The 144,179-nt window shown below is 34.5% G+C and overlaps 1 protein-coding gene across 1 annotated transcript; it reads left to right on the top strand.

The window, feature by feature from the left end:
- Nucleotides 1-33,497: 33,497 nt before the first annotated feature.
- Nucleotides 33,498-132,558, top strand: LOC123653519 (ecdysone-inducible protein E75-like). The gene is made up of 5 exons (XM_045589509.1): nt 33,498-34,033; nt 120,701-120,789; nt 126,697-126,841; nt 130,366-130,601; nt 130,707-132,558. The coding sequence occupies exons 1-5, from the start codon at nt 33,763-33,765 to the stop codon at nt 132,216-132,218; spliced, it is 2,253 nt and encodes a 750-aa protein (XP_045445465.1). The 5' UTR covers nt 33,498-33,762; the 3' UTR covers nt 132,219-132,558.
- The last annotated feature ends 11,621 nt before the right edge of the window (nt 132,559-144,179 follow it).

Genomic DNA, 144,179 nt, shown 5'->3' with positions numbered 1-144,179 from the left:
GTTGCATACGCGGCTATTTTCCTTTAAAATGACCCTGCTGTATATGTTTCATACAAACTATCAACCCCAATTCAACCCCCTTAGCGGTGAAATATCGCAAAATTCGTTCTTAGTGGACATCAACTAACTAAAATCTACTTTCCTGCCAAATTTCATCTTAGTTCATCCTGGATGGATGGACCATCCAGCGGGTTTGAGTTTTCGTGATGAGTGAGTCAGTGACCTTTCTCTTATATATATATATATATATATTTATATTACAATACATTATTTGGACACCTCCTCACCATCTATAAAGCATAAATTTTAAATTTCAAGTCTTTTACTTCAAAAACATAGGTCTTTAATACAAACTTCCAACCCCCGTTTTATCTCCTTAGGGTCTCCCTCGAGTTTCGTAAAATCTGTTCTCAGCGGATGTCTACGCCCTATAAGGAACCTACCTGTCAATTTTCAAGTTTGTAGCTGTTATAGTTTCAGAGATTTTGTGATCAGTGAGTCAACCTATGAGCCCACGTTTTAACCCCAAAAAGGAGTTGATTTCTAAAGATACATTATTTGGACACCTTTTCACCATCTATAGAGCTTACATTTTAAATTTCAAGTCTCTTAATTCAAAATCATAGGACTTTTATACAAACTTCCAACCCCCGTTTCACCCCCTTAGGGGTCAAGTTTCGTTAAATCCGTTCTTAGCGGATGTCTAAACTTCTAAGTCCTATAAGGAGCCTACATGCCAAATTTCAAGTTTGTAGGTGTTATAGTTTAGGAGATTTCGAGATGAGTGACCTTTCGCTTTTATATATAATATATAATATATGATATATAATATAGATATAGATAAATAGATTGCGGTTGCTACTGTTTTTGTCAGGCGTTAATTATGCAACATTTATTTTTTATTTTTGGTTTAGGAATAATATCGAGCCTAACGAATAGTACCTAAATACTAGATCGTTCAATAAGTCCCGAGACTAACCTGGAAATGGCGCATATATTAAAAACTCTTTTGATTTTTAAAAAGTATTGAGTATCAATACAAGAATATGTGTCAAATTTTTAAAAATGGAACAATAAAATTATTGATTTTGAAACATTTAAGTGACGCTACGGTTGTAATTTCGATACAATGGAAAAAAACGAGTTTCGCGTGTTGATAAAACATTGTTTTTTAATGGGAAAAAATACCGTTGAAGCACAGCAATGGCTTATAAAATGTTATGCAGGATCAGCTCCCTCTAAAGCAGCCATTTGTCGGTGGTATGCCGACTTCAAACGCGGTCGCATGGACACCAATGATGGGGAACGCTCAGGTCGTCCAAATGAAGCAGTGACTCAATAAAATATTAACCAAGTCCTCAAAATCGTATTGGAAGATCGGAAGGTAAAAGTGCGAGAGATAGCCGAGATAGTGAAGATTTCAGCTGGTAGTGTTTTCACTATTTTACATAAAAATTTGGCCATGAAAAAGCTTTTTTCTAAGTGGGTGCCGCGTTTGCTTACAACTAATCAAAAGGAACAACGTATCAATGATTCAGAGCGATGTTTGGCGCTGATGAATCATAATAAAAAGGATTTTTTACGTCGGTATGTAACAATGGATGAAATCTGGATATACCATTTCACTCCGGAATCCAATCGGCAGGCAGCGGAGTGGAGAGCGGCTGGTGAAAGCCGCCCGAAGCGTCCAAAGACTCAGAAATCGGCCGGTAAGGTTATGGCGTCTATATTTGGGATGCGCATGGAATACTTTCGGTCACCAACCCGCCTGCCCAGCGTGGTGACTATGGGCAAAACGCATGAGTTCACGTTATTTTTGGCGTAAACTTGTGGAGGCCTATGTCCAGCAGTGGACTGTATAGGCTGTAATGATGGAATACTTTTCATCGACTACCTTGAAAAGGGGCAAAATATAAATAGTGACTATTACATGTGCTTATTGGAGCGATTGAAGTACGAAATTGCGGATAAACGGCCTCACATGAACAAAAAGAAAGTGGTGTTTCACCAAGACAACGCGCCTTGTCACAAGTCCGTGAGAACGATGGCCAAAATTAACGAATTTGGCTTCGAATTGCTTCCTCATCCCTCTTATTCGCCAGACTTGGCCCCCAGCGATTACTGGCTGTTTGCAGACCTCAAAAAAATGCTTCAGGGTAAGAAATTTGACTCAAATAGTGAAGTTATCGCAGCAACGGAGGCTTATTTTGAAGCCAAAGACAAATCATTCTACACACATGGGATAGAAAAGTTAGAAAAGCGTTGGAGGGACTGTATCGCTCTTGGAGGAGACTATGTTGATGAATAAAAATTAATTTCATAAAAAAGACCTTTTTTAGTACTTAGTCTCGGGACTTATTGAACCACGTGTTAAATATATGCTAAAAACAATATATCAAATAAATTTAGTTGATTAGATCATAAAAAAAATATAACCTAGTTCAAAAATAGAGCGTCACTCTTTTCAGTCATTTCATAGCCGTTTTACTTTAAGCATAAAAAAATTCAGTTATAGTTTTTTGTTTACGTAGATATAACAGCAAAATTAATATTTGCATATATATTTTAAGCCCTTAAGATTGATTCAAAATTATAGAAATCAATTTGATTTTATATTTATTGTTGAATATTGTCTTATTGTTCTAGAAAATATATTTTCTATTTTCGGCAAGTCGTAGTATTTATGGACGTTGATTAAGTGAAAGGTTGCAGTATAGAAAACGTGCAGTTGGGTCGGTAAGGGGCGAGCGTGGGTGGACTACAGGGGTGAGGCCAGACGGCGAATGAACTGCAAGAAGGGTTAATGTTCGCTTCCCCTGCAGCGGCCTGTGCAAGTCCACCTACGTTCTATGCTACTAAATACGAATTTTTACCTACTCAAATTAGTAAAACATCAAATGAGCAAACAAGATTTTCTTTGTAATAAGTTATGAAACTAAGGTATGAAATCTTACCAAACATGTGCATTATTAGGTACAGTTGTTTTAGGGGCACACTTACAAATGTGTATAGTAACTACATATTTACATAACAACCGCTGTGATGTGTAGTGGTGCGAGTAGTTGCCTAAAACACCGACAGTTTGGGGGTTCCATTCCCGCTCGGGGTGGATAAATATTCCTTTCCGGTTTGGGTGTCTGTCTTTGTGGGTCTCCCCACCGCGCCTCTGAGAGCACGTTAACTCGTCGTCCCCGGTTGTTATCATAAATACTTGATAGTAATCGTTACGTATAGTAGGGAACATATCCACTAACCCGCAGTGGAGCATCGTGGTGGATTACATGGAGAAAGCGGCCTATGCCCAGAACTGGGATGATACAGGTTGAATACAACTATTTACTCCACCTAGACACATTTTAAAAAACGAGTGTGCTTTTGACTGCACGTCATAAATAAACTTTCTTTAGTTCCATCTAACTTATATCTTCCTCTCAGCTTCCGTTCGCCTCAACCGATCACACATTTCGTAACGCTCTCGTCACGCATTCACCAGCTTACTCCCCAACTCAAGCGTGCGTAAAGATTTTTTCCCAAACCAATTTTTTTCGTAACCTATTTAATAATTTGGTGCCAGCAAGTTTCTACGAGTATAAATAGACAGTAAATTTTTAACAGACATATTGAAGTTTAATTTAAATCTTATAAATGACTTAAATTAATAAGTACACTTAATATTCTACTTGGTTATACTTTTTTTTTAGAGCTTTCGTGTATAATTTTTCGGCTTATTATTAAATTATCTGGTTTAATTGTTTCAAATTGCAATTGTACAAGAAATAAAAATGATTTCACCAATGTTAATTACTAGGAAGAAACGAAAAACAAATAGCAACAGTAATAGTTGGCTCAGAAATTTTTTCGTATAGACTGAAAACTGTCAATGTCGGCCGATACGGACAATATATTGTTAGGAAAATTTTTACGTAGTGAGATGAGGTCAATATTTCAACTGTCCCTACGTACAGTATCGAAACTGAAAATTTTCAATTTTTTTATTGCATGAAAAAACTACTAATTATGTATATTTTCAAAGAAAAAAGAGAAGAAAATGCTATTAAATACACATAAAATCACATTTTTCATGATCTTATACTCAATATCGATACTTAACAAATCATTCAGCGTAAAAAATGTAGTGCCTTTTTTCAATTTCGATATTATACGTAGGGACAGTCGATTTATAAGTAAACCATGCTAATGTAAACTTTAGGTTTTTTCTTAATACCACTGAGATTGCAAATAATCTTACGATCCGCTTGATACATCAGCATCGTCGATGCAGACTCTGCCCCCGACTTTCCCCAGAACATTTGACTGAGTAAAGTATATAGTATACTCAGGATCTCCTACTGGACGCGTCCCCACGTGGCGGATAGAGGAACGCCACTCGCTTGCAAATGGTAGGGGTCTTGCGGACGGACCCCTGCGGACTAAAACCAACAGAGGAGGGTGCGCTCCGGGTATTGGACCTGCGAGCGCACTGGAGTGCCGGGGCCTGTGGGTCGCGCTTCGGGGGTAGGAATGAAAGCGCGTTGGAGTATCGAGTCCATTGGGTCGCACTCCAATGGTGAGCGTCCACCCTGTGGCGCGAAAGCGTATGGCGGTCGGGTCGCGCTGGGCTCCCTGGAGCTTTGCTCATCTGCTCGGTGCGATCCGGCGTTGGAGAGTGGACTTTTGCCTGGCCTGGAGGGACGGGGCGGGTTTTTTCGCTTGTTCACTCTGTAGCGCAAAAGCGCAGTTTGCCAGCCGGGTTGTAGTTGTTGAAGGTCGGGTAGGCCAGACCTTCAACGCCATTACAGCCGAGCGTTTGAGGTCAGGCTAATCTAACCTAACCTACTTCTCCAGTCGGACTGCATCGAAATTTCGAGCGAGATATTTTCTGCTGTGCCTTACTTAAATAAAAACTCGTGTATTTCGTGTCACATTTGAGTAAACAATACAATATTTGATGTTATAAAACCTATGGTTATTATGTTGCTCATTTTGAGGAACTAATAAACTATATACTTATTATCTTTTGTTAAACACCTAATTTATTTACTACTAGCTTTGCCCACAACTTCGTCCGCGTGGAATTTAACAAAAAAGTTAGTTCAGTTCGCAGAGTTATAAATTAAATAAATTTCTAAAATAAAAGTAGCCTAAGTACTCCTTATTACATCAGCTATCTGCCAGTGAAGATCTCGTCAAAATCGGTCCAGTCGTTTCAGAGATTAGCCGGAACAAACAGACAAACAGACAGACAGACAGACAAAAAATTGTAAAAAATGTTATTTTGGTATATTTACCATATATACATGTCATATGCATTTAGTAATAATTGTGTTTGCTCGCAAACGAAAAAAAAACCGACTTCAATTACATCGACGAGTAATACAACGTATATCGACGAAAAAATAGTCAAGTAACTACGCGTTATCAAAGATTACTTAAAAAGTAGTTATCGGATCTCAATAAAATTTATATGTGACCACATGACAAACATTAGCTTTCGATTAAATTAAAAATTATCAAAATCGGTACACCCAGTAAAAAGTTATTGCGGATTTTCAAGAGTTTCCCTCGATTTCTCTGGGATTCCATCATCAGATCCTGGTTTTCTTATCATGGTACTAAACTAGGGATATCTTCTTTCCAACAAAAAAAGAATTATCAAAATCGGTACATCCAGTAGAAAGTTATGCGGTATAATACAACGTAGGTCGACGAAAAAAGCGTCAAGTAAAAACGCATTATTAGATATAACTCGAAAAGTAATTGTTAGATCTCAAATAAATTTAAATGGGACCAATTGGCACACACCACCTTTCGATTAAAACAAAATTTGTCGAAATCGGTCTACCCGGTCAAAAGTTCTGATGTAACATACATAAAAAAAAAAAAAATACAGTCGAATTGAAAACCACCTCCTTTTTTGGAAGTCGGTTAAAAAGCGGTTATTTTAATATTACAAACAGACACTCCAATTTTATTTATTTGTATAGGTAAGATATAGATTCAATAGGTTGTTCCTGTCCTAACTAGTCGTTAAATTAAATTGTAAGAAATATTATTGCTACTAATATATTCTAGATTATTGTTTCAAATACTTACGGCACCTTTTGAGACAATATTGTACACGTATTGAAATACGTCACATCTATCCTATAATTACCTAAGTCTATTTTGTTTGGGATTCACAAGTAGTCGCTGATCAAGAACGCTATGGAATCGATTACTACATTCTTAATTTTTGCCTTTAAATTAATGTACATAAATTACATTAGGTCTTTACCTATGAAATTGCCGTTTCGTCGTACTATTTCAAAACTAAAAAAAAATAGTTAAGAACTCGAATTTTATTTATAAATATTATATTTTAAATATTAAATTAAATATTACATTCAAATATTATAAAAATTATATTTATATTTTAAAAATTGTAAAAATATTTTATAAAAATTAAAATTAAATATTAAATTTTAAAAGTATAGAATTACTTTTTTATAATTAGTCATTTGTTTTAAGGTTAGCGTTCTGTTTACATCGCATTTGTACGTTTTTCGTCATCACGGATATGTTAAAAATTCGTGAGATTATGGAGTATGAGTTCCGTCGTGGTAGCAAAGCGGCAGAAGCGGCACGCAACATCAACGACATTTACGGTGCGAACACTACTAACGATCGTACCACCCGTTATTAGTTTGCTCGCTTTGTTCAGGAAATTTTGACCTCAGAAATGAACCACGTGGTGGGCCGAAAATGTTGGTCGACAGTGACAAATTAAAGGCGATAGTGGATGCTGATGATTGTCAAACTACAGCTGAATTACAATATTGGTCCATTTGCGACAGATTGGCAAGCTTAAAGAAGCTCGACAAATAGGTGCCTCACGAATTGAATGAACGCTAGCGCGAAATACGCGTCGAGACGTGCCTTGCACTGCTCAACAGACACAGAAACGAAGGCATATTGAATCGCATTGTTACTTGTGACGAAAAATGTATTCTATTCGACAGTCGTAAGTGCTCAGATAGTTGGTTAGATTCTGGTTCAGTAGCTAAACAATGCCCTAAACGAAAAATGACCCATAAAAAAGTGATGATAACTGTTTGGTGGTCTAGCGCCGGTGTAATTCATCACAGCTTTTTACCAAACGGCATGAGCATTACTGCAGATGTGTACGGTGAAGAACTAAACACAATAATTGGGAAGCTCGGACGTCTCCCACCAGCTTTGGTCAATCGCTCGGCTCCACTACTCCTGCACGACAACGCGCAACCTCATAATGCACAGCAGATGATCTCCCAGTTACAATAGCTGAGGTTGGAAATTCTTCGTCATCCACAGTACTCACCAGATCTTGCTCCTACAGACTTCCACTTTTTCCAGAATTTGGGTAACTTTTTGGCTGGAAAAAAAATTCAATACCCGAGAGGCAGTACAAAATGCCTTTAAAGAGTTTGTTGCCTCCCGTCCAGCAGAGTTTTTCAAGAAAGGCATAAGTTACGACTACGTTGGCAAAAATGCATTGATTCCATGGGTAATTACTTTGAATAATAAAAGTAAAAAATATAGAAAAAATGTGCGTTAACTTATTTCATCAAAAACAGCAATTTCATAGGTACTCTATTATTTTACGTCCCTTAAAAAAAATTTACATAATATTATATAACCTTTTGATCGGTTTCAATAAAAAGTCATAGTTTAATTATCTAAAACATATTTCAGACGGGTATGATATACAGTAGAAAACAGAGACTCCCTAAAGAATCAACTGAGGTACGGCATAGCAGAAATTTCCTGCTCAAAATCAGGAGCAGCCCGACTGGGGTAGTACCTCGACCTTACAGAAGATCACAGCTAAATAATACTGTTTTCAAGCAGTGTTGTGTGTCTGTTGGTGAGTAAGGTGACCAGAGCTCCTGGGGGGAAATGGGGATTGGGTCGGCAACGCGCTTGCGATGCTTCTGGTGTTGCAGGCGTCTTTAAGCTACGGAAATCTCTTACCATCAGGTGAGCAGTACGCTTGTTTGCCGACCTAGTGATATAAAAAAAAATCATAAAATCAGAATATACATACATAGTATACATTTTTTATATCAATGCTTATAAAATAGATGCCTTTGAAAAACTGCGAATGAAATAAAATTAAAAATAATTGGGATGTAGGTATTTAATTTCGTATAAATTATTTCGGAATAATATGTACAAAATCAAAATTAAAAAACATTTTGTTTAAGTAGGCTTCAAAATTAAAAAAAATAAAAAAAAATACTCAAAATAGTTGAGTTTGGTCTCAAACGAAAAAAAAAACCACTTCAATTTACATCGACAAGTTACTCGTAACGTAAGTATAGTCGAAAGGATAGTAAATTAAATACTCTTTATTTAGATCTCGGTCAAATATAAATGGAGGGCCACACGATAAGCACCAGCTTTCGATTGAAACAAGAATCATCAAAATCAATATATCTACTAAAAAGTCGTGAGGTAGCATTTGAAATATGCACATAAAAAATTGAATTGAGAACCTCCTTCTTTTTTAATCGATTTAAAAAGAATCTCACTCTTGTACATAGCTCGCTTTAGTTTAAATTAAATAATTTACTGAGAAAAGCTCAAAATAAATATAAATAAGCAAGAACTAAAGAAATATTTTATTTATGGGATTAGCAGTGCAAAAAATTGTAGTTAAATTTATATCAAGTACTCGTATTAACAATTAAAACTTATATTGACTAGAAGTGTTATCAAAAAGTATTTATGTAATTTTTCCAATTCCAATACAACGTGTTGTTGTTTTGTGTGTTTAGGTAATAATTTTGATTACTAGAACCACATACATCTACATCACAGTCACAGAGGAGGGTGCGCACAGGCCTTTACTTCGCTATATCTATGCATTAATGTATCTTAGTGCGTTAAATAGGGATGACAGATAGAAAGACAATTAGAAAAATAAAACAAAAAATAGGTATGCTCTTGGTATGATAATAAAAATAAACCCATCCAAAGAATCCCTATAGCATATTTTGTAATATTTTCACTATGTTATTCAAAATTATTTAAGAGATACCGATCTCTCTCTCTCTCTATATATATATATATATATATCACTTCAGCCTGTCGCAGTCCACTGCTAGACATAGGTCTCCAAAAAATAATTAAATAATATTAATAATAATCTTTATTGCCATGAAACTATACAATGGTACTTATTCCTAACGGCATCTGTACTAAGCACAGTTTGTACCGCAGATGCCAGGTATTCAATTACCAGACGAATAGAAATGGCGTGAACTCATGTGTTTTGCCCATATATAGTCACCACGCTGGGCAGGCGGGTTGGTGACCACAGGGCTGGCTTTGTCGCACCGAAGACGCTGCTGCCACTGGGAAGATAGGGGGAAGCTATATTCTTTACTACCGTAACCACACAGCAGATATATATATATATTTGTCGGGGATAGATAAAATGTTTTCTATAATTAAAGGGTAGTAAAAACTAAAATTAATAACGTACTTACAGAATACTACTAGATCGTTCAATAAGTCCCGAGACTAACCTGGAAATGGCGCATATATTAAAAACTCTTTTGATTTTTAAAAAGTACTGGCTATCAATACAAGAATATGTGTCAAATTTTTAAAAATGGAACAATAAAATTGTTGATTTTGAAACATTTAAGTGACGCTACGGTTGTAATTTCGATACAATGGAAAAAAAACGAGTTTCGCGTGTTGATAAAACATTGTTTTTTAATGGGAAAAAATACCGTTGAAGCACAGCAATGGCTTATAAAATGTTATGCAGGATCAGCTCCCTCTAAAGCAACCATTTGTCGGTGGTATGCCGACTTCAAACGCGGTCGCATGGACACCAATGATGGGGAACGCTCAGGTCGTCCAAATGAAGCAGTGACTCAACAAAATATTAACCAATTCCTTAAAATCGTATTGGAAGATCGGAAGGTAAAAGTGCGAGAGATAGCCGAGATAGTGAAGATTTCAGCTGGTAGTGTTTTCACTATTTTACATAAAAATTTGGCCATGAAAAAGCTTTTTTCTAAGTGGGTGCCGCGTTTGCTTACAACTAATCAAAAGGAACAACGTATCAATGATTCAGAGCGATGTTTGGCGCTGATGAATCATAATAAAAAGGATTTTTTACGTCGGTATATAACAATGGATGAAATCTGGATATACCATTTCACTCCGGAATCCAATCGGCAGGCAGCGGAGTGGAGAGCGGCTGGTGAAAGCCGCCCGAAGCGTCCAAAGACTCAGAAATCGGCCGGTAAGGTTATGGCGTCTATATTTTGGGATGCGCATGGAATACTTTCGGTCACCAACCCGCCTGCCCAGCGTGGTGACTATGGGCAAAACGCATGAGTTCACGTTATTTTTGGCGTAAACTTGTGGAGGCCTATGTCCAGCAGTGGACTGTATAGGCTGTAATGATGGAATACTTTTCATCGACTACCTTGAAAAGGGGCAAAATATAAATAGTGACTATTACATGTGCTTATTGGAGCGATTGAAGTACGAAATTGCGGATAAACGGCCTCACATGAACAAAAAGAAAGTGGTGTTTCACCAGGACAACGCGCCTTGTCACAAGTCCGTGAGAACGATGGCCAAAATTAACGAATTTGGCTTCGAATTGCTTCCTCATCCCTCTTATTCGCCAGACTTGGCCCCCAGCGATTACTGGCTGTTTGCAGACCTCAAAAAAATGCTTCAGGGTAAGAAATTTGACTCAAATAGTGAAGTTATCGCAGCAACGGAGGCTTATTTTGAAGCCAAAGACAAATCGTTCTACACACATGGGATAGAAAAGTTAGAAAAGCGTTGGAGGGACTGTATCGCTCTTGGAGGAGACTATGTTGATGAATAAAAATTAATTTTATAAAAAAGACCTTTTTTAGTACTTAGTCTCGGGACTTATTGAACCACGTGTTATGTCCATAAAAATGTTAACTAATATTTAAAAAAAAGAAAACTCGTAACAAATCATTCGATCAGAATACTAACTAGGCTATGTTAGGAGCTATGCAGTGTTATCGAAGTGACAAGGTAGAAAAACATGTCAAGTAATAATATACAACGATTTGTTAGGAGTTTCTTTTTATTTCTATTAATATGAAGTCATTTCTGACGTATCCACTGTTCGTGCGTAATAAGTAGACATTATATTGAGTAGTCATTTAAACCGGTCCTCATGAAACATGATTTTTATTGACGGCTTGATTTATGTTTTTTTTTTGTCCATATTAATACATTTATATAGGAATACTCTTTTTTTCCACTAATTATCTCTTAAAACAACAAAAAAAAAACGTAAATATTCTATGAAAATTCCTCATTTACTCATAATATAGCTGTGTGATGAACAGACAGCGGAGTCTTAGTATCGCGGTTCTATTGAAAGAGACGAATCACAAAAAAAAAATTAAATACTGTGCTCAAAAAGAAAATATTTTCTCTAAGCCTCTAAGGTAATGAAACAATAATCTTGTTTATGTTCATATATTTACGATAAGGAATGTAAAGCATTATAACAATGAAAATATTTCGACATACCTACATAACTTCTTATATTTACCGAAATTGTTTGTGTTTCAGCGCTTAATAAATTATACAATAAAGTTGGTGGGTACATAATAAAGACGTATATAGGCCTTTTATATGACAACAAGGTCAGGGTACTAAGAAAAACAGCGCTTGCGCGAAGAAAGGTCAAGGTCGGATACCCTGGAAGATTTTCATTGAGTTCGACGACCTAAGTTCGTATTTCAGGGCTATTTACTTTGGTACAATTTGGAACGTGTGACCTTCACCGTGTTGACTGAACAACAGGGCACGTGTATCGTCGAAGTAGGCGTTTGTGTTATTGAACTCAATCCCATAGTAATACCGATCCTAGCACACTTGTACCGAGTCGAAAATAATACTGACTTTATTGGTTGTTGACGTTAAACAAAAATTAAGCCTCTTTGTTTTCTGAGCTACGTTCTATTTTGTTGTACGGGACATTTTTGGCACTTTGATTTTTATTGTCGTTACTTTGGTTTAGTTTATATTGTGTTTAGATTAAAATATAATACCTATAATACCCTACAACATTGATTTTAAGGTAAAATATTATTGGATCGTTCTGAAATCTTTTTTCATTTAAAATACAGTAGAAAAGTAAAAAATTTAGATTTTTACTTACGTAATATTAATGCCTTACTTACCACCTTTTTGGTTGTTACCACCTGTGTGGTTATGGCAATGAAGGATATAGCCACCCCCTCTCTTCCCGTGGGTATCGTAAAAGGCGACTAAGGGATAACACAGTTCCACTACCACCTTGGAACTTAAAAAGCCGACCGATGGCGGGATAACCATCCAACTACTGGCAATGATATACACAGGCCGTAGACGGGCACCAGCGCCTTCGGTGCGATAAAGCCAGCCCTGCGATCACCAACCCACCTGCCCAGCGTGGTGACTATGGGCAACACACATGAGTTCACACTATTTTTGGCGTGAACTTGTGGAGGCCTATGTCCAGCAGTAGACTGTGAGAGGCTGAAACGATGATGATAAACTTCAGCCTGTAATATCCCACTAAGTGGGCATAGGCCTCTTTTCCCATGTAGGAGAAGGATCAGAGCTTAATCCACCACGTTGCTCCAGTGCGGGTTGGCGGATATATTCCCTAATATGAGTAACGATCGCTATCAGGTGTACATGATAACAACCGGGACCAACGGCTTAACGTGCTCTCCGAGGCACGGTGGGGAGACCCACAGGGACTGCACAAACACCCAGACCACGGTAAACACCTGTATGGCAAATAGAAATGTTTGTCATGTGTGGGGATCAAACCCGCAACCGCCAGCGCAACAGATACAATCCATGACTGTGACCGTTGCGCCAACGCGGCGGCGTGATGATGATACTACCTTTTTACTATCTGTCACCCTACAGTGAAGCAGCGTGGTGGATTAAGCTCCGATCCTTCTCCTAGAACGAGCCCTATATCGAACAGTGGAATATTACAGCATGCATGCATGCTCAGCCTGTAATATCCCACTGTTGGGCATAGGCCTCTTTATCCTTGTAGGAGAAGGATTAGCGGATACTGCGGGTTAGCAGATATTACAGGCTGAGTTCTAATGACTTTTTAAAACAAAATTTGACTTAATTAGTGATTAAACACGACATTTAATATAGACAAGAGTCTAAAAAAAAAATTCGTATTTTATTTAATAATAGTTAATCTCATTACGTACTCGTATATAACACACTTAAATTTATGAAAAGTTGAAAAATATGTTGTTAAAAATATTAGTAATAATATGTTTCTAATTGGATTAAACAATGTATTTTTATTACATTACATAATATATTATAGGTATTAAAGCGCTAACAGCGATTAATGCGACGTACTGGAGCGCGGGGAGGGGGCTGCCAGCGGTCATGGTCAGGGACACGACCTTGACACGCGCAGCCTCTCCCGGGCTCCTCTGAACATGCTATGTTCATTTACATATGTACGTGCTAAATTGCTAATGTTACAGTTACTTATAAAGGTACACTTAAATGTGCTTTTACTGCTGGTATTATGTACGAAAATACTATTGTTATATTATGCTATTTTCATAGTAAGTGAAATAACTGCTTTTATACATTTGAGTTCAATATAAAAACGTTGTGTAACTCCAGGTATGTATGTTTTATATTGTACGTAGTATAGGTATTTTTTTCTTTAATTTTTTATTATTATTTAGAACATGTGTGGTCAAACCAATTTTATAACTTTGAAATGTTTTTTGATTCATTGTAGTCATGCTTAAACTTTTAATTACAAGAAAGTCGGAGATTCGATATCAGTGGGCTCTGATGACGGATGGTAGACTTAAAAATAAAATATTTGATTATATTTCTCAGACGTGTACCTACTGTCTACTTACTTCTCGAAACTAATTACAGTATTTATTTAGTTCTCACAACAGGCTGGTATTTAAAATGCAAATTGACCTTGTATGTAGTCCTGCCCTAAATATTGTTACAAAGAAAAAAAAAAAAACATTTTAGGGAGTCCAAATTATCATGGTATTTAGTCATACTCTCTAAAACTGACCATAAATCATAATCCAGCGGATTATTTCATCATTTCTTATTACATCAGCTATCTGCCAGTGAAAGTCCCGTCAAAATCCATCCAGCCGTTTCAGAGAATAGCAGAAACAAACAGACAGACATACAAACATTATAAAAAAAATGTTATTTTGGTATATGTACTTTGTATAAATCCATATGCATGTAGTAAAAAGCGGCTATTTTAATATTATAAGCAGACACTCCAATTTTATTTATTTGTATAGATAATATTGTTGGATTGCTGTGTCATAGGCACAGCCACGTGTTGTACCTGATGTTTTTGTAGCATCTCCGAGTCAAAAGTTATACTGAGATGAAATGCAACAAAATTACTTCAAATCCATTTTGGATGATTTTAAGAAGTCTTTGCGTTTATTACTATAGTCTGTTTTTTAACCGACTTCCAAAAAAGGAGGAGGTTCTCAATTCGACTGTATTTTTTTAACCGACTTCCAAAAAAGGAGGAGGTTCTCAATTCGACTGTATTTTTTTTTTTTTTTTTATGTATGTTACATCAGAACTTTTGAACGGATAGACCGATTTCGACAAATTTTGTTTTAATCGAAAGGTTTTGTGTGCCAATTGGTCCCATTTAAATTTATTTGAGATCTAACAACTACTTTTCGAGTTATATCTAATAATGCGTTTTTACTTGACGCTTTTTTCGTCGACCTACGTTGTATTATACCACATAACTTTCTACTAGATGTACCGATTTTGATAATTCTTTTTTTGTTGGAAAGGGAATATCCTTAGTTTGGTACCATGATAAGGAAACCAGGATCTGATGATGGGATCCTAGACAAATCGAGGGAAACTCTCGAAAATCCGCAATAACTTTTTACTGGGTGTACCGATTTTGATAATTTTTAATTTAATCGAAAGCTGATGTTCATCATGTGATCACATTTAAATTTTATTGAGATCTGATAACTACTTTTTGAGTAATCTTTGATAACGCGTAGTTGCTTGACTATTTTTTCGTCGATCTACGTTGTATTACTTGTCGATGTAATTGAAGTCGGTTTTTTTTTTCGTTTGCGAGCAAACATAATTATTTAAATGTATGTTACGTTAGAACTTTTGACCGTGTGGACTGATTTCGACATTTTTTTTTTTTATCGACAGGTGGTGTATGTCAATTGGTCCCATTTAAATTTATTTGACATCTAACAACTACTTTTCGAGTTATATCTAATAATGCGTTTTTACTTGACGCTTTTTTCGTCGACCTACGTTGTATTATACCGCATAACTTTCTACTGGATGTACCGATTTTGATAATTATTTTTTTTGTTGAAAAGGAGATATCCCTAGTTTAGTACCATGATAAGGAAACCAGGATCTGATGATGGGATCCCAGAGAAATCGAGGGAAACTCTTGAAAATCTGCAATAACTTTTTACTGGTTGTACCGATTTTAATAATTTTTAATTTAATTGAAAGCTGATGTTTGTCATGTGGTCACATATAAATTTTATTGAGATCTGATAACTACTTTTTGAGTTATCTTTGATAACGCGTAGTTACTTGACTATTTTTTCGTCGATCTACGTTGTATTACTCGTCGATGTAATTGAAGTCGGTTTTTTTTCGTTTGCGAGCAAACACAATTATTTAAACAAACGAGTACCGTAAATTTTAACTGCGTTGTTATTGGTCGATGTAATCAACATAGAGTCCGTTTCACACAAACGCTGTAGTTACTTGCACACTCAGTTGATTTGACGACTTCCTGCGCGTAGCACGTCTTTTAGTGAGTAAACTAGACGATACTGTTTGTGCGTGAGTCATGTTGGACATGTATTCTGTAGTTAAGCGTACTAAGCGCCATTTGCAATATACAGAAAAACATTAAACGATGCTGATTGTATTAGATTACATTATAAAATTTCCCAAACAACGTCAAGTTCAAGTATCAAGAAAAGGCAAGCGGATTATAATGGGCAGTATTGATGGATTTGGAGAAGGAGGATTGAAATACTTTGAATCTAATGAAACCGGTGACTACCACTAAGATATGGACGCCGAAGTGTTTAAAAATTGGTTCCAAAATGTTTAACCTAAATTGGATTAGAATGCAGTTTTATTTTTGATACTGCATCGTATCATTCTCATAAACTTGATAAAGTACCAACAACTTCATCTCGCAAACAAAACAGTATTGAATGTTTACAGTTGAAAGCTAATGCTTGTGACTTAATAATGTAAAACTTACGACTTATAAATTTAGTTAAGCAAAACAAAGATCGCTTCGAAAAATTTGTCCTAGACGAGATAGCCAAGTTCATAAATCGTCGTGTCCATACGTTTGCCACCGTATAACTGTGAGCTCAACCCAATTGAGCTTGTTGTGACGTTAATTAGTTTTTCTGTTCCTTGCAATATTGTTGCGCAATGTTTTAATTTTGTCATTTTGAAAATCTATATCATTGTATCATTATCATTATATATAATAAAACTAAGTTGATAAAATGTGCGTGCCGATAAAACTTAAAAAGAAGTCCCGGCACGATAAAGGGACTTATCTAGTGTGATAGCCCTTTTCGAACAAGAATGTTCCCGTTTAACCTAGAGGGCGTGTTATTAAAGATATGAGGGCTTTTCCAACCCTTCTACTTGGAAATTAAGTATAGTTGCGTCATCTGTTGTCGAGTATTTGAACTTCATTCAGAACAACGATTGGGTTGCATTTCGAAAGGCGCTGCGAGCAATTGCAGCATGTGTAGTAATGCCGCGAAATTTAAAATTCCAATTTCAATAAAGTCTTAAATTACATTTGTTACTATAATAAAATTATTAAATTTTATGTATTTATACAACAGTAGCTAACTTATATTTTGGAGTTAAAGCGACATAATATTAGTTATTCAAATTAGTTCTGAAAACATTTTAAAATTTAAGTTTTTCAATTTCGCGCCTTTACTACGTATGCTACAGCTGCAGAACCTATTCTTACGGCGGACAATAATGTCGAGAACATTCTAGAAGGTGTGAAAAAGAAAATATTCTCAAACTTTCTCGAATATCCTAGAACTTATTAGCTCTTTGAATATATAAGAGCCCGGTGTTGCCCGCCAGAACTAGTTCTATTTGAACAGCGAAACAAGCGATTTCGAAACAAAAAGGAAATAAGTTATCTGTGAGCCTTTATTTTGAAGTATCACGTGTGCGTATTTTTAATAGTGTGTTTAATTAATTCTAATGTTTTTTTTTTTCTTTTCTTTTAATTGTAATTTTCTTAACCATCAAGCAGTCGCGCGACGTTGAATCGATGCGTTCTATATACTTTTGGCCGTAAACAAAATATCGCGCGACTGCTTGAAGGTTAAATAAATTTTTTTCTTTGTCTCAACGTACCTCACGTTTACCTTACAATATATTTTCTATAAAATGTATATTTCATTTATATTTTACAGAATACAATACCTAGACGTAAAAGAGGAGGAGATCTTGCCAGGCGAAACGGCGGAAACAAAAAGAATATCGAAGAAATGAAACGAAAGAAGAGCACGAAGCACGTTTACAAAATCAACAAATCAGATAGAGCACCCTGAGAAGCAGAAAAAGCGAAGAAAGAAAAGAAAATAAAAGTATTGAAGAATAAATACAACGTAATCTCATACCAACTCCCGAGCGAAGCCGGGTATCATAGCTAGTTATGTATATATAAGAGATTTCCACCTATATATTGACTCATCACGATATCTCTGGAGCCATAAGGCGTAGAGACTTGAAATTTGGTAGGAACGTTCCTTTCGCCGAGTAGAGGTCAGTTAAGAACGGATTTTAAGAACTTCAACCCAAAACAGGGGTTGCTTTTCCTACATGGAGAAAGAGGACTTTGCTCAGCAGTGGTATAGAGGTAGCACAGATAGCTGTGTGGTTACGGCAACAAAGATTATAGCCACCCCCTCTCTTCCCGTGGGTGTCGTAAGAGGCGACTAAGGGATAACGCAGTTTCACTACCGATGGCGGAATAACCATCCAACTGCTGGCTTTGAAATATACAGGCCGACGACGGGCTGCAGCGTTTTCGGTGCGACAAAGCCAGTCCTGCGGTCACCAACCCGCATGCCCAGCGTGGTCACTATGAGCAAAAAACATGAGTTTACGCTATTTTTGGCGCGAACTTTGGAAGGCCTATGTCCAGCAGTGAACTGTATAAAGCTGAAGTGATGATGATGGTGATGATGGTGATGACGAAAAGTTGACTATTTTTTTATTACAACATTGTACATTGGTAATAGGTAAATAATGTGTTCTGTGTTCATTTTTCTGGACCATTAATAACTAATAAATAGCACGTTTTTTTAACTTTATTAATCTAATAATTAATCAATCAGTATCGAGTTATTGATTTTACAAAAAAAAAACAGGTTTTTGGGATCTAAGAAAAGATTTAATGATCAGGTGCTAGACATATCCTCATGCATTTTATTCTACTTCAGCAAATAGTTAAAGTCATAGAAAAGCGTTAAGGGAAAAAGAAGTGTTACAGGTCTCTGGACGTAAACAAAGTCGAAAAGTTCCAGACGTGTGTTTACTTGATAATACATATGTGTAAGAGAATACTATGAAGTTAACTGAAACATTTATTCTAATAAGCTCATGTGCATAAGCTTTTAATGAAAGGTATCAATACAAAAGTTTACACAATTGTGCTAAAGTAATAATTTAAACTGTAACCTTTGAATATTTGTACCAAAAGTATCAACGTTAAATTTTTAAAGCTCTGGCTTGCAGAAAGACGCTTCGTTTATAATTTATCCATTACCGATATAGAAAATTTCTTTTGTCTTCATAAGTACTAGCTTCTCGGACAGACTTCGTTCTGTCAAAAGTTAATAGTTAATTTTTTTTTATTATTTTTTTTGTAGAAAAACCTTCCGTGGGCCTTAAGGAACATAAAAAAAAATAGCCGGATTTGTCGAGCCATTCTCGAGTTATGTGCTTAGCAACATTCATTTTTATTTATATATTACTAGCTGACCTGGCGAACTTCGTATCACCTTATTTTTTTCTGAAATATAATAATAACATAATATATCAAAATAAAATATAGTCTATCTTTTAAGTTGGATCAAACTGCACACGGTGTGCAAATTTCACTAAAATCGGTTAAGTAGTTTAGGAGTCCATTGAGGACAAACATTGTGACACGAGATTTATATATATTAAGATAAGATACATTGATTACTATTGATTAAAACAGTTTTAAAACTCAAGCTGTAGGTACTTTCAAGTTATTTTCTTCTTATTGTTTTATAATAGAAGTGCTTTGTGCTAGAAGAATATAACATAATATTACACGATTATATTCAATGAACAACATAATTGAAGAAAATAGTACATAACGCAAATGATCTCGAGTGTCATTGTCTCGACTCCCGAGAATGCGACTCGGTAATCGTTTTCATTAGAGCAACAAATCAAGAAACCGGGAGTGATATAAAAACCGTCATTCACGACGGTGGCGGTCGGATACGGGTTCCCGATGGACTGGTGTAGCGGGCGGAGGTGAGCGCGGGCCGAGAGGGGTCGAGGGGGGCCGGGAGTGCATCGGGACGTTGACTGTCTGGCTCCTGACTGCGTTATCTGCAGTTGCCCTTTCGTACGATGCACCGTAACCCTCCTTCCACCCCCACCAGTCGGGGATATCAGACTACTGCAAACTCAACATTCTACAATTTGACCTGAAATAGCAACACTGATATTTGGCAAATCGATGAACTTGTATAATTTTTTCTTATTAACGAACATTTAATCAGTTGAAAGTTCGACTCGCACTCCTTTACAAACAAATTATGTTACATTTTTATTATCCAGTAAAAGATATATGGTAAAGATACATATCGATGGCTCCTAAGTATACTGAGTCAACTCTACTTCTAATAACTTTATTTTTTTGTATAATAATGTAACTTTATTTTTTTGTATGATATGTTATAGTTGACTCAGTATTCTTAGGAGCCATCGATATATGGTATGTGTGTTGTATTGCACGTATTTTATTTATTGTTTCAACTTGTTTGTTTAAGTTATACGTAGTAAAATTAAAGTCAACGATAAGTTTGTTTTCCCCGTTAGATGGTGTTTCAAACATTGGTTTATGGTCGCATAATATGTGTAGACTAAGTTATGCGTTATAAAGATCATGTCAAAAAATATTTTGAAAATATCATTTTTCTTTATTTTCAGTAAAAAATACATAATTTTCTATTATAATTATATATGGTTATAAAATATACCTATATTTGTATATTAACAATCTTGAAAAACCATCTTAAAAAATGTTATTATTATTTTTAGAGTTTCAATTCAAACTACCTATACAAATAAATAAAATTGAACTGTCTGTTTGTAATATTAAAATAAACGCTTTTTACTAAATGCATGTGGATATATACACGATGCATATACCAAAATAACATTTTTTATAATTTTTGTCTGTCTGTCTGTCTATCTATTTGTTCTGGCTAATTTCTGGAACGGCCTGACCAATTTTGACGAGACTTTTACTGGTAGATAGCTGCTGTAATAAGGAGTAACTTAGGCTACTTTTATTTGAGACATTTATTTAGTTTTATAACTGCGAACTGGACAAAAACTTTTTTGTTAAATTCCACGCGGATGAAATGGCGGGCACAGCTAGTATAAAATAAAAAGAAATTCGAAATGTATCCGCGAACATGACTATCGAACGATTGCACAAAATTAGAATGATTCTTTTTTTTTTGTTTGTTACTGTACGGACAAGTTTTGTATGAAAGAAAATACAAAAACCGATCTATATATTCGCGAAAAAAATAGTGGTACGGTAAGTTCGCCGGATTAGCCAGTATTAATTATAAAAAAAGTAGATACCTATTATTCAAAACGAAAAAAAAATAATGTGAAAAAAAGCATGAAACGTATAGCATATTATAACGTATGAACCCCAAAACTATCGCTAACCTGGAACCGCCATTGTATATATTATATTTCATTATTTAATTATCTCACTGTCATTAGTAAAACGTCTTAGGTGGAATCTTATATTATAAATAGGTTTCCAAGAAGCACATGTAATTTATACTATACAACACTATGAGCATTATCAAGGTAACTGGAATTATAACTGTTTAATCAAATGAAGTAGGTAATTAGCATGATATCTGTATAGAGTATTTTTAAGCTACAAATTCGATTTAGGTAAGTTAATTAGTTTTCTTAATGCTTAAAACAAACAGCATCACGAGTATATGTATAAATTTTGTTTTTATTAAGTCATTACTGAATAATAAAATAATAAAATTGTTTAAATACAGCGAACAATGTGTGAGGCATTGTGTTTTATTCGTGGACCCTTGTGATAACGATAGCAAGTAAGTTATAGGCAGTTAAGCCTTGAACTCTAAGTGTAAAGACCTTCGCGTGTCTCACCATTGTTTTAATGAAACTTCTTGTTACAACCTTTTTGAATATAACTTTAGCTGTCTTACTATATTTAATTAAAATGAAATGGGAAAAAACTTTGGCCCTAGAAATTCTATATAAAAAAATCTATATATTTATTATATATTCGAATATTTATTCGTTTCGACACATTTAAAATCATATTATAACGAGAAATAAAAGTACTGAACTGATTTTAAAATTTTTGTAAACCACACGGGCGAGGCCGTGGGCGGAAAACTAGAGTTTGTCTATAACTTTTAATGTTCTAAATAATAAATTTTCATCACAATAACATGTAAACATATTATACATGCGACGCCGCGTTGGCGCAACGGTCACAGCACTAGTTTGTGGCTCTTATGCTGACGGTTGCGGGTTCGATCCCCGCACATGACAAACATTTGTATTGGCCATACCGTGGTCTGGGTGCTTGTGCAGTCCTTGTGGGTCTCCCCACCGTCCCTCGGAGAGCACGTTAAGCCGTCGGTCCCAGTTGTTATCATGTACACCTGATAGCGAGCGTTATTCATACTAGGGAATATATCCGCTAACTCGCATTGGTAGATTAAGCTCCGATTCTTCTCCTACATGGGGAAAGAGGCCTATGCCCAGCAGTGGGATATTACAGGCTGAAGTGAAATATTATACATATGTCATGTTAATGCAAAATATTACATAACCAGTTAATGTGTTTAATCGTAACAAACTCAAGGTTAGTGAATTCTTGCTTTTGACTCTGTCAAGGTCATACATGTCAAATGATGAATAATTTTAATGTTTTTTAAACAATGTATCTATATAAGTTTCTTGGTAACCTTTTGTTCTTATTAAAAATATGTTCTGTATGTGTGTACTCACTTAACTAATGTAACTAACTAGCTAGATTTATTTATTTGGAGTTAAGTCCCCTTGAGCTTAGAGTTTTGATTTCGGACACCAAAAAGTAACGTTTTAAAAATTACAAATACTAAATCAAGTTACTATTTTTTAATATATATTAAAAATTCATACGTTTATTTGTATTATTAATTTTCTATACTTTATTGACGACGTATTACAATAAAATTTTAAATATGTAACTTATTTCGTCCGAAACTGGTATTAATGTAAAAATGATAATTTTTATGATTAAATCGTAACCTCCACGAAAAGGTTTTCTTAATTTTGATTTAAAAGAATATATAAATTTTGTTTATACTTTATTAAGCCTTTTTCCGGATAAAAAGAGTTTATGTATACTTTATTATTAATCTAAGCTTGTTTTCAAAAATCAAAATTCGTTTTTTTATTATTTTGTCTATCGTCAGCTTATATAATGTAACCGTTACAAGACGTTAGATTATAAACCATCACTAATTAAAAACACAAAGTAAAAAAGGTATGGAAATTATTAACAAAAAAAGTTAATATATAGAATAGGCAAGAAAGACAGTTTTATCGTTGGTGATTTCATGCCAATTCACAGTTTAACGACTTGTGATAAATTAAAAACCAAACTGTTGAGTTGTTGTCGAGGCGTTGATTGATAATAACACGTGATTTTTTTAAACTTTAGTAATTCCCTTTGTTATTAAAAGATATTAATATTTCCGAGGTATACTAAAGATACACTTAATCATGAAAGATATTTCGTTAATGTGAGTATCAACTAAAGATAAAGATTAAAAATAATGTCTCCCTGCTGAAAGTTCCAAATAAAAAACGATGATTCCAAAATTTTCATACAGATTTCATTCAATTTTTATCTGTTTTATCTGGGCTATCTGGATCCAGATAAATCATCTGGAATCCAGATAGATCTATCGGGATATAAAAATATACTGGATATACAGAAATCCCAGATAAAAACAAATAAAAATTGTATGAAAATTTGGGAAACCCTGTTTCAAACACAACAGTTTACAATAACTTCCTATACAATCATCGTTTTTTATTTGGAACTTTCAGCAGGGCTCAGCAATATTAATCATTTGTAAATATTTACATAATAGTTACTTATGTAATGAACGAATGATACTCACATTAATGTTTCAAATACGTTTTTATATTTATTGAATGTTTTATTACATTTACTGTATTTAATATTCTCATGTATTCATGTAGCAAACATTCGATCCTATTCTATAAATATTAATAGTGTAAATTAATATGTGAAAATCTACAGACATTTACCATTTACACATAGGCTATACAATTTTATTCCATAAACATATTTTTTACTACAGGTACCATTGCACATGAACTCTGGTGCGTTCGAAGAAATAATGATAATGTTTTATTTTAAGTCAAATTAGTTTAAAAAAAATTTAATACCAAAAAAAAACTATTAATTGTGATAAAAAGTGTATCCGTAAACAATACAATTATATAGCTATATATAAAACGAGAAATTGGTGCAGTTGCTAGTCTTCCACGCAAAAATTATTTTTATTACAAAATTTATTTATTTATTTATTTATTTACACTTTCGCACACTAATACAAGGTTTTAACAGCATAACAAATGAAATATAAAAATAAAATTTGCATCAGCTGCAACAGGCGGCCTTATCGCTAATACAGCGATCTCTTCCAGGCAAAAAATTTCTGAGGGCTGTAAACTTTTTTATTTAAATAAAAGTAGTTGCGAAGTATCTGGCCGATTCTTCTCTGCAGGAACCTACTTTCTGAAGCGTCTGTAGTGTAATATTAACTGTTTTTTATTTATTTTATTGAAGTAAAACTTCTTTACGCACGCTTGATTTGGGGAGTAAGCTGGTGAATGTGTGACGAGAGCGTTACGAAAAGTGTGATCGGGCGAGCCGAACAGAATTTGAGAGGTAGATATAAGTTAGATGGAGCTAAAGAAAGTTTACAGTAGAAAGCTTAAAGTTTTTAGTCGTGTGGTCTAATGCACACGTTTTTTTTTTAAATGTTTTCGAATCTCAAGTTCAAATAGTTATGCTGCAAAAAATTATATGGGCTACTTGAATACCTAAACTAAACGTTGTTATATAGCTACATACTTGACATCATTTTTACCGAAACAACATGCCTGTTTTATTTATAATATCATTCAACAAATACCTAACTGCCTATGTAATTTATATACCACGACTTTTACTTTAATTTCAAATACTTACATAAAACCAGCTACTATATTTAAACAGATTTTATTAATATTGTGCTTGATGAGTTTATGTTCTTGTAAATGGCTAATTGTAAGGTAAATTGAGAATCAAGTAACTTGTTGCTAACCGTTTAGCATTAAGTACTACTTGATAAAGCGATGTGCAGTTTTCGGCAGGTCGACCTTGAGATCGCGTCCTCAGGCCGTGTCAACGACAGCGGCCTCAACGCGTGGCCGCGGCACCCCCGCCTCACACCCTCGCTCAGACGATTTGAACCATTGCAGCTAAACCTTATTATTAAAACAATTATCCGATAACGTTATATGTACTCTAAAATTGTAAAGAGGAAAGATTTATTTTGTGTAATGGATAAACTAAAACTAACGGACCGATTTTAAAAATTCTTTCACCAGTAGTAGGTATGCATACATTATTAGTGAGTGACACAGGTTGCTTTTACAGAGATAATACGGAACAGTAAAAAAAGTGTATTTCACCGCAGGCAAAGACGCAAGGGGAAAGCTTGTATCTATGAATCTATATCATATTATATATGAATGTATTTATGTATAAAGTATTGTAAATACTTGTTTGTTACATTTTAATAATGCTGAACTGAAATTTACTTAGTAATAGTGCAATAGAACGTATGTACTTTGTAGGTTACGTGAAGAGTTATAACATTTTAAAACCAATCTCACTTTTACGATTACTACAGACATGTTCACAAGCAGTATACATATATTCTGCAGTGTGTATTGTATCTGAGGAGTGACTTTTCAAAAGGCTTTATTTCTTATTTTGAAAAAAATAACTTTTTTCAATGCAGTTCAGTTCTAATACCTTATTCTTCATTTTTTTTTTTTTTTTATTATACTTAGTTTGGTACAAAGCGGCTTTTTTCCTCTAGAAAGAGCCTTCTGTGTCAAAAGTACTTATATCCGTATCGTTTTGTAGTAAATGTTTATGTATATTATATATTTGCTTCCTGGTCAAAAGTGCTTTTTAAAATATCTATCTTAATATATATAAATCTCGTGTCACAATGTTTGTCCTCAATGGACTCCTAAACCACTTAACCGATTATAATAAAATTCGCACACCATGTGCAGTTCGACCCAACTTGAAAGATAGGCTATATTTTATTTTGATATATTAATTATTATATTTAAGAAAAAAATAAAGAAGGCGGTACAAAGTTCGCCAGGTCAGCTAGTATTTTATATATCTTTCATGAGTGCGGAAGAAAAAATATAAAAATGCTGTAGATATTATTAAGTCAATATTATTTAAAATATGGTATTAAAATTCAGAATTTATTTAATAATTAAACCAATGTTCAAAGTTTTTTTCATTTTCTGAATATATCGTTATTAAAGAAATAAGTCATTTTGTAAAGTCACTCCTCATCGAAAAGAAAATATCAGCCATGTCTGTACAAGAAATATATAGGGAAAAAAACAAGTTACAAGAAACCTACACACCGCGCGCCAGTGGAAAATCTTATACGAAAAAAATGTATGTACATATGTCTTAATGGTTTAATGAACATATATCACACAAAGACCGCAACACGGATAAAGAATAAAATACTATACTTCACACAAAAAAATTAACTTTTCCGTCAAAATAGAAATAAAACTAAAACCGATATGGAATGACTACGGCTAAGACTATTAGGACCAATATTTATCTGTGTAAGTATTTTATATGCCCAAAGGTTGCCTGGATGTAATCGCTCATTAGCGATAAGGCCGCCTTTGGTACTTATCTCCTGTTTTTATTTTTGTAATTTTGCTCACTCTTGGTGTACAATAAAGAGTTTTTATTATTATTATTATCTCTACTATTTTATTCGACCTCAATGATATCAACAAGTAATACAACGTAGGTAGACGAAAAAATAGTCAAGTATATACATCAAAGGTTACTCAGAAGTAGTCTTCAGATCTCAATCAAATTTATATGACACTCACCCCCGATTAATAAAAAGTTTCGATTAATAAAAAGTTTATCGAAATCTGTCCACCCAGTCAAAAGTTATACAATCGAATTATGATTCTCCTCTTTTTTGGAAGTCGCTTAAAAAACAATATAATTGCCACACAGGCATGTCCATATCCAAATCCAACGCACAAGAAGCTGCAGGTAAAAGCTAGTACTAAATAATTGTAATTTCTAACAATTCTAAGTGCTAATTGTAAGTTCAACTTCTCATCAACTAGTTTTATTATGGATTTTAGATATGATTAATTTCGCAAACGTAGAGCAGAAATGGTCATTTGGTCGAGTATATTTTTATCAAATTGTAAATGTAAATTAAATAGTCCCAGTAAAGACCTTATAAATAAATGATTTCAAAAATAGTAGACGCATTACTTGGAAATGATTTTAATATTAATAACAATAAACCACATAGTACTTTTTTTTTGCAGAGCTAGAAATAAACACCTGTCAAACAGAAGAACTTCACTTCAAATTAGTAAGAAGAAAAGATAATAATTGATAAGTACACTGTAAAACGAAACTACAGTCGCGCGGATATTGTAAAATAAATATTAGAGTAATTTTTATAAATTACTTTTATCACGAAGGCTTTTATTTTCTGAGATGAACTTATGCTTACATCTATAGATATAGAACGATTAGACGTACGCTACCTACCAAATATACCTTTGTATGATCAATACGACGATTTCATTGTAATACATTAATTTAAGTGAGTATATAAAAATGTAATGGAAGGATAACAGACGGACAAATTAAAAAGAATATTAGCAACAGACATCTTGCTATACTTTAATTACTTGTCTAGGTTTTAAATGTTTTTAAAGGACCTTAGAGTAACATGATTGATACTACTACTATTACATTAATTCTCTACAAAAAGCACAACTTTTGTACGCGTTGTACAAAAACATAACACATTTGAAAACCAACTCATACACACAATAAAAATTTTCCCTATACTTTTGATATTAATTATATGACATTTTATTATAAGACAAATCCTGGCTACAGATATTAAATAACAAACTCTGCTACTCGTATATTAGTCTTTTCAATTATATTTTGACGTAGATGTTAAACTTATTTCTATGTAGATATTAATTGTAAATAGATATATGTATGGCAACTAATTACAAGTAGAGGAGTGCACTATATGTCTGGTCAAATCATTATTATCATTTTCTTATTGATAAACAGAAGACAATACAGTCACAAAATTTCACAATTATAAACTACTTATGAAAAACTTTTTTTCAGCTGACATTATTAAAATTTGTAGTATTAGCAAGTAGCAGTTTTTAGTTATAAAATGGTTGTTTTTTTTTATATTTTGTTCTGGTTTTCAATTTTAATTAATTTATGTTAGTTATTCGAACGCAGTTTGCCCTTGCTTGATTAGTGATTACTTATTTACTCAGTTGCATTCGGTTAAAAGAACCGTGTTGGAATGGGTTGGAGGAGCGAAGGAGGCAGGGTAGTGCGAGGGCGACGACTGGCACCTAAAGTCCGACATTGAAATACCCTTGCAAGGGCATTCCACTACAGTCTTCAAGGCTTATAGGGTCGAAACACTTGCGAACTATATTTTAAACTGACTCAAATTACACCGTTTCATTGTATTCTATCTATATACGGTGTCGCTAATGTTTACAGAAATGTTATTTTAATATTTCTTATTTTAAGCTGAAAAGTTTAGTTTCTTTATTTAAACGCAATAACCTCAGAAACTACTGGTTTGAATTGATTTTTTTTGTGTCGGACAGTTCAATTACCGGGGAACGTTAAGATAGGCTATAGTATTTTTTGGAAGTTTTTTATTCAAATTTATGCAGGTGAAACCACGGGATACAACTAGTATATAATAAATTGTATTATACGAGCACACAGTCTGTAAATAATTTACAAATATCGTATGATTGTTTTATTTACAGGACGTAAACACTTTAGCATGTATATACACACTAACGTATTATATATATATCGCAAGCCAGTTTATAAAATCGTTGTAATAATTATTTATGTAAGATTTGTAATCACTAACATTGATGTTATAACGTGTAGATGTAAATGCTGATAATTATATTAGAGAAAATTTGTTATTATATTTTTTAAATAATATGAAAAAGAACTCTAACAACAATTTACGATTACGACTGCAATAACTTTTAGTAATTACTTTTTTAATTAATTGAAATTGATACCTAAAAAGTTTTTAACAATGAAATTATCCATTAAAATAAGTGTTTAACACCGCGTCTACCTCACTATTCGCAACGGAAAAATAATTGGACTATAGAATTTTATCGGTATTCCTTGTATCCAGGGGAAGAAGAAAACGTCTAGCCGGTGCATATTGATCGGCTGAGGTCGCGACGTCGGCTATACCAGTCGAAATTGGATGCACTTACACCGATACTTCAGGATAATCCTAGTGAATCAATTATTTGCTTCCAAACTAATTTGTTTAATTTTTTTCTTGTATTTCATTATTATAAAACAGACTAAAGTTATCATTTCATAATTGTGTTTGCAGGCAAACGAAGAAAAACCGCCTTCAATTATATCGACAAGTAATTCAAAGTAGGTAGACAAAAAAATTGTCGAGTAAATACGCATTATCAAAGATTACCCCAAAAGTTATAATCAGATCTCCATGAAATTTAAATGTGACCACGCGATAAACATTGGCTTTCGATTAAATTAAAAATCATCAAAATCGGTACACCCAGTAAAAAGTTATGCAGATTTTCGAGGGTTTCCCACGATTTATTTGGGATCCCATCATTAGATCCTGGTTTCCTTATCATGGTACCAAACTAGGGATATCTCCTTTCCAACGAAACAAGAATTATTAAAATCGGTTCATAAACGAAGGAGTTATCCCCCCCCCCCGAACATACATAAAAAAATATATATATATACGGTCGAATTGAATAACCTCCTCCTTTTTTGAAGTCGGTTAAAAATACATACATACCCATTATATTTTGAAACACAAACGTTTTTGTAATTAATATATTGTATCATCATTCATCATCATCATCACCATTTCAGCCTATCGCAGTCCACTGCTGGACATAGGCCTCCATAAGCTGGTGCCAAAAATGGCGTGAACTCGTGTGTTTTGCTCAGTCACCACGCTGGGCAGGCGGGTTGGTGACCGCAGGGCTGGCCGTGTCGCACCGAAGACGCTGCTCCCCGTCTTCGGCCTGTGTATTTCAAAGCCAGCAGTTGAATGTATATCCCGCCATCGATCGGCTTTTTAAGTTCAAAGGTAGTAGTGGTACTGTTTTATCCCTTTGTCGCCTCTTACGACATCCACGGGAAGAGAGGGGGAGCCTATATTCTTACTCCCGAAATTAATCATTGTATAATTTTTTACATAAAAAAAGTAATATTTTAGTATAATGTTATTTTTCGTTTACTTGTACATATCCAATTTTATTAAACAAAAGCATTCAATGATTTCATCAGTGTACCGTAGCCTATACTAACCAATTTTAAACATTATAAGTTTTGCTGCTATATTCATTCGTCACTTATAATTTACCATTACCAATTGTACTGATTTCTATATTTGTAATTATTTGAGTTTATTCCTTAATAAAGTATCTATGGCGTGTGGTAGGAAAACAACATGGGGAGTGAAATTGTGTGAAACATCGAAACATCAAATGACGTTTTATAACACTTTTAGCTGTTACAAGATCTAGGTATAATGGTATATCAACATTTGCAGCACCGACACGAATAACAAGCGTCAATTTATGTTTTGATTTTCTAATTTCATTGTTTTAATTAAATTTAATTGTTAAATATCAGGTAATCGTTCTTAAGAATGTATGTTTGAATGAATGAATGAAATGAATGGATGAAATGAATGGATGTTTTTGACTTTTTGTTTTAATATTGCTCTCTGACATTAATGTTACATTTTATTTTGTATATATATACTCGTATATTGATGTGTATTTTGAAATGTTACTGTTTGTTACATAGTCGGTTGTTTGATCGGTTTATTTTACGTCTTTAATATTGTAAGTAATTTACGAACACCTGTAAATAAAATTGGACGATCTTCTAAATTCCGTTGATGCTCACTTTTACTGTATTTTTCTTAAATGTTTTGGACGTCAGTTTTTTTTTTTTAATTTACTTTTAATTTACTTTTTGACAATAAGTTCTGAATTTAATCTCAAATATTCATTACTGTATGCTAAATGGACAATTTTTAATTTGACTTATTTCGATATTGACGATATTCTTAGTAACTTATTAAGGACACCTGTAAAAAAGTAGTCAATTACCCACGTACCCCCCATTATTAAGTAGATCCCGATGTTTACTTTATTAATTTTGTATATGTTGTCGTACTACTTGTTGGTGTTGACTTATGAATAAAATAAAATAAAAATAAAAGAAGTAAACTCCACTCGCGTGTCGGAGTTGGCACACACTTTCTTTTTTCCGTTATTATTTTAAAAAAATATCGTTTTTTTTTACGGGTTTTGTTTCGAAAAAGTGAACATTAGGTATAATCGGTGTCACGGCGGCGGTATAATGCACAGGCGTGCATGCGACGCGCATGCGGACTGCGCCGGATTAGGTCGGGAGTCGGGACACCCTCCGATCCGCGTGTCCTCGTGCCCTTCCCGGGACAGCCGACTTTCACTCCAAAACAAATCTATACTATCTACACGCAATGCGTATAACCCTGATTGTACTTGACGGGCATTATATATCCCTTGTTGTCTTAAAACAACATTTTTCAAGTGAATTAATTTAAACATACCTACTCTCCGTATGCACAATTATAGGTTCTTAGACATTTTATAAAATAATGTAACTTATTTTTTTTTTACCAACTGCAATAACAGCATTCACCCCGTCTGAGAAACGTGTGAAAAGCATTAAAAAAAAATTTAGTATGGTCTTATCGCAAAACCAAGTTGACTTTATTTGTATTTTTAAAGTCGGTAAATGTCCCGCATGTGGTCATAGCCCTCTACACTTATATAAAGAGACGAAGTGAAGCCTAATTCCGCTGTCATGTTAGAATGTGGATTGGCAAAAAGTTTTGGGTATGAATATATAATACCATAAAATATAAAACATCGAATTTGTAACATTTTATAACAAAGACTCTCTAAATAGTTTTCATGTTTATGAAATATATAAATAAACTTTAATTTAGTCTAATTGAAATCCGTCGTCAAAATAGATATGTGAAACATCAGCGGCGGCCGTGAGCCGTCGGTGGCAGTGACCCGATCGCGCCGCTGCACCGCCTCCCTAGCTGGCGACCGTCGTGTATCATACATACCCCCACAGACCTACCACACTTCACCCACTTTGTGCTTCACTTCAAAAATAATATTCAAGAATTTACGAACAATTATTTTTGTTTTATTATAAGTAAACAAAAGTAGAATCTCCAAAAATGAAAGAAAATAAAATTCGTTACAGTTTTATAATTTTCGTTAATTTTGTCAGGCTTCTCAACTTTTCGCAACATTTCGTACAAAAGTATTTTTTTTTTAAAGAATTTGTTATACAAAGTATTTTCGTTTCATTGTAATAACCATTTGTTATAAAAAAAGTACTTGTTCAACAGAACTGTGAGTGCAGGGTCAATTAAAGATCTGTATATCGTGCGTGTTTTAGATAAGAATTTCGTCTTTTATCTTCCTTGAGTGATATAACTTAATTGCAGTTAGAGCACATAACTAACGTACGTCACTGTTGAGTTTCTGTGCTATCTTTTAGATGCTTATCAACGGTTATCAGTGAGCGTGCCCAAACGTTCATTAGGCATCGATCGCATATCAGTTTCTTTGCGGAAGCGTTACACTTTTTTTATGTTATTGTTATATATATTTCACAAAGATATCAATATTACTATTTGTAAAACATTCAATGCTATTGTTTACATAAATTTTTGATATTTTTATGTTTGATACTTAAAATAGTGCATTTTTTTGGATTACCAATAAATGAGGACTTGTAAAAATAAAGTACGGTTTCAATTATATTTTAAGTGTAATAATTAAATATGTACAATAATTATACGTATGTACAATGTGTAATAAATAAAATAAATAATTCCAAACAGTTCTTAACATTCTTAACACAATTTGAAAACTTACGGTACACCATTATTTTATTATATTTTATATAATTGTATTCTCGCTATTTTCCCGAATTTTGAAGGAGAATTTTTCTTATTACTTTTTCGAGATATTCAAAGATCTTAACTTTCTCTATGGGATAAACGGTCTTTCAAATATTTTACACAGTAGGTGTTAACGACTAAAAGAGAAGAAGACCAAGAAAAGTTTTTAATTTAATAAAAAAAAAATAGTGCAGGAAACTGTTATCGATCAAATGCTAAAAAAAACATCTTGTTTAATTATTTTGATCGTACCTGCGTACCTAATCCAAATAGATTTGACGAAAGCTTTTATTGTGTATCTATTAGGTTTGTATCTATATAGTATCTTTTTCTATAATATGTAATTATGAAAAATTAAATATCATTCTTATGAAAATAGTACTTGAATTTTTTTTTTATTACATCTTTCTTCTAAGTGAAATTATAAAATTCATGATTACACAAAGCGAAATAATGCATTGATAGTATTTATAAAGGAACTTAAAGATCATTGCACTGAAGAGGTCAGAACATAAGGTTAAAGTTGACGTCGGGCACGGGTATGTTGCTGCAACGTGGTGTTGAGTGTTGGGCGGGCGGTACAGGACACCTGAGGGCGAGGGCGCGCGGGGACGCTGCAGATTCACTTTCGTCCGGCCGCGGCCGCCGTCACGCCAGTGAGAGAAAGTTGGCCGCGGCGAGCGAACGAGTCCCGCGAGTGGAGCGGCGCGCGCCGCACCGACCCACTGTACGCGCGATACATCGCCATCCGCCCGTCCGCCGCCCTTGTAAACACTCTGACATGCACTTGAAATCGTGAGGCTTATGATTTGTGAAGACTTGTTCATGTTTTGCATACAAGCGTAGACTTTTAAAGATAAAAATAAATAGAAAAACTGTTCAGTATTTGAGAAAGATGCAGTGCTATCCTAAACTATCGCCGAAACGCGAACCCTCGGACCACGGATACGATATAGAGATGATTGGTGGTGCTCGAAGGCTGGAGCTGCCAGCGCCGCCGGGCAAGGAGTTCCGAGCGCCGTGCTTGTTGCCGGCGCCGGCGCTGCCTCCTCCTACGACACACTCGGTTATTCAATGTATGCGACCTCCGCCACCACCGCCACCGCCGCCCCGTCTGCACAAGCCACCAACTTTTGAGGAACCCTCGAGCTCCATCCCAGATCTAGGTTAGTAACCCTGTTATGGAAAATGATCCTAATGCTTATATATGCCTTTTCTATTACAATAAATTATTTATTCCAGACCTTTGAATAATTTTTGAATCTTTGATTAGCTTACAGTAACAAAATCCACTTAAAATAAGCAAACAGTTTAAAAATTGTTGAAAAACAATTCAGCGACAATAACAGCGCGAAATATTTATCACGCCTATTGAATCTGTAATTTGATTAACATATGTTAATACGTTTATTGTGGAGTATTTTTTTACGAATTTTAATATATTAATTAAATAAATTTACATACGGTAAAGATTTATTAGATTTATTATGGGATTATTAAAAATATAGCGATATTATCGATATTACAATATTGCAAAAACAATTTTACTTAACCTTGACCGTCTCACACTTCCTCTTTCGGAAAATTATAACACGACGTTACAGTTACATAGCGATTTCCGGGTGATGACGACAACGAAGGTCACATTTATTACAATTACACATATTATGTCGCATTGATTGTTCTTGTTATACATTTTTATGTAAACAAAGCAAAGTTATGTATATCTACATACTCGTAGATATTGACGATATGCAAAGATATCGAATGCGGATGAACAATGAACGATTTTTGTAAGGTCATTCTATTTATTGGCGACAGCATTGTATTTATTAACTACTAACTTATAAGATTAATTATATAATAAACGCTTCACACTCAACGGCCTCCAGTAGGATTTCCTCCTGTGACTGGCGTCCTGAAACAGACAAAACACAAGTTAAAACTCCCAGACCACGAATACAAATGTCTGTCGTTAGCGGAGATCGAATCCGCGACCGCCAGCGCAATATCCATAAGCCAGTTCCATGGACCGCTGCGCCAACGCGTCGTCGTTAAAAAGAGTCAATATAAATTACTTTCATCCAACCTTTATGTAATAAACTAAGTAAAAAATTTTGATCTTTTTCTTAAAGAAAGTATAACCGAAGACCTAGCGTACTCTTCAATATACACAGGTATTTTTAACAGACTTCAAAAAAGGAGGTTTTTAAATCAACTATTTTTTTTTATGTATGGTAGTTACCTCAGAACTTTTTACTGGGTGGACCGATTTCGATGTTTCTTGTTTTAATCGAAAGGTGTTGCTTATTATGTGGTCCAATTTAAGTTTTATCAGTAACTACAAAATAGTTTACATTTATAACGAAACATTTCATATTTAATTTTATAGTTCCGATTGTTTATATTTTAAATTTATAACTAATAGAACATAGTTACATACAAGAGATTAATTTGGTTTTTTTTTTGTTACAAACTACCAATAACGCAATTAGTATATAAAATAAAACATAACATTTAAAAACCGGTTTAACATAATACAATTACACATTTTTATTTATCTTTAAAAACACATGGAAAAGATTAACAATAAAATTTGTATACCAATATTTAAATATAGGTTACACAAATAGGTACACGCATATTGTTATTGAATTACTCGTGTGTCCAGTAGATTCATAGGTGATATTTAAATATTTATGAGTTATTTTTATTATCATAATTCAGTAAATTAAATATTAAAAAATAAAAGTATCTGTTCGTGTCCTACACACACAACTATACACAAAGCAAACAGACAGGTAGCCAATAAAAAAAGTAGTTTTTAAATATTCAATAATGTCATTTCATATAAAATGGTAATATTGACAATATAAATAAACATTTCAGTTTTATTTGTTGTTTAATTTTGATAAAGACCTGTCGGAACAGGTACAAAAAAGAATCATATCTATATACGTGAAGCAAAAACTTTGTACCCCTTTTTACGAAATTTGTGCGGGCAGAGGAGTATGAAATTTCGCACATTTTATAGTTTATATAGAGCAAAATTGCAGAATGCTAATATTTTTTTAAAGTTATGTATAAAAAATACATTAAATCAATAAAAAAACCATACACACACTACCATGAATTTTACACACACACGCATGTACATATATACACATACTCTTTTGTTTATTTATTATTATGGAAGTATAGACTTTGACAACAGAACCTTAATCATGTCCAAACTTGTAATTTAAATTAATTATTATGGTCGAATTTCGACCACTAATTTGTATAAAAATGTGTTTTTTAGACTGAATGCATACTGAATGTTAACAGTATCGGTAAGCATGACAGCGATAGACTTATTAGTTACCTATTTATTGTGTTTATTGTCATAATTGTCAGGTATACAATGTTTTGAGTTTTCCATGGATTAATCTGAAAAATAATAATCATAGTTATGTTGGAAATTATAAAGTATTAAAACATAACTAAATAAAATATGAAGCTTTAGTAGAAGTATATTTTGATATTAGAGTAAATTAGAGACACTACAAATAAATCTTTTCAAAAACAATTTCAAAAGTCAAATCGTCATTATCTTAGTACCGACACTCGTCAATCTATCGTCGAAGGTACGTTGTACTGAGAACGTGTATGAAAAATGATTACGCTAACAACGTTTTCGCGAATGGAAGATTAAATAAATACGGCAAGGTCAGAGCGACGAACGCGTGGTGACGACGCGTCATTCGGTGTCATTAAGGTCACAGTGACATTGGTCCGACAGCAGTGACAAAATAATAGTCCTATCTTATCTGGCAATGTCAGAAGCGCGGGCGCAGGTGCGCTCGACCCCTGCACCCTTATTGAAGTAAAACTTCTTTACGCCCGCTTGACTTGGGGAGTAAGCTAGTGAAAGCATGACTAGAGCGTTACGAAAAGTGTGGTTGGGCGAGGCGAACGGAAGTTGAGAGAGAAATATAGGTTAGTAAAGATAGAAAGAGAGAGAGAGTAAACTGAATTTCAGAAAGTCTAATTCCGTTGACAAACACGAAATAAAATGTTTATTTATTCTATAAACAGACGCAAATTACTTTCGTACATTTTGTGCTTTTGCAATGATAAACAATATATATACATACATATATATATATATACGTAATACACTTATATGGCAAGAGTTACCGGTGGTACGGTACATAAAGCGTTATCACCATAACCTTCAGTAAGAGAAAATTACTTCCTGCTGATATTACGATATATATATGTATATCCACTTATTACTTGATATTTTGAAGATAACAACACAGACATTCGCAAATAGATAGTCTTGTGGTTCGCGCTAATTAACTTAAACAGATTGTTCCTGGAACTGTTGCAACATATTTTAGTTAAAGAGAACTTAAAAGCAATTTACGTTCATTTTGGAGCTTTTTACTCGGCAAAAAAAATCTTTTATAGGCGTAAAGTATTTCATTGTAGACTACAAAATAATTGGTTTATTTTTAAACGACTTAAAAAAAGTAGGAGGTTATCGACCGTATAATATATACTTAGAATTTTGTTTATGTATGTGTGGGGATAACTTCGACGTTTATGGACCGATTTTGATAATTTTGTTTTTATTGGAAAGGAGATTTCCCAAGCGTGGTACCATGATAAGGAAACCAGGATCAGATGCTGGAATCCCAGATAAACTGAGGGAAAACCTCGAAAATCGTAGTAACGACTAGTGCGTGTATTCATTTTTTCGTCTACTTTCATTGTATTACTTGTCAATGTAATTGAAGTCGATTTTTTTTTCGTCTGCGAGCAAACACAATTATTTTATTTTAGTTTACTAAATAGTTTCTATCCTATATGCAGAAGAGGCTACAGTCAAAATCGTAAAATAATTGGTATTAAATAATATATAACAACAAATATATAAATTCAACTTAGTATAGATACCATTTTTACGTACAAGTTATATTAAATTTGTATGTTTCTACTCCGCATTTTCAGCATATGTATTCATTATCTATTACCCTGGACTGAACATTGCAAAGCAGGAAAATTAGCTCTACAACAGACTGAATTATTAATATTATCTTAATACCATTTTAGAAAAAATATCTATATAAAAAAAATCATGGGTGACTATCACACACTTATATAACGTAAATACTTAGTTATGATTTTCAAATATGTTTTTACAGCTCCGTTTCTATAGATATGTATAATGTGATGCAATAAAGCCTCAGATTTTCTATCACAAAAATAGTAATAAAATCGAATAGGTCGGTCGGTAGGGAATAGGTAGGTAAAATCGATTTTTGATATGATATTAAAAATTGTTTAGAATTTCCTAATGAGTGGGTAAAACAAAAATAAATCATACGAATCGAATAGGTACTAATATTAACAAACACAAACAAACACTTACTTATACTTACTGTCTTATCGCGTCACATAGGTATTTCGTTTAATTACAAGAGGTTAGAGTCATGAAGTAATAAAACGCTAGATTTAGTTACATTTTTTTTTATTTCAATAAAAAAATCAATGTGTACTTAATGTGAAAAATTTTAAATAAAATTTTGAAAACAATATGAAAGCCATTTTCGTATGTGCATATTTAATTATTTACGCATATTTATTTTGCGAAAACTATCGTACGGACGTTATAAACGATAGAATACACAGGGAAGTGTCGGCGTACAACCTTGCCGGAGGTCACCTCGCGTCACTCGCTACACGTATAATACATAGATTTCTTCATAACACAAACAGCTATATCAAATCAAATTAATGACTTATGTGGTTATTTTAAACGGTCAAAAGTGTAGTCGGGTGTTCACAAATGAAATCGATGAGTTGTATTCAACCCATCGACCCTGCCTCGATCGGCCTTCACTTTGAGCCCTACGCCACCCCTTGTTAATTTGACCGAGCAGAGGTCACGGCCATTAGTATTTAACATGATGTTTGATTTAAATAAAACGTTAAAGGTAAATCATTTGTGTCAAATTTTATACACATTTGTGATATTAAATTATTAAACAATAAAGAAATAAATAAAAAAGAAGTAAATATAGAAACTGAAACAACAAATATTGTATCTATTAACTACTACATACGTTAAAATGTATTTGTATCTACATTAGTGTTACATAGTTACATACATCGTTCATTTCAATCGACCGATATTTTTAGATTTGCGCATTCGTCATTAGAACGAATCGGTTATTCTCACGGTCAAAGTACGCGAATTATAGATACTGCCGGACTACATAGGAAGTAAAATTAACCTATCATTCATACTATGTAACACCAAGGTCAAGGAACAATTGTATCATCGCCACTACTGGTGCTACTTGCTACATAGGCCGAAACTAACACAAACCTCGTAAAACGGCCGAATATTTCTATATTAACCTGATATTTTCGTCTTGTACTTACGATCAGTTATATAATTATTTTTTATTTTGCTTTGGATGAAAATATTGTAACAAATGCTATTAATTACATTAGATATAGACCTTTTTAACCGACTTCAAAAAAAGGAGGAGGTTACTCAATTCGACCTTATATATGTATATATATATATGTGTGTGTGTTTGGGGATAACTTCGTCGTGTATGAACCGATTTTGATCAATTATTTTTTGTTGGAAAGGCGATATCCCTGGTGTGGTATCATGATAAGGGAACGAGGATCTAATGATGGGATCTCAGAGAAATCGAGGGAAACTCGAAAATCCGCATAACTTTTTACTGGGTGTGCCGATTTTGATAATTTTTTATTTAATCGAAAGCCGATGTGGTCCCGTTAAAATTTCATCGAGATCTGATTACAACTTTTGGAGTAATCTTTGATAATGCGTATTTACTTGACTTATTTTTCGCCTACCTACGTTGTATTACTTGTCGATATAATTGAAGTCGGTTTTTTTCGTTTGCCTGCTAACACAATTATATATATGTATATATATATATATATATATATATATATATATATATATATATATATTATATTTTAAACAAGATATATAGATTTAAAATCGTATTACGTCGACGTCTTTTTATTGTGTAATCTGTGTCGTGGTCAAGGCTGTAGTTGCCGCTATGTTATATAGTTTCCGATGCTTTATAACAATAAATATTATTTTTGTAAACAGATTTTCCTTGAAATATGTATAATATACAATGAACATACTCGAAATAAATTATTATAGTTTTCATGTGCAAAACACCCGCGAAATTCCTAAAGACTAACCTGTAGACCTCTGCTATCTTAAAAAAGATTGATTTTTTTATGCAGGAATATATAATACAATAATAGGCTATCCATACATATGTCTCACTTTTGTAGGAATAGCGGGAAAGGGATGGTATAGTGCGGAAGAGGGGACGATGTGTCATAAGTTTTATGACGTCACATCCTAAGTAATTTGAAACAGAAATACAAAGAATGATAATAAATTACATATTAATAATATGTATGTTTTCGAATAACATTTTTCGATTTATGATTATTTAAAGATTAGATTGATTGTATAATTAATCCTAAAAAGTGTAACACATCCATATTGTTTTTTTTTTGTCTCAGAATTTTTGTGTAGGTGTATTAGGTAAAATTGATCAACGATTCAGGCTCATATGGGCTTTCCTAACATGAAAAGAAAAGTAACCTCAAGTAAAAAGTAAAATATCATTGGATAAAATTACTCGTAACAAGTCACATTTTTGCATCTGCGCTGTAGCTGGTGTTGCTCTGAAGGTCACTGATAAGAAAACTCCTATGTTGCAAAATGCATTACAGCTTAATCACTACAGATGCACTAACGTTTGTTTAAGTGATTTAAATCAGATTTAAATAATTAGAAAAAAATAAATTATCTTTTTTACAGAACACAAATACAATGATGAAATATTACACGAATTTGATGGTCTGTATGTTTATCTGTACATGCCTCCGGGTATCTCGGTTATGCCTGATTCGCAGAAGTGTATAAAGATTTTGTTACAGAATAGAGAAATTATTTTAGCCTTAAAGGTCTTTGGCCTCCCTTATGCATTACAAATGTCATGCACTACAAAAGATGGTAAAGCATTCTGAATCTTTAACGTAGTGAAAATTGTTACAAACTGTTAAGAGTCCTGAACATAGGTATTAAGGGCAGGTAAGCATAACTATCATAATAACCAAGAAAATACTAAATAGAAGGGGAACAAAATTTAGACTAATCTTCCAAAATCCGTGCAAAAAGGGTTTTAGCATACTTTATGTCATGGCAAATATAATTGCTAATTCAATTGCAAAATGTAGTATGACATCATTTGTAGAACTTACAAAATTAAACGGACGCTGCAATGTCATCTTGTTACGGACATAACATTCGTTTCATTATCATAACAATAATTATTATTTATTTCAATTTAATACTGAAGAATGATTGTAGATAGTACAAAATCTAATATTATTATTCTTAATAAGTACGATATAATAAAATTAAAACGCATGCATGACATGTGATAGAATGTGCAGCTCTAACAAATGAGTATAGCACAAAATGATCACGCCCATGACCCACGCACTACGCGCGCATCTCCATGGTCACGGTCGATCGATGCAGGGATGCAAGCGGCTGACGAATACTTCAGATACAATTGTGGGAAAGGAATAAAAGATCACATATAAAATGTTTAACCTATAAAAACAATTCATTTGCCATTAATTATAATTCTTCTTACGTTGAAATTAATCGACGTATGAAATGTTAAAAGTTTTATGCAGTATATGTAAAAAGATTCACAGAAGTATTCTCCAGTTACCGTGGTCGATGTTTATGTTCAGAGTTCTCTTTATTTTTACACGCGCGTCCATTGACCCTGTCGACAACGAACCATGTCACTTGTAAAAACATCGACTGAAATATCCAGTTCAGATAATATAACAAACATTCCTATCAACAATATTTATTGTGTTTCATTAACACTAAATAAAATGGTCTTAATAAAATAAATATTTTTTTAATTTTCTATATAACCTGACATTCAGAATGTCTATTTATCATTTGGTTATAGATTTTTATTTTTCTTATCAAGCAGAAAATTCGATTAATTTTTTCTCTCACAAACGAAAAAAAAAACTGACTTCAATTTACATCGTTCTTTGTTGTAATAGTATATATATATACCTATACGTAGTCAAAAAAAAAATCAATTAAATATGCACTATTATGGATAACTTAATCAAATGGGACCACACGACAAACACCGGCTTTCGATTAAAAAAGAATTAAAAATAGCAGTATACCCAGTAAAAAGTTATGAGATGAAAGGCATTTAAAAAAATCAGTGAAATGAGAACGTCCTCCTATTTTTCAAGTCGGCTAAAAATATTGCTGTTCGACGACCTTCATACATTTTTAGATAAAAAAATAAAGTCACGTAAAGGATATCAAGCGTTTATTCGGCGAATATATTGTTTCTGTTTATTATCCACATTTTTGTATAGTGTGCATTGCTTTATTCATTTCATGCATTGGTCTGTTGCTGCATTCTGTACTAAACTAGTGTATTTAATTATTATTCCAAAAATATTAAGATGAGGATGGTAGGAACTGCGAAGTAGCCGGTAAGACAGTTGGCGAGACATGCCAGTCTGTGTTGCGTCATTCTATTCGCTCCTTTAGTCACATAGGTTGTTAATGTCAAATACGTTAATCAACATCGTTAATCAGAACCATACTACAAAACAAATTGATTTACATTTGGTTACAGCAATCTATAAAATTTACTACCATTCGAAATACCAAAATGTCTGATACGAAACGACATAATAAATATACCTGACGAAAACAAATGAACCAAAAAATTTAAACTGATTCAGTACCTACACAAAATGAATCTATATATTTTGATGAAGAAATATGCAGCGAGCAAAAAATACCGAACAACTATAAATACACATACAAAACAACGTCATAGTTACAGCAACAAAAGCCACGTGTGTATCGTATAGCTGTCTCTTTTACTCTCGTTCACGACGATAACTCTCCTAGAATGCATACAAATGCACCGTGGCATTTTTATGACGAGTTTAAACTCCTAACTTTTTTATTAAATCAAAATAAATAATCAAATAAGTTTCAGAAGCCTTAGAATAGTCATATTAAAAATTAAAATTTTGCTGTCGTTAAAAATGAAACTAGCACCGATTCGGAATGTAGATGTCGCAAAAAAAAAAACGGGAAGAAACTCCGCAGTTACTCTTTAAAAAAAAAACTATGTTTTAATACAAAATAGGTAATATCTTGCATGAAATTATACAATTATATATTATCTTAGTAGATTACAGAAATTATCTAACCTTTAAAAAGGCTACGAGTATATACATTATAACTTTTAAGAATACTTTACTTGTAAGTCAGATTCTTTTATTTTTATGGTCTTGTAGGTTAAAGCGAAACCCCGAATGGTTTAAATTCATAACGATTGAAGTTGGTGCTCTAATCTGATTCTAGATTTTTTTGGCCTCTTGCCCTATTTTTTTATAAGCTGAACATAAATTTATTAAAATAATATTAATTATAAATGGACAAAATTTAATTTTAATCATAAATAAGAGAAATGAAAAAGTATTAGAACAATAATAATATAGTTTATATATGCGGTATCCTAAAGTATTAAATGCATTTTAGTGCAACCAAGTACTAGGCGAACATAAGACGAAGGTGATTTTACTCGTATGCACATTGATATTCATTTCTGACAACTGTTTTGTTTGTTTAGTGATAAAATTTGTTCTAAATTATAATGTAAAAGAAAAGAGGTAAATAACGTAAAAAAGAAAATTAATTCGCCAAACCGTATAGGTAAAATAATGATAAACACTTTTTGATATTTTATGTATACCTAACTACACTCAAACTATGTCACATATTATTCTTATTATAAACAGGCAAAACAGAAGGCTTTAAAGCAGCAGCAGTGTATACGAAACTGTCCTCTTAGAATTAAATCATCGTATACAAGTGTACTAAACGATTTTTCATATCAATGAATAATTTAATAAAACAGAAGTTAGAAAATGTCTTAAGCAAATTAAGATTGATGTCGCTTACAATCGTAATAAAGTCTAGCAAGTATTGGATATAATTTTGTCTTTTAATTGAAAGATTAAACAGCGAGCAATTATGACATCTGAAAGTAAGATATTCATCTCGCTTTTACTTGATTACCGACTGCACGCAGCGATTACGTGCATGTGTCGTTGTGTTTTAGATGCAATAGATGTTGCTTTCTAAGCAGTGAAGGTGAGGTGTACGATCGCTGCACTAGTAGAGTTGTAGTTCAAGTTTAGTGCGGCGCGGGCGCGGTTGTAGCGATAATAGAGATCGTTGCATCTAACGTCCTACAAAGGGGCAACGAACGCGCGCAGCTGCCCGGGAAATGGATCCCGTCCTGACTATTTCAGAACGCACTTGCTTAGATACCAGTCCATCCACTGCTTGTCTGCACCACCCGTAATATGAGAAGAAAAAACTACATGCAATGAATGATATCATTGACAGCGATATTTCCAGCGAGATTAAAAGCTTCCACACGAACCTTATACAGCACTAGTTATTCCAGTCATGGTGAATAAACAATATAAAGATATATATTTAACAAATATAAAAATATTTTATTACAGAAATAATATTATGATAATATTTTTAATTATTATATTATATTTAGCCATTGCACTAGGGAACTCAATAAATATTTATTTACTTTATGGTCCAAAAATTGTTGATGTAAATATAAATATAATTATTTCATGTAAATTTGAATGACCCAACAAAACCAAAAAGCAAAAAGAAACGCCAACCTTATTTTAAACCAATGTATGTTAATTAATTACGTGGAATCATAAGAATTACTGTAAATAATAATTGACAGTTCAAATGTGTAACTATACTAGCCCCTACTGCGCTACCCACCCACTTAGTGAAGTTCAGCAGGACGTTGCACTTTCGATGTGAATCTAATACTCGCGCGTCGAAAGTGATTCACATACTCTCACCTTAAGAGATTCCAAACCGCTATATAATATTTAACATCTGATATATTATATTACTAAATGTTAAAGTGAAATCTGCTTGTTCAGCCTATTAAATAAATTAATTAGTCACGTCACCAATATCATACCAGTGTTGTTGTTATCCAGTAAATCTACATTGTGCATGCATTTTGACTGGTGCGCTTGACTGTGCTTAAGACGATGTTTAACTATTTTTGACGAAGGTTTTTGTTTGTAGTAACAAATTTAACGTACAATTTAGATTTTCATTCTGTAATATAAATGTTTGATTGCGCAGTTTATAAAAGGAAAGTTTTGTGAAAATGTATGTTGATGAATAATTCTTGATTCGTTTAATTTGTTTTAAAACTAAGCAATATCAAGATATTCATTTTATATGTGAACACAAATCAAAGAAAAAAAAATACCCACCGATATATTTTAAATAATTTTAGAAGTTACTCTCTGTGAATATTTTAACTATTTTTTCACTTTACTAATCAACTAATAATACGAAATTTAATTTGAGTATTTAAATTGAAAATTAATTAAATTCGAACAGGATTTTTCAAGCACTTTAAACTTTGCGATTACATTAAGTCTTTTAGTTCTACGTACATAAAATAAAAAATTTCAAAAGCCTCTGACTTTACATTTAGTTTATTGAGAATCAAGTCGCTTTGTAATCTAACACTTTCGATTCTACTTAATAATAGGTTGTTAGGGATGATTTGATTGAAAACAAACGTGTGTTAATGTAAATTTATAGTTTACGACGCTTTTCCTGTGAAAGTTTCTAATAAAATTAGAAAATACGACAATTTTTTACAACTCGTTTAAAATTGTTTCTTATTCTTAAATTTTTTAATATAAATAGTCACAGATTATACAGTTGTAAGCAGGTACCTCCTTCATATGTCAAGAAAAATTTTCTCTCTTTTAATTAAACAGTGTTCAAAATTATGGTAATACAAAATGGGATCACTCAATTCATTAACTGTATCATAGTCTTGATGTTGTTATTACTAAAATATAACGCATACTTCATAACTTGATTGCACTTATAAAAAGTATTGATATCTTGTGTGGAGAAATTCACATTACTTATAATAATCTTTTTTTTTTTCATGTCGCTAGTTTAACGATATATATTTTATAGTATACTTTATAGTAAATAAGACGAAAAGTAACAATTATAAATATGTTTCAATATCTGTGTTATTACTGTTGTTTGGTTTAACGAATTTTTAACAATTACCAGTTTGCTATTAATATAAATAATATCTATCCATACTATGTATATAAATATGTCTTAAAAAGTTTCACTTTTCACAATCATAGAACAGATCAATAGTTCTAAAAACTTTAAAAAATTTCTCTTATCCATAGTGTTTATTATATTAATAAACAAGATTCTTGTAGTTGTTTAACTGTTCACTAGCTCAGCGTCTTACGTGCCTCGTTAACTTGTTATTACTCGGTATAAAAGTGGCATGAACCCAGTTGACTGGGCTGGGAATGTGGCAATAGAAAAAAAACTGCAATGTTAGAAGTATCTAAGTAAGCTGAGTGCAGTGGCCGAGCAGTGCCAGTGACCTGGGAGCTCGTGCACTGCACGGCCGTAGAGGCGCTACGATGCGGCTACGAAAGTGTGTTGCGCAATCAAGGTTATTATAATTACGAAAGGTATCCGTCACGGCGTCTTACAATTTTTTTAATAAGTATCAAATTTCGAAATTATTTTTCTTTAGAAAAATCATGACAAGCTTAATGTATGTAATAAATAATTCATGTAAGTTTTTATACATACTCATATTTTCGATACAGGTAGAAATGTGCATTTTTCGTAACTGTTATGAGTCATGACTAATAAAAAAAAAAGAAAACCCTCAATTTTCTCTAGGAAGAGCCGATGACGTGTCTTTGAGATCAATACTACTGGGATTCCCTTCGGAGTGTTCTGAAATAGGGATGACTCACTGTTTCGTTGTCATGTAGCTTTTGTCTGCTTTGACACTGAAATTATGTGATCTCTCACTTTAACGTTACAGAAAGTAATTCTTACGAGATAGCCCTTTAAACACTAAAACAAAAAATATTTAACAAAACAACAAATGATTGTGTGTTTTAGAGCACGAAATGTCTCCTTTAAATATTACTGGGCACTAGGTCTATTAAAAAACGAGTGTGCTTTAGACCACACGACTGAAGTAAAACTTTCCGTTCGCCTCGCCTGATCACACTTTTCGTAACGCCCTCGTCACCTATTCACGCAGTGCGTAAAGAAGTTTTACTTCAAAAAGCAAATAATGTATCTTTATCATTGTATGAGAAGATTAAATAAACAATCCCACCAAAAACATTTTCATGTAAAATGCTGCCAAGACGAGATCATATGGCTTGCACTCTCAAAAAGTTTTCAGATCTCATGTAGAGCCAAGCTTCTAACTCTACACGCCCTAACTCTACAAACCCTAACTTTACAAACTCTACACCTTAGTCAAAATATGTGGCTTGGCCGTTTCGCTACTGTCACGTGGGCGTAAGGTGAAAAATTTATTCACTGTTTATTACTTTTCTGTTATACAATAGTTCTATTGAAGAAAAAATAAAAATAAGAAGAATAATTGATATACATATAACACAAATAAAAATAAAAAGAAAATATATTATATATATATATATATATATATATATATATATAAATGAGACAGGAAAGTCTTCATCTACAACATCGGCAGCCGGTATAAGTTTATTGATTCAAGGACCACCTTTTTGGCTGATCATTATTATTTACTATTTCAATTAATACATTTTTTTAGTAGTGATAAATGTAATGTTACGTAGATTGTTCTCGATTTTGAACATCTAATAATTTAGCATTAAAATGTAAAAACATTTAAAAGAGAAACGCTAGTATAAACATATCCACTATATCTTACAGAAATAATACGAAATAGCAGTAAATTCTGATGCAAACGCAGTATTCCTTGCACGCTTAATATTTATGTACAACTTGAATGTAGCCTTTTTAATAATAATTTAATGTTTGCACGTAACATTTTATAAGTAATTGTTTTTGTTTCACTGTGAAAATCGTGACCCTAATAATTACATTATTATACTTACTCTAAAAGATTATAGTTTTTTTAGGGTTTTTCGATTTTATGACAATTAAGTATACCCTTTTCATAAAAAGAATCATCCCAATAAACTAGACCAGTAATAAACTACAGGCGAAAGGATCGGTTGAAGGACGAGATCCACTGAAGTGGTTCAGTGATAACATTAATCTTTTCCTTTTTAACCTTAGTACAGTAGGGAACTAGAACTAGGGATAAAACTTCTTTTCAATTTATCTGGATGAAGATGCACAGTATGGAACGAAGTTCCTTACAAGCAGGCTTGACGATTGGCTGGGCGACCGAACTGAAAAAAATGTGATACTGAAACCGTAAGAAAAATATATAACGGAAGTGACGTAATATCAATCACACGACTGTATTATATGACGTTTGTAAAACTAAAATATTACTAGTAAACTTTTTTAAAATTATTTATGTAATTTTATACTGTCGACAAAAATAAATAAAGACATGTTTTTTTATTTCACTTAATAGTTTGAATTATTATTATTATTTTGTTTGGTTTGTTTTATTTTACGGTATTTGTTATTTTCTAAAATACTAAATTTCCTAAATACTTATATGTACTTAATTAAAAACCAATCAACAAAATTAAAAAAAAAATCAAGAACTAGAAAATATAAAAATCAACATTTTTTTAAATTGTGTTGCTTTTATACTATACGAAGGAACTTTCTTCCTACCTGGTGTCCCATGACACCACATAATTTTATTATCTATACTTATTAACAACTAGCTAGTGCTTGCTGATAATTAGAAATGTATTGTAATGCCTCTTGCATACATAATCGAAATTAAATCATGATTTAACAGATTAAGTTCAGGTGGACACTAGTTAGGAAAACCAAGTCCTTTAAAAATATATGTAAAATCACGTCTTCAACATGACCTTTTACATATTACTGTGGAGAAAATTTACAATATAATTTTAGATTCAATGCGAGCGGACACGAGCATTTTTTGCTTTTCTCCGGAGTTCGCATACGAAATTAGCGATGCGATGCGACCGGCGCGACCCGGCCGACGACCCAGGTCGCCGCGCGACGTTGACCTCCGATGGTTGCCCTCTACCACTTGATGCAACTTGTCCGGCCTGCCCTTACTCTATTTCGTTATATATATTTATTTCATATTTCTCTATTTAAAAATTGAATTTTAATTACAATTTGTTCTAAATTTGAGAGGATTTTCATCAATAATAAGTAGAAAAATCCATTTCAGACACTAAAAGGCGTCAAATCAATTTGTTACAATTTTTTTTATTTATTTAAAATACCTCTTCTACTTTATAATATAAGTATATTGAATCAATAAATACGATTGCTAGCAAAATAAGTCTGTACATAGTATGAATTATTTATGCTCTCGTTTCATTACGCCGCAGTGCTGAGGCTATATTGATTTCTATTCAATAAACAAGTCAATGAGACAACGACTGCTAGTACCTCTCGATATGACGCGCGAAGTTCTTTACATCGATAGCGTGAGAAGTAGCAAGGAGCGAAAATGTAGTTAGTATGCGAATCAAAGTTTCAGTTGTTTCTCCTTTTTCCCCGCTAGAGAATAAATGAGACGCCCGCGCCGGCCGGTGTATCTCGGCTCGTAACGTAGCAAAGAATCGTAATAGAGGCGCAACACGGGCGAGCAAGTCGACGGCCCCGGCCAAGGCCCCCGCGGTCAGGGACGCGCTATCTAACTCGATTACTACGAGTATTACCATAGCAGCTTCGCGTTAGAATTATTTATGCAGTAGGTACTTTAATGCAGCGAGTCCAATCGACTTACATATACATCCATATCGGATACACGTAAACCTACTCATTATAATAATAAGAATGTTGTAAAAAAAATATAATTTTTATATTCGAATGACGGAATAAAAAATAAATAAATATTATAAATCGAAAATTATAAATGAATAGATTTCTTCTGTAAATTAGCATAATTATTGAGTATTTTATTCATACTATTTTGGTACAAAAAATATTTTATTTCATTTTTATGTAAGTATCAGAACTAATACTAAAATTAATATGAAAAAATTCTGTATTTAAAATTGGTAAAAAAGTCATTTATTCGTTCCCATTAAAATAATAATTACAAAAAAATGGCGTATTTTATTTTTACAAGACGTCTTAGAAACAACGTCGGAATAAGCCCTTTATGGTTTTGTAGTCACAGCTAGTACAGACGTTACACACAGCATTGTGAGGTGTAATCACACAGCGTGTGTAATGCAAGTCTGGATGTATGTCGACACGTTGGTGCGGAAACGAGGTGCGTCAGGCTTCTCCCGTCTGGCCTCACTCCCTTGCCCACCCTGTCTGCAAGCCCCCCTCGCCTTTGCACCCTACCCCCCTGTAATTCACTCTCACTAACCCACTGCAGCACAGTCAATCGTGCATATCGCAGTCTAATTCAAGGCAATGGTCATGTCATGAACAATTAGAATAAAGATCGTGAGTGTGTTGATACTTTTTGGAGTGGTCATTTTTATTACCTTTTTAATAATAGTTCGAAATCTATAATAATGCGATTCTTGCTACTCTTAGTTTAACTAACCCTAATTTGTGAATTAAATAATGGTTCTGAAATTAAATATGCAAAATATTCGTTCAAACGAATGAATATTACGTTGTATTATACTTTCGTAAACGCGATATTATACGGTCACTAAACCGCCTGCCCAGCGTGGTGACTTGTGGGCAAAACACATGAGATCACACCATTTTTGGCGTGAACTGGTGGAGGCCTATGTCCAGCAGTGGACTGTGATATGCTATAATGATGATGAGACGCGATATTATACAGGTTAAAATATAAGTTTATTGAAATTGAAATCAAAGTTCGCAATATCATATAAATTTGCTTTTAAAATAAAAAAGTAAACGCAGGTTAAACTTTCATAAGTACTACTCTGTAGTCTGTAGTAATTACGCCGGAAATAGGACCCCATGATACATTTTTCTAAAAGGTGTTTTTAGTGTCACACACTACATAACTGAAAAGCGTCGATGCATTATGTTTTTATAATGTCTGCAAGTCGTCGGTGAAAGCGCAAGGGTGGCGGCGGGGTGCGATGCGCGGGCGACGGACAGGGGAAGTGCCCCCACGTCTAGACTGGGTCGGTAGTTTTCCGGGATTCAGCCTGCTTTAACTGCAGTCTGTTCACCCACTCACTGCACCATTATGCATGTACGTATACATTAAACCGTCTGAGGACCCTCGTCGCATCAGACGCAGTTTGTTAATAACTTTTTTCTTTATGTAAGCGGCATATTCAGGGTGAAAGAATGAATGCTTTTGTCTAGAAGGGATCCTCGGGCGATAGGACCAAAAGAAGCCAAGTTGCTCGGTAATAGCAAATATTACTGATCTGTCCCATAAAAGGGGTAAACATATGATGAATATAAATGTAGAATATGCTCAGTCACATCTGTAAGGACCTACTTACTTTCAATTATATTCACGACTCTTACTGTAACTTATACAGTTTTCTTTTATCTGTAGGGATCTGTGTAATTATATGATATACGAGTTTACTGTGTAGATTGTATGATTGTATGAGTAACTATCTGATTTACTTTCTTAAAATAAAAGTTGTATGAAATAAAAATACTTTGTAGTAGTTAGTAGTAATTACAATAATAAATTTTGTTATTTTATTAGATATATAGGTAACATACTTATTCACTTTAATGTTAAACACAATAACACTTAAGAAAACTAGTTACTTCTATGAATATAATGCTTGTCATGTTGTTATCTTGTTATTATAATTAAATATAATATTTATATTAAATATCTTTTAAATATAATATATATAGCATAACACATGATAGTAATTGTAATATCTATTTTTTTAAATAAAAAATACCGTTTACATAATTCTGTTTCAGCAACAACGCTGTATTTTACTAATATAATGTATCAACGAGTATATTTTTTAATAGACAACGAGTTTAAATGTCGACAAATTCAATGTAATGTTAAAGTTCAAAATGGGACAGCTACGTGTGTTATGCCCATTTATGTAACATGCATTCGTTCATGTAGTAGTAGCACGGTTCCGCGAATTTTGAATCAGTAGAGTAAGCATCGGACTTGTTAAGTTCGCTGTAAGGGATCTAGTTGCAGGCTAAACAATTCGTAGTCGGTTCATAAATAGAAAGATCCCATGAACTAGAAACAATAGCTCGTTTACTCCTAATACGCCTTTGTGATAATGAGCGATTAACTATTATCGCTGCAGTATTCATAGAGAACCAATGTAACAAATGTAAAAGTGAAAAAGAATACAACATTTATTTTGTCATATTACAACAAATACGATTTGTATCTTATTAATTAATTCATTTGCTAGCGCTAAATAATACGCTTAAAGTAGTTATAAAGATTACTTCAACGTGTCGATTCATTTATAGACTCAAAGCTTCAACATTTGCTTATTCTTCCTGCCAACATCGAACGATTACAGTCTTGAAATAGTCGGGCTAATTGTGTTTCATAACAGCGCGAGCGGCCTGAAGGGTCGTAGGAGGTATATTTAGACGTGCGGCGCGGTGAGGTGGGGGAATGATGCAGAGGGGTGACGCGGAAGCGTAGGGCGGGCGGAGGGCGTTGACCGTGAACGTGGGGCGGCATCGATCCGGCGGCCATACCCTCGCGCAACGGGAAAGTGTACCCTCTTTGCGTCTCGATGCGTCTTAACGTCATCTGACACTTGCAGCGTGCAAGCAGCGCTGTCATCGACTAATGATCCTCAGTAAATCCATCATTAATGATGCTCAGTATGTAATTATGTAAATCCAAGCCGCATTTCGTTTATTTTAGAAGTAAAACTTTACGCACGCTTGACGTAGGGAGTAAACTGATGATTGCGTGACTAGAGCGTCACAAAAGGTGTGATCGGGCGAGACGAACAGAAGTTAAGAGGCGATAGAAGTTAGTGAACATAGAAAGAGAGAGAGTTACGTTTCGTAAGTTTTACTTGAGTCGTGTGGTCTAAAGCACTCCTTTTTTTATATGCATGACTTAGATCATTTGTCAATAAATTGATGTAAATAATAAAATCTCAAAACATAACCGATTAATAAAATTAAGAAATACTGAACTTATCACTGCTTTAGTTATATTATAAGATTTCACAATAATTCAATACAAAATGAAGACAAAAACATAGCAAGATTTTTTATAAAATCAGAAAGAAAATTCGATGCGTAAGTTATCTTACGTTGAAGTTGGAACCCTCTTGCCTTCCTTCCCTCGATGTAATAACGAAATTAAAGTTACTAGGGTGTCTTGGTCACGGGGGTAAGTAGTGACTGCCTGCATCCCAAGTGTAATGTTTATTTGAAGGAATTTCGAGGCATGGTACGTATGTTTTTTTTTCTATTACAAAGCTGGATTGTTTTGTATGATGGTAATATAATATTAAACCCAAATGCCAAACGTTAATATAATGAAAGCGACAACGCTTAGGTATATGTCTATATCGGGAATAAATAGTTGGTCAGTTTACATTTGTTATTAACATTTAATGCAGATAGAGAATAGTTTTCACAATACATATAGTTTACGCTGTGTGTCTAGATTCAATTAAATGTATCCAATCTATTATATTTCGTTCTGCAGTTCAGTGTTGTGGGTGTGCAGTTTAAGCGAACTACCATAGCCTTTTGTACTAATTTCGAATATTAATTTTAAAATTTAAATTATTAATTTTTATTTAACCGACTTCAAAAAAGGAGGCGATTACTCGATTCGATCGAATATATATTGTATGTTCGGGGATAACTTCGTCGTTTATGAACAGATTTTGATAATTCTTTTTTTGCTGGAAAGAAGATATCCCAAGGGTGGTACCATTATAAAGAAACCATGATCTGATGATGGGGTTCCAGAGAAATCGAGGGAAACCCGCGAAAATCGTAGTAACGACTAGTGCGTTTGTTAATTTTTTCGTCCACTTATTACTTGTCGATTTAATTGAAGTCTGCTTTTTTCTTTAGCGAGTAAACAATTATTTTATATTTAAATTTAATAAAATTTTAATAAATACTAATACGTAAACCAATAAAGAGCGTAAATTGTTGATATAGAAAATTATATGCAAGCTAAATGCATTTAACTAGGCTGCATAAATACATACAAAACATATAAGTTAACTCTTAAAAATATGTTATTTTAAAAGCTGTATAGTTTTTCTATTAGGCTCCGTTAACTTTACCTTAAAATATTAACGAATTCTTCAGTGTTTTAAAAAAAATCCGTTTTATTTATAAATGCATCTGATGCGAAACATCGCTGACACCGCCACCTCGCCCCGGATTCCTTATAGACAGCGAGATGCGATAACGCACGAGGGGCGAGGTGGCGGTGGGTGTTGAATGTCGGGCAAGGGCGGCGTGAGTCACGGCCGCGATCAATACTGCAGTAGGAAGTGTGTGCGCCCGCCACCCGCCGGTCGGTGGCTAGCTGCACTCTGACACTGCCTCTACTGCCCCTATGAGTCCTGATGGATATACTGAATCAATGCTGTGCTCCACGCTTCGATTTCTACATGTTTTTTACGACTTGACGTTTATTTCAAACTACCCGACCGAAGTACTGTTTTACGAACTGTTATCGCTTTTGGATAATCGTTACTTATTTATTTTAATTTCTCATTTTTTGTGCAAATTAGTTGAATTAGTCCAGCCTTTCTCGAGTTTTGCGTTATTAACCATTCATTATTGTTTATATTTCAAGTAATACATTAAAAGTATATAAAACTAAGCACCCCTTTATTTGGTTTTAAACTTGCGTGAAAATAATATCATAAACTTAATTACGCCGTTCAATTACATTTACGAAACGAACTGGTGAAATTGTGATAACTATTTTTGTTACGTAAAAGTATAATTACAATAATTCAATTTATAATATTAATATTTTAAATAGATATATTATGTATGATGTTCTTCTAAATGTCAGCTAAAAGCTCAAGCTTGTATCCTATAAAAAACTATAATATAAAAATTAATCACCGATAATAATGTATGTGCATAACTTTCGAACGACGGCACATATTTGAATTATTTTTTTTTTTTGTTGTTTCTTATTGTCAGGAGAAGACTTGTTTAAGAAAATCGACATATTTATAAAAAAAAGTATGGTGGTACGAAGTTCGTAAGGTCAACTAGTTAACACTGAAAAAAACAACCTACCAACATACATAATCCCGAAAAGAGACTTGGTGTATACATTTTTCTTTCTATATTATTGATGAATGTAATATTACTATTTTTTTAGAGACACCCGATAATGGATTGGGTTCTTCTACACTGCTTCGCTGTAAGTTTACGTATTTAATTATAGAACAGGAAACCTCAAAACTTCTTCTGAAATTAGCTGATTTTTCAATATTAGTTCATAATCTCCCTAGGTACATATATTATATTTATTATTGTAAAAAAAAACCTTTATCCACTCAAGTTTAATTACAGCTTTTAAATATGTAATATTGCATGACACTTGATTTTAATACAGTGTTTTTTAAAATATTATATATAAGTATATAACTGAGTATGATACTGACATGAAAAAAAATCAAAAGCAAAATAAATCTTTTGTAATAAATTTTTCCAATTAAAAAATGCACTTATTTGGTTTATCAATTTCGATATTTGTACGACAAAAATCAAATTATTGGAATATATTAATCGATTCATGCTCATGCGACTCGATTGGAACGAAAAATGCTAAAAAATCGATTTCGAAAAATTTGTCCCTAGCTGTCATTTGAAATTGGGCAGCCGTAGAGTATAGCAGAAATTATCCTACTCAAAATCTGAAACAGCCCAACTGGGGAAATACCTCGACCTTACAGAAAATCATAGCTAAATAACACTGCTTTCAAGCAGTATTATGTTTCTTTGATGAGTAAGGAGACTAAAACTTCTGAGGGGATTGGGGGTAGGATCGGCAACGCGTTTGCGTAGCTTCTGGTATTGCAGGCATGTATAAACTTCGGTAATCGTTTACCACCACGTGGGTCGTAAGCTTGTATGCCGAACTAGTTATATAAAAAAATAATATATAATCAAATTTAAATAAAGAAATCCTTGTCTAACTAAGTAGGAGTAGACTTTAATTTTCTTTATTTATATTACTTGTTACACCCGTAGTTTTCTTCGTATCTCGATCTTAGCACTGAAATTACAGCGTCCTGAATTTTTAACCGCATCCATCTATTTGCCATTTATTGGTAAAATATTCCGAAAAAACGCACGACATAAAAAATGCCAACGTGACCTTTGCTTTTTAACCGACTTCCAAAAAAGGAGGAGGTTCTCAATTCGACTGTATTATTATTATTTTTTTTTTAATGTATGTTACATCAGAACTTTTGACCGGGTAAACCGATTTCGACAAATTTTGTTTTAATCGAAAGATGGTGTGTGTCAATTGGTCCCATTTAAATTTATTTGAGATCTAACAACTACTTTTCGAGTTATATCTAATAATGCGTTTTTACTTGACGCTTTTTTCGTCGACCTACGTTGTATTATACCGCATAACTTTCTACTGGATGTACCGATTTTGATAATTCTTTTTTTGTTAGAAAGGGGATATCCCTAGTTTAATACCATGATAAGGAAACCAGGATCTGATGATGGGATCCCAGAGAAATCGAGGGAAACTCTCGAAAATCCGCAATAACTTTGTACTGGGTGTACCGATTTTGATAATTTTTAATTTAATCGAAAGCTGATGTTTGTCATGTGGTCACATATAAATTTTATCGAGATCTGATAACTACTTTTTGAGTAATCTTTGATAACGCGTAGTTGCTTGACTATTTTTCGATCTACGTTGTATTACTTGTCGATGTAATTGAAGTTGGTTTTTTTTTTCGTTTGCGAGCAAACACAATTATTAATAATAAAAATAATAAACCACTTTATTGCAAATAAAAATATCATACATGCAAACCTTAATATTAGACACACATAGTGCAATGGGCGATCTTATCACTAAATAGCGATCTCTTCCAGATACCTAATAGCATTTTAATTTGTTCTTAAATCCTACACTTTCTATTTTTAGAAAAAAAAAAGTTTTCTGTATAAATATTTTTTTTTCTAATTAAAAAATAAAAATACCTACTGGTTTAGAGATTACGGTGTATGTTCACTTTTTAACTATTTTATCATAAATATAACATTTAGCATTATGTTCAGCTCCCACAGTTATACAATAAATAATTTTTAAAAAAAAGTAGCCTAAGTTACTCCTTATTACATCAGCTATCTGCCAGTGAAAGTTCCGTGAAAATCGATTCAGTTGTTTCGGAAATTAACCGGAACAGACAGACAGACGCATTAACAAAAAAATTTAAAGATGTTAATTTGGTATATGTACCGTATCCATGTAGTATCCATATGCATTTATTATAAAGCGGTTATTTTAATGTTACAAACAGACACTCCAATTTTATTATTTGTATAGATAATTATAATAAATTTATTTATATGTAGGTATATTTATTGGAAAGAAATATGTCAGTTTCATTCACCTATATCAGTTTACTGTTACGTATAAACATAAGCATTAAGTTGGTTACCTTAGAAACAGATGACTGTGTGTGTATGTTAAAATATATTATTATACTTCTGATTGACTACTAAAAGTGACGCGCGTATTTATAAATTTCTTTATTTAAGTCATTTAACCCAACAAAATTTTAATAAATCGAAAGTACAGACACAAAGACAGAAAAAAAGTGATTCTATCATAATTTCATTTTAAACATTTTGATACCGAATTCGAGAACTTGTTCCTGCCAGGTTGTAACTAAGAGTCGAGTCTTGACGAGATGAAGTAAATATATTTATTTCAACAAACAAAATTAAAAATAACGTCAAGTTTCTGTGAGAGCTATATAATCGTTCGAAGTGTTTTCAATTACGTTGTCAAGTATGAGTAGTAGTTTAAAAAAGACTCGAATGTGAATGATAAAGCAATAACTTTTTTTTTTTTTCGTGGGTAGGTGCCAAATAAGTAGTAACAACAAAATTTTGTGCCAAGACTTTTATTATTTAAAAATAGTAATCTTTGTACAATTTATGTTTAATTGTGGTATTTAAGTTCCATTACCCACCAGCAAGTAATTCCTCTCACTAAAAATCACCCCTAAACATCGTTATCAATATGGATTCCTTGAAAGACACAGTGGCATCTCTGACTGAAACATTTCAAGCCCAGATGTATGAATTTCAGCAAGATTTGTTGAAGGCTTCGCCTCATGCGACTACCACATCATTGGCTGCTGACTTCGACAACTTCAAAAGGTTCATTCTTTCTGCTCTCACAGCACTCCAGCGGCAAGTCGAATTTTTGACCCTAGTTATTGACCGCCAAGAGATGAAGACTAGGCGCAAGCTGATTCTTTTCCACGGTGTCCCTGAAGACAAGGGTGAAGATACATCGGCGCGAGTTACCGGCATTGTTGCTGAGAATTTGAACCTAGCCAATTTCTCTAGTACCAGCATCAAAACCTCTTATAGATTAGGCCGTCCATCTGCAGAGAAACCGCGTCCTATTGTGGTTCGCTTTAGTGATATCGCAGTCCGTGATAAAGTCTGGTACGCCAAGACGAAGTTGAAAGGAACTGGTGTCACACAATCAGAATTCTTAACTAAGATTCGTCATGATGCATTCCTTGTGGCTAGAGAGAGGTTTGGTGTCAGTCGGTGCTGGACACGTGAAGGCACTATCTTCGTAATTACCCCGGACGGAACGCGGCATCGGGCCGAGTGTCTGGCTGACCTCGATAAAATCCCAGGATCCAGTTCGACAGAAGCGTCTAAGTCGCCGTGTAAAAACACCACTGCCGTCCAGAAACAGCCGGAAAGCAAGGTGGCTGCATCTCGACCAAAACGGGGGTTAAAGAAATAGCTTTGTGTTTTGCAGTTTACACCGTGACAGGCATCTCCTCCAGTCCTGTTATTCGTCATCGGTATTTAATTATTTAATTTGCTGTATTAACTTATATTAATTTTAATAACTCGTTACTTAGTATAAATTATGTTTTTTTTTTTTTGCTATTTTAACTTATTGATATTGATAGCTAGTTGATAGTGTTACCCGATGTGCACAGGTAATAGATGCATTTACTGCTATTTGATAATAGTTTTTTTGTCTATGAAATTGCGTAATTTTACTAAGACTTCTTTATATACATGTAAATGTTTTCATAGTAAGTACATGAATAGTTTAGTGATGATTTTGTAATGATTTTAGTTACGACTCATGTTCATTAATCTTTTGTTATTTTTAGTATATTAAATTACTCTCCATGCAGCTGGTGGGTGCATTGAACGGTATTTACACATATTTTATTATAATATATATACGTATAATTTTATATCAACCTATTATTATTATTATTATTATTTCTTAATTTTAATATATATTGGTTTTTAATTATTATTCATTTATTTTATTTATTTTATCATAATATATTTTTAGAAAATATTTTATTTAGTTATTTCATTAATTTATTTATATATCTTTAATATCATAAATGTCATTCATTAATGATAGTGATGCTTTTTTATCGCTATCTTCTGCTTCCGATGATTTAAGTAGTGTTGACAGTTATTATAGTATTCCATCTTTGAGCGACACGTTAGACTCCTGTTTTGCGAATACTCCTAAGAACTTCAATTTAGTACACATAAATGCACAGAGTATCCCTGCTCATTATCCAGACTTGTTGTCTTCTCTCAATAATGGCAATATTCATGGTGTCCTAGTCTCCGAGTCTTGGCTCAAACCTTGTTTGCCCTCTACTTCTTTCTCTTTACCGGGATTCCACCTGATCCGTAACGACCGCATTGGTCGGGCTGGTGGAGGGGTTGCAATATATATCCGCTCTCATATCCCTTTTAATATCATTGACACTTCGCAACCTCAGACCGACGGTGCAGAGCATCTTTTTGTGGAGGTGATTTTTTCTCATACAAAACTTCTTCTTGGTGTCTTCTATAGCCCATGCCTTACTGTTGATTACTTTAACTCATTAGAATCTTTACTTCAAAATTTAACTCCTCTGTATAGCCACACAGTGATCATGGGTGATTTTAACACCTGCCTGCTCAAAAACGATCACCGGTCTTCCCGTCTTAAAACTCTTATTAATGCGTCAAATCTTCATATCCTGCCTTTACTTGCTACTCATGCTTTTCCTAATAGTGTTCCATCTCTTTTAGATCTCATTATTGTTTCTTCCGTTGACCATGTCGAAAAACACGGTCAATGTTCTGCCGATGCATTCTCCTTTCACGATTTGTTGTATCTATCGTACAAAATTAAGCCCCCTAAACTTAAATCTAGAATTCTTCTGCAACGGAATTTTGGTGGGATGGATTTAGATAGACTCCAGAATGATGCAGCGAAAATCGATTGGTCAGTTGTCTGTAATGCAGATACAATCGACGACCAAGTGGCTGTTTTTAACTCTCTGTTAATCCAACTATATGATGTACACGCACCCATTCGACCTGTAAGGGTAAGACATCACCCTGCTCCATGGATTACTCCTGAAATTAGAAAATTACAGGAGAAAAAGGTTCGCGCAAAGTCACGATACAGATTGAATAGCTGTGAAGCTAATAGAGAGATATATATTAAGGCTCGGAATCGTTGTAATAGGGTGTGTAGAGATGCACAACGACGCCACATCTATAAATCTGTCATCGAAGAAGAAGATCCTAGTAAAGTCTGGAACTTTCTAAAATCACTGGGAGTTGGCAAAGCGCATCAGAATTATCGCTCTCAAAATTTAGACCTTAACGAGTTGAATCTCCATTTTTCCTCATCTGTTACCATTGATAGTGTGACTAAATCTTTGACAAGAAATCGACTTTCAACCTTGCCAACTCCTAATACTCCCACTTTCTTTCTTAATCAGTTGGCTGAATGTGATGTTAAGAAGAACATTTTAGCTATTAAGTCCAACTCCGTCGGATCTGACAGCATTAGTCGTAAGATGATCATTCCTCTCCTTAATTTACTTACACCCATATTAACCAAAATTTTTAATACTTCAATCTCCACTGGCTCTTTTCCGTCTACGTGGAAAGATGCTGATATTATACCTATCCCGAAAAAACTTAAACCATCATCCCTGTCCGAATATCGTCCCATTTCTATTCTTCCCTTTTTATCCAAAGTCTTCGAGCGCCTTGTGTATAATCAACTTAACCTATTCCTTTTGAAACACAGTCTCCTAAATACCTCGCAATCCGGTTTCCGTCCTGGTCATAGTACGACTACTGCACTTGTCAAAATAACTGACGATATACGATCTAGCATGGATAGGCGCGAGGTTACAGTATTGACGTTGCTTGATTTCAGTAACGCTTTCAGTACTGTAGACTTTGATATACTTTGTGACATTATGCGTTCTCTTAACATATCTCCAGAGGCCACTGATTGGTTTCAAAGTTACTTACAGGGTCGCCGGCAGCGAATTAAATTGAATGACACATTTTCAAACTGGTCATTGGTTGCTGCTGGTGTCCCCCAGGGTGGTGTGCTCTCCCCTCTATTATTTTCTATATTTATTAATTCCATTTGTAATATTATAACTTCTCTCTACCACCTCTATGCAGACGATCTCCAAATATACTCTCATTCTACTGTAAGTGACTTGCCTCAATGTGTTTCTCGTATAAATGGTGATCTACTTGCCATTACCACATGGAGTAAAGCTTACGGATTAGTAGTAAATCCAACCAAAACTAAGACTATAATTATAGGAAGTTCTAAATTAATTAGCCGTATAAATCGATCTCAACTACCTCCTGTAATTTTTAATGGTATTGTAATTCCATATAGTGAAAGTGTGAAGAATCTTGGCGTTATTTTTGATCAACATCTATCATGGGGCCCACAGATTTGTGAAGTCAGTCGTAAAGTTTTTGCTTCGGCTGGATCTCTTCGCAGGCTGCGTAATCTACTTCCAATTCCCACCAAAATTGCTCTTGCAAATAGTCTTCTATTACCAATTCTGGACTACGCAGACACATGTTATCTTGACATTACTGAAGAGCAGATTAATAAACTTGAGCGAATCCAGAATTTATGTATACGATTCGTATTTGGACTTCGTAAATATGATCATATCTCTGAATTCCGTAAAAAACTTAAGTGGCTCCCTATTCGCTTTCGCAGAAATACGCATATTCTTAACTTACTTTACTCTATTCTATTTAACCCTGTTGCACCTGCTTATCTAAAGCAACGATTTAAATTCCTTAGTGATATCCATGAACGCAGTCTTCGCTCTGAGAATACCTTACTTCTTGAAATTCCCCCTCACTCCTCTTCCTTTTATTCTAAATCTTTCACTGTTCAAGCTTCTCGACTTTGGAATTCTTTACCCTTGCATATTAGACGTGTACAATCGCTTTCTATTTTTAAAAAGGCTGTCAGGAAGCATTATCTTGATATTCAACGTGAATAAAATTATATATATATACATATGTATGTATGTTTGTATGTATGTGTTTGTGTATGTATATGTTTATGTATATATGTATGTATATGTGTATGTATGTATGTACGTATGTATGTATTTATGTATATGTTTATGTATGTATGTATGTAAATAAGTAAATATATTCAAACGTTTATGTCTCAATTTGTACACCTACACTGACACAATACCATCTCCTCTGCCCCTAGGTTGCCTGGAAGAGATCGCTTTTTAGCGATAAGGCCGCCCTTTGTGCCTGATGATACTCTGTTTAAGTTCATAATATGTATTATTTCTGTTTTGGTGTACAATAAAGTGTATTGTTATGTTATGTTATGTTAACTATGATAGATTCATTTACAGGCATAGTTTCCTTATACCTTAAATAATTGTGTCTTTGCTTGCGAACTAATAAAAATCGACTTCAATTTAAATTAGCAAGTAGTACCTACAACGAATGTAATCGAAAAATTATCAATTAAATATGAATTATTAAGGATAATCAAAAAGTACTCGTCAAATATATTTCAAATATAAATGACACCACACAACAAGCACCAGCTTTCGATTAAAAAAAGAATCATCAAAATGAGGTAACAAACAAAAATATAGTCGAGTTTAGAATCTCCTCCTTTTTTAAAATTCCGTTGAAAAAGTATTGGTTATACACGGGCCACGAGCCATATTAAAAAGAAAACCAAAGATTAAAAGACGAATTAGAATATATGTACATCATAATCCACTTTAGGCAGTAGATAAATGTCATTAATAACAACTACTTCAAAATTGTAACCGAAGATTCGACACGCAAATAGAATTTTGTCCGTCACAGAAATTCATAAAAACATCGTCAAGGATATCAGACACGTGTAACTCACATAGTTTTAAACAAATATGGGTGTTTTTATAATAATACAACGCATTTAATAATAAAAAATCTGCCTTCTTTATTAAGTATTAATTCTGTCTAAAGAATGTTAGAATATAATTATATCAAAACAAAATACATCTATTTAAATATTGGAATTATCTTGGGTTTTTTTTTCGTTATTAGTAAATACCTATATACGCTATATTTCTTTACCTACTCAATCTATTATCACATCTAGATACTTCAAATTGTAATGTTAATGAACAAGGTCAGTGTCAATTGTTAAATTACAGATATGCCAATAACGAATGCTTAGCAACACTTAGAAATATCGTCTAGAAAAAAAATCAATATTCATTGAAAACAATAGTTGATGTTTTTTTTAAGACTTTGTAATAAAAGATTGACTGGAAATAAAAAGTGTACGTACAAAAGCGAATGATAACATATACGTAAACGTTTAATTATAAAAAGTTCATTAGAAAAAAGTTAAATTTAATACTATCGTATTTCTGCCTGACCAGCAGCTCTACGCTCCTATACTTGTGTATGTTTTGTGGCATTGAGAACTAATAATAATAGGTGAACTTGACATTGAGAACAGAGGCTCGTCATCGTAATAACACTTGCCGTCTCCACCGCTCTGTCCGATTACACTAAGGGTAAACAAGGACAGATAACGAATCTTTCTGTGTACGCGACTGTTTGTAGGTCAGTCGTGTATTTGTTCCGGACGATAGTCAGAAAGTCGACTGGAGGTTACAGTACATAATACCACAATATAAACATAGCTGTTTATATTTGTGCTTATCACAATCATAAGGTGTCATTATAACGTATCATCGACATATTCTTAATAGCAACACCTATATGCTTTTTAATTTTTATTATAACTTGCTTTTCTCCGGTGCTTCGTTCGTTTGTATTTATTTTGAGTTCTGTATTTTTGCCTTAAAAAATCTACAAAAAATTGTCTGTTTAAAAATAGAAAGGTTAAATTTCAAGCCAATTAATTAATAATATAAAAGCGTAGAGATAAATACGTGTACGTAGTTTTTTGAGAATTAGGTACTTGTAAATTTGAGATAATCATATTTATCTGACTTTCTTTTACATAACACATATTTTCACTTCTGTTAATACTACTCGTATATATTTCATAAAATATATATAAATATAGGTAATATATGCATGCATGCATTCAGCCTGTATCATCCCACTGCTGGGCGTAGGCTTCTTTCTCCACGTAGTAGAAGGATTGGAGCTGAATCCACCACGCTACTACTCCATTGCAGATTGGCGGATATGTGTACGGCGGATACTATGACTAAAGATCGCTATCAGGTATTTATGATAACAACCGACCGACGGCTTAACGTGCTCTCCGAGGCACGGTGGATGATCTACATGGACAGACATTTGTAAGGAATATTTGTACAAATACAAAAATCTATCCCGAGCGGAATTCCAACCCGCAAACGTATATTAGGCCACTACTCGCACCAGTACACCAGAACGGTTCTTAATATCACACACATAAAATAACAATATAGAATTATAAAAAAAAATATAAAATTGCATTTATTCAATATATTAAAACTTGAGTAGAAAAAAAAGAAAAAAGAATGAACAGAAGAAATTATCTCGCAGTTACTAAATATTGTTTTTATGAGCAGGAACTAAAACAGGTTCTTATTTTCACATTTTGCGAAGAGCGTTATCTAGTGAAAAAACCGTACAAGTCTTCGTCACAATGTTGCCTCAAAGCCTCTTAGTTCAGGAAAATTCCGCTAGATGGCGCAATGCCTGAAGCCTTTAACTTAATGTTTACAAGAACTTTTACAAGATGGAGCTACTGAGCTAGATTGACGGTTTATTTAGGTAACAAAGGAAAATTCTTAATTTTTATTTTAAATTGATTTAATTTTATAAACTTTAGATTTAATAGAGACTGTTAATAGACTATTTAAATATCACTTTTAAACTAGCTAAGTATTTAAAACACCATAAGTTTTGTTATGTTTTCAGCTTTAATACACATTTATTTATTGGATTTGTTCAGGTTTTTATTAAGTTTGTATTACTTTATTGTCTCATTAAATCAATTTTGTTGACAATAAAAAAATATTTGCATAAATATACCTGCGGCCGCGGTGTCGATGACGCACGAACAAGCTGCCAGCGGTCGTCGCTCTCCTTACAGAAAAATGACGTTCTTGACTCAGTTTGTTTATTGCATATTTAATCGCGCTTACGTCAGTTGTTATTTACGGTCATAATTTTTTTAAAAAGGTTGTGAATATCTTTCTACAAATTTATATTTACTTATACTATTGTTATTTTACAGTAATTATTAGCAAATTGCTTTGTTTTACACAAGTGTTTGTTTTCCAAATATGAAAGTAGATCGTCGCTACTGTTTACCCGTTAACACAATATAAAATTAAATATAACATAGGGATGTTTAATGAAATAGGATGAGTGTATTTCTATTTGTCTTATGTTATTTAATTACTTAATTCCGATTCCCGATCGGTATGCATATTTGTATTTATACAAATGTTTCTTTCCGGTTTGGATCTCTGTCCTTGTGGGTCTCTACACCGTGCCTTGGAGAACACGTTAAGCTCTCGGTCCCGGTTGTTATCATGAATAGCCGATGAGATCGTTACTCATAGTAGGGAATGTACGCGCCAATCCGCAGTGGGACAGCGTGGTGAATGAAGCTCCGATCCTTCTCCTATATGGAGAATGAGGCCTATCCCTAGCAGTGGGATGTTACAGGCTGAATCATAATCATCACTCAATTACTTATTTATATATCAATTATCAAATCAAATATACTTTGCGTTATTAACTAAAAACACTTATTTGGTACTTGACAACAATTTGAATATGAACCAAAGATTAATAACGCTATTCGGTTACAGATGGCGTTACTAGTCATTTTCACAAACGTGATGAAATTGAAATGAAGCTAACTAATATTCAATCAATTACCTACTGTCATTATAATTTATATTACTCATTTAGCCTCAAAGCCAGTTTTAGTATTGAAAAGTATTATAATTTAAAAGACCTTCAGCACAATATCGATATGATAGTAATGTAATAAAATAAAACGGTATGTTGGAGAAGGGCGGGCGATATCGTAACTGTAGCTAACGATAGCGGAGTCGCGATGCAACCTTGTAGAGTTTGTTGATCCGAGAGCGAGGGCGGGTGCGGGGCGCGCGGGTAGGGCTCTAACCTCCAGTGACATGCTCCTGCGACACCACTAACATACCACGATGCACTTATGCCTAAACGGTCTACACCGACACTTCGAATAGGTCAAATTTCTGCATAACTTAGGACGCTGTATTTAATGTACATTATATGTGTTGTAAAAATTTACTCCATTTTGTAATCAAATTTATATTTTTTTCTCATTTTAGCTGTTTCTACATGGTTATGGTTTTGCTGCGTGGTTACGGCATTAAATAATATAGCCACCCCCTTTCTTCCCGTGGGTGTGGTGGCATAAGAGGCGACTAAGGGATAGCACAGTTCCACTATCACCTTGGAACTTAAAAAGCCGACCGATGGCGGGATAACCATCCAACTGCTGACTTTGAAATACACGGGCCGAAGACGGGCAGCAGCGTCTTCGGTGCGACAAAAGCAGCCCTGCGGTCACCAACCCGCCTGCCCAGCGTGGTGACTATGGCCAAAACACATGAGTTCGCGCCATTTTTGGCGCGAACTTGTGGAGGCCTATGTCCAGCAGTGGACTGCGATAGGGTGAAGTGTGTATCTGTTTCTACATTAAAAAACAATCGTAATACAACTATTATAGCAATTCATTAATTTATACGTCTGTCAATATCATCAGGCTTGCTGTCGTGTCAAAACATCGCTTTGTCTCAACGAGGCGCGTGTTCTTCTCTATGCAAATTATCGGATAAACGGTACTATCAGTTCAACTAAATAATAAGATAATTCTTAACAAATTAGTTATTGAACATTCGTACTTGAATAAGTTTATTATTCCAGTTAGAGGTTGTTTAATAAAAATGCATACACGTTACGTACGCATTTAATATTATCTACAAAGTTATTTACTGATACATGTTTTGTTTAAATGTAATAAAACTCCAAATTTGATAGTAGCACATTCAAGTTGCTCAATTTTTTAAGATTCTCATACACATTATTTAACATATTTTTTTTTTCAATATTCTAAAATTAAAATCTATTTCGTTTTTAGACAGATGATACATTAACGCACCTTAGACTTGATAACTGGCTTATCTTCACTTTCGACACGCGGAGGTCGAACGTGATTTACCTCGAAAATATGAAATGTTCTTTGTTTACCCCACGGATCCAATTTTCACCGCTCTCGGGGCTCTTGGGCGTTTGATCTCTTTGCTCACCCAATGACGTGACCTATATACAGACAATAGAAATATTCATGAAGCTTGTCACTAGTTGTTTTAGTTACCGTATGCGATCGTCGAATATAAAAATAGATACTTTTTTTGAGGAAACCGCTTCCGTTACTATCAGTAACTAACGCTGTTTGAAATAAATGTAAAAATAACTAAAGTTATGTCCCAACTACAAAATCCGTTTCGGGTTTTATAATATTAAAAGTATAATTATTACCTTTTTATGTCACAGATACATTAATTATTAATTTCTATTTCTAGTATCAAGCTCGATAGGATGATTTACATGAGGCAACGGCAGTTGAATCTCACGATGGCGATAATTGTGAAGGTCGCGTCGCAGCTGGATCCAGCGTCACACGCCCAACTCCTCGGTGTGATATCAATATACAGTGTGACGATATACTGGCCGTCACGGCTGTACGCTAAAATACTATGTAGCACGCTAGAGATAAGGCTTATATCTGAATAATGGTCACCTCGGTCGGTGGCCTTACCTCATTAGAGTTCATACACCCGCGCGAAACTAGGGCACGTACCTCGTGCGCCCCCCTCCACCTGCGCCGCTGCCCCTCGCCCTGTTACCTACCACTGGCTTTCATTGAAATGTTACTATTACTCGAATTTGTAATCTAGTTGTACTACGTAATTAAATATCGTCCATCTTAACTCGTTACATTATATTGGCTAATTTTATTAAGTCGTCTATTTATGTCAACTTGTCTCACGAAGAAAACGGTTTGTGTCGAATTATTTGTTTATGAAAGCGTTTCTTAGTTAGTTTCGACTCATATTTTTGCGAATCGATAAGTTAGCGGAAAATACATATAGTGTTGATTAGTGTATCTAACAAATAATTTTAGTTTAATTCTGTTACATCTTATTAAAAACGTAAAAAAATGCAAAATACTTATACAGAGGGTCGACGTTGGTTTTCATAATAATTATATTGTCCATGACACATATATTTCTTTAAAATTGGGTCTTAAATAACTCTTGAAAGTATTTAACTTTGTTACACTTATTGCAGCAGTTTAGTATCAAATATAGTTGAAAAAGGAAGTTGTACAATATATAAACAATGTATAGTTTCGCATAGATTATATATGAATTTTCATCATCTTTATTTATTTTGTGGGAATGTAAATCTCGTGCCCAAAACTGTTTCATTTCTTGTTTTATTCTCGTATATAAATAAAATTCTTTACGAAGAAATCATGTAATTAAACATTGGCTTCAACTAGCTCCAAGAGAAATGCTGTCACCACGACGAGTCCACTGAACCAGTATTGCGTTGTGCGGCGGTTGCGCAAGCGCACGACGAGAAAGTGCGAGTAAAAGTTGACGCAACCGGCGTCACACAAATCGCTACCACGTCACACGCACACACGCGCTCTCGTACATGTAACGTTATTTATATACAAAACATATAGCTTAGACGTGTCATGCATTGACGACACCCGAATATAATCGAACGAGTTATACAATCGCTCTTGTATCTGTTACATTCACGTGTGTACGAAAGAGAATAAATTAAAAAATACAATGTTGAAAAATATATCGGAATTGAGTTTAGTGTTATTAGATGTCACTGAATATGAAAGGAATAACAGTAATGAAAACAATTAGTTTATTTAAAACCACAATTGCGTTATTCAAAAATAGAACACAATAATATAAAACGCTGGTTTTTCAACATTAGTCATAAGTGACAACATATCATCGTACCTATTATAACATTAGTAATAATTCGTTTTCCTTATTTAACCAATGACACTAAAAATGACTTTGTAAGTTACTAGCATTCCGCCCCAGCTTCGCACGGGTATATAACAAAAATTTTAAAATATTTTTTTTTTCTTAATTTGTTTGAAAATATAATATAGCTTATGTCTTCCGCGGACAGTGTAGCTTCCCAACAGTGAAATAATTTTTTAAATCGGCTCAGTAGTTTCGGAGCCTATTCAGTGCAAATAAACAATCAAATCTTTCCTCCTTATAATATTAGTATACATAGAGTAATGAAAGTACCTATGGCTGCGTTATTAGCGCCTTTAAGGTATTGTCTCGCCGTTGGTTGTTGACTTTCCCCGGACACGATTTTTAGCAAATAGCGTCTACGTTTCTTAATCGACCCCTATCTTGTTGACGATGTCATATAGCTTAACCCAAATACTTTACTTTTTTTTACATCACTGCTTCAGATTTATTACATAAACAATAAAACATCTAGAAATAATTTTTCGTTTCAATTTCTTTTTTTTTTTTTTTTTGATCTGTCGCTACCATGATATAATAGATTTTAATTACAAATGTACATATTATGTCTAATATATCATTCATATTTTTATAACTTACTGAAATCTTTGAAATTTTTCAACCTTAAGATTTATTATATTGGACCTGAATTAGCTGAAATGGAAGTACAAAAAGTTTAGTGTTAAATTCTAATCAAGTATATAAAGGAAACTCTTAGTAATATGACGTTCGTGTACACATTATAAGGATTTGGTAGTTAAGACTTTTTATTACTTAAGAGATTTGATAAAATATTCGTTCATATATTTTCCATATTTCGAAGTTGGTAATTTTCAGTGGAGGGTTAGTAGATATAGGGTGCGGGGTGAGCGGCGAGGGAAGCGCGGGTTATTCTGTGGCGACAGAAATAGGGCGCGGAGGACAGAGCAAGGCTGCCCCGGTTGCCGTTCGTCGACCCGGGCCCGTACCTACGAGAACGTATCTACGGGCTGCCATCTGCGTGTGTGTGCGTAGTCTCTCGCTACGATTATAATGCGGTTCGCGCCATACGCTTCATGAAACTATTATTGAAAGATTTCGCAAAAGGATTGTTAAAGTCATTGATCATATTTTTTACTTTTAAATAGTAACATGCGTAAGTCTTATGAGATTAAAATATCTACTAATCATTTACACAAAAATTACCCAATTTATACCTTTGAGGAGAATAATAGTGGTTTTGTTGCTGTACGTATTTTTCAAAAAAAAATCCAATTTAATGCGCCATCTACCTCAGAGTAGGGGCAACAATAATACCGAGAATTGCTTAGCAATGGCAACCCCGTCCTCTCCACCTCTCCCCGCGATAAGGGCATGAGTTCGTTGCCCCGATAGAGGCTGACCTCAAAAACGAGGACACTGCAAAATTAGGACGATGACAACGTAACGACTCGAACGCCACTTCTTTGCAAACAATTTTAAACTCTGATATATAATAATATGATTGTTTATACCTTGCTGTCGATGATTGAACTACATATATTTGATCAATTAGGCAAATACGCTGATTCTGACAGCAGTGAGCTAGGTTGAAGTATTTCACTCTAGGGTAATAATAGGTTAGGTTTTAATAAAATACTCAAATAACTCTTAAAGGCTGAATGCAGAATTGTATAAACATTATGTTACAAACATTTTTCAGAGTAGATTTTTTTAGTCAAGCGTAATAAAAATAGTACGGTTTTCATGAATAACTCAATTTGAGTAATTTAATTGTTATCTGTGTAATAAAATTCTGTTATAAGTTATTCTGTATAAAGTTCTTGACCTACGTTAACTAATTTCGCAATTGTATAACTATTGAATAGTATTTACAGTAGTAATATTAATTAAACACGACATTCATGAACAAAATCACTTTTTTTCCTTAAAAAATAACAAACACTACTTATGTGTTGTTATTCAAATAATTATACCTACTTGTATTTGTAGGTTTTTAAAATAATTTTCATTGAATATTATTTTAATAAAAATATTTTTTGCGCTCAGCGATAAGCTCTTCTACTTGAATCGTTTACTTTTTTTACGTTTTACTTTACTTACTAAAATTAAAACCTGACATTTTTCAATAAGGATCAGATATTTTGTTGTGTTGTTATTCTTTTTAAAATATTGAAATGTGCAACTATTCATTAATAAAAATTTGAACTAAATGTTGCCGTGACATGCTCAATAACAAAATCGTGATTAATATTTTATATTCTTTTTTGTAGAAAACAAAACTTAACATGATTAATGTATTATTAAAGAGAAAAATAATAATGATGAATGTTTCATGCTACTCTTTAGGTCTATTAAGGATATCATTTTTGGGAGTAAAAAAAAATATAAATGTTGTGCTCAGAAATCTTTTAATAAGCTTTACGCCAGTTTTAAATAATATTTCTTGTATAAATCTTTCGTTTTGTATGCTTATGATTAAATTTGTTAATTTTAATATTTTATTTTTGTTACAGGTAAGTCCTACTGCTATTCGTAAAAATCACGTACGTAACTTTGCTAGCTTTAGTCTAAAAACGTTTCATGAACGCGAGGTATATTTTAGTTTACCGTTCTCTATAAAATTATCTTACGACCTCATTACATTATGTTGATAATATTTATTGTTTATAAGAAAGAAAAGTTCAATTTGCAAGAGACGCTAGCGGTACAAAATTTAGAATAAAAACAAAATTAAAATGTCCTAGGTCATTTTTTTTTGTACTTCTATTGTCTGTGTCAGGAATATAATTTTTAATTGATTTACGTTCTGTCATTTAAATAAAGCTGTTAGATAGGTATAAACAATGTTGTTAAGTTCATTTCATGAAAAACAAATTCATAAACCGACTGATACGAGAGCAGATCAATAAATTTCTAGAATCTGTGACAAATTTTAAATATAAGATCACGTGGCATCCAGAATTTCGTTAGCAGGTGAAAGGAAACGAGGTTGAGGGGATTATTTTGAAACGTTATTTGTATGGCCGATAACGAATGCAGTGGAAATGTGTTAGATGCACCGATCGGAGCCCGGCTAAATATACAGCGGTCGTCGAACTACAAGTGGGTCGCTCCCTACACGACACAACCCTCGACTGACAGCCGAGGACGGCAAACGTTCAACTTTCGCGGATTGTTCGCTTTTTTGGATGACTATATGATGTTCTTATGAGATAGTTTTTTGTTTTTATGTTAAATAACAAAGATTTCTTTTTCACGTTATAATAAAACCCGGTACATATTTTCGGAACAAAATATTACCAGCAACAAAATATTAACGTTCTCATATAAAATAATAATAAGAATTTATGAAACGCTGGTTTTGTTTCTTGTTGTTGTGTTCTTTTAAAAATTGCAACATTCGCACTTGCATACCTACTCGATTATATGTGACTTTTTGTGTCACAGATTTAATAGAAATAATATAAGAGTTATTTTCTAAGAGGTAAATGAACTTGAAATAAAGAATTTGATCGAATAAGAATCCAAAATAATTTTACTATAAATATAAACGGATAATAATTAGAGGCAGAGTTTTCGCAAGTTGCGACTTCAATATATCAAATTGTCAAAATAACTTGGTTTTCTTGGTTTTTTTTTTCTTAGTTTATGAAAAAGAAAACACTACTTAGAAACTAAACATTATGTTATCTGTATATTTTCTTAAATTTAATAGTTTTTTATAAACTCAATTTCAACTTTTTTCATAAAATAGCATAAGTTTGGAATGTTCATTAAACTTTGTAGGTACGTTAATGCGTTTGAGACGTTTTTCCGACTTAAAAGTAATTTGACTTAGTGTTTTTTTCTATGACTAAGAGCTAGGTGTACGAGTACTATTAGGTGTATCATATAGCTAGGTTCTAGGCGTTGAGCGGCGCGGTGCGGGGCGGGTGTCGCAAGTGGGGTGCATGGCCGGCCGTCGGCACCGCGCGAGTGCGCGACCCTGACTGACTTATCTTGCGAACGTGAGCCGCGCGCAAATTCGCATTCTAATGCTGGCGAATTTTGCAGCCTATAGATTATTATTTATTGACTTCGTTATGCACTATAACAATTTTACGCGGATCCGGCCGTTGAAATCGCCTAAATGTTTTTTTTTTAATTTTTAAACAATTTGACAATTTACGGTTACATAAGCTGTCTTTATAACATTAAATTTATTTATACTTTAATTACAATATTTCTACTATAACTTGTAGGAGTTAGAATTTTCGATAACTAAATATAAATATCAATAAATCAAAAAATTATATTTAGTTTAAAAACTTAAAATTATTAATATTGACCACTTTTTTTATATTGACTTTTTGTAAGAATTATTTAAATTCTTATTCGTCGAATCTGAATTTGAACTTAGTAGTACAAGCTTTGCGAACGACGTAAAGTGCGTTATAATAACGTTTAGTTGTTACGTCTGGTGCGGTGTGAAAATTAGGAGCGGGATTATTGAAATTTGACAGTTTAACAATAAACACAGTAGTCTTAAAAATACTAAAAATAATTTTAAAAATTAACAAGTTTTGAGTGTGTAACCGGCTTTTGTTTTTTGTAAACAAATTTTTACAAACTACTACTCTGTTTGCGTAACCTGTAGTCTATTTACTAAAACTATAAACATATTATTATTTATAATGTGTATTTACGTTCCATAGTACGTTGAAATTAGTGGCGTTGTGTGTTGCCATTTGAAATGGGTTTATTTCACCTTGATGTAACAAACTACAGGTAGCCTTTAGGTATCTTAGTAAGAGGTGAGCCTAGGATCTTAAAAGCAGAGTGGCAGGGAGCGGCCGCGGTCGACTCGGACTTTGTAATACAATCGGCCTAGTCAGCGTTCGTTGCCCCGCGACGTCGAGGCCGCTCCGAGCCGAGTGCGCCCGAATACCAACGGAAATCGCAGATCGAAGTGCTGGCGCTGAATTCAAATTCGCTTGCACAATGCAGAAGTTGCACTAAGCTCTACGAGGTCCTTATTTACGATTTTTTTATTTATGACACTATAAAACGGGTATGATCGCGAAAATTTTAATGTTTCATACAAATTAATTCGAGGGCACATTTCAAGTCGATTCAGTTGATCGTCTCAAACCAATTTTTCTCTTCTCAAACAGTCACAAGTAAAAGTAATTAAAATAATAATGATAATGGTATACACATAAGGACATGTATTAAATGACATGGAACAAATAATTTTATTTCTACCCGCAGTAATTTATTTTATAGATATTTTTGTTTAAATAGCCAGCAAAGCAAGAACGCATTTCACTTGATCTTAAATTCTTTTGAAAATTTTCAGCATCAGAAGAGATACACTCTTACCGCACTACACAGGTAATGAAAGTCAGCTAAAACTAGATAGTTTATGCCGATTTTCCCTGCGAATTTTGTACTTACAAATAAACCCAACACACTCATTGAACCGTTCGAATGGAAAATACAAATGATAAATCTGAGCTTGTCGGGTAAAATATTCAAGTAAATCGGTAAAAAGCGGTAAAGTGCATCTATTGAAAGAAATTCTAAGAAATGTTTTTCCATCCATGGAGTAGGATGGCAGATTGAATTTCTGCCCTATTTTTGACAGAAAAGATCCAGCTTGTGAAATAACACAATAATGGATTTTGCTGGAATTTTATTATAGCTAAATTGGTTAAAGCTTATGAATGTAGGTCCGTTGCAAACACGACCTACTATTAATTATACCTTATACCTTACTCACTAGCTTTCCACCCGCGGCATCGCCATGTTATTTTAATAGTTTACTCGCAATTAATAAGTTTTTCCTATAGTTTATGCGTTTTATATACAAATATTACAATTACTTAGCATTAGTATAGATAATACAAATTGTCTGTTAATTTTTTCTGGTTTAGTGACACACAAAATTTAATTTCTACGTAAAAAACAGGTAATTATTGCAGTAACTAACCGTTCTATAATAAACATAAAAATTTATCAATTTGTGATCAAACTACCTATTACAGTTGATTATAAAATATTGTTTTCTTTAAAAGTTAGTTTTTTTGCCTTTTTCCCGCGGTAGTCGTAGCCAGCAGATTACAAATTGAATTAAAAAAAAACTAGTGTTTTAATGAAGGTATAATGATAATATATGTCGGTATTTCGGTATAATATAAGTGAATAAAGTCTACGACAAAAGTTCTTGCTCAATTCTAACTTTTTATCAGTTTTATAATAATCTATACATATAAATAAAATTGAAGTGTCTGTCTGTATATTCAAAATAACCGTCTTTTCAAGTGCATATACTTAGTTTACACAATACTAAAACACAAACAAACAATTTTAAAATTTTTCTCTGTCTGTCTATCTGTTTGTCCGGGGTAATTACCGGAACGGCTGAACCGATTTTCATGAGACTTTACTGAACGGTAAAGGAGGTTGGGGAGTAATATAAAAACTAAACTTTTTGCATTAAATACGATAATTTTTGTGAAAAAAATAATTAAAATCCCAAAATTCTTAAATTATAAATAATATAAAATAGTGAGAATCCAGATAGAATCATCCCGCGAACGAAGTCGCGGATAAAGCTAGTCTATAATAAGTTAAATCTTGTTTCTACGGACAAAAGTAGGTATTTAAACTAATTTGTTTTTGTCTATTTATCTATTTTTTTAACAAATTTATTAACAACAGTATAGAGTGGATAATAAAAGTGAGAACAAACAAGCTTTAACTAATCCATTAGGTAGGTATATCTGTTAAAAGTTTCGACGTTCAACATCTCTACAATTTGTTAAAAGTTGTTCGGTAGTTTTAAACTAATTTGTTTATTAATTACCAGCCATGCCGTTTTAAATGCATTAATACATAGATATTTAAAAAACAATGTTAGTTCTTAAGGTGCATAATTAACAATACTTCGTCATAATATTTACGAAGGTATTTATGAAGGCTAAAAACTCGCAAAAAAATTATATAATAGATGACGCTGTTCGTTATAAATGAAATTGATATAGAAAAGCAAGAGTTAAGTTTTACGTAAGAGCAATCAGAAAGCAGTTTCTTGACACTTTAACCCAGTGCGGCGGATTCCGGAGACGCTGGAGCGACGCACCCGATTCACACTCATTAGTATGGAGACAGAGGCTTTCCACTTTCACTCTCACCAACAACGAGTGTTACGCAAGCCACCGCTCGACGCTCTACCCGCTAGGCCGCTGTCTCCGCGCCGCCCGGACCCACCTGCCACCCGCTCAACGAGACGAGAGCATAACTCTCGCAATAATGGTGCAACGACATCGCGAGTCTACGTAAGACGCATCCTCGTACCTAATGACGAACACAGAAATGAAAGTGTAGTGTTTCGATTTGTTCATAGAGTAGGTCAGCGGAGTAGGGCAATCGGGGTCGACGCCCGCGCAGCCTCGCCAGGTGAAAGTGGCCCTCCTCGTCCCCGCGCCCCCCCGCTTCTCCAATGGCGATAAAGTGCGTCGGCAACTTACCTGCGCGCGCGCATGTTTTTTGCAACTTGGCCATGGGGCCTATTACGATAACTGCGAAACAGTGCTCCAACGGCAAATATGTAAACGCATGACCTTTATTGTCAATCACATGATATCATATAAAATTGTAAAACCACTAAGTTGCAATAAAGCGACTAGTAAATGGACTTCCTGAACGTTACAATATTATTGTTTTTAAACTTTTTTTTTGAGGACAAGGTTATCGTTGAAATCTTTACTCGTATTCGAACGTTCAACTGATAATTATTGTTGATTTAATTTTATATTTGGTTACGGTGCTAACATAAAAATATAATTTTTTCGAATGCAGCATTACAAGACCTTCTTTGTTCAGTTATCTGTTATAATTGAAATGAAATAATAAAACACAGTTTGCGCTAAATTCATATGGAACAAGTATATTTATTGTTAGCATACCAAGTTATACCATACATGAAGCACTTTATATAATAGTAGGTACTAACTAGCGATTCAATAGACTCATCTTACGTAAATGTAACTTACTTACATACGTAATAAATAAATTTACGTAACGTATGCGTATTCCAGGTGGTTTGATTTTATTGTAATACGATTATATTAGGTTTCAATTGTTTTCAATGCATAAAGTTTGTTACGACGGTCTCGTATACTTTTTATTCGGAACTCGTCGAATATAATCTCTTATAAGGTCGTCAGTAAGATAAGCTTTCGTACATATAATTTGTGGAAATCAATATGCATAGTAAAGTTAGATCATTAATATTTAGTCTGTAACATCACACTGCTTAGCCTGTGCCCAGACAGAGGCCTCTGTCTCCAAGTAGAAGAAGGATCGGAGCTTAATCCACCACGCTGCTCCACTGTGGGTTGGTATACATATTAAATACTATGCGTAACGATCGCTATCAAGTGGTTTTTTTTTATGTTACTAGGTCGGCAAACAAGAGTACGGCTCACCTGATGGTAAGCGATTACCGTAGCTTATAGACACCTGCAACACCAGAAGCATCGCAAGCGCGTTGCCGACCCAATCCCCAATCCCCCCAGGAGCTCTGGTCACCTTACTCACCAACAGGAACACAATACTGTTTGAAAACAGTATTATTTTGTTGTGATTTTCGGTAAGGTCGAGGTACTACCCCAGTCGGGATGCTACATATTTTGAGCAGGAAATTCCTGCTGTGCCCTACCTCAGTTAAGTTTAAAATAACAACCGGGACCGACAGCTTAACGTATTTTCTAAGGTACGGTGGTGACACCCACAAGGAGATATCCAAACCAGAAAAAAATATTTATACAATTACGAATATCCATCCCGAGTTAGAATCGATCCGCAAACCGCCGGTTGTTAGGCGCGTACATGGCACACGTACCACTACACCAGAGCGGTTGTTAGTTGCAGGTCATTAATGTGTCTAACACTATTAAGCCTTAATGGTGAAGCTACATAACTATTTATTTTAAAATACTCTCAATATTCGAAAGATTTCACTTTCTCCAACTAAATAAGTAAATATCTAAGATTTTATTTTTGTGTTACCCACATTAGGAATTCTAAACATTTTGAATATCATATCAAAAATTGACCGCTCCAGCGGGGTTCGAACCCGCGTCTCCGACGTACCGTGTCGGCGCTCTAGCCAATTAAGCTATGGAACGATGCACCCGCTCGAGCGAAATTTTCGATATGATAATTTTAAATTTCGGTTTAAGCGAACCGTGGCGCCGTCTATAGTGAGCTCTTTACAGAAACCCGTAACTATTCAAAGTTTCATATTACAATGAAAATCTTTGACAGGAGACGACACCGTGCTATTTTTAATATCTAAGATTTTATTTTTGTGTTACCCACATTAGGAATTCTAAACATTTTGAATATCATATCAAAAATTCCTAATGTGGGTAACACAAAAATAAAATCTTAGATATTAAAAATAGCACGGTGTCGTCTCCTGTCAAAGATTTTCATTGTAATATGAAACTTTGAATAGTTACGGGTTTCTGTAAAGAGCTCACTATAGACGGCGCCACGGTTCGCTTAAACCGAAATTTAAAATTATCATATCGAAAATTTCGCTCGAGCGGGTGCATCGTTCCATAGCTTAATTGGCTAGAGCGCCGACACGGTACGTCGGAGACGCGGGTTCGAACCCCGCTGGAGCGGTCAATTTTTGATATGATATTCAAAATGTTTAGAATTCCTAATGTGGGTAACACAAAAATAAAATCTTAGATATTAAAAATAGCACGGTGTCGTCTCCTGTCAAAGATTTTCATTGTAATATGAAACTTTGAATAGTTACGGGTTTCTGTAAAGAGCTCACTATAGACGGCGCCACGGTTCGCTTAAACCGAAATTTAAAATTATCATATCGAAAATTTCGCTCGAGCGGGTGCATCGTTCCATAGCTTAATTGGCTAGAGCGCCGACACGGTACGTCGGAGACGCGGGTTCGAACCCCGCTGGAGCGGTCAATTTTTGATATGATATTCAAAATGTTTAGAATTCCTAATGTGGGTAACACAAAAATAAAATCTTAGATATTAAAAATAGCACGGTGTCGTCTCCTGTCAAAGATTTTCATTGTAATATGAAACTTTGAATAGTTACGGGTTTCTGTAAAGAGCTCACTATAGACGGCGCCACGGTTCGCTTAAACCGAAATTTAAAATTATCATATCGAAAATTTCGCTCGAGCGGGTGCATCGTTCCATAGCTTAATTGGCTAGAGCGCCGACACGGTACGTCGGAGACGCGGGTTCGAACCCCGCTGGAGCGGTCAATTTTTGATATGATATTCAAAATGTTTAAATAAGTAAATTTAATATTGCCACCGCGCCTCGGAGAGCACGTTAAGCCGTCGGTGCCGGTTGTTATCATGTACACTTGATAGCAATTGTTACTCATAGTAGGGAATATATCCGCCAACCCGCATTGGAGCAGCGCGGAGGATTAAGCTCTGATCCTTTTCCTACATGGGGAAAGAGACCTATGCCCATTAGTGGGATATTACAGGCTGAAGCGTAATGTGTCTAATACTATGAAACCTTAATGGTGAAGCTACATAACTATTTATTTTTAAATACTCTCAATATTCGAAAGATTTCACTTTCTCCAACTAAATAAGTAAATTTAATATAGCTTCAAATGATACATGCAAACGAAAGCTTTTCAATTACGAAGTTTTAAATTTTATTACATACGCCAACCCGCATTGGAGCAGCGTGGTGGATTAAGCTCTGATCCTTCTCCTCTAATACGAGTAGAGGAAAGACGAGCATTAAAACAAGGTAGGTACTGTATACTCGACATAGAACATTTCAATCAAGCAACAGAACGACATCAGTTCGACATGACAGATTATAATATTAGGTGCGGTGACTTAGATGGGTGAACGCTTGATAAAGCGAGCCGAGGTTAAACGGAGCCCGTGTGGAGCGGTTGCGACAGCTCGAACAAAGAAAGCGGCAACGGCTCGGCCTTGAGGAGTTCGTCGGCCGACTTTTGCGCGTCGCAAGGTTTCGCCAATCGGACTTCTCGCAGCTCCAGGATATTGCCAATTTTATTCAGCGCTCTCAAGGCTGCCCTGTCCGGGGCAAACCTCTTACTTTTCAATATTATCGGAGAAAAATATTTTCCCAACTGCTTCAATAATAGATATAGCACTGTATATAGATTGAAGCCATATATTACAAACAAGCATAGGCAATTATATGCGTTAATTTAAACATACATTATAAAAGTCAAAACTAATTTAAAAAATTCGTACACGAGTGCGAAAATACTGTTTTATTAATGAAACAACTTTTTTTAAAATTGACAAGATAATTTATTATGATAAAGCTAAAATTTGAAAGATTAGTCATTACATACTGCTCTATTTGTCATGAAAGAATGATCATAATCTTATTCATCTATTTAGGGTAGCAGTAAAAAACATTCATTTCCACGACGCCGTCTGTGCCCTCGATACATTTTGACATACTTCTACGTATATATACATTTATGCATACCTACAAAATTACGTACTCGAAACCTAGATCCCGTCTAGCGACACGGTTAGCTTTATCTAACAATCGGACTCGAAAGGGGAGTCGTTCCTACTTACACTGTAACTTATGAGTTGCGACTCTAATTGCGTTTGTCGCAATCTCGGTGATGCGTTTGTTCACACGTTTATCTCATCTTGTAGAACCACTAATGATGATGCGCAATGATAAATAGTGAATTAAAATCATTAGTTAATAATAATAACAATAAATACTCTTTATTGTACACTACAAAGAAACGTTACAAAAAGGAATATATACGAAAAAAGATGTACAAACGCGGTCTTATCGCTAAGAGCGATTTCTTCCAGACAGCCTTAGGGTATAGGACAGGGCGTATAAAATGAGAAGCGGTAGGGAAGTGTACAAATAGTTGATGAAGAATTGGCATAGAGTTTACAAGTTATATGATATGAAAATAAGTAAATATACTACATATAATACATATATATAAACATGGACATATACACATTATACATATCATTATACATTTATATATACACTACATATACATTACTTCATACATATACTATATATACTACATACACAAATACTACGTAATATTTTGCGGAGATGATATTTAACAGTTATTTAGTGACAAAAAATGAGCATTTAATGTTAATTGTTTACGTATAAAACCTCCTCATTGTGGTGTTGGTTATACTTAAAAGTGTTATTAAATACAGTTTTATACTCATAACAAAACTATAGAAAAATCTTTAAGATCAGAAAAAAGTAACAAATTTTTATTAAGTATTTAAAAAATCTAACCCATAATGGATAACTTGTATAATATTGGTTAAACTATATATCTGTTTAAATAAACAACATAATTTTAAAAAGTATAGAAAAAAAACTGTCGCAAAAAAATGTTTGTTATGTAGGTATACTATTAACGGTTGAAGATTTCCATTGTATATCTACTGAATAGATAATTAGATCCTTCTCCTACATGGGGAAAGAGGCCTATGCCCAACAGTGGGATATTACAGGCTGAAGCGACATAATTAGACAAAGTTGAAGACACATTAATATTTTTATCTTCCTTAGAATTGAATTCTACAAGAATTGATTTAGAATAAGAAGCTATTGCTAAAAAAACGTGCTAACAAAATTTAGTTTTTCCAACTTTTGTTGATCGATGAATCGATAGTTCCTTTCTCATGTTTTAACTATTACAATAAGAAAAAATCCTGTAGATACTAATAAAGCAACTTAATAAAATTGTTGGCTATAAAGTTAAAATGTACTTTGAAATTGCGTAATGTATGTATTATAACAATACTTACATATATTTTTTTTTTTCATTTTATATGTTTCTAAAATTAAAGGCCGACATATGACCACCTTGTCAGTACCTATACACTTTCAAACAAAAAAATACGGCCCAGAAACCTCGAAAATATCAGAGTAAATACAATAAATAGCTATATGTGTATAAGAAACATTTGCTTCATCTTTTTTAAACTTGAAAAAACTAAACAAATATATTATTTGAAATCCTATTTTATAAGTATAAGTAAACAATGTATTTCTAAATCAACTGCGTCTTATTTATTTACTATATTTTATATTCGACTAATCTTGTACCTAATTTATATAAGAAGTAAAGTAAATTACTATAAAATGTAAATTTTACGAAAGAACATGATGGATATGATTGACATGATTTTGTTTTGAAAATAGGTTAATAAATTTAACCTTAACTCGCGAGGTCTTATTTCAGCCTTTGTGATCTCATTCTTAAAATATTGCTGTAAAATTTAGTAAATGTTGTAGATAAGGTTCTTTGTTCGAACGTTCGTCGTAAATTACGTAAATCAAAACATGTCCAAAGTCAATAAAACTTTTACGACGGACACGGTAAATTGTCCATTCGACCCTGAATTCTAAACAAAGCGAACCGTAGTGTAGGGTACCGTTATTTACGAGCTGCAGCTTACGTAAACTCTTATCTGAGTTTATCATGGCTTATTATATTAATATATCTTATTAACTTAATATAAATATGGCACTTCACAAGTCAACTCAGTATTCTTTTAATGACTTTTTCAAAAATGATAAACTTAGCTTTTAATAAAGTTTACACAAATATTAAGATAAAAATAAATTTATTATTTGAATAAATTTAATTAAATTAATTAAATATGAAAATTATTATTGTTGAATATATATATATTGTTTGAAAGAAGAACGACAGATGATAACATTTATTTTGCTATTATAGTAGGTGCTTGCAACTCCTGTTCAACTGCAGCTCTCGATAGACAGCGAGTTTCATGAAAGTGTAGCATTTAGATGTTCAACGTCAGTCACGCTGCGATTACAATGTAATTAGAAAGCGAATGGTACAAGTTCCATCATAGCTCGTATAGTCGTATCAAAAGAAAGCGTGCAACGTAGGAAAGTTAGCCGCGGGGGACGGAGTGGGGCATGCGCGCACGCAGTACCAAAAGTGGTACACTTTCGATCTCAACGCGCGTCGGTGAGAGTTGCGCGAAAATGAAAGTGGTATGTCATTGTGGTCCACTTTCCACGCTGAGGTCAAACACCCCGTGGACCCAGGTATGTAAGTTAATTGACAGTCACCAAATCACTTCAGATGTAAATACACAACGCGTTTCGACTGTGTGGTAATCGAGCAAAACCTACGACTACGACTTTTTAATGCATCCACGTTAGTTAAAATCCAGTATTTTTTTAATCATATTTTTTTGAATAAGAACATTTTAAGACTCATTGAGTTCTTAAGTAATGGAAGGTAGTATGAAATATAACTTTACTAATCCAATGAAAATATACAACAAAACCTAAATAACGAAACGAACAACTTGTCAATATAAAGAATAATAATGCTGCATTTCAATGTAGGTGAAGCATCATTGCAGAATATGGGTCGAGGGTGGCTATAGTGTGATGGGTGAATGACTTCGAATGACGTCAGCGCGACCTGATGCTGCCCGGACCCTGGAGCGAGCTTAACCCGAACTTTGACCTGTTCGAAATCGCTATTTCTATATATATATATTTATAAAAGTTGACGTTATTTCAGAAACTAAATTAGAACTTGTTAAATTTAAAGTATATTAATTTTAACCGACTTCAAAAAAGGAGGAGGTTACTCAATTCGAACGTATGTATACGTATGTATGTATATATATATATATATATATATATATATATTTATGTATGTTCGGGGATAACTTTTTCGTTTATGAACCGATTTTGATGACTCTTTTTTTGCTGGAATGGAGATATCCCTGGTGTAGTACATGATAAGGAAACCGAGATCCCAGAGAAATCGAGGCAAACTCGAAAATCCGCATATCTTTTTACTGGATGTACCGATTTTGATAGTTTTTAATTTTATCGAAAGCTGATGCTTATCATGTGGTCACATTTAAATTTTATCGAGATCTACAACTTTTGGAGTAATCTTTGATAATGCGTATTTAATTGACTAATTTTTCGTCCACCTACGTTGTATTACTTGTCAATATAATTGAAGTCGGTTTTTTTTTGTTTGCCTGCAAACACAATTATATTATTAACAACACGTTCGAAATGATCGGTTTACGCATTATTTGTTTTTTTTTTTTTTGGGTTGATTGCCTGTATATTGTAAAAGGTTATAAAGGCTATTTATTGATATTTAATAACGTGAAGAATATTGATATTTTATTTGAAGAAGTTTATTAGCAGTGCTATAACGATAGTTACCTAGAATAGCTTACCTGCTAAATCATTAACAGCTAATTAATCTCCGAGTATAAATATATAAAAATATACATGTCTTTAAAAAAGGCACGGGCAACTGTAGTCCGTGGATGTACTGTTACTTAATTATAAAAAATGTTTAAATACTAACTGCTTTGCTTCTAAAAACAACAATTAATTTCGACAAATTAGTGAACACAGTCTATAAAAGTTAAATAATCATAAAATAAATACATAATTAAAGTACTTTTAATTTTAACGAACATTCAGTAAAACGTTTTACATAACTCTATTTATACTCTATTAAGGTTTAAAAATGATGCAAATGATAATAAGCGTAAATTTTCTCTAAATTATAATTCTGTATTTCATTATCGAGGCTTTGTGATTATCGGCAGCAAAGATTATACCACTCCCTCTCTACCCGTGGGCGTCGTAAAAAGGCGACTAAGGGATAACACAGTTCCACTACCACCTAGGAACTTAAAAAGCCGACCGATGGCGAGATAACCATCCAACTGCTGGCTTTGAAATACACAGACCGAAGACGGGTAGCAGCGTCTTCGGTGTGACAAAGTCAGCCCTGCGGTCAGCAACCCGCCTGCCCAGCGTGGTGACTATGGGCAAAACACATTAGTTCACACCATTTTTGGTGTGAACATGTGGAGGCCTATGTCCAGCAGTGGACTCGATGATAGGCTGATGTGTGTGTGTGTGTGTGTGTTCTCTAAATTAAGGTATCATATTTTCATTTTTGTTCTGAGACAGAGTTGTTTTGTTCAATTTAAAATGTACTTTAATTTTATTAGCACACATTAAACACCGTAAACATTTTACTTATATTATTAAATATATAATGTTGATAGTTATGTTTATCAAATTACAATACACATTATTAGATATAACTCAAAAGCTACTCCTCTGGTCTCGCTCAAATGACCACGCGACAAGTAACAGCTTTCGACTTAAAATAATCATCAACGTCAGTACACCCAGTAACCAGTTATGACATAACACACATAAAAAATACTATCTAATTAAGACCTTTTCCTTTTTAAAGTCGATGAACTAAAAAGAGTTCTAAAACTATACCAACCGAAATACCAAATATATATTAAAGCCAGCCGAATTGAGAACCTCCTCCTTTTGGATGTCGGTTAAAAATAAACATTCAATGGCCTGACAACCCGACAGACCTTCAAAGGTAATAATCTATTAATATTTGTTCAACCAAACATCAATATAACTAAGGTTAAGTCTGACGTATGTGTGTCATCAAAAGGATGTGTTAGTGCTTTTTTCATAGAATTATCGACGCTCGTAAAAATGTCGTGTTTACGGCAGCTCGCGAGCTCTTAGCGGTAAATTAGTCGCCTTGGCCTATAAACTGGTCTCCGCTCACCAGCCGATTCGCCAATTCTAGATTTAGGTTTTCAGTTCAGTGGGTTGAAACGGACGCTTCCGATTCGGTAAGCGATGTTTTCGTCTAACGTATTATTCGCTCGATCGGACGTTTATAGTGATATCGCTTAGATTAAATAGAGGCTCGGCGCCTTCGATTGAAGTCAGTTTGACTTGATTGCCTGATGCCTTTATTGCTTTGTCTTTGTGAAATAGCGTCATGATGATGACGTATTATTTTTATTATGTTTTAAATATATCTTTTATGTTTATTTATTTATAGTATTGATTTAAAACCCGTTTTTAAAGTAAAGCTTCTTTACGAACGCTTGACTTGGGGAGTAAGCTGGTGACTGCGTAACGAGAGCGTTACGAAAAGTGTGATCGGGCACGGCGAACGGAGATAGAGATGCGAGCACACATTTTCTTTCTCTCTTTCTCTCATAGCCAGTTACATTTCGTATTTATCTAGGTAAGACACAGTGCAGGCCTATTGCTAAAGAAGTTTTACTTCTGTCGTATAAAGCATACTCGTTTTTAATTTTATTAATACTAATTTAAAATTTCAACGCTTTATTTTGCGTTCTAAGCATTAATAGATATAATTGATTCGGTCTTAAAAATTGACGTATCATTTTTCCTGTCAATCTGTAATGCTGTATTAAAATATGATTATGAGTTAGTAATAAAATGATCTTACTAATATTAATAAATTTAAAAATGTGCGAATAGTGGGTACTTAGGTAGTCATCTTGTATGTTAAATATTCTTTCGAAAGAATATACGATATAGGTTTAAGATTTGTCATTTCTTCACCTATATATACACAAGCAGATACAATCACATCGTAGTCATCATATTCCGGTGATTTTTTTTTAAATTAAGAAACGTTACTAGATTGTTAGTCGAATATAAGGGGATCACGTAGGGGCGGGCGGCGCGTAGAGCGTCTACGCGCGCCCCTGCGGCGTGCGGCGGCGTAGCGCGGTCGCGCCATTCGCGTTGACGCCGCCGCCGGTCGCACGCGCCCCTCTCGCGTCGGCTCATGCGTCTCCCGTTTGACATGACTGTGACCGAGTGCCGCCAGCAGCTGGATCCTGCGGGTCCGCCGACCAGCGACGCCGACGTACTTCTCGGCAGGGTCCTGGCAGGTGAGTTCGACACGACCACATCGACGCTGCCATTGTTTACTATAAAACCACGATACGATCAATGTTTGTGTTGCTGTTTTTTTTTTCACTTAATTTTTTTAGGCATTTCTGCATTATTAGCAATTCGGTGCAGATGTTCATTGTTTTAATTCAACTCTAAAATCGCGGTCGCAGTGTCAGCGTTTTTATCGATTCTAGTAGTGTGTGTCCAACTTATCGGTGGTCGGCTCACGTGTCCTGTTTAAATATTATTTATTGTGGTTTCTTGAAAAATAGTTAAGGATGTAAATGTCCTTTTCACTTTCCTGTGAGTCGAGACGATCGGGGGCAGCGCGGGGCGCGCGGAGCAGGCCGCGTATCTAGGTCAAGCGGAGTTCATTACCCTCGGCCTTCCCGGCTATATTTGCCGTCGCTAGCTAATCTCCACAGCCTGCATCGCACTACTTTTATGCTCAATGCTCATTTTGGACTTAAAATAATTGATTCAAAATTATTTATGTTTAGTAGTCCGACAGTATTTTTTATTAATATTATATTTATTATGCGTTCCTCTAACCTTCTAAATAAAACAAGATCTTCATAATTTATGTATTTTAGTAATTACTCATTTATAGCACACATACGTTAACTCTAACAGCTGGCCTTTAATTCAAGGTGTTTCTTCTCTTTTGTAATCACATGTAAAACAATTTTCAGAAAAAAAATATCTACCTGTCTAACATACGATATACTGAAATCTTATTTGGATATACATAATTAATATTTAAAAAAAATGAGAGCCTGAAAACAAAAAAAAATCAATATCATCCCATGCCATTCTAGATATGAAGTAGTACGGGACAAATGAGCAAATTAGTCAATCTGCAGTAATTGCAAGATGCGCAACGAGAGTGAGCCCCACTGGATAGTCGACATCATGGCCGAGTCGGGTTTCGCAAGTGGAGCCCATCGCTGAATGCCATTTTATTTTGGAGGCCGCGCGCGCTCTGAGGGCCCGCGGTCAACGGCCCCGCGCGCTATCTAGGTCGCTTTAGAATAACCTAGCGCCGATACTCTAATAATAATCTAAGCCGAGCCTTGGAACGTACTGTTGTCCTACTCTAGCCAGTAAAGCACTATCCACACAAATAGCGACAAGTTCGTTTCGCAACGTGTACAATAAAGGCAGCGACAGACTAGGTTTCACTATCTCTTTCTCTCTTGAAAGCGAAGCTCACTTGACAGAACTAGTTGAAGATTATATATCATGGTTTTTACTTTTTACATAACATAATTAGAAATTAATTAATGTTATTTATCATAAAATGTAAACATTCAACTTGTTAAGATATTTATGTGTATTATGTTATTAATCTTAATTTCAATTTATCAATAAAATTACTAATTAAGTCGACGTATTTTAAAATTTACATTTCTTTAAATTTAATAAACAGCTATCGACTTAAAACGATAGTAATCATATTGAATTAATTTATAAACTTCTATTATTGTAATAGATACTAATCTAATGATGTAATGTGCCTAAATTTTAACGAGTCCTGCGTAGGCGGCTGTAACATACAAATCAAATACGATCACAAATCAAAATGCATATTTAATGGCCCGTTATTAAAAAAAATGAAACAATGCGCTAGTGTGACGTAGCGCTCGCGGCGCGGAGAGCGAGCGCGGGCAAGCGGCGCGGGGCGCGGGCGGCGCACGGTTTCGGTATTGCGATCAAGGCCTCGAGTTCGTTCACCCGCTTGCAATTAGGTCACGCTCGCTGCCCTGCCCCGCTCACCCCACACAAATAACTGTATTAAACTCGCACTAAATCCGTCTCTGTGCTGTCACAATATAATAAAATTGCATAATTACTTTAATCACTCCTAACACCACAGTCAAACTATCTAAGACTGCCTTCGTGAATGTTATCAAATCGAAATAACTCGGTTTACGTTCATAAGATATAAATTCTTTTGATAGCTGGCATCGAACTACGAGTAAAGAAATCAATGTGTGTTGAAAACAATACCCAGGAAATATATTTTTTGTACTTATAAATTACACGTTACATTGTTTATCGAACTAACGTAACTGTGTATTACGTTACTGAAAACTCGCATCATCAATAGTTACATGAATGTTAATAAAAAGGTCGTCGTCTTCAACGAAAGTTGTCAAGAAAAGGCTATAACTAGAAGTCGTAATTTCATCTGAAATATTCAGCAAGTGAGCTCGGTTTATGAATCCTTTTCTCAGGGAGGTCATTTGGAACGTGGCGCAGATCGCGCGAGCAAATGGGTCAATTCATAAGTGCGGTTCGAATTATCTTGAACGGAATTTTTTTTTAAAGTAATCGTAAGTTACTATTTCAAAGGCGTCTAGTATTTATACTTTCTCATTTTTTTTATCTTTATCACTAATCATCCTCAATAGTATTTCGCTAAAAGTATTTTTTTAATTACTTGGTTAATATTAAAGTAATAAATAAGAAGCCTATGTCCAGCAGTGGACTGCGATAGGCTGAAGTGATGTGATGATTAAAGTAAAAAAAAAACTTTTATACACAGTTGATTTCGTACAATTTTCCAAATTTTAGAATTGAGTTTATTTTGATTTGGTATAATTGCCATTATGAAACATGCTATTAAGGTAATTTCAGTTCTATATCTTGCACGGTTCAAATTGTGTGACAAACAGATGGACAACATAGTCTTATGGATAAGATTCTTTAATATATTAGGCGCGGAGCCCTAGAAACTAAGACAATTCCATCTACATCAAATACATACATACATACATATATCAGTGTCCCGGTTTTCAGGCAATTGTGGCTTTAATTGACTTAACCGGGTCAGGAGATTGACCCGTGTATGTTATTCAATATATTTATCGACATTGTTTTGAAATTCAATTTTTTTTAATCATGTTTACGGATTGATATTTTTCACTGGTATCTAAAACAATTTTCGAAAAAAATTGATGTATTCATTTTATAAATTCCGAGTTTTATTGGTAATAATTGCGTATAATTGCATTATTTTTGAATAACTTACGCTATTTTTATATCATTATATGAAAGTATTTCTGGCTTAAAATAGCACAACATATCACTGAAAATAACGTCACTCATTATATCGCTCAGTGTAATCGAAACGTTCGATTATAAGGATTAAGAAACCGGGGGTATAACCGTGTGAAGAGGTGAGCCTACGAGAGGAGGAGGGGGCTTACGAGGCTGTAGGTCGACGCCCGCGCCGCCCTGACCCCAATACATTCAGCGCTCGCGTCACACCGCGCGGACCTCTCGTCCAGGCACACTGAGCGGAAAAAACCCATTGATTATTACAACATCAACATTTAATGAAGCCATTGCAAAAACTTTAAGTAGGGTTCAATGTTTTATAAATTCGTTTAATAATAAAAGATTGCTTTGTACGTTTAAAAATACTATTTTGAATTAAATGAACACGCATACAATAATGCGATATGCACGAAATTAAGAATCACCGGGTCGGTGTTTTTTTTTTTAATGTACAGTTAATGATGACACATATTGTCCGATCAAAAATAATTGTGGTCTACAAAACTGACAGCTCGAAAATACTTATCAATAACAGCGCCGAAACCGCACTAAGTGTGTCAGTGATCTTATACAATGACTTGTGGTTGGAGCTTTTTTTTTTAATTCTCGTAATATTTTCCTCTTAACCTGCTAACCTGACCGTTCTATACATATTTGTTGGCATGGCTTTTGAGAGCATCGACTTCAATTTTCATTCGGTCGCTTGAAATTAGTTTGAAACCTTAAACAAAACACCTGAAGCACATTCTGATAACCGTAATTTAGTGCAAATGATTTTACAGTTACTCCAACATATTTTAAAACTCTTTTCTGGATACTATTATAGAAAAATTGCCTTTCAGGAAATGATTTTAATGAAATTAAGTTTGTTTAATTCTGATAAATGCCGTTATAAGGGTAAATCTAGAAATTGTTATTTTTTTTCTTTTCTTTTCTTTTAACAAAGAAGAAATAACTATTTTTATTATAAATGGTATATGTACCGTGTATATATCCATATGCATTTAGTAAAAAGCGGTTATTTTAATATTACAAATATACACTCTAATTTTATTTGTTTGTATAGATTCAATCTTAAATAAAGCTCTCACAAACATTCAGCCTCATTGAAATAGCAATGAAAATAATTGATGCAAAATGACAGGTTTTTGCCCCTATTCTGATATGATTGTACCTTATGGTTTTGTCACTTAAGTATAAAAAGGTATCTAGCCCATAAATTTGGGACGTATGATCACATACATATGTGTACGACTACGCAATTGTTACGCTTACGCCAAGCCGAATTTGATGATTAAGTCCGCTTGAGTCAGCGTTGACCCAGATGTGGTAGGCCGTGTTGACGGTAAGAGGGAATCTACGCGCTCCAAATATTCCGATAGTAGGTTAGGGAGCGGGGTCGACGACCTCAGCCTTCTGTGTCCTCGACGTTTTCCGGGCGCTGTTAATTTTTGACACCTATAGCCAAATGTTATAAAAGGTATAGAAAGGATTATAAAGAAGCAATGATTAAACTTACAGTAGGAACATAACTTTTAATATACTCAAAACATTGATTTCATTTTGCAAGAAATATAATTATAATCTTACAATATTTTACTTTCAAAACTTTATAATCAAAAACAGAATTGATACTGTTAATAAAAATTTGAAACCAAGGTCCAATTTAAAAACTCAGTTTGTGCGCGTGAACGCCATCTAGTGTTGAGTAGTTTGTTTGAGCAAGATTCAATAGATGTCGCCTGCCTCCATTAAAAAAAACTTTCGTAGCTGTATCGTAGTACATGAAATTTACTATTTTGTGTAGGTAGATGTCCTCAAAATAAATGTAGCCAACACTACAAAAATTAAAATTTCTTATAATCCATAATATCTTCTGCTACCTACTATATGTAACCAACGCTTTTACGAATAGAATGTCTCCGTAACATAAAGTAGCATAGGCTATAAAACATCAGACTATGATTTTTAGGTGTTCGGATAGCGTAATAAACAAGCAAAATTTTCAAAGGGACATTCATATAGAATTAAGGGAAATAAAATAATAAAATAGAAAGTAGACGTGAAATAAAAATATTTTTGTTGTCAGTCACACAGCTAGTCATTATTTTATTATTTTATGTTGTTAAAAAAGAGAACATAATTTAACATATTTTCCATTAAAAAGTAAACTAAAAATAGAGGTTCAGTAGAGGCGAGGGGTGGTAGCGGGTGAGGCAGCGTATGACCGTGAACTCGGCCGACCCCTGCCCGTACTACGTCCCACACAATATTACATTTACAGTGTTCATTACAAGTATAATGTGAAGTTGCAGAATATAATTAGATTAATTAGGACTCCTAAAAGATTACCTTTAAGTTTACCTAAATGTTTAAACGATGCCGATGAAGAGTAAAATTGATGTGTAAATGACTAATTTTTCAAAAATATTCCTAATGAATTTAATTTTATATTTATTTGTACAATTTGATAAAGTACTTTAGGAACTAAACACTTAAGATGCAGATTAGATTGGGGTTGTAAAGGGGGGGAGGGCTAATTACAAATTAAGGTACACGGGGTGGTAGGGTGTTAAATTGACGTCATGGGGCGCATGCGCGACGATCGCCCACGCGTTCGCACCGCGTCCTGACACCGCTTTCGCGCCAAACTGTTGTCAGTTGCGCGCCGCGCGACGGTCATAACCTAGCCCGTTGACGGATCCCCCTAGTCATGGAAGCTAATCGCGTTGACAATGATATGTTACCGCCTAAACGAGTAGCAGGTAAGAATAAATATTTAAAATTTTAATTCGATTGACAAGTTTGACTCATTTTAAACAAGCGGTCATTCAACTACGGCCTCGATGATAGCTCGTCGAATCACGGTTATAATATCATGACGTTGTTTATGTTTATGCATATTATTACGTTCGTAAGGGTTTTCCAAATCGATGTTTGTGAAAAAGCCGGTCTTTGACATTACTTTTCAGCGTAAAGTTTGAGCTTACCGAGGTTTATATTTAGATGTTCTGAAATGGTATTATATTATTATTTGTAAGCTGGTAATGACACTTTGTATTAAAAAGGTTCTAATAATAAATTATTATTCTATTTAATTTTCTTTAGGTATCGTTAATAGCTAATTACTAATTAATAGCTCGGTCACCAACCCGCTTGCCCAGCGTGGTGACTATGGGCAAAACACATGAGTTCACGTTATTTTTGGCGTAAACTTGTGGAGGTCTATGTCCAGCAGTGGACTGTATAGGCTGTAATAATAGCTAATTAGCTAGTTGTTGGTTTCGATAATATATTTCGATAAAACAGTATTTAAAGTTTTCTTGAAAGCATTGCGTTAAATAATATTAATTGAATTGCCCTCTGGACCTTCTGGACCCGCTGCATCTTTTTAAAGAAAGTTTAGACAACTCGGCAAGCCATTTATTATTTTCACGTACAAAATAATTAGTAGAATTAACACTTTGTAAGTATTTTTTGACCTTTTTTTATCGGTTTAAACCAAGTGCACAGGCCCGTCGTATTCAGACCGGAACCTGTTACCACAAGTCCTTAGCCCTGCAGCGGTCGCCGCGCTCCATCGCGCCATGCGCCACGCGGCCATGCATATTGCATCGTGCACTCACATCCGTTCCACTTTTACGCATTTCCTCCCCGACATATATGTAACTTCTGACTCTTCATATTGATTCGTAATACCGATATCTAGTGGTGGCCATAACGCTTTCAAATTAGCGCTTTAGTTATTCATATGTGTTTTATGTTCTTCGCATGTGTTTAGTTTCTCGTCTAGTCAATTTTGCGTGAAATACTCATGGATCTTTTAAAAATATGGGTATAGGGTTTTAATCGTGTTTAAAAAACAATATCAAAACAAAATATCTATTTTACTTACTTTTATTTTAAAAGAAATTTATAATACTGATACCGAATATTTTATACCAAAATATACCTACTAGTTGAATACAAATTTTCACATTATTAATACAAAAAAATATTTAAATTTTTATCCACGTGTCTTGAACAAATAGTAGTTCTAAAAACACTGGTACTTTTACCGACTCTTACAGGATAAAGTGACAAACTATAATTAAGCCTTTTTAATTTTAGGTAACCGCTTATAAAATTAGCGCAATTAATATATACCTATGACATCAAATAACGCTCTATGTAGTAATATCATTTCATAAAAATCTGGACCGATCATAAAACTACTTTTAGTCACTAGTCAATCATTTTTTTAATCCAAATGATCGAATATCCAAGAAAAATTTTAGTAGTAGAAGAAGTTTATTCAAATGATTCAAGACAAACTTACACACGGGCGGATAAATTTTTTCAATAATATGTATATTATAGTTTACAAAATTAGAAGAAAGTAAATATGTTTAAATTATTTGGTAAATTTCCTTAAATTTTTACGATTATCAAAGCACTTATAATCGATAATTCTTAAAAGGTCTTGTAAGCTTATTCTCCATTGTATCTCAAATCTGATTATCGTATAATCTGGGGTACCTTCTTTACTTTACTGTCACAAGATAGCTAGTGTAATATTACTTTCTAATTCTAAGATGTTCAGTAATCGTCCTGTGTCTCAATGATGACATAGTCTGTCGTGTGTAAATTTTCCTTAAAATAAAAGAGACGTATTTCATATGACGGTTTCAATCTCCTTCAGCTCGAGGACTGCTTTCAAGAAATTGTAAAGCGAGCCTCGACGTCGTCCTACACAGCTGCAGAGGAAAAAATAGGTGTGTGACTGAGTGTGCGTCTAGTACGCGACTATGTACTTAGAGTGCATCGCTCCCGGGCGGGTGTCGTCGCACTGCATATAGGCCAGTGCACGCGGTGCCCGAGACCCCCCCGCGCCCCTCGCCCAGCTGCACCTCGCGATTTTCCATTTCCATCGTCCCGCTCGCTAATTTCAGTGCGCCGCGACGCGCGATGTCGTAATGCGGAGAAATTCCACAAACCTTTCTCCAAACGTGTCTGTTGCCTTCCGCTTAGGGCTGACCCGACTCGGATAGACAGGGAAACTGGTGTTATGCAACTACATTATATCAGCGTATTAGTTTGAGGCCGCCTCACATTTATTGTGGAACATTTTTTTAAAACATCTCGCATCGTGGTGAACACTTTAGTTCATAGTATTATTGCCTGCCTAATTCAAAATTTACTTCGTTTTCAGTTCAATTTTAAACAATGATATTAGTTAGGAATTAGACGAGTCTATTAGTATGCACGATGCATGCTGCACCCTGCACCATGATATCAAAAATTCAAAATTTCTCAATTCGCTATCTAACGTTGAAAAAACTTCAAATATGACTAATACTTTTAAAATAAGCCTTTTAAATTAAATCATAAAAAGTAGTAGATTAAAATAATTAAAGCCGTTCAAATAATATTAAAAATATATTATTATAAAAGAAAAACAGCATCTGACCTATATAAGTAAGAAATATCGTCAGATTTGTATAGAAAATATCGATATTATATGATTCAAAGTGGAGAGGTCGTATCAATTAAATCTTAATTACGGAGGCGATATCGATATTGCAAAGAACGCCTTCTTTACTCTGTCATATATGGGTTCAAAGCGCTCGCACAGCCGCGTGTCGAGAAGATCGTAAGCGCTCGGCGCGCGCGGGAGAGTTACGGCGTTGCGGCGACGAGCGTGCGGATGTAGTTACAAGTTCCCGCGGTCGTTGCCCGCTCGATGCGTGCACGACTCCCCTATATCGGCTAACTGTGGCGCGGAAACTAATTCTCGCATCCCACAGTCGCCGCTCTACTACGTTCCTAGCACTCTTACTTTATTCAAATTCGAATCCATAGTTTGTAGACTGTAAATGAGACCTACATTCGAGCGTGACGCGCTTCTACTAGGTTATCAGCATTTTAAGGTGTTTACTGTCTTCGAATTTATTACGAGTCCGTAAAATATGAATAAGTTATAATAATGCAGAGCGAATGCGTGAACGCGGAAACGGTCGGTGCCGTTAGGTAACTAACTGTACAGGTCTATTCTAGAACAATCCTGTGGCTCGACGATAGGATCGGACGACACGTCCTGAATTGATGAGCATTTTCGTAACATTACGTACTTCTAAAAACCGGTATAAAACACTCTGTAATCCACGAACTTTTCTCTAATCTTATTTTAAAATGTAATCATCTGATCTCCAGGCGAGATAAAGCCACAATGTCCATATATAATCTTAACATACACACTCCTTTAGTACATCAACCAGTATAATGATAAAATATACGTAGTCTTATGTATGATTTTTTTAATAATAACATATTAATAATCATTACACTTCAGTACTTAAAATTTTAATATCAAATTAACAAATTACACCAATAAATCTACGTTGCGGACACGTTTTATGAAACAACTACAAGTTCCTTTCATGACGTTTAAATGACGATTGACACATATAAACCATTTTATAATGAACGATTTGAGAAGTATTTATAACGTAGGTAAAGGTAAGGGATACAATACCGGGGTGCAAGGTGAATGACCGTGGTCGTCGCATTGTCGCGCGAGTGTCGCCACAAGTGACACTTCACATAAGTCTTGTCCGCTGCATGCAAATTCGTCCTTCTGACATCACAAACTTTCTATAGTATTGCTCAGTTGATTATAAGAGCATTAATAAATGAATAATTAATATATGTTAATGCACTTTAAAAATAACTACAGTTGGAAAAAATATAGATATCGTTTTTAAGGAATCATAAAATTATCGCTCTTTATCTACTCTTTCCCTACTCATAGCTGACGCAAATAGCGTCCTTGAGGCAGTACAATTGAATAAATAACGTATTACTAGGGTCAGTCACCCTTTCATTGTTTAGTAGCCACTCTGTTTATTACGCGCTATCGATGTAACAATTCCTTAATACTATTTAATATCTCATCGCCGTTATACAGTAGACGTAGTCAACGACTTTTAGTTACTCGCATAACACCGCAGCAGTGTAGTCAACAATTAATAACATACGGCCTGCCTAGCAAGGGCATTGCCCTTCCGTAACGAACTATCGTAGCTGTGATCATTGAGTTCGATTTACTTGTACTTAATCTAAATTTAAAACAAAAATGTAACAATGGAATTGTACTAAAGTACTTTGAACAGTGGCCCGAACTTCCTATTTTGGTAACTTAAGACTCAATTTAAAATATCTTTTTAGACAAGATACCAAAAATAAATCGTCATGTTTTATTAGATTTATTTGTAAAATACTTAGATATTATTATTTTGTAAAAAGTTGAAAATAGAAGGCCGAACTCTAAACTCTGTACCTATGTCTCCTGCTAACTGTGATGTCTCCGCTTTACGCGTTCCGGAGCTCTGACTCATTCTATAATTTAACTCAGTTCTGAATTTGTTCGTCTCTTCTCATCAGAATCTGCGAGGACACGTAGAACTAACGTGACAAACTTAAGAAAGTGACTATCCAAAAGTGCTTATCTTAACCTTCTAAATAGTAAGCAAATACTTTTTACTATCTATAAATGTGTACGTAATATGTAGAAATAACTACATTTAAGTATAATATAGCCATAATTAAATACATTCGAAATCCAGTAGCAATCGTCATTTCTATCCAGAAAAAATGAAATTATGAAACTAAATTTAAAGCCAAGTTGTGAATAGGATAAGCTTGATTGCTCGACGTTATTTTATTATACAAGAACTCCTTTGTTTATTACAAACAAACGGCGAAGTGACTGCATTATCAGTGACATACATAGCTCACTCGATAGCACAGCGACGATAAGCCGAACAAAACATCGTTTCGGTACATTGACCCAGAAATATTAAAAAGTCCTCGATTCTGATAACGATGTGACAATGACATTTCGTTTTGACCACGCGATTATTGAATGGTATAATAAGTCTTTGTCATCGACTACATATACGTAATTCTTAATTTTTATCGTACGATCCAAAAACAATTAAACATTACTATTATGTACAATGTAATAATATACTTGTATTACATAAAATCCAATGTATCTCATTTTATAGGTGACATATCAAAACTTTTCTGATCTCATTTTAATATGTTGTAAATTCGGGAGTAAATGTTGATACACGTGGACAGCTTAAACTGACTAGAGCATGGATATATAGGTGACGACGGGTGTCGTGCTATAGTCGGATACATGTCAACTTTCTCGCGGTTACGTAACGCGGCTCGCGGAGAGATGTACTAGAACGTTCGGAGTCATCGACCACGGAACTGCTTACGACACTCGCTTGTGTACATTCGAATTTCTAGAATTTTTAAATTGAATATTATCATAATGTATTCGAAACTAGTTCTGAGTTATTCTGTACTAGAGAATTACTTCATTTTTTAAAAATATACATAAAGAAATTCAGTCATTTTTAAATAATTTGACTAAATTTGTTTTTTTGATGCTTAAGTGTTTTACTAGAGTATTAAGCAAAGCTATTAATAAAACCTGTTTTGTTTACAAAAATTTAGAATCCAAAAATATATTTTCGTAAATCAAAATTGCTTAAGCCAAGTCAGTAGTCTTACCGATTGTATATAATTTAGCGCTCTACATCTTATGATCTCATTCTGCCAATAGCAACATCTCGCGTCTAGTATCACGGCAATAGCTCGCTCGGTCTACATTTATACATTGTGTTGTGTCTTGCGATGCTGCGTTGACAGAATGATGATAGGTATAATTCTGATAGCTGTTGGCATCCGTAGTCGGAGTCCGTAGGTCGTCGCTCGCTGGAGGTCAACGTGCAGCAGCACCACGCGATAATCTTTGCTTTCGAGACTATATCACTGATTAATAAATTAATACCAAATGACAATTGCTGTCTCATCGATGTTCTCTTTTAACAAGTTTATTCCGTTATAAAAAAAAAAAAAAACAAACCTTTTAGTTGAGCTATAAAAATGTTTACGAATTATGATTAATAATGTGAGAAACGTTAAATTTGTATTGAATGTTGATTTCGTGGCGTTAAAGAAAATGTCATGAGGAAACACACATGTATCGGATCAAATTCTTAGGATATAATGTATGGAATTCTGCAGCGAATTAAGAATAAAGTTTTCCTCATATGCAAAGACTTTAACTTCCATACCTAGTATTGGAACGTTAACAGGTTGTCACACTTTACACATCGCATGTTATTATAGAAACCGTATTTTACCTTTTCGCGCCCCATTCGTTTTATGAATTGTCTTTGACATTGCAAAATCCTAGCAACTAGAAGTTCTATGAAATATTTATTTTGCATCTAATATTAACAAGTCAATGTCATGGAAACGGAACAACATCGAATATAAAGACAATTTTGTAAATAGGTCAATATCAAAACAATATTATTATTTATTTTGAACATGAATAATTTATTGATTTGGCTGTGTTCGTTTACTTTCTTCGATATCTGTATCAGTTGTTGTCGATCAGAAATGTTTAAATAACAAATTTCCAGAATATGTATTAGATACTCAGACGTCGAACTGAGATCATAGTTAGACAATAGACGAAAAAGCGGAATGGTTTCGGATTAGTTACGTGGTCAGGATCATTAACATTAGAGGACGGCTAACACGAGTGAAGGGGCGGAGGTAAGCCGTGACACATCAGCAATTATAAGTGTGGAGGCGTCATTGAACCCGTGTTATTGCGAAACAACGGAAACCAGTCCAGCGGCCCCCTACCGCGCACGCCCCGCAGTCACCGCTGCTCCTCGCGCACTCCTCACACCTGCTGCGATTTTTTTAAAATCCTATATTATAATTGACATGCGATCACATGCGACGTGACGTGATTGGCATTAAAAGGAAGCCGGTTGGATCACCAGCAGTCACTCGAGACTATCCTGTTAACAAATTTGATCTCAATTTGATAATGATGTTCCTAAATATTTATTGCGACGAACTCAAGTATGTCTTTAATAACAAAAGTTGGGCGTGAAGTAACAATAAGAAAAGAGTTAACCATTAACTATTTATTAATCGTTCATCCAATTAGTCTTATCGAACGGCTCTACTTGGAGATAACAAGCTATTTCTACTTCGTAATGTAAATAATAATTATGTCATAGAATGGTTATGCCGTCGTTACATCGAACAGCGGCGACCTAAAAACTGACGTGGCCAATAGAGGTATAGTCAGGGACAACGGCCGCGCTGCCTCATTCGCAGGAATTGCAGGTAGGCTAAGGGGTTAAAGAACTCTAGTGCACTATATCAAATACCATTGAACTCGCTCTGTCCCACTCGCTCTATGCACCCCGATGCAACGCTCGCACGCCTCATCGTGCGAATCCTGTCCGATTACGCACTACGCATGCGTATGACATGATCCACAGACTTAACTACTATACTCGACTTAAAATAAAAATAAAGCCTCACATTCTTCATTCAGAGAGTCGTCCACTTGTTTATTAATGAACGTAAAACGTATCAACATTTTTCCAGATTTATGTGCATTGTTGAATTTTGCGAACACAGCATAAATGTTAAGAATTATAAACATAGTATCATATTTAATTACCTAAACTACTCACCTACATAATTTATTACACTCGAATTTCCATATCGACCGACATTGCTACATTAATTTGTAAACAAAATAAATGTAATTATAAATATAGTGTTCATTAACTAACTTAGTTATTTAGGTGTTCTCAAACGTAAATAGCCATCGGAATAATTTACCTGTCTAAACTAAAATAACGTATCCTCCGAACCTCGCCCAGAAGTAGTACCCACTACAAACCATATGTCAATAATCAAGTGTAACGAGTGGAAAGTTCAAAGAGGGCATCGACATGAAGCTAGCCTGCGAGCCGGTCGGCGGTATTCATCGTGTACTCACTAGAAAATCGAGTTAATTCGCATTGCGCACGACATTTGATCGCCCGGCGTCGATGTCGTTACGATCAGGAAGAGGTTCTCTGAGAAAAGCTCGCTTTCAAGGCTACCTTACATAAAAACTTATAAGTTAAAATAATTAGGTAGTACATATTACAATATAATGCTAAAAAACTTGTGTGTGTTACTATGGATTTACATTTGGTCAGTCTTGTGGTTCTTTAATCCTTTATTATAACATTTCACATAAATAATAATCATTTGTTTGCCCATTTATGATTCATTTAAAAACTTTTCAGTAGGTACAAAAAAAAATCAAAGAATCTTTTTATTCTACTTTTCTTTTTCGTAAAAGCGCTAATGATACTTTGTATTTTGTATAAAAACATGATAAATTAAAATTGTGATAAACCCTCTCTAATAAACAGGTACGAGTATGCATAACAAACTTCAATAACACGTGTATCCGTCGACTTTAAAATGACATGTGATAACTTCAAGGTAAAATGATAAAATGTCAATGAACTTGATAAAGAGAAATTTAATTGCACGTAGTCAATATGTATTTTTTTTTTTGCTGTGATTCAATCTACACAAAACATTCTGTGACTGAGATGGATTTTAACTAATCGTAAACATATTTTTATTAATGTTCATTTCAGAGATTATTTCAAGTCACCAGATGGATACTTTGTTTTTTCTATACTATCATAGCTACCACCGTTTGCCCTTAAAAGAGCAGTTTCAAAAAATTGTATGTAAACCTACACAAAAATCTCCTTCAAAAACTATAAAATATAATGAGTCAGTGAAATCAGCCATCTCAGCCAACAAAAAAAAATCAGTAAATAAATAAGATATGAGTATTCGAGTATACTCATGGAAACATACTCTGAGAATGTCTACTTCCTTAAAAAACATTTTAACATTCTCGTATATAAATTGAAACGTATAATAACACCAGTATTCCTCACTATTCTGAAAAACGACCTCATGTGTAAGCAATCGTAAATGTAAATGATTTGCATGCGTTATCGAACTTTTCATGAGACTATTTTCAATCCAAAGATTTATTTATTTATTAATACTTTATTGCACAATAAATTAAAGAATTGTACAAAAGGCGGGCTTAATGCAAAAGCATTCTCTACCAGCCAACTTTAGGACGTACAAGAGCAGAGGTTTGTAGGTGTGCGAAATCGAGCATTAGTAAAATTCAGATAAAGAAGAAATAATTCTTCAATTACATCGACAATTAATACAACGTAGATCGACGAAAAAATAGTCAAATAACTACGCGTTATCAAAGATTACTCAAAAAGTAGTAATCAGTTCTCGATAAAATTTAAATGTAACCACATGATAAACATCAGCTTTTGATTAAATTAAAAATTATCAAAATCGGTACACCCAGTAAAAAGTTATTGCGGATTTTCGAGAGTTTCCCTCGATTTCTCTAGGATTCCATCATGAGATCCTGGTTTCCTTATCATGATACCAAACTAGAGATATCCCCTTTCCAACAAAAAAAGAATTATCAAAATCGGTACATCCAGTAGAAAGTTATGCGGTATAATACAACGTAGGTCGACGAAAAAAGCGTCAAGTAAAAACGCATTATTAGATATAACTCGAAAAGTAGTTGTTAGATCTCAAATAAATTTAAATGGGACCAATTGACACACACCACCTTTCGATTAAAAAATTTTGTCGAAATCGGTCCACCCGGTCACTAGTTCTGATGTAACATACATAAAAAAAAATACAGTCGAATTGAAAACCTCCTCCTTTTTTGGAAGTCGGTTAAAAAGGGAGGAAATATAAAGTAACGTTAGTGGTTTAGTATATACATGAGCAAATAAATTCATATATATATATACCATAAAAATATAAACATACATAAACAGATACAACTTTGCATACATACATACACATATACATACACACACACACACATACATACATAAATACATACATACATACATACATACATACATATACATACATACATACTAACCTATATACATAATACTTAATAAGTTGACGACAATAATAAGCAAAACACACCGCTAACGATATTACGAACTTATTTTTGTTTGTTAAAAAAAGAGAAAAACGAAAAGTATTAATTCACATGAACTAAAAACTAAAAAGAAAGCGTGATATCCTCTTTTAATCAGAAAATTACAATAAAAAAGTACTTTGAATAAATGAAAGTGGAAAAACTAATAATAAGGTTATTTGAATTATCATGAACGTTATTTTGTTTCACTAACGTAATTTATGTAACAATTTTATGTCAGCATTTCGGTTGGAATAGATACCTAAAAATAATAATTGAAGTAAAACTTCTTTACGCACGCTTGACTTGGGGATTTAGCTGGGGAATGCGTGACGAGAACGTTACGAAAAATGTGATTGGGTGAGGCGAACGGAAGTTGAGAGAGAGAGATATAAATTAGTGAAGAGAAAAAGAGAGAGATTTTCGTAAGTTTTACTTCAGTCCTGTGGTTTAAAACACACTCATTTTTTATAGTCTAAGTAGTTTATTTTTTAGAAAATTTATGTAAACGCACGATATATACCTATGTGTTACAAAATTATGATATTGATTGCACCTAAAGATAAACGTCATAGAAATTGTATGCTTTAAGTGTAACTGATAAATAAATGAAAAATAATAATCTTAATTTTTTAGCTCAAAACATACGTTTAGTATTTAGATAGTCCAGTAGTTTACGAGTAGATTTCAAAATTTATGCAGCAAGCTCATTGAATTAGTTAACTGTATGTAAACAAATTAAAAATGAAGAAGCAAAAAAGGATGTTTTACTATTTCATTGTTTTTGTTGTTTTTAAGTTTTTATTAAAAAATCTATTAAAATGTATGTGGCAAGTATTTAAAAAGTTTTGTGTTATAAAGATGGAAGATAAATATATATTATACCTACTTCTATGGGAAGTTAATAAAAAAACCATTGCCTATCTAATACTGTAGTATAGGGGCCACACATGTAGGTAAAAGCATTCTAAATGTAATAGTGACGGTGTGGTGTGCGTATCTATTCGGCTATCAACGTCGACACTTGTTTACTGCGTTGCTGGCAGACCTTGAGATTCGGCAGCGGTCACTGGCCCGAGCCTTCACGCCGATATTATATATTTTTTTATCAACCGCGCAGCTATTTGTACTGCTAAACCCAAATTGGAGAACTGACTGATCCACCTATTTCTCTAATTTGATAACGTCGAACTAAATTTGTTTTTTGTTTCATTTTATTAAAAAAAAATGTCTTATTCTGACATATGACAGAACGTCTAAAACCTTTGAAACGGAAGAGAGAAATCAAGTTATTTTTACACTAATAATATACATAAATAAAATAAAATAATTACGCTCTTTTTCGTATATTTCCCGAGCAATGTTACTTTTATATTTAATTCTGTGTTAATAAACGCTTTTAACACGTTTCAGACTACAGTGCGAAATATTAGCATTGTGGTTTGTGTGTATTACAATAATGAAATAACACACACCGTGACATGTGTGCGTAGTGTTGGTCATTGGCGATTTTGGTGGATGTTTCAAGGACGACCAGCTCGGGTTCAGTAGCCACCTCCGACTGTGAATAACACCATTTCGATCATTGACCTTATACATACGTTTCCTGTGCGGAAAATAAAACTTCGAGGCAATATGTTAAAATCACTTCATTTGTTATGCATAGATACTTAATGACCCCACTGTTTAAATAATTCTAATAAAGAACAATGTTTATGTCTTTATAATACATGTCAATGTATTCTATTTCACAAGAATTATGTATATGTGCACTTGTGTTTTCAAAGCAAAATTTAATTTTATCTCTATTTTGTTACAGGTAAGTGGAACACCGAGTATCGTGCGTCATCAAAACTTTTTCCTCAACCTATCTCCAAGTATCAGTAAGATTTAGTCGACGTTAGTTATGATTGCACGTAACGCGTTCTCGTTAGAGCACAATGCACCAGGCAGCAGGCTGCAGCGGTAGAGTCAGTCACCCCGTCCTAACGGCGTTCGCCCTATAGCCGCTTGACTCGCGAACAGCTACTGCCGTCATCGCGCCGCAATTGTCGTGCAATCGCTTACTAATGCAACTGCAACTGTACTCCTAATGCATACGTAATATCTTCAGTCGCATCCATAAATTCTCGCGCCTTCACGGCCTCTACCCCTAGAAATTGTGTATTCATTTATTCTTCATATATCAAACAACTAACATGGGTACAATTATACGATTGATGTCCAAACGTCCTGCTGAGTCCTTAGTAATAAGCGGACCGCAAAATTTGGCAAAGCTATGTACGGTTGTACCATTGTTAGAGCAACCACCGTCAACATTAAATAATAATGGAACAATTACTGGGCAACTGCGCTTGGACGTTACAATAATTTTTTTTTTTTATTTAAAAAAAAAGTGACCCTGAGAACCATTCTTACGTATTCGACTTTTAACACTAAATCTAAAAAAGTATGACATGTTTACAATTCATCAAAATTTGAAAGATTAGTTCAAAAGCTATTTCCTAAGAGTATAACTGATAACTGACACAACGCTGTTGTGAAATTGCAAGGTATCCCGCTGATATTTTATCATTAACACTAATATTAGAATGAGGGTTCTTCGTCTAATAATAAACTATATATTTTGGCAATAATACAATGCATCTTCAATCTGGGAATGTCGGTTACGAATCGTAGTAACAAAGGGAAGCTCAAAAAATTGTCTTAAAAAGTTCAGTCCCTCGTTTTTGCTCCAAAACGTTTCGATTAAACAATAATTTATTTTTTTAAACTACACAAAAGAGTTGTATATCGCGAAATCGTACGAAGATACACACATTCAGACAAAAAAAAAATCGACGGGTTACCTGTTTGTGAAACCTGAGACGAAAAGAAAGGGTAGGTCGCTACCTAACGATTCGCACCGTGATTTTTTTACGAGCGGTCGTGGCTGTACAATGCTTTTAGTAAAAAACTAATGGAAAATGGAATTCTTTAAAAATCAAACTTAAAAGGAAGTCAGATTAAGGGTTAAAAAAAATTTCTATTGTAGAACATTGTTTCCTTGGCAGATGGTATAGATTTATTCGCCGCTCGTTGCACTAACAATCATATAGGTCAGAAGCAGTCATTGTCACGCGACTTCCTTTATAATCATATTCAATAAATTATTATTTATTATTCATGTTCATTAAAATACTAAAGTAAAAAAAAATTGTGCCTAGCAAATCAGTACTTACTTTAAAATTATAAAAACAATTATTTTTAAAAATTGGGGACAAATTACTCAATATATATATATATATATATATATATATATATATATATATATATATATATATATATATATATATAAATAATTTTTAAGATTCGATATGAAAAAAAAATACTACAAGTATTTTTTTGTCATTTCTTTTAATGTCATTGACAATAATAATCAAACATGTACATTCGTTCTTCACGGATAGTCCAATGTGTGTTTTCTTAACTTTATTAAATTGTTAGAAATGACTATTAGGTTAGTTTTAAGAGAATATGCAGTCAGTATATTTGTCGAAATATATATATATATATATATAAATAATTTTTAAGATTCGATATGAAAAAAAAATACTACAAGTATTTTTTTGTCATTTCTTTTAATGTCATTGACAATAATAATCAAACATGTACATTCGTTCTTCACGGATAGTCCAATGTGTGTTTTCTTAACTTTATTAAATTGTTAGAAATGACTATTAGGTTAGTTTTAAGAGAATATGCAGTCAGTATATTTGTCGAACGATGGCGATGGCGAAGTGGTACAGCCACGATGGGAACCGTTACACGCACTCGCGGAGTTGAGTGCACGCGCGCGCGGTCGCCGACACTAGTTATTACCGTCCCCACTCCACAAATATAGAAAATTCTTTGCCACTATACTCTCTTACATAAGACAGCAGTCGTTAAATAACTCCTCAAATATTAGTCTAGAAATGATTATAGGGTAGGAGTTTCGATGGAGCGTGTGTATGTCGCCTTCTGTTTCTAGAGACGTGGCACGCGCAAACATATGCATACAAACGCGTGCATAAAAAGTACCTTCCCGCCCCGTTCATTACAAAAATGGGAAAAGTAAAAAACTTCCGTATACCTTTCCACTTTTACTAACAACGAGATACCAGGAGGCGGCCACGTTTCACCTTCGCCAGCTGGTAAACGAGGAAGTGCATACAATAGTATGCGAGCCACAAATAATTACCGATTGCCAAAAATCGAAACCGCCCAAAAATAACTATAGCTATGCTATATTTATTAAAACTTTTACCCGTATGGTCTTTAATTATATAAATTATGTGAGGTTGAACGACTGATTCATTGTTGAATATTTTTATTACTCAGTGTTTCCAAATATATATTTTATACTTTTCATCCCCACCCGAAAGATTAGTTTAGCAATAATTATGTTTGCTAGCAAAGAAAAAAAAACGACATCAATTACATCAAAAAGTAATACGTCAGTAGACGAAACAAAACAAACGCACTAATCGCCACTGCGATTTTCGAAGATTTCCTTCGATTTCTCTGGGATGCCATAATCAGATCCTCATCATGGTACCACCCTTGAAGTATCTTCCTTTCCAACAAAAAAAGGAATCAGCAAAATCGGGTTATAAACGACGAAGTTATCTGGGAACATAAATATATATATACGGTCCAATTGATAAACCCCCTCCTTTTTTGAAGTCGGTTAAAAACTCAATTATTTCATGACGTTATTAAAATAACTTAATCTGATCCTACGCAAAATATTCACAGGCATATTAGCTTGGCAAACGGTAACAGATATAAAAATAGAACGTTAAATGTTAAAATATATAAAATTTTGTGTGAAAGTAGCAAGACGTGAAACAGATTTTTATTCTTATATCATTTTATGTAATTATTAATATAGACTGACCGGGTTATACCATTAAAGTGAAGCTTGTATTTACCTTTTCCTGACTTTATTTGTGGATAAAATCTTAAAATACGAATAAAGTAGTTAGTTATTAATAGATAAGATCTAAATATTTATATTTCACTATCACTGCTACTTGTAAGTTAAAATAAATATTACTGAAAGAATAACTTTTAAAGATATAGGAGAGTGAAAGATGTAAATGAATAAAAGTTATATTATGCATTGCTATGCAGCAAGCAGGAATTTTTATGTTTATAGTTAGGAAATTAGAATTATTTTTAGATTATATTTAAGTAAGCGTTGCATCAGCGCGATAGCGCCATGCCTTAGAAAAAAGTGATACGAACCGGTCTGTGATGGAACGAAAGTCGGCTACCTATAGGTAATATACGTAATACTTTCTCTTGCCCCGCAATCTGCACTCGAATTTCAAATAATGTTGCGTTTTATAATGATTACGACTTGTATATGTTATAAATCATATTGTACACGGAGTCAATACACTTAACTCGCTGATGCTGCTTATCAGTATTATGAAAACAAGTTTGTTAAAAATAATTTCGAAAGATTTCCACTCGTCACATTTTATATTTCTTGAAAATACCTGAACATGCCTCATAATCAAAAACATCTAAGCAAAGTTAGAATATGTGATTTAAATAAAGTCAAGGATCATTTGCGTCGCAAACAACGACGGGGTCAGTAGACTTAAGCGCGCAACCGCCGAAATTATCACAGCTCTACACGCGCCGCGCGGCCAACGAACGCGCCAAGGCCATGGTGGGTACTCGCCTCTCCCCGCTCACCCCTCGCGATTATCTCCTCACAAAATATTGCTCCAGTATCAGAATCAGAAACTGCGTACTTACTAAAAAATCCCTCCAACCAAAAAACTGCAAATAAACGTATTCCAACTTCAAACAAAAAAAAGATAACTCAATTCATATTAAGAGCAGAATAATTTGTATTTTAAAATGTGTAATTCTACTTTCTATTTTTTATAATGTAAAAATCAGGTAAAATAAGGCTGCTAGAAAATAAAACGCTAAAATTAGTTAGATAAAATTCACACACTATTTTAATGGTAGGTTCATCTTTAATATTGAACATGTAATGTTAAAATTAATAAAGCGAAATGGAAGCTCTTATAATACATATTAGTAATAAAATTATAAAAGGCCGAGGGTGTCGAGTTTATCAGTGTGGGCGCGAGGAGAGAGCGCGGAAGGTGACGCGGGCGCGGAAGCGGAGGCGGGGTGAGGAGCGCGGGGGGCGGCAGGTGGTGGCGTCAACGCGCGGCCGTGAACTTTCTTCGGACACGTTTTCAGAATCGAATGCTGCGCAATATTCCGTTCCACAGCCTGAAGAAGCCTGTGTACCACCTTCCCCGCACCCGCCTTCCGTGCCCTCAATCTAAAGATAAACTAATCCTAATTCTGAGAATAAATCAGGAAACTCAATAACCAGATAAAATAAGTAATTTAAATGTAAAAACAAGACAAATAAAAAACAAGGAACCGAATTTTGATTTAAAAAACTGTTCAAAATGTATTTTGGTCCGAGTTCAAGAATATTTTTGTTTCGTGTATAAGATGTGACTTGCCAAAAACCAGGGCAAATATGTATAATGAGCTTCAAAGAAATCGTTTTAAATAAAAGTGCAAACAAATGTACTAGTGTTGTTTTTCACAATACCTTAACAATATTGTTAAGATCGAGCTAGACATGGATGAAAAAAAAAAGTACAATTACATGAAGACTAATATTTTGTTTTATATTTTTGTTTATAATTATAGCGGCCTTAATTATTATCCAAAATTTGAAATGTTTACTTAGATACTTTATTATCTTTTCATTGGCACTTTTTTCCACAGAGTCCTAATGAGGTCATTCATATTCATGAATCAAGAATTCACGCAAACAACTACTCAAAAACCCAAATAAGAAATACCAACCAATAATAATAATCTAAATAGAACAGCTCAGACCAATTTGAATAATAAACATGACATTGTAGTTGTCCTGCGACCACTTGTTATCTACGGCTAAAGAGAGCAAGTTAATGTAACAGTAGAAAACGAAAACACGATAAATTTCCTCATTCTCGTCCCTGTTGTGTTGTAGCGAGTAATGCAACGTAACGTGCAGCGTGCACGGCGCGGGCGCGTTATACAACCGAGTGCATCACCAACCAGCTCGCGCTCGCGCCGCTCTGATTACACGCAACACACCGCGCTTCTCTGACGCGTACTTGCTATTCCATCTTGTGTCATCAAACTCGTATCGTATATAGTTTAGTACTAGATTCCCGAGACTGATGTCGGTTGTAATGCTCCATTTAGTTCGTGATTTATTTTGTTTCGGTTGAAAGAACTGAAATGAATCAAAACATTAATTCCATTGGCCTTTCACTTGCAGTTCAAACTTAAGATTTCCTTATATTTTATTCGTAGTCGTCACTGTATCACTGATTCGTTTATGTTTTTTTTCTATGCTCAGCACGCAGACGTCCTCTATCAGGAGCAGGAAGTCTAGTTTCGGAGTAAATATCAAGGTGAATTACAAGCAAAACAGTGTGTATATATAAGAGAAAGGTATTGCGTGCATTTTTAACTATTTTTTGTTCTGGAACCTGATTGTTAAGCTTGTTTGCTTGATGAAAATCTTGAACATTGTTAAATGTGTACTTTTTTGCCTTAATTGTTTAGACTGATTTTTTTTTACCCTTATTATACTTACCCTAAGCACGTAAATTACTAAATGGTTTATTATTCAGTTAAATTCAGAGAAGTTAATTCAATTCTGGGTTTAGTTTATTGTTTGCATTTTTACGTATCTACATTATTCAGTAAGGCGAGGAGACCCCAACAATGCCGTGAACGCTTCCTCAAATTGATTTTGCCTTGATACCGACATTGCGGTTAATTCGGTGTTATTTGACATTGACGTGTTCCTACACCTATTCGCATCAGGAAATCTGTCTAGGTTTATTTTGTCAGCTTAAACAATAGGTATTCAAAACGAAATTTATAACAAATTCGCATACGTAACTAATATACAATTATTTAGCAAATAGCTATAAATTGTATTATTCTTATTATGATATTGAACAATTATTTTTACAAATATTCATTTCTTTTAAGCTTTCAAGAAGATTCCGTGCATTTTTTAGCATAATATATTCGGCATTATCTTAGCATAAAAATGTAATAATCGTAAAAACGACACAAAACCTAAATATAATTTAACTTAGAAACAAATGCTCTTCGTACGATGAATGAATAATGGTTTTTGCCAACTTCTGAAGGTTTACGATGTAAGCATTGACGTTTCAGTTATTGAGATATTTAATATATAGGTATTTTCAGCTAAAATGATTTGTCAGTTTAAAAATAAAGTTTAATACATAACATTCTCAACTAAATGTCAGAAATTGATGCACCTACCGAAAATATGGGATAATACGTGCAATATATAAATCTATTACTTATAATTATATTGGATGGATGAAAACCTAACAAATCATAATATCATGACAATATCATGCAGAAATTTGAGAATAAATATTTAAATCATATAAAGGTTAAATATTGCCATATTTAAAAGTACAACGTGCATGTGCATGAATTTAGCATAGGAAACGGCCCGGGGCGCGGGACCCCGGCGTCCAGACTTCGGCGAGCAGTCGTGTAGCAAGCTACTAATTGAGCGCACCCGACGATTGACCTTGGCCTTGGCATGGGTTGCCGAATCGGACGAGGTCGGAACGATTGAACGCGTCCGGATCACACGGCCCGTATGCCGTGCTGCTTAGTGCTTATTCATTCTAATAATATTAACACATCATCTCACATCACATCAACACTTGCCGCACCAATTAGTAATCATGTACTAGATGTATTACGAAGTATCTCGTTCGCCAAAATATTGATTCATGTTTCGAGAAATCGTAAAAGTTTTACGTAGCGAAATGTTTACCCCATTCATTTGGTATGCGAATTTTTTGTTTGTCTTTTTGCTAATATTTCAAAATAAAATGTGAAGATTTTGCAAAACCTGTTTGTGTGTGACCCTGGCTTAACTATAAATTGTTATCGAATTACAATAACATAAAATTATAATATGCAAATGTCATATGATACTAAAATATGGTGAGCGAGCGCAGTGTCATCATCGGCGGCGCAACAGCAAGCCGGGGTAATTGACACAAGCTGACCTCGCACTGCTTCGGAAAAACTCGCTGGAGCTCGGTTCTCGTCGCCGCTCCAATATATTTGAACGTTCATTGTCAAACGATATTAGATATTTCCAATAATAACTTAATTGAATAACCAAATTGTATTTGTGTCAGCCAGTGAAATTTTGTACGTTAAAATCGCTGGAATTTGTTTAAATAAAGACTGCATGATACATATTATTACGTTTTAGTTGCGTATACAAAAACACCAGTTTCGGGCTCGCATTTCGAGTGCGCATCGGATAACTGCTTGTCTCAGCGAGGCCTTGACCGAGCTCACCGCACTCCGCGCCGCAAACATTCAACGCTCCAACCGTCGACAAAGCGCCACGTGACTTGCTGGAACATTTTCATATTTACAAGTGGTGTCCTCCAATTACAGCTTATTGAGTTTTTAGAATTTACTATTTACTTACACGTGCCCATAAACCGCACATGGTTGACGTTTGGTTTTTTCATTAAAAGCTGACCTTAATATTTTTCAATCTTTTAGCTATTAGAGGTGAAGTTCTCTTACTGTTTTCTAACTTTTCCTATATGTTATGTAACACATATATACGTAAAATCCAAGGTAATCGGTAACCTTGTTGTAAAATGATCATTATTTGAAATCGCCTAAAACTTAGTTTTCAATATTGCCAAATTTGAAACCTTAGTAAATAAGGTATTGAAATGTTAAACGTGTTAATTTGTATTTTATGAACTGCAAAATACACAGTAGACAATGACGTGGACCTGTTTGACTGGTGCGCAGGGCATCCCGCCGCTATTGTCCTCGTGTCCTTGGTCCGAGAAGGCCGTCCGGCCCCACTATTGTCTCATTTGACATTTCAAAGGACAATTAACCGAGTGGTTCCATTACTTTCAACATTGAATTGATTAAGGGTTATAAAAGCGTAACAAAAATTAATGTTTGACAATTGTTCTTTTACCTAAATAAGTACATCGTAAATCCTTATTTCTTTAAAATTTTTTTTATATAATCATCGGAAAAACAAATCCATTACTAATCCGGACATAGAAAAAACGGAAGCCGTAAATTGCAAACAGTCTGGTAGTCGTTAATTTTTTTATACAAATACAAAAAATGCGTCCGATCTATCGAGATCGTTAAAAGTGAATCGGCTCCGTGCATCATGTGGTCATGATGAACAATGGCAACTAATACATGCGGCTACCGACTGACACCAAACTGTTCGAACGCCACAAGCTATATTAAACTCTATTGCTTACGAAAAAGCATTTTAAAAGTTTATTCGTAAGCGCATTGTACAATCTACAGTGTAATTTGATATTCGCGTCCCAATATTAAAAAGTGATGGCAACGGAAGGAAGTAAAAAAATTGGGCACCCATTCACTTTCACGAATTTATTCGAAGTGCACATATGGCATTGTTGTCATATTGTTTTATTTGCTGTCGAATTCGTCTATGATAAGATTTTTGCCATTAATTATCATGTGCCATTTAGAATATGGAATGTTCCATTAGCTAATTCTTTACTTATTTTAAACTTTGTCATAAAGCGAGACGCATTGATGTAACAACTACAAATTGATAGTGTGTATACCTATTTATGTATGTATTATTAATTATACGATATAAATATAAATTACAATGACATACAGTAGGAACTGGGAAATAATTTATTTCATTACTCAGTAAAAATAAACTATGTTTCGTAAACTATTTTAATTTCATTTGTAAACAACAATAAACAACGTATGCGAATGATGTAATTTTATTTTATATCAAAATATAGTTTTTGTACATAAACAAAATGTACATTTTTTGTGCTTAGTTCTTAAATATTGTATTTATATCCCTAAATGGGTCTAAAAGTGCAGAATAATATAATATGATATTAGTAATTAAAAGATCCTCAGAAGGCTTTACTTTAAAACGTAACCTTATTTAACCTCTTACACGTACAAAGTCAGAAAAGGTTGTTTATTTTTTATTTAATGTTCTATCTACTTAGAAAAAATCGACTACCTTTGAGCAATTCTCTAAGCGCCCATCACGTGGGAGGATATTTGCGAAACCCATAAAAAGCAGCCCTTTTGTTAAAATTTTAAGGGAAAGTATTGAAGCGAAATAATTTCGGCAAAAAGTTTGTAAATAAAGACCCATAAATGCACCTTTCAGTCAGACGTCGGTTCAGTACAACCCTTTTATGCGTTTTGCGAGACTTACATCTGGAGCTGTATTAAAAAGTTTCACTATTCAATATTATTGTATTTTGTTTTTATTGTCGACATGAGATAATCTGACAGATAAATAATGATAAGAAAGATATGCAATCAGATATCATATTTAAAACGCCAAAAACACTAAGGGCTTAATAATTTACACTCGTGCGCGGTTATAAAAAAAAACCGATTATAAGTAATGGGTGTAATTTATAATAAATTTTAATATATTTACAACAGCGTAAAGAATGCAGCTTTAATTTAATCTAACATCAGACTATATTTGTGTTCAACAAAGTGATATATTAATAAGGTGTGGACAGTGGATTATTCCTCTCTTCAGTCGAGATGACTCATACGTTGCAAGCCTATTATTTCAAATAGCCTGTCAACTAGATGGCTAATACTATCATGGTAAACGCTATTTTAACGTTTTCATTGTAACCACTGTGGTGCTATTTAGCAGTAGTGTCATGTCGTCATTATAAAAAAAGGAATGAATATTCGATTTGTTTAATCCTTAAATATTTTTACCCTACAATCCATTTCTTCGGTCTACAATTAGATTGTGACGAAACTAGCAAAAAACATGGTACACTTGCTTATTAGGTATCGCTTCCGAAAATTAATATTTAGCTAAATATGTTCTGCGTAATCAGATAAACATTCAACAGAGTATAATTCCAAGTTAATATTCCTCAGCTACTTTAGCGTACAAGCTTACTGTTTTGACGTAAGCGGTCGGCTAATAGAAATTTGGTTGATGGCGTTCTTAAAATGGTCTGTCCGTACAATTGAATGGCTATTTTAATCAGTTAATTGCGAGAACCTAAGCGATACAATATGTATTAGATAACTTGTGATATTCACAGGTTTTGTTATTCAAAGTGAACAGGACAATTTATTCAGTTACAGGAACATTTTTAACGTATAATACTAACGATAAGTTTAATAGGCATATAAATTAATGCAGCATATAAATTGGAATAAAATTAACATCATCACAGTAGTCATGACCAAAATAAAAACAGGAAATAAGGAAATTAACATTCAAAAACGATTTGTTTTCCTTTTATTTTAAACTAGTCGTTGTTTGCGTTTTAAAAGTTGAACTTTTTATTCGATCATGTAGAGAATCAATAATAAAGTTTTTATTCAGTCACATATATCTTTACCTACTTAGTGAAAATAAATTTTCAGAATCAGATCAGTTCTGCGTTCAGGCACAGAGCGCCTGCGCGGGTGGTGGCCTTGACCGGCCTGCGCCAAAATTTCCAGGTCGTTCACCCGCCGTGACGCCTACAGCCACTCGTCTTTATCTTACATAAATAACTTTGCGAGCAAGCCAATTGCGGCTCTATTAGCACGAGATAGGGTCGAAATAATTACGACGTGTCGAGGCAAAGGTGTTATATAAAATTAAATCATCTATGTACCTATCGGTTATAGAAACTTGTTTATCAATAAGGCTACGTGTTAAAAAGGTAGTGTTATTATTTTACCAGGTACATTTTAAGGACATACTTATTATACCTAAATTTTTTATTGTTCTACTCTCGATTCTAATCGTCAATAAAAGCAAAAACTTTTTGAGGCGTTTAAGTAATAAATAGAAAAACGTATTTAATCTACTTGCAATTATCACATATTATTGTTTATTTATTTATTTATTTTTTCTATTTATGCATAATAAAACTTAAAACTAACATTACAGTGAAACCAATGCGCTAGTTGATCACAAATTCTACCTCTATCTACAGATTTTTGTATACAAATAACATTAAATTTAACAAATAATTTAAACAATTCAATAAAATCAATTCAATTTCAATATTTAACATTAAATTTAACAATTAATTTTATTTTATTTTGTTGTTGTTTTATATTTTTAATCCTTGATTTCTATTGTATTAATAAATTAAACCTTACATAACTACTAGCATCAGTTCGTTTTCAATGCTTAGGCATTCACACATAAGACTGACCATTGTTTACCGAAAGTATCATTGTTGTTGTATAATAAGGCCTTATTATAGTGTATCAGTTAAATAATAAATACGCTGGAAAGTTTAAAGAGTTTCAGGAAGTGAGCATTGCTAGGCTAGGAGGCAAGCGGGCCGAGGCGGCAGCGGGTCACCCCGTCACGCGGCGACCTACACAGAACTCGCCATCCATTAGCTCGATTTCGTGTTCAAGTTCACTCGTGTTCCATCACCAAAAATATTTTAGTGCTGTGACGCAATCCGCTGCGTCTCGCTCGAACATTCGCTGCGCTCTCAGTCCAGCTCGCTCTCGCACGACCTTGGCCGCGGAGCGCCCGCAAGGTTCAGGTCTTCGAACTCGAGCGCGCGGCGCGGGCCGCGGGGACGGAGGCTCGAGGCCCTCCAATAGCTCGCCGCGCAAGTCTGCGCGCGCTCATGATTGGTCCGCTGTCGACGCGGCAATGACCTCGGAGACCGGAGTTCGAAGCGCGCCGAGGCTCGCTACGAAACACAGACTGACAGGCTTCGTACACCGATAGAGGCTATAATCGCTCGCGGCGGTGGCTACGCCGTCGAAGCGATTGTATCGCACGGAGCGCTGATCATTTTGCAGACTTTCACTCTTAAGGGGAGACTCGCACGGTAACGAACAGAAGTGCGCGCGGCCTAGCTCAGTTCGTCGTTCGAGCTCAAGTGAGACGCACGTAGCGCATGCGGCGGCAGTTTGTTAGACGACTGACCTTCATCCTTTGCGACGTGCTGAGCGCGTATTTCAGTTAATGCACTCCTGTCCTATATCCTCGACTCAGTGATCTGGACATACGTTTACGTGTTCAAATGTGGCTTACGTGTAGTGCAGTGTGAAGGAACTATTAAATTATTTTCGTTAAGTTTTAATCGTATGACTGTTAGTGATGTCTCCGGATAGCAGCTATGGGCGCTATGATGCGCCAACTGCAGCCGACAATATGATGAGTTCGGCTCACAAGGAGCGAGAACCAGAACTGCATATAGGTAGGGTATACAACTACCTGTAGTTTGTTTACGTCTCGCTCGAAGCTCTGAATATGCCGAATATTTCCAAGAAAATAATCTGATATAAAATATTTAAAGTTGATCCGTGATCAGCAAGTTCTTAATGTAAATAGTGAGCACTGTAAATTCAAATTCGAGTCGGAGTGACAAAATATGTAGTTGTTTATTACTTGACGTTTTATTATATTTTAGTAATCTCATAAGTAAAAACTTGTAATTAAAATATCTGTGATTCTTATCATTTGCAATTACACGTTGTATTTATTTATTAGTTATGATTAACATAACAATAAGGCGTTACACAACATAGCAAGCAATAAGTTATTTGTAATGAAATTAAAAATTGAAAAGTAAAAGCAGTAAGTATAAAAATAATTTTATGGCGCCTGTACGTATGACTTTTACAGTTTTTCACTAAAAGCTTGTATGGCTCTTATTTAATAGTTTAATCGTTCATTGCTTAATGCCCTCATTACTATTTTGAAGATACGTTATACGTTTAACAAAATATCTAATTAATCGCAATTTTATTGTGAAGATAATATTATGCTAGTTTTAATTTGATATTATGTAATAATCATAATACATAAAACAACCAATATGTATGTATAGATTTATAGAGTTAATTATTATAAAAACCGTTAATACCCTAACGGCATCGCATGTGATCGAACAGAGTTTTCTCTTTACAAGTCGTTTTGATTAATGGTCTCATAATCGTGATAGAGAACGGGTACAAACGTACCTTCAGTATTATTATCACTAGCTTGTTGCAGAACGAAAGTTTGATGGATTGATTGGTAAAAATTGCCACTGCGGGGCTCGATGAAAACAATTAAAAAATCATTGTTCAAAATCACAGTACTTGAAAAAATAATGTCGTCTCGCCCTCAGCGCGAATCGATGGGGTTCAATACATCCGCAGGGAGCTATAGATTCGCGTTTCAATCCTAATGATGTTATCGATTTTTATTGATTTATATAATAGTTACCTTTCAAAAGTAAACAACAAAGGATTTAATCGTTTCGCCTGGGAAGTTACAACCCTTTTCTCGTTCTGTTTGACCTTTCTATAATTTTAATATTTATTAATGATTCTCAATTTATATTGTGAAAAAATGTCTGTAATAATAAATTTGTAGAGTGGTTCGCAAGCGGGATCAATGTAACGCCAGCTTCCGCCTCGCGCTGGCCAACACTTTTACTTTTCTCTCGAGACTAGTTTCTCTCTAGTTCATTCCACCTTGCAATTATAAGTATTTATTTATATTTAACGCTTAGCATAACAAACATATCTAGTCACTTGGGAAAGTTAAACGATTTTATCTATGAGCTAGTAAGAGTTCCTTATTATTATTGTTATATATATATAATTATAATAAAACAAAAAGAATATACAGATTGTTGAAATTAATTTGATATGGAGTACTCTTTATTATCAAGGAAAATAAAGAGTCCTCCAAACTACTAAAAGCTTTAAAAATGTCTCGCTACGGTTATACGGTATATTACCATTTTTAAGCAGATTTTTTTGTATAATCGCTAAAGTAAAAGAAAATATTTTTCTATACCATAAGCATACGTGCCGAAACGATAATTCGAAAGGCCTTATAATTAGCGTAATATTTTTAACATCTGAATAGACTAATTATGAAACAAACGTGAGCTCCGAGCAGGAAACGGCGTAATGTACGTGATTGGGTGATCTAATTATTTACAAACAAATATCGCCGTGACACAGATAGCGCAGGACGCGTCACGCGGCGCACTCAACGCTCGCGCTTGCACGCTCGGGCGCAAGCGGCGGTTACGTGGAGCCAGCACTTTCTAGCGCACTTTCCTCGCCGTTTTAATTGACGTAACAAACGAGCGACTCTCACACGCTCCACAGAAAAACGCTCGAGTTGCATCACACGAAAAGAAAGAATGCACGCGCGAGAATCGCTTGTAGATAATAATATAATAAATAGAGAGCTATCTAAGTATCAACCGCGTTTTCGTCGATCCCAGTGCAATGATGCAACTGTCTCGAATTTAAGACCCAAAGACGAAATGTTCGCTTGCTCTAAAAAAAGAAAGTAACACCATAGAAAGCAACCGTGTCGAACGTCGACCCGAGGCAAGTGCCTGAAATAGAAAGTTCCTTCCTAAAAGCCGGTACGCTCCCTTACCAAATAAACAAATATAGTAAAGGGAAAGTGAGAGCAATCGGGGGCGCCTAACGCTCAAACCTGTTCCCGGCTGAGCTCCCGCCTCCAACGACCTATACGTACACGTCATGTACGATGCACTCAACCGCCATCTTATCTAACACTGCCCCAATAATAAATCGATTCTGTCGTTAACATTTACCTATTTTAAATTTTAAAATAATATTATCGTCATTTAACGATACTTTAAGTAATCCATTGAGGAGTAATGATTTTATTGATTTGATTAATACTTGTGGTAAACAGTAATCGAGTTTAATTAACAAATGATAAGAAGTATTTAAAGTAAGAAGTGATGTGATTGTAGACTCGTATTGGAAGGGTCAATGACTTCCCTCAAGTGCAGTGGAGAGTTTTAGAGCTTTCTAAAATAACTATTCAGTGTCATCGACGCACGCAACCCAATGCGCTTGCGTCATATGCATTATTTGCGAGTACGTGTGTATAGCTTGCGTAACGTCTACTCTCGTTAATTTTCTATAAAATTATGCGGCTAATTTTCATAATATGATTAAAAATAGTCTTTAACTTCGACTGTGTGTCATGTAAACATTTAATTTATCATAGTTGAATTCGTATGGAAGGCAACATCTGGTTGGTATTAAATAACAGCCTAAACAGCTCGCTTATAATGATTTATTTCCTTTTGTTTCAGAGTTCGATGGCACCACGGTGCTGTGTCGGGTCTGTGGAGATAAGGCGAGTGGTTTCCACTACGGCGTGCATTCCTGTGAAGGCTGCAAGGTAAATATTATTTTCTGTTCGTTCACAAAATCTTGTTAATTATATATTTGAACTTTCCTCGCATTACAGCATTCTCACCAGCATCATAAGGTTTTTACGTTAGCCATGCCATAACCGAGTACCATTCACTGAAAGTAGTCGACAGTAAATATACTAAAAATATGCTCAGAGAAATATAAAACACGTTGGTAAGAAAGAAGAAAAAATTAACACTTATTATTTTATTAAGTGTATACGCTCTGTCTGCATTTCTGCAATAGCTGCTCTGCTTACATTTTGCTGAAAACTAGTTCAATTTTACTTGCGCATTTGAAACAGCTCGAATTACATTCATTTATAAAGTATATGCCATTTATTTATAAACGCCACTACTGGAAGTGTTTCAATGTCCTAGAGTTTCAACGGCAAGGTTGCCATACGCGGAAGACAATCTCTATGGACAGATAACAAAGTTCGACCATGATATTTTTGATGCATAAATGTAAAAATTCTCCGTCAGTTCGTCTCGTACAAAAGGTATACAATGACAATACTGGAACACCATTTTAACAACGATATAATTTATTAGTTGAAATACGTGTTTACGAGTTAGTAGGGAAATATAGGTGAAATACGTGTTTACGAGTTAGTAGGGAAATATATAATAAAAATAAAAATAAAATGTTTCGAGTCGTTTTGGGGTCGAGGGGTCTTTTAGGTACCTGCTGGCCTCGGTTCGGCGGTCAGACCTTTGCGCCCTAATTCTATAAATCTCATTTGTATTCTCGATACCTGTCGGCGGCCGGAACCATCACACGGGAACCGGCCCGTCTTTAAATGTTACATTATAAACTGCTCTTGTTAGTATATTTTGCAAAGGGGTCGAGGTCAATCCGAATACTACTAAGGTTAACCGGTTTTCCTTAAAAATATGTATAAATACACTTTGTAGAAAATATTTTTATTAAAACTTAAGGTCAGCGAGGGCAACAAACGCCCGCCCGCATATCTTTTCCACTTGATCTTTTTGTCTCTGAATAGAAGACTTCCTGTATTGTTTTTATTAAGTACACTTAAAGTGTCTGAAGATTTATATATTATTTATACGTTATAAAACATATTTCGTGACTAATATACAAAACGAAGTTACACAGGCATTTTAATATAAATAAATAACAATATATTGATATGTTTATATATGATATGAAAGATAATATAAAGGGATGAGGAATGATTGTGTTTTGATAGTTGTTTTAATTAAAATGTATTTTAAACGTAGAATATATTTTGTTTCTAACTTGTTCGTTACATAAATTGCAGTAAAATAATAGAAGTGACGAACGTTTAAATTACAATCGGGTAAAGGTCGTATGTGTGTGCACGTGAAAGCGATGCAAGGAAGACGGGAATAGAAGTGCAAGTGTATAATAAACCGGTTTTAGTTTACAAGTTCTGTCGGCATCGGACCAGTGTCCTTGTGGCCGCGGCCGCCTGGACCATTGTTGTCGTAACTGTTGATACTCGTTCATAGCTGTAACAGGCGAGACGGTGAAACGTGATTTTTATCATTATTGCCTTTAAATTTCTGTCATTATTTCAAATACCTCATCATTATTATGTCAGTTGTCGTCATTTTCTAATAATGTTTGCGTTTTCGTATATATTTTCTGTCAAATAAAAAAAATTATTACATTTATTTATTAAAAAGTTATTATAACACGAATCTGAAAGTAAGTTTGTTTCTTTTTTCAATTTGTATTAATTGCCCACTTAATCAAGTTTCACCCATGTTAAAAACACTCAATTAAAAAGAAATTGTAAATTATGTAACACCACATAAAACAAACATTAAACGAAACTAGCGCCAACTAGCGGCACATATTAAAAAATTAAAGTTTAAGTTCGGCTATTTGCCGCGCGATGGCGCTGTACGTCACGGCAACAATATTGCTTCACATGTTCAACTGCGAAAGAAAATCGTGAATGAATTGTTTTGTACGGTCTACTACTAGCGGGGCGCGTGTTCGTACGCACTGATGTCAACGAACTTTAGTTTATTACTACATGTTGTAAATATTATTACATATTTTTATTTTATTTTTTATTTTCGGAATACGGGTTCAAATTACGTAGTTCACTTAATGCCTAAGAACTTCATCTATTACTTTCATCAACACAAATATGTTTTTATCAATCTTTCTACATGTTAAGTAAACTTGATTTGGTTATTTTTTAATTCACGTTGGTTTTTTTTTCCTTAAACAATATTGAATAATAAACATGAGTGAGTGAGTGAGTGTGTCTAAGTGAGTCAGTTTTTCTTTTGTTTTTTTCTTAAAATAAACGTTATTATTATAACTGGACTAGCACATAATATGATAAAGGAATTAAAAAATAATGTGAACTGTTTTTGTTACTTATTGTTTTGTTTACACTTATTTGTTTTGTTTTAAGTTTATAAAATTGAGTCATTGTTATTTATCAATCATATTTATTGACGAAGTGCAGCGCTGCGATGATGGATTTTATGCTATAAACACGCATATTTTCATAGCTGTGCACGTTCTTTGTTCGTCGTGACCGACTTATTCCTTCGTGTTGTGGGTCGCTTATTTTTCGGCACCGATCTGCAGTGCAGGGCGCGCGGTCGACGACCTGAGCCTCACGCCTCTCGTTCTGCCGCAGCCTCTCCTTGCCTTAAGAACTTTTACGGTCAACGAATGTATGTACGCAACGTGAACGTAACCCACATTATTTTCGAACTGTCAGCTTAAAAGTTCGTTGATCTCGGAGCGTTTATTTTTAATAAACACATCCCACGACAAATGATTTCCTCGTCAAATAAATACGATCATTAGTATACGTTAAGTTATTTCTTCGTAATATATATCCTTGTTGCTTAACGGGTTCTCAGATGTTATAGAGTTTAATACCTAAACTGATCCTTTATTCTACAGTTGACTACCATTGTTGCATATTTAAAGTTTTTCTGTGCCAACAGCGTCATAAAACTAGTAATACTCGGAATCTTTAAATATAAATAGTCATAGCGATTATTTGAATTATGTATCCGCATGTGTCGAATGTAGATTCGCGATAAGACGGGAAGTGAATCACAAGTGTGACGTGAGTCAGCCGGGCTGCTTTGTCGTCAAGTAAACATGAGAACACGGGTACGTAGTGGACTGTTAGCTGAGTAGGGTCGGTCATCGGTCGCCGCTTCCTCGGAAAGCAAGCACTCGATGCGTCAGCGTATTTTCTTTGAGCCAATGTTAAGTCATTGTCCGCGACACCGTTAGCCGTGATAAGTCTTGCGCTCGTAATGTGCCAACTATTTAACATGCAAAGTTAAAAATGAATAGTACCAAATATCAATTAAATTAATGACATAAAATAGTACATACAATTAAGTATTGTTGTCTTGCTTAACTTTTTCTAAATATATGTACATCTATCAAACTATTAATACTCATAACAATACTGACACATTTACTTTTTTACATAGTGAAAATATGTTTTTCATATGATTACAAAACTGTGAGCGTTGTAAGAACGAAATGGCTTAGTAGTTCGTACTAAAACACTTTTTGTGTGTGTACTGAGTACTGTGTAATTATATTATTTAGATCTATAGAAATATTTAATAGTTTATTGTATATAATTTATTTCTATTATTTGTATCTTATGCTGTTTGATGTAAGTACGTTTATCATACACCACCTACTTATTTCTTTTCTTGCTCTTAATCCTAACCCTAAGGTTGCCTGGAAGGTATCGCTACCGAGCGATAAGGCCGCCTTCCATTTCCATTTCCATTCTGTATTAAATTAGTCTATGTGGTGTATCGAGAATCGCATAAGTTGCAAATTCTATATATATATAGAATTATATATATATATAGAATATATATATATATATATATATATATATTATTAGCTAAAGCAGTTAAGTATAACAAAGTATGTCAATGTAACGTTAATAGCACAGTTCGCTGGCACAGCGCAAAGTAACGTTGCTATCGAAAAATCTCGAAGGTTGGTTGACCTCCTTCATGTTGACGAAAATATTGTTCTCTTGTTACTTTTTTAGAATCTAATTATTTGTAAGTACTCGGTACAGACTAGTAAAACATTTCAATTAATATTACGAATGTACTTATGTTGTGTTTACTTATTTATATGATAATTCTCTTAGGTTGTTTACATGAATCCAATAGAATATTACTTTTAAAATTCTTATAATCACTAAAACCATGACTTAAGTGTCACACAATCCTGTCTGTACTGGACGAAATATTTAAAAACGCAAAGATGTAAAATAAAAAATGAAATATATGCCTTATTAATAAAATTGTAACAATAATTAGGATTACTTTGGCTATGTCACAATTCTAACATACTACAAATACTAGCCAATTTTAATAAGATTTAATTGTTACGCAAAACAACGAACAAAAAAGTTACCGAGTTTATACTTTATTTTGTAAGCGGAATAATCAGTAATTATAACGTCAATAGAAGAAATAAAATGTATTAACGTTAAAATTTTATTTATAGACTTAATATATTTCTGCATTCAAATAATCGTTTATTTTTCTTATTACATTATGACAAGTGTTGAGGAATGAGCTGATAACGTACCTATTACTACACGTATAGTGTCATCAACAACATTTTCTTAATATATATTTTTTCCTATACGCAAAACAGAAGAATCGAGCTAGTCACTTAAAGCAGTTATGATAATATGCTATGTAGTTTTGATATCGTTCTCCTAGTAAAATATGCTAGTCGTGAATGTTCGGAAAAGGTTTTGTTTTCGAGTAGCAGGTCAACGACCGCACGGTCGGTCACTGCCCGCGTTGCGACCAATTATGGGCCACTCGCACAGCGCACAATGGATCGATGGCAGCGCGAAATTGGGCCAGCGACCCGAGTGCCTCGTGCCCCGCGCACCGCTTCTTCCGCTACTTCTCGCAGCCTCCGCTAGCCTAAACCCGGGTTATAGTAATCTGTATCACCTAATGAGTATTTGTACCGGAAACTTAAACTGCGCCCATAAAATTAAATATTTTTATATTATTGTTTTTGAATCAATGCAATTAAATAAACATAATTTTAAACTAAATAGAACATCGAAACTGGGCCCAGACTTATGTAATGTAATATCAGATGCACTTGCTGCATATAGACATTCATTTAATTAGATCAGTACACCCCTAGTTGAAAGGAGCGCGCGCGCATTGAGGTAGGCCGTGACGCATAGTTGACGTCATCGGGCGTAGAGCCGGTCGTCGCCCCGAACTGCCCGTGTCCTAGCTCCCAGGCGACGAAAAGTACAAGGGGCGGAGCGAGGGGGGCAGGGGAGCACGAATGTTGTGCAATCGAACGGTCGTCGACCCGGGGTGAATGGCCTCGTACTGTGACGCCCGCCGGGATGCGCCCGGCCTATATCCGGCGCACCGGTGCAGTGGCAGCGACGCATTCTAGAGCGGCATGGACCGTTAGGAGCGCGAACGGGCTGAAGTGGTGCGCGGGGGCCGAGGCACTCTCACTTTCTCGGGTGGGTCGGCGGCCGGCAAGTAGGTCGCGCGGGTAACTGTGCGCCGTACGCCGCAGCGCCCGCACAGTCCGCTGTCGACCATCAGCCGTGACGGTGCAGCGCAACAATAGCAAAATATAGCTCAAGGCGCGTTCTCGTGAGATACGATAGAGTTGTCAGTGAGAAGGACACGCGGTGCTAGTGGCGAGTGAGTGTATTGCTCGATAGTGAATGGTGCTCGGTATGGCTTGTGGCGCTGAGCTGCGCGAGCGGCACTCGGTGCTGGTGAGCATGCTGGAGGCTCGTCGGGAGTCCAGCGATTCCGGCTGCTCCAGCGACGAGAGTTCGGAGCCCGAGCGTGATTCTAACTGTAGCTGTAATCCTCAGGGCTTCTTCCGCCGCTCCATACAACAGAAGATCCAGTATAGACCCTGCACTAAAAATCAGCAGTGTTCTATCTTAAGAATAAACAGAAATCGGTGTCAATATTGCCGATTGAAAAAATGCATCGCCGTCGGAATGAGCAGAGATGGTAAGTTTTACACATTTTATAAACAACTTGTGGAAAATAATGAGAAAGAATAAAAAAAATCGGTTTTAACTATTTAGTAAAACTTTAAGTTTAAGTTAAATATCTTTAGTACGTTCTCATTATTTTTACTCACAATTTTTGTGTTACAATTCATAGTTATTTTTATATCATTATAATGTTACATGTGCAAAATTATAATTTACAAAATTAAAATGCAAAACATGAAATTAATAGTAAAAGTATTAATATATTATTATAAGCTTTCTCAGTTTAATCAACTAAATATATTTGCCTATGTGTATTCGATTCGTTTAGTAAGTTCGATCGAAGCCGTATTACCATTTGGACCAATGTGGGTCGCGCTCGCGAGCGGCGGGCACAAGCGCGCTTGCTGCTCGCCACTCCGCGATCAGATCCTATTTCGCATTGCTATTGCTACAAGCGGGACAGAGGGGCGCGCGGTGCGGGGTGAGGGGCGCGTTCGGTGTGGGAGGTCGGTTATGCAAGCGCGGGTGAGCGCACGCTAAGCGGGTCGACGGTCGTCGGCCGCGGCCGCTCCGCTCATTGCAACATTATGTTACATCGCTTACGCTTACCACTTCGAGCTTAAACGTACGCCGCCAGGTGAAAGCGGAGAAAGGTGCATTTCGTAAGCGCGAAAGTGAAATTTGTTTTCACTTTCGTAATGCGGTTCATCGTCCTCAAAGCGGTTTCTCTCAGATAAATCACCGACATAATAGTGCTAGAATTCATTGTTATGACAAATACGAAATATTTCACATGTTTGCTAAGCGTCACATTAGGTTTCTTTTGAATCGATATCTATTCCTGTAATAATTTATAGTTACTAAGGAATTTATTTAGGTTTTCTTCAGAGCTGCAATATAAATACAAATTCTTTCTATTCACCATAACATTTATGAATTAAATATCTGAATAAGTATTTTGAAGGACAAACATAATCTATAAATCTTCAATCAATCTATAATCTGCTTTAAATATCTGTTTAGATAGTAATTTCATCAAAATAACTTCGAACGAATGACGTAATTTGACCAATAATTGTTTACGAAATTTTAAATCGCCAAAACAGGTTCTTATCGACATCGACATATAAAATATGTAGTACCGCCACTCGATAGTAGATGGCGCTACTTACCTCTTAATATTGGAATAAATGAAGCAGTGTCACGTTCATGTTTAAAATTTTAAAATAATATTAAATAATTATATAAATAATATTTACTATATAATTAATATTACGATTCAGCCTGTAACACTTCACTACTGGGCATAGGCCTCTTTCGCCACGTAGGAGGATTGGAGGTTAATTCACCAACCACACTGCTCTATTGCGGTTTGGAGGATAATTCAAATATACTTCGCGATTTTATTTTACAAAAATATTTATACTCTGTTATATTTCCGTGCAAACTTAACAGCTAACTGTTTTTAATTTTTTATTTCTATTTTTATAAATATATTAATAAAATGTAAAGTAGGTTGTCTAATAACAAAAATAAATACATTTTAAATAATATTATATAACTTAATAAATAATAAATTTATTAGGTTTTTGAGCTTCAGAAATAAAAAGAAATCTATTTAAAATATTATTTCTTATAATAAATAACTTATTAAATAAAATTAAAACTTAATATCCAATATTTTTTTTTCTTGTTACATCATTTGATATAAAGAAATTACACAAGTTACGACTAGTTTAAACAACAAAAACAATTATCGCTCATTTAATATAAAATTTTATTATTTATTTTTATATGAATAATAATAATAATGTTATATTGTAAATATAATATCTGTTAAATCCCTCAATATGATTAAAAACACATGTACGATATGTATATATTTTTGATTATAAATTATAATTCAGAAATAAAAATGTTAAGCGAAGGCCGGATCCGAGTTGGTAGAATTAGAAGTGTTAGAGAGGAGTGAGGACGTGCGGGGAGGGACAAGCGGGGGCAGGGGCCTGCGCGGAGTTTATTGACGGCGAATTCCCCTTCCCTCCCCGCCCCCACCGCTCGCCCTCCCTCCTCAAGTTCAAGGTTGGCGCGGCGCGCGCCACGGCGCAGTGCGAGGGAGTCCGGCCCGCGCATCGGTCGTCAGCCCTCTTTACTATCGCTATGTCAGTGCGTCGCTCCGCAGTTCGCCACGAGAACTCGAGGCTCGCTCACAGTGATCGCTCCGTTGCCAACCGCTGACTACACTACAACAACAAAACATTGGATTACTACTGCACATTCGGATTACAGTGCTTGTGCTAGTTAATATTATCGTGCTATGTGACACTCGATTTAAATATATCGTAAACAACTGAAGTTACCAAACATTTATTAGTGGCCTTTGGCTGTGAATTAGTTAGTTATTAGTGAAAAACTATTATGGTCTCAGAGATGGGTGAAGATTTACCAATACTGAAAGGAATCCTTAACGGAGTCGTGAAATATCATAATGCTCGTACGTATTTGTTTACTTGTTTTAAACATTTAAAATATAGTTTTAAGTTTTATGATACACCTACTGTCAGTGAGTAACTTGATTTCATTTAAAAGGAAACAATTGTACGTAAATCGTATTGAACTTAAATTGTAGCTAACATTTGTTGGTCAAATTTTACTATAAATAATTATTACAATATTGGATATCGTAACATAAAATTATTTGTATTAATAGATCAATACGCATATTAATTCAAATGTCTATTATAAATAGTACTTTATAGAAGTAGGCTTTGTATGTGTTTTTGTTATAATTAATATTTATAGTTATTAGTTGACATCAATGGAAATAAACTGTAAACAATAAACAGTAATATTGTTAATGTAAATTTAGTCATCTACGTTAATACAAATATAATTATACATCCTCAGAACGTAACACGTACTGTACTTGTCACTGTTGAAAAAATATACATAAACGAAAGATTTGCATCAACAATTTCGAACAATAGGTCATGCATCTGGCGTGGCACACTTAACGCAGGGAAAGTCGGGAGAAATGGCGAGAGGGCGCTCTCCGCTTTCGTTTTCAAACGTGCGCCGAGCGCGCAAACACTTTCACCGGCGCGCGGGCACGAAGGCCATAAGCAGCGAGCCCGCCCCCAACGCATACTACCTTTCGATCCGCAGCATGTCTAGCACGAGAAAGTTGTAACACTTTTTCACATGACCCCGCGGTTCGCGCATTGTCATTCGTTTTCGAACTAGTTTACTAAATTGCAATAGATTAGTTAAAGTCCGGCTTTTTAAAGTCGAGGGTCGCTCGTTGCGAAGACGGGCGATGAACTTTACCCTCTTTTGTCAGCTGCGCATGCACATGGCTCTAAATGCGCCCATACATGCGCGCAGGGACTGACAGCTGCAATTCAACTGTGTTTGCATATACCCTAACCGTGACCTTGCTTAACAATTTAGTTGTAGATGTACGTCACAATTTTAACGATACCGTTGATTTGTGTTATAATTTATTCAAGTATTGATTTCAACTTTCTTTTGTTGCAGCTGTACGATTTGGACGTGTACCGAAACGCGAAAAGGCTCGTATATTAGCGGCGATGCAACAATCGTCGTCGTCTCGAGCTCAAGAACAAGCAGCAGCCGCGGAGTTGGATGATGCTCCGCGGCTGCTGGCGCGAGTGGTGCGCGCTCACCTCGACACCTGCGAGTTCACGCGCGACCGCGTGGCTGCCATGCGCGCCCGCGCTCGTGACTGTCCCACCTACTCTCAACCCACTTTGGTAAGTTAAACCTTATATTTAAAAATTTAAAATATACATATAAAATACAAGCAAATATTCGTTATTTTGTATTCAAATTCTGACCTTATATTTCTTTTGTTGTAGGCTTGCCCGTTGAATCCAGCGCCAGAGTTGCAGTCTGAGAAAGAATTTTCTCAGAGATTTGCCCACGTTATCCGTGGCGTGATAGACTTTGCTGGCCTCATACCTGGATTCCAGTTACTTACTCAAGATGACAAGTTTACTTTGTTAAAGAGTGGTCTCTTTGATGCCCTATTTGTGCGGCTTATTTGTATGTTTGATGCTCCGCTCAATAGTATAATATGCTTAAATGGCCAACTTATGAAAAGAGACTCAATCCAAAGTGGAGCCAATGCACGTTTTCTCGTAGACTCAACATTTAAATTTGCTGAGCGTATGAATTCCATGAATTTAACAGACGCCGAAATCGGATTGTTCTGTGCTATAGTTTTAATTACACCTGACCGCCCTGGTCTTCGCAATATAGAATTGGTAGAAAGAATGCACGCAAGACTAAAGGCGTGCCTCCAAACGGTCATTACTCAAAATAGACCAGATAGACCTGGCTTTCTCCGGGAATTAATGGATACTCTACCAGACTTACGTACATTAAGTACCCTTCATACAGAAAAACTGGTCGTGTTCCGCACAGAGCACAAGGAGTTACTGCGACAACAGATGTGGGGTGATGAAGAAGGATCTTGGGCAGATTCAGTTGTTGACGAATCGGCCCGCAGTCCTATTGGATCCGTATCTAGCAGTGAATCTGGCGAAGTCGTGGGCGAATGCGGTACCCCTCTATTGGCCGCAACCCTAGCCGGACGCCAAAGGCTTGATTCTCGTGGCTCCGTCGACGAGGAAGCTCTCGGTGTTGCTCATTTGGCACACAACGGGCTTACGGTTACACCAGTACGACCTCCACCGCGTTACCGAAAATTAGATTCTCCCACTGACTCCGGAATCGAATCCGGTAACGAAAAACATGAAAGGATCGTCGGCCCCGGTTCGGGCTGCTCGAGTCCCCGGTCGTCTCTCGAAGAACATACGGAAGACAGACGGCCACCCGCCCTCGCAGATGACATGCCGGTTTTAAAACGAGCCTTGGAAGCGCCACCGATTCGGCCCTTTGACGCTCCACGCCCGCGTTCGCTAATGGAAGAAGCTTACAACCGCCATAAAAAGTTCCGTGCTATGCGCCGCGACACCGGGGAGGCCGAGGCGCGACCGATGCCACTGACGCCGTCGCCGCAGCCCCAGCACCCGCACCCCGCGAGCCCCGCGCACCCGGCGCACTCGCCGCGACCGTTGCGCGCCTCGCTGTCGTCCACGCACTCGGTGCTGGCCAAGAGCCTCATGGAGGGCCCGCGCATGACGCCCGAGCAGCTGAAGCGCACCGACATCATCCAGCAGTACATGCGGCGCGGCGAGGCGGCGGTGGCGCCGGGCGAGTGCCCGCTGCTGGCGTGGCGCGGCGCGTCGCCCAAGGCCGAGCCCGTGCTGGAGCTGCAGGTGGACGTGGCGGACGCGCCGCTGAACCTGTCCAAGAAGTCGCCGTCGCCGCCGCGCTCCTACATGCCGCGCATGCTGGAGGCGTGAGGCCGGCCCGCGGAGCCGCCCGTCTCCGCTACCCCACCCCGACCTACTTTAAATTGAATAAACTATGTAGTTAATGATCGTTCGCAAATCGGTTTAATATATTATATGTGATAATTCGTTTAAGACGCGTGCGTGTGTGGCCGGTGCCGGACGAGGAGAGCGCAATAGACTGAAAAATAATTTAAGACTATATAAGTATAATTATTTATAATGCAATGCAGCACCGGTCGTGGTGTGTTTGTGTGTGTATTGTATGTGCGTATGTGGGCGTGCTCAGTCATTTGTTTGTTAATATAATGACAGGTTGTCGAATTAAAATAAAACAAACTTGTAAAAATTTTCTTTGAGTTTCTTTTCTACATTCCTAACTAAATCCAATAAATGATCTTTAGTAAAACTACATCAAAAGTAATTATTTATATACAAGTATAATACATATACTGCTATAATTATTTCAATTTTGGAGTAGTACATGATAATAAATTTTACAGTAGAATATAAATAAAAGTATTAAATGAAAAACTTAGAACCTTAAAAACTGGTCTACATATAAGAAACACAACGAACAAATCTTTCGAAAATACTATATTGTTATACCTAAAATATCAATATAATAAAAATGTAACAGATCGCTGTCTGTACGTGGAAGACATATGAGAAAAAATATTATTGGGACATTTATCAACGCAAATAGCACCTAAAACAATTATTATTAGAATTTTTGTCTGTGCGTTTGTGCACGCTAATCTTAGAAACGGCTTATCCGATTTAAATGTGGTTTTCACTAATATATTATGGTAAGCTTCACTTAACATTTAGTGTTTGTTTCATGTCAATCGGTGCATAAATAAAAAAGTTATATTAAGTAATATAGAATCACGTTGAACATGTACACATACCTAACATCAAAAAGTAGACGTTAAACAGTAAAGTAGCCTATACAATGATAGTATACTTTACAAGCTTACAGTATTAGTAAGTTAGCCGTTACGTAATCTACATCTAAAGTGAGATCAGTTCATTGGCCGACCTAGGCCTTCGCTCTTCCGTTCCAACAGCTGCCTGCGGTGACGAGCTTCCTCCTTCCGCACGCCACGCGACATCATTGACGTCTTGGCCACGAACACTTCCTTAACTGCTTATATGATCATATTAGATCATAAAATATAGCATCACCAATAACTAAATAGCTGTCTGACGGAAAATAGATGTGGAACAATATGAACGATTCAGCCTGTAACATCCCGTTTCTGAGCCTCCTTCTCCATGTAGGAGAAGAATCGGAGCTTCGTCCATCACGCTGCTACAATGCGGGTTGGCGGATATATTCCCTACTATCAGTAACGATCGCTATCAGTCTATGATAACATCCAGTACCGACTGTTTAGCCGACTACTCTCCGAGGCTCGGTGGGGAGACACAAAGGACAGAACCAGACCGGAAAGAATTTATATGTACAAATAAAAATATCCATCTCGAGTGGGAATCGAACCCCCAATCATCGTTGTGTGAGCGCCCACACGGTGCATGCAATAGTACGCCAGAGACTACTATGCCAGAGCGATGTCAATGAGCAATATAAGTGTAAAAATCTAGTTTCGTTAACGCTTTTCAATATTTTTTTCATGGTGAATATACATCACTGTAAATATTTAATGTTTGAAGGTCTTAAATTTATGCTTTTATGAAACATTATTGTCGTCGTAGTACAAGAGAAGTTTTAGTAATAAACCTTACCAGTCTTACGTTAGTAGAATAAATGCCTCTGGCAATTTTTGGCTCTGGATCACTAAAAATAACTAACAATATGTAAACAAAGTGCGTGACACTTCATTTAAGTAGTTATTAATATAATTTGTAATTGTTCTTTGATGGACATTTGATCTGCGAATTGGTTGCTATGGAGCTGTTTTTTTTTCATATTAAACGATTGTAAGAATTATATTGTAATTGTAAATATTTAAATAATAGTTATTATTAAAAACTGGTGAAGCAATAGCTTTAAATGTTGTTTCTCTTTTCAGGTTAGTTTGTAAATAATTTAATAGTAAATAATATTTTGTAAAATTAGTTTATATGTTAAAATAAAAAACTTCTCTTTTCAGAGCAACACAATTATTGTTTTACTGTTCAAAATATACAAGAATAATTATAAAATAAAACATTATATATATTTCCATAGGAAAATTAAGAATCACACACGAAAATTTATTTCGAAATCGGAAGAATTCTATTTTTTGATAATTTGATATTTTGATGACTTTGATACATGCAATGCATGTTATTTTTAATGACATAAACAATACTTGTAAGACTAGTACCCAAAGAATACTTGCTACATCACATTATTTTAGTTAAATAAAATTGATTCAGATTTTTATAATAATACGAGTAATATTGTATGACATACATTTGTATTGGTGGTCTGGGCGTTTGTGCTTTTGTATTGTGTGTTTCCGGACCGATGCTAATGTCAATCCTAATTTTTGTAATATTGAATCATGAGGTTCATTTTGATAGTGTACAACGTGAACTAGAGTGGTGTTTGATAGTGGCTATTGACCGACGGCGGAGCGCATGTCGTCGGGGGCGGTGCATCGCGCAGTGCGCGGCCGTGCACTTGACTCTTGCGAGCGGTGCATCGCCCGCCTCGAGCCGCTCATACCCCGGCTCGCCCGGCTCGATCCGTCGGGTGCTCCCACAGCCTCCGCACCACCCACGTAATCCTTCGGAAAGGTCATCCCGTAATAATGTCATGAAAGTATACTTTGTATTACCTACTGTAATCGACTGTACGATGTGAAGATAGATTTCATATATAACGTAAAATGCAGTCTAATTATCTAAAATGAATTAGGGACATAATTTGAACGATCTTTAATCAAGGATATAATATGATTGATAGAAAAAGAATAACAAACCGATCTTATTATTGACCAATATATATATTTTTTATTTAAATTACTTCATGACGTGACAATTTTAATTAGTTTAATATCATTAATATATTATGTACTAATGTCATTTTTATTCGAAATAAATAAAATGCAAAAACGATTATTCTATTAGTATCAAAACAATTACGGTAATTAACGATTCAATTATTAAAAAAGCTATATAATAAAAGTAATAATCTTTAAATAGTCCATGTGAGAGACCTTCGCCGACACGGAAAACCCCGAATGGTTGCCCGCGACCTTGCGCGCCGAGGTCACGCCCGGGCGCAGGCCGCAGGGCTCACACGGAAACAGGATACCTTATTAACGTCATTAATATAATCATATCAGTTGGACTCATTTAACATTGCCATCATTTATAAATACATTGTCGAGGTGTAAAATTATTTGCATGTTCTTATTTGTAATTTTTCATTGTATTTATTTTAAATGCATATATGTAGGTACGTATGAACATCTAAGTATATTAAAAAAGTAATAAGGTACTCTTTATGTTAAACTTTTTAAATTTTAACTACCAAATGAACGAGGCCAATAGCAAATGAATACTTATATGCTTCAAATAGTTACTATATAATTAATTTTAATATAACCCTCAAAGCAGCCAAGATCACTTGCCGTCTCGAAATTAACACCGATAACATATAAATATTTATTAATCTAATTCATAATTAAAATTTATATGAAAACTTGTGCCCTAAATGTACATTTATCTTTCATTCCTCTTAGATAATGTAACTAAATTATTGTGTGGATGATTAGGAGCCTGTTACTACTAGGTCACCGATTATTCCTCGCTGTCAAGTTAATACTTCAGGGATATTAAATTTTGCAAAAGGTGGTAGGCATTAGCCGTGGGGCGAGAGATGGCGTGGGCGGGGGGTGGCTAGGGGTGAGGAGCGGTGAGGGGGGCGGGCGGTCTGCTCCAAGGTCGCAGAGTCACAGCCGGGCAAGGTCGCCATGCCCGCGCGTGCCCGCTAGCCCCCACCGCCGCCTCTCACACCCGAACACACCCTAGATTTGCGTGGGACGCGACCTTTATCCACGCTCCGGAGCAGTAATTGTATACATACATAAATACATACTTAATTTTTTTTCCAGGATTACGTAATTCACCGTGCAAAGGTTATAGGTTTCTGGAAAATGTGTGAATAGTCTAATTGTTAAATTATTGAATTACCTACAGATAGGTGTACATATGAATCTATATCTTCCCTTAAACAAGATATGTGTAGTTTTGACTATATGTATATAAGATTATCGATTGCCTTCCTTCAAATGGTTCTGTAGGTGTATTAATAACAGGCTAGGAATTTTCTTTTAGCGGAACGTGAACTGTATTACACGTACAGAACCCCATTTAAAGGAACGTAGTTAGTCTATATGTATTATATACATATAGACTATAATATACGTACAAGCCAGTTCCACCAGTAATCAAAATAAAATAGTAATCGGTCGACATTTGTAGGTATTTAAAGAATACTTCATTTTGAGGGTATTAGGATATTTGGGGCATTTTTCATTCATCTGCTTGTCCGGGATTGTCCTCGCATCACGCAAAAAATAATGCACGGAACTGGATGTGGTTTATAGTAAAATTTCTTGAGGTGTAATTTAAAATTTAATGTCCTTTTGATCTTCTATTCGCAGTCTATTATTAGATTTATTAAATTCAATGCCTACAAAGTCAACCATTGTTAGTGCCTGTTACATGCGAAAACTGTTTTTCCATGTTCTACATTCGTTACTTTGATTTTTTTTTGGAAGACGGGCCTTTCACTCATATATTTACCTCATGAAGTTTATCAAGAAGAAGAATGTTAAAGATTTCACTTTCTGGCATGGATTCGAAGGATAATATTTTTATACATACAATTTAAATTACAAATGTATAAAATATTTATTAAAAAATACAAAATAATTGCAATACAACGGATTTTTGACCGCAAAAGATATTAAAAACTATTTTTTTTTTTTTTTTGTAAATTGTAATTGTAACAAATGAAAGTTAAAAAAGAGCATTAGAGTTTCACGACAATTTCACACATATCGCCCACAAATAATTGAGGTCATTCGAGTTACACATAAAATTGGCATGGCAGATCTGTTACGAGTGCACCGTAGTACATTAACACCCATTTACTCGTACCTTGTAGACACTAGTACATACATACACATTCAATATTATCACCACTTAGTAATATCTTCGTTGTGAGGATTTAAAAATAACAAGCAGTACCTTATTTTAAATTTTAAAACAAAATTGTATCATCATACGTCATCCCGTTTTTGTCGGGAACACTAGAAGTCACGAAATGGGATTATTATTACTATTAGTCGCACAGATGCCGAAATTCGACCACAATTTTAAATTAAAGAAAACCAAAAACTTTAAATTAAAGAAAACCAAAAAATTATGAAAATTAAGAACCTTTTTAAAAAAAAAATTAATTTGACTACAGACTGACAATCAACAAATGAGTATAATATATGCGTGCGTGTATAACATACATGGTACTGTTTGTAATGTTTTTTTATTGATTTAATATATTTTTATGCGTAATATTTAAAAAATATTAGCATTCTGCACTCCTCTATATAAACTATTTAAAGTGTACGAAATTTCATATTCCTCCGTCCGCTCAATTTTCGTAAAAAGGGGTACAAAGAAGGGTTTTTGCTTCCCGTATATTATTATTATATAGATAATATATTATTACTAATTACTCTAACTAAAATATTGTTTTGTAAATCTCTTGTGTATTTATTACACAGAAAATTCGTGAACTGTTTTCAATTGTATTACAATAATAGTTGAAAATATTCAATTAACCTAAAGTACCTACCTACGTAATTACTTCACAAACACACAAATGAAAGTGTGACATAACATTAGCTATTGTAGAAATTAAATTGATTTTCTACAAAACAAAATGTTGTTTTACATAAATGTCCACCTGTGTCGCAGGACCGATAGCTTTTGGAGCAGACGTGCGCAGTGTGAAACGTCCTCTGGCCCGCTGGACCGACTAACTTGGGGAGGCCTATGTCCAGCAGTAGCAGACTGCAATAGGTTGAACTGACTGACTATGACTGAAACACCAACTCCACGTGGTGGCAATAGGTTTTCGTTACCAAGCTTATCCATTACATAAAATATATATTTATGTGAACGGATCGTGGATGTTTTGTCCTCGAACTCCAAATCTATAACGATTACTCGTGTCGCTAATGATTGCGTAAGTGATGAATAATTATACGATGTTGACCTTGAATAACTCTTATTCAAATACACTTTTATTTCAAGGATTCTTTTTAAAACGTTTAATATATCAAAAAATGTTTATCAGCTTAAATGATTCAGCCAGTAAAATCCCACTGCTGGGCATAGGCCTCTTACATGTAGGAGAAGCTTATACATAATTACTTAATATTTTTGAACACCAGTAATACAAACAATTTATGTCTTTTACTTTATAATGTTAAATGATATAGCGAATTACATAATAATGTGAATATAGTGCGTACTTGCGTATTTAAAGGACAGACATGGGACAAATGAGATCTAGAACAGCACATAATGTTCGTAAATTTTGTAATGTTTTTAAAATAATTGTATTTTCTCGCGAACGAAAAAAACGAGTTCATTTACATCGACCAGTAATACAACATAAAAAGACGAAAAAAAAGTTAAGTAAATACGCGTTATCAAAGATTACTCAGAAATGATTCGTCAGATCTTGATCAAATTTAAATGGGATCACATGATACGTATCACCTATCCTATCGATACCCGATAACCTATCGATTAAAAAAATCTTCGAAATCGGTCCACCCAGTCGAAAGTTCTGTGGTAACATACATAACAAAAAAAAAATACAATCGAGAACCTCTACCTTTTTTGAAAATCAGCATCATAGCTGCTGTACGCATCTCAGAGTCTCAGTAAAATTTCTTATCTTTATAAAAAAGCATAATTTTAATCAAAATGAACAGTATAATAATTACAAAACGATTAAAGGATACTAAAATATTACTCAATTTATATTTAATATATTATTATTAAAAATTAATTCCCTAATATTAACATAGAATAATCATCATCATATTTCAGCTTAAAATAAAAATGAAATATCATACTAACTAAAATGTTACAAATCCAGATATAATAGAGTATTGTAAATTCTCCTTAACGCTCCCTAAGGCCGAAAGGCCTTGATGACAGGTTCTTCGAGTCAGAATCTAGGTTACCTCGTACGAAGGGATCGAGGACGAACGAAATTATGACAAAGAATGGAGTGTCCCAGATACACGCATCATAAATATTTATATTGAACATTGTCTTAACAAAGCACTGCTTAAGATAAATAATAACTGGGTTAGAGTTTCCTCTCTATACATTCAGTAAAATTGGTAGCAGACATAAAACATTTCATTTTTATGATTCGAATAAAGTCGTGTCCAACCATCAAATATTATCGATACAATCGTTTGACTTTCAATGTTTCTCTTTACGTATAAATAATTTATATGGATTATAATTATATTTTATAAGAAAAGAAATAAACTAAATTTCACAAATAATACAAACAGGCTGTATAACGAAGTGCTATTTATATTATGCGACATAAAATAAATAATATAATTGTATACCACGCCACACATTCTCTTAGAAGTTCTACAAACAAACGACCCACCTGATGGTAAGCGAAGCTTATAGAGGTACTTATAAGCAAACTAGAAGCATCCCAAGCGCGTTGCCGACTCTACTCCTGACCTTCCAAGGAGATCTGACCACCTCAAGAACACAATTATATTTTATATTAATATTTTAAAAATAATTTATATTTATATGCGCGAAAACCTAGCCCTATTAATAATATTTCATTATGAAAACGAAATGTAAACGGGAACATTCCAAGCTTATTTTCAATATTTATTTATTTATTTACACTTTATCGTTCACCAAACAAGAAATAAAACAAACAAGCAACAGTAATAATAATTAGTAGAAAAAAAAAATGTACAAAAGGCGGCCTTATTGCTTAAAAGCAATCTCTTGCAGGCAACCCTAGTATAGGTACTTAGGAAAGAGGTAGCTGTCATTATTTTTAGAAACGTAGTAGTACCTTATTACAATATAGTTGTATAATACTTCCATACATTATATTAACTTATGAATACCTGTTGTGACCATGTAAATGTTAATACTTATATAATATAATTAAAGTAAGTAAATACTAATTTAAAAAAGATTTTAGATAACTATTAATTGTCATTAAAATATAATTGAAATCTTTAGTTCATTTAAAATTTAAAATTACAAAAGTTTAGCACCTATATTATTCGAAGTAGCGTTAAGAAAAGTAAGGCAACACTAATTTTAGTAATAGAACAGCAGTTTCTAATGATTTAAAAGTTATATTTACTTAAGACCTTTAGAAGATTAGATGAGTGAATAACTTTATTCAGCCCTGGAGCGGTAGGTAGAAGGTCGCAGCAAGGACGCGCCTCGCGATGTTATACATGTATCATATGCCTTCTAATTAAGGATTATTTAAGCTTACGGGAATGTTTGCGTAAGTTCCATATTTATTAGTATGAATTATACTAATACTTAATTTTTTATATTTTATTGTATACAACACAAGTATATTTTACATAGCAGAATATATGTTACTAAGTCCGCAATCTGTGAACACAGTTTAGACAAAGCTAGCCATTATATTAGATTCGATAAACCACAGATCCTCGCAAAAGAACACCGATTCCAACCAAGAATGATCAAACTCAAACAACCAAGGTGAGTCTATTGAAATTAAAAAACATCCAAATTTCAATAGAAAAGATGGCTGGCTATTACCATCTGCTTGGGATCCCATTATTAATATAATCAGTTTTGTAAGATTTTTGTAAGATTTTTTTTTCCTTTGTATTATTGTACTGTTTGTTTCCTAAATAAAATAAAATAAAATAAATAAAATAAAATAAATAAAATAAAATAAAATAATTAAAATAAAATAAAATAATTAAATCAAAAACCAAGCATAATTTACCACAGATTAAAGACTCAATTAGTACATTCTGCGTAGATAGGACTAAATAAAATATTGATGTATGTCGGGTAGTTTCGAATAACTTTGTAACATTGGGACGTCTGACACCTCAGTCCTCCCGTGACCATGGTTGCTGTAAAGTATCCGAAACGTCGGGAATCTAAAAAGTTATCAAGCCGCGATAAAAACCGAAAAAGTTGTTTCATTTAAAATAATATATTTTGCTTAAAATCAGGAGCAGCCCACTGGAGAAGTATCTCGAACGTACAGAAGATACACAGCTGTGCAATACAAGTAGTGTTGTATTCCTTTGGCGAGTAAGGTGATCAGAGCTCCTGGGAGGAGGGGGGGGGGGGATTAGGAGTAAGGTTGGCAACGCGCTTGCGATGCTTCTGGTGTTGCAGGCGTTCGCAAATATGACCATGTCTCCGATTTTCGTAATCAACTCAAGTGGCTCCATATCCGCTTTCGCAACTCACACATCCTCTCTTTACTTTATTGTTTGCTTTTCCATCCAGATACCTCTCTTTACCTAAAGAATCGCTTCGAGCTTCTCTGTGACACTCATGAGCGTACAATCAGGTCATTTTCAACCTTAACACTTAAAACTACTTCCCATACTACTTGCTTTTATTCAAATTCGTTTTCTGTTAAAGCTGGTCAACTTTGGCACTCTTTACCCCTTTCTATAAGGCAAGCTTAATATCTATCCTATGTTTAGAATATCTAAACGCGCATTTTTGTCACTTACACACAATGCGGGCCGTTACAAGCAACACAACAGTTCAACAGTCAAGCGAGAGTTTCTTAAGGTGTTTGTCGAAACGCTTCGCTAATAGACCATTGACCGACACAACAATAGGAACAATTATTGTTGAGTCTACATTCCACATGCCGGTAATCTCGTGGGCAATTTACTTAATTTTTTGTTCCATCTTACGTGATTATCGTCATGTGGAACTGTAATGTCAACAATAATTGCTCGGTGCGTTGATCGGTCTACTAGCACTATATCAGGTTTATTGGCTGTAATAAACCTATCAACGACAATAGACAGATCCCAGTAAAGCAATGCACGACCATTTTCAAGAAATGGCGTTGGGTTATACCTATAATAAGGCAACTTTTCAACGAGGCCGTATCGAATAGCAATTTATTGGTGGATAATCCTGATTCTTGGTTATGTCCTTGCAAGTACTCACCGTTAGTAAGATGACTACAACCGCAAACAACATGTCTAATGGATTCTCTAGGCTTATGACAAGCTCAGCATATGTCTGGAGATGCATATTTCATGATATATTTCCGATAGTTATTCGTCTTAATAACTTCGTCCATAATTGCATAGACAAAACCTTTGGTTCCTCCAAAGAGGTTAAGTATTTATTATTATTATATAAAGTATACGCACACGTACGCACATACGTAATCGCTTACCATCAGGTGAACCTTCCGCTTGTTTGTCGACTTAGTTCTGTAAAACAACAATATAAAAAAAGTAACTTAAAAATTACATCCATTTTTTTCGAGAAATGGGATTCATTTCCTTTTTTATTTTTTAGTTTTGGTTTTTTATTTCGATGGACATACTTAGTTTTAAAAAAGATTGTCTACATAAATAGTTATAATATTATAAAGATTCTTAAGATACATTGCTATAATTTAAAGAAATAATTATCTATTTATAGCTTTTGTGCCTAATTGTCGGGGATCATTATAAGATGTACGTATTATTCGATATAGAAGGTCTTTTGTTGGGCAAGCTGTGTAAGGTCGCATTAACAATTAGGTCGGTGAGATTATTCGCCCTTGACCTACGTCAAACCCGCGCCTTTCACAACACTTGCGGTCCAAATACAATAGATGCCAATACAAGGGCGAACTGAATTAGGAACAACAACATTTTGTACGATTTATTTGTGGTACTTTCGTGGTGTATACTTCTATAGTTGTTATATTTTTATTTTTTTAGTTCAATATTACATTTTGATGTATAATTTCACAGAGGTTATGAGTAACACAGATTTGATTAATACAGTAGATAGGTTATTTTAATAATTTAAAAATATCCTAAATTGTTGATCATATACTATAACAGACTAAGATATCGCTTCAGCCTGCAATATCTCACTGCTGAGCATAGGCCTCATTCCCCATGTAGGAGAAGGATCAGAGATCTCATTCCCTACTATGAATAACCGCTATTAGGTGTACATGATCACAACCACGACCGACGGCTTGACAAGCTCTCCGAGGCACGGTGGGAGACCCACAAGGACTGCATAAACACCCGGACTACGGCAAACATCTGTATGGCCATTACTAATTTTGTAATGTGCGGGAATCGAACCCGCAACCGCCAGCGTAACAGCCACAAGCCAGTGCTGTGACAGTTATGCCAACGCGTCGTTGACTAAGATATATTAGTAGGTAAATTCAAATTTTCCAAAAATACCTAAAATTACTGATGACTCATAAGCAAATAATTTTTTACGAGAATTATGGTCGCATAGTAATTTCAATGGAATGACACAATACATACATATATACTTATTTGTTAGTCATGTAAAATAATATGCGACCGTGAAAAAGGAACAGAACAAACGCATTGAAAATAGCATCTTGACTTTACCATGACCTTGCGCAAAAATACGATCGACGTCTCAGTTAGTTGTTGTGTAAAGCGAAATAGCGTTTTCACGAATTATTCCGGGAAGTACTGATAGAGGCGAGTAACGGGTTGGATGCGATTATTCAGATATCACTGCGCACACCAGCACGAGTTTTATATCTTAGTATATTTATTTAATTCGCGATGGCGGATACATGTGTGCGTATGTGTGACATTGAACTTCACTCTTCACGCGGCAGCCCACGAATTACGTAACCAATCCACAGCTTCTTGCGCACACTATGCGAACTACACCGACATTCGTCTTCGTATC

Source organism: Melitaea cinxia, chromosome 5 (assembly GCF_905220565.1).
Source record: "Melitaea cinxia chromosome 5, ilMelCinx1.1, whole genome shotgun sequence".
In the NCBI taxonomy this organism is placed as follows: Eukaryota; Metazoa; Arthropoda; class Insecta; order Lepidoptera; family Nymphalidae; genus Melitaea; species Melitaea cinxia.
Note: the sequence above shows the minus strand (reverse complement) of the source record. Positions and strands in the feature narration are given on the sequence as shown.

Bases quoted from the DNA above. Each gene is read 5' to 3' on its own strand.
- LOC123653519 (XM_045589509.1), top strand. From the start codon at position 33,763: ATGCAGTGCTATCCTAAACTATCGCCGAAACGCGAACCCTCGGACCAC. The intron at 34,034-120,700 runs GTTAGTAACCCT...CTTTTGTTTCAG, and splicing joins GAGCTCCATCCCAGATCTAG to AGTTCGATGGCACCACGGTG. The intron at 130,602-130,706 runs GTAAGTTAAACC...CTTTTGTTGTAG, and splicing joins CCTACTCTCAACCCACTTTG to GCTTGCCCGTTGAATCCAGC.